Source organism: Mycena indigotica, assembly GCF_014461135.1.
Source record: "Mycena indigotica strain 171206Taipei chromosome Unknown Mind.scaff0008, whole genome shotgun sequence".
NCBI lineage: Eukaryota > Fungi > Basidiomycota > Agaricomycetes > Agaricales > Mycenaceae > Mycena > Mycena indigotica.
The window spans coordinates 1,164,373-1,306,723 of NW_023503007.1; the positions used below are offsets into that span (position 1 = coordinate 1,164,373).

The following is a 142,351-nucleotide window of genomic DNA, read 5'->3' on the forward strand; positions in this document are numbered from 1 at the left end:
ACATATCAGGGTCCCACACCCAGCCGTCAACACGCTCCTTTGGCTTCTTGGACTTCGTTGTTGCACTAGTCTTCTGCTGCTTGACAGGTGAGCCTCGAGGTGTTGCTGCAGAACCATCAGTTCTCAATATCTCACAAGAATCAAGGAAAATATTAACCCATGGCTCGTCGCTTACGTGTAGCGGTCCCTGTTACTGCTGGCTCTTCACTTTCAGTCTCGTCCCCCTCAACATCGGACACCAATTCAGGAGCCAGATGGCCGGAAATGTCCTCCATGAGTTCCTGTGCCTCTGTGTTCTCCGAACCCGGCCAAGAGACGCCAGAAATCACCCTCGACAGGACGGGAATCACCCCGTAAGCGGAACAAATTCGTGTCTTTTCGTGATGTGTCAGATCGGCACATGGGCGGAAATGGCTTCTTAGAATCTGCTCCAAGGAATCCAAGAGAAATCAAGGCGCTACGAGTGTGATTATAGAGATGGATACTCAAATCAAAGAGCATCTCTCCCTTTTCCTTCGTCCTCGTTGCCCGAGTAATCCCTGCTTGGCCACGGTAATCATAGCTTCGGGAGCTGCGTATGATCGACATGGTGATTGTCTTTTCTTGGACATCAAGGATTCGGGCATTTGCCTCCGCACAGCGAAGCTTGATTTCGTTCTCGATAAGACGAGGGTCGAGTGCAAAGCGTTTCTCCGTCACACAGACATGGGATGGAAGTTGAATCACAGTGTTTTCCGGGGAGTTCAAGTCAAGTATGGAGAGTGGAAGGGTGGGGAAGATCGTAAGCTGTTGACATCGAAAATCATCAAGGCCTTCCGCCAGTCTCTCGCGCAAGGTTGCAATCAGCTTGGCTGTCTCCTGTAGAGGATGTGCTTGGTGCGATTTCACATGTGCCTTGAGGGTTTCCCTTCACAACAGCTTTAACGTAGAAAGTCACAGAAGAGCCATGGGACTTACGAAGAGCATTCTAAGGACATGCCCCACCGGATCCAAGCCGCCGCTGCTGATGTCTGATCATTGGCCTCGGCGCTGGCTTCACTCAACCTGGCCTCCTGAGACATCGCCTCTAAGACGTCATCGATCGATGCCACTGAGAAATTATTGAGTTTATATATGGTGAGTCGAGGAAGGCTAACCGGTCTTGCTATTGTGTTGATAGACACTCTGAAGGACTCCGTTCGTCTCCCCGCACAGCCGCGACAGGCGCGACCATTCGGCAACATCATCAATGTTCTTCTCACAAACTCGTTTGAAGATGGCGAGATTGTTGCCAGCCACAACAAGGGCCTCGCGGCGTTCATTCCCGAGCTGAGTCGCTGAATTCGAAATCAATCACAGGTTTGGTTCTTTCGCAAAGAATATAATCATACCAAGCTTCAACATCTTGTTGCGATTCCAGAAATCTATCGCAAAGTTGATGTTATCGTGCCGCGCACCAGCAGTCATTTGCCGTAGTGATGGCCCGAATTCATTGAGATATGGCCAGATGGTCTCTATCGTCTCCGCAAAGAAATGGGTGCGGCACGGAAAATATGCCGGCTGATATTTTGTCTTACAGGAGTCACCATGTCCGTCAATGTGCTTGGCAGGGATTTGCCCTTCCATTGCACTGACGATTTCATGGAGCCATTCGTCATCTGGAAACATCTCGATGACGCGGTTTAGCTGGTTAATCACCCAGGAACAGTAGCTATCATAAGATTGCACATGGGGCCACCGCAGCGATGCCGGGTAGGGTGGCGAGTTCTTTTGCTGCAGATGCCTCATCTGGGCATACTGAACAATTGCGAATCTAATAGTAACAGAGTGAGAAATAGAACAGAGCTTATCCAGTGTTATAGACACGTACGCCTCTGAGACCAGCATGTCAGCAAGTCCGGCAGGGAAGCCATGCGTGCAGGCCGAAGCTACCACACCGCTGACCTGGGTGTTCTTGTATTTATACTTTCCCTGATTGCGAATCGAGCCGATATGCGCTTTACATGGGACCTCCTGAAGATTCACGGTTAGAACCGGAGAGGAGAAAGTGGAAATGTCAAACCTTGTCGGCTGGGTTCACAACGTATGTCTCAGCAAATTTGGAGAATTCTTCTTGTGCCGCGAAATACATGACTCCATCGGTCAGCGCGTGATCTGTGCCGTTGTCCCGTTTCTTGAAAAGATTGGCCTTGAAATTGCCGTCGAGCATTTGATGCTCAGCAATGAGATGTCTAGTTGTGTGTGGGACAAGAGCACAGAGCGACTGAAGAATATGTACCTGAAGCTTCTCGGCACTGAGATGACACCATCAACAGGCATGTTGATTCCTGGCTCGGGACATGCAGCACAAACGGTGCCGAGATAGCCCAAAGGACGGTGTGGGTATGTTCGCTGTAGTTGACTTCCGATCGCGGTGTCGACACCATGCGCTGTACCGCGCTGGAGCTGTGTATCAAGGTAGTGGTAGATTCGGCTGATATTATCGAAGTATTTCGAAAAATCCTATTGTCACTATAAGTGATGTTGCGTTGAGAGAAAAATAACGCACAGGTACACTGTCAGGAACCCATGGATCCGCAAGACGTTGCATAATGCGCACAAAGTCCCAGCCCGAAAGTTTGCCTTGGTGCCGGTACTCACGCCATTGCTCCATCACACGCATGGTGAAGCCCGTCTGTGGAGCGTCGATAGTCGCAGGTATTATCCCAGCACGGAGGAGTTGCTTCCAGGCTGGTATTGAGTCACAGCCGCAGAGAGTGATGGCTGTCGTGTGTGTTCCGTTAATATCGACAAGAATGAAGTCTTGGCGCATTGGAGCGCGAGGACAGTACTCTCCGCTATGGCCGATGTGGATTGAGGAGTTGTCACGAACAGAGCTGATGTCTGTCTTTCGAAAGAAGTGCGCGTCGTTGTCCCAAACACCAGCCCAATGAGTCGGATTACAGCGATGTTTTCGGAGGAAACATTGGCGGCAAACGATTGGTGCTTGAATGCAGTCCATACAGCGAACGACACAGACTTCGCCGCTATTGCAGGAGCATAACTGGAGTAAATTGTCGTCATGATACAAAGCAAGAAAAGCCTCGAGCAGCTCAGCTTCCTTGTCCATGTATTTATCCATATGCGCCACTCGCTAACATGAATTGAGCAACATGGGGGCACAAATGGGCATAAACACACCTCACGCTTCACATGCGCCTCTTCTGGCGGGTCAAGCGGCAGATCGGAGGCATTGTCCAGTGGGTCGTCATCTAAGCTCGGTGGCATGAAGCTGGTTGGGATGCTAGACACTGCTGGTTTCTTTTTTGGAGATGGCGGCGCATAATGAACGCGACTTGTCCTCGTGCCGTTTGAGTGCTGCGAGTTCACAAGAAAAGTGCCATCTGCACTTGCGAGAATGGGACGAGCAGTAGAACTTGAGGGTACAGGAGCCCCCCCACGGCCACGTCCACGTACATGTTTTGAAGCACGAGAGACGAACATGAAGATTGCTGGAAAGTTGCGACAAACGACAGTGCGGTCAGGTGATCATGGATGCGAAATTTTACCTGGAATTGACTGAGCTTACTAGTACATAAATTGAAGGTCTTCAAAATGAACCGCGTTGGAAGTATCGAATACAACAATCTACAAAGCCACAGCATCCACTAAGACAAAATTTACACAATGGGAACATACCTGACGGCGTTGCAAGACAATTGCTGCAAATGAATGTGAGTCAGTAGTGAAAGAAATGGGAAGACAAACTCGCCTCTTCTGCAATTATGAATATGACTGGTCCACGCTCATCAACCGTCGTCCCGTTGGCGCACTCGACCCCGTCAACGAATGCGTTGTAGAATGTGTGCTGATTGTGCTGGCAAGTACGCATTTTCGGAGAAACACCGAAGCTGTGTGGGTAAACGGGTTAGTCGCTGTTTCTGAGAGGTGCAGGAACACACCTCGAACGCATGCAATGCGCGGTGTCCACCGAGGTAGATCCCGTCGCAAAGGGAACGGAGCTGCCGTCAGACAAGGTCTGGCTGGCGAGGAAAGTGAGAATGTGTGTTTAAAAGGCAGGCGTATGCGTCCACGCACCTGCCGGTCTATCCAGCCCAGCTGAGGTCAACCCCATAGCCGCGCCGTTCTTCTGTCTCCCTTGTCGCTCTCCCTTCCAGCGAGTCATGCCATAAGTCCCCACCTACACCCGAGAACCGCCACATCCTGGCCTTCCAGCTCAGACCTCGTTTCCGCGCCGTCGCTGACAGTTGACCAAAGACACTGAGGCAAAACGTAGAGTCGGTAAGGTAGCCGGCAAAGCTTTCTGAAGGGGTTTTAGGAGCAGCGACGAGGGCGAGCAGCACCTGCCGCGGGAAGCAAGGGGGAAGAAGGGGCCCGTGTCGGTGTCGTCGTCGTGGGAGAGAGGAAGGAAGATCGGGCCGAGCATGTGATCTCGATCTTCTTTCCGCTCCAACACCACCACAATGACGCGCCAGTGTTGGCGCTCGAACACAGGCCCCCGCCGACAATATCTGCTTGCCTCAGATGAGGAGTATGTGCTGCTGCGCCTTCCCCCGTCCAACAGCTCAAGTTTGGCAGGCCAATGCAAGCCGCGCGCGCCCAAATTAATGCAGCCGTCACGCACTATGGAAGCATCTCATAATTCAAATTGACGGCCAACTTTCAAAACTACTTGTACAAAATCTAGTCAATCTCGATAACACTGTGAACTCGTTGCAATTTCGACTTTTTCCTCGGCTTCTCGTCATCACCCGTCAAGTCAATGACCACTGTTTTTTTCGGGCGAATAGGCGAGGTCGGTGGTGTGGGAGGGAGGGATGAGGGCCGTTTACGCTTGCGCACAGAGGCTTCGGGGGTGCCCGTGAGGTCGATTACCTCGATGGCAACTTCATGGGCCGGAGAGTGTGCGTGGGCGGGACGTCGACCACGCAGGCGAGCAGGCACCCGAACGAGGGCTGGCGGGGACACACTGTGAGCAATGCGGTCGAGAGTTGGTAATGCCTCCCGTGCCCAATCCGGTCGACCGCCGGAGTCGGGACGGTAGCGGAGCATGTACTTGTTCCACCGCAATTCCGCCGCTTGGAGCAGCTGCCGTGCGACAGGATTGCGGACCACGAACTGGTCTCCCGTCTTTCGAAAGTATAACTTGAGGCTGTTGTGATAAAAACGGAGCTCTCGTTGCACTTCGCCTGGTGGAATTTCGGTATGTACATTTTTAACTCCCTGCATTTCGTTCAAAGTTGAGCATGGTGGACAGAAACGAAGTTGAGACGCACATAAGATGCAATAATTCGACCATATTGCTCGCTTGTCTGACGAGTTCCCATGGCCATGCTGAGACCGTCGAGACGTTGGAGGTCAACCAGGAGGGCGTCAACAGTGAAGGCTTCGATGGCCTTGCGAAGAATAGCAAATCCGAGAGCATTAACTTTATGGTTAATGGTGCAGCCCACGGGAAGCAGCCGTTCGAGCAGATCGGGGTCTATGTTGTTCTGGCGGGGCATGTGTCTGTGTGTGTGTAGGTTGTTTCTTTTCTCTTCAAGTCGCCGTATTTATTCATATCTTCAGTGCTTTGTCCTTGTGGCATTGCATTGTTCGCTCTCGACCGTGGTCAAAGTTTCGACCCGTTAGCTGCCCGTGACCGAACAACGACCCACATCTCTTCGACTACCACTATTATCCATTCCTACGACCCACAATGCTCGGCGGACACGTCCCTTACAACGCGGACAAGGTTCCGACAGCCATGCCCATGCCCAAACTGGCGCGGGTCATTTTGACAAAAAACGATGCCTACGGTGTTCCTCAGCTCAGCCGACCACCAGCGCGGCTACCTGCTGGATGTGGCTTTCGAGGGCTACGACATCACCACACGCCTCAAGGAGACCGAACGGCGCAGTATCGTGAAAGCTGCGCTGGCGGCCAAACCATTCCTGCATGTATCGGAAGACGCGCAACGCGATACCGAAGAGGAGGCGGACATGTCTCTGCAGATCGAGGCAGGTATCCGTGCTGCCCGCGCGGAGGGAGGCTGCAAAGAGGGCCATCAAGGTCAAGCCCGCAACGAAGCCCGGCCCGTCAGCAACGGCAACTTCAACCTCCGCTAACAACTCCAAGGGAAACGATATCGACGCTCAGCGCACGACACTACGAGGTTTTCCTTTACAAGGATGGGAAACGGTGCGTGCTTAACGATATGGATGCCACATTACTTAAACACAAATATCCTTCGAAATAGGCTATCAAGAAAGTCCTTTCAAATGCAGCAACGTACGCCAAACGCGGGAAGAACGATCACGAGGCCACCTCAGCGCCTTCAAATCTGCCGCTTGCTGACGCAATGAGGCTCTTAAATCTCCTCGAGCTGACTCCTCGCATGAAATTCGTGACCGAGAAGCACGATGACATTCTCGCTCTTTTCCCGCACATACACTGGCGGCAACCCCGGGGCGAATTTTAATCGTGCCACCAAAGAAATGTGGGCTGTTGCAGATCAAAATCACTGGGCTGTTGAGACGCAGAGAGATTTGGAAGCGGTGCCCATCTCAGAGTATGTGTTACCGATATCTGGGGTAAAACACTGACCACTGCATAGACTTATTGCGATGTTCAAGAATGGTTTGTGCAGCGCACTGAGTACGATTCTCGGGACTGGTCGTCTCGGCAACTTTGTGGCAACTTTGCAGCTCGGCTACCACGATGTCACCAGAGACCAGATGGTTTTTGAAGTGTGCGTCCTCTCCATTTTTTCAAGATACTCGGTTCACCGGTGACCAGTGGCGAGGTTCTTCCACCCGACTCAGGGATCAAGGAGCAATTTCACGAGACATTCTCAACTGAATCGCGTGCACAACTCCGCGCCATGCACCAGTGGGCTGCGGACACACTCAAAGGTCAGCTACATAGGTATAGACATGTAAGAAAACTAATTCTCTAGTAGATCTGTCAGAGCGGAAAAATCCCGGTGGAAAAGACCAGGCAGCCCAGCCTCCGGTTTTTGCCCTCTCCGAGGCTGAACTCGAGTCTCTGTCGGTCGCTGATCTTACGACTAAGATAACTACCTTCCTTGAGGCGTCATTTGGTTTGTCATCTCTCTCTCTCTTCCAATAGTATTTTGACTCTTTTTTAGCCTTTACATACAAAATTTCCGCAATCCAGTGGGACAACATCCGCGCCCATCCCGCTCAGTATTATGACGCCGACCGTTTAGGTCTCCCTTTCCTACTCGATGAGCCATCAAAGCTCAAGCCGAGCCAGCGCTTCGATCTCGCTACAGCTCTCCGAGAGCTCATTGGGCCGTTGTTCCACAATCTTGGAGCTGTTGATGACGAAGCCACTGAACAACGTGGACGCGACTGAAGCGGCAGAGATTGCGCGTGTCCAGGCCGAAATCACTGCTGCCGAAACAGCTCGACTCGCTGCTGAGGAGGCTGATCGCGAGGCAGCAGAGCGTGAGTTGGCTGCAGCAGCCAAGAAGGCGGAGGAAGAAAAGTTAGAAGCTGCTCGACTGAAGGCGGAGGCAGAGGCAGAGGCAGCCCGGATTGCGGCTGAGACGGCGGAGCGCGAGGCCACCATTGCTGCTGAGAAAGCGGAAACAGAGAAAGCCGAAGAAGCTCGACTCGCAGCTGAAAATCATCAACGCAGAAAGACAAGACAGAAAGTTTCAGCCCGGACCACACCGGCATCATCTGCTCCGGTTGCCAAGCCACGAGCAGGTCGGAAACGCACTCATGAGGAGCTTGAAGCCGAGGAAACCGCACCTCCGGGCCGCATTCTGCGCTCACACCAGGCAGCTTTGGCCGTGGATGACCGCCCTAAGAAGCGCCGGCGGTAATGTTTGTAGTTGTGATCTTCAGTTTGGTGACATTTCCTGATCTTAAGATTCCTGACTGAAGTTTTGCTTCTTAAGATAGTGTATTTTGTGTTTTATTCCTTTTGAATGCTCAAGTTGGCTTTCTTCAGTTTGTTTATCTTAAGTTTTCTAAGATTCACTGGTGTACTATTATAGCAAACTGAAGCTAAATTTTGGGGTTTATCTTAAGTTTGTCAATCTGTGCTAGTATACTGTACATCTCTCTACTACAGTGTCTAAGTAGCAAACTTAAGATAAATGTTGACTAGGTCAATGATATCTTAAGTGAAGCTAAGCTAATATTTGCAGAAACGTATACCGGCACCTGAGTTCAAAGTTGGAGATAAGGTGAATGTTGATGAGCCTTGCTTGTCATGTCTGTCATGTGACCGCTGCGCTTAGTCAGCTCAGCAGCCATATCCGGTAGCCGTCTTAGTTTCTCTTAGTTTTTTCATTTTCCTTGTCTGTTCCTGCTCCTTTCTGTTTCTCCCTTAACTTGTTCCTTAATATGAGCTCCTAGCTCCTAGTTCTTTAGTTTATATAAGCCTCTGTTTTTAGTAGTTTTAAATCATCATCCTGTTGATCTCTCTCTGCTGCCTGCCTCTCTGTTTCCTCTCTGTTCTCCCCCTCAGTTCTCTTTACTTAAGTCCCTTAAGTGTTGAGAGTTTAGCTGATAAGTGCATAAGTCTTGTTAGAGCTTTTTGATAGCACTTGCCATTTTAGTTATTGCTCATTCCGTAAGCAAGCACGTCAACGTTGGAGGGTCAAAAGTGCAACAGAATTAACCATCCGAGAAGCTCAATGATTGACGTGTGGGACTATTCAAAGTGGAGGCAAAGGTTGGACCTTCGGCATATGAACTGAAGATACCAGGTTCTAGTCAGGCCCATCTAGTCTACAATAAGACAGAGCTGACACCCTATGATGAGCTACCACCCCACCAACAAGAAGAAAGGCCACCACCAGACATTATGGATGATTACGAGGAGTGGGAGATTAAGTAGATTATAAAGAAGCAGAAGCATGGTCGTGGTTGGTAGTATCTGGTGAAGTAGAAGGGATATCCCTATAGCGAGGATACATAGAAGACAGCATAAATGCTTAAGAACTCTTAAGAATTGTTAGACAAGTTTAACTAGAAGAACCTAGTGGTTAAGACTTGTAGTGTGCCTGTCCTTGCCTAGGGTTATTAGAATTACCTGGTCAAATGTTATAAGCCAACATAAGAAAAGCTCCCATACCCATCCCGGAAACTGTTTAATTATCAGACTGGCGATTTCGTGGAGGCTGAAGGGGGGGGTGGATGATAAACACGCTTTAATGCCCTCTGTTGACGAGGATGTCGACCTTAAAGGGGAGGTCTTGCCTTCACTGGCCAACTGGCATCCTTTAAATTAGTGTTATTTGTAACATAATGTTACACTATCCTTAACCTCTCCAGCTCCTCCTTGTCCCTGTTCCTAGTTGCAGAGGGAACAATCATATATCCCTTGCAGGCCAGGCGATACTCCTAGCCTTCTAGCACTCCTCCCCATATTGTGAGTTAAGCTTGGTAATAGCTCAACACATTGTTCTCAGTCATGTGCTTCCCATATATGTGCCCCTCCTACTAGAACACCTGTTCTCTGTCATCACATACTGCATATTGCAGGCCCTCAGTAGCTCGATACTGTGTATTATGGGCCTGCGATGGCCGGACACCAGCGCCCGGAGCAGACAGGCCGGGTCTTATCCGTAATATCATTAAAGTACTATTAGAAAGGTTCTCTAGAGTACCATTAATTAACTATAGTGTTTGCTCACCATTATATAATATGATTCTTGTATTTGTTATTCAGTTATATAAAAGAGAATATCTAGTGTTAAAGAGATATGAGGTAGGTGACTTCTACATTTAAATGCTTTAAACTAAGGCTTTAGTATGCCTAAGCTGTTTCTGTTCTCCCAGGTGTAATATCGCTATACTAGTCCCTACAATCTCTTTAACGATTAGAAGAAGATGGTCTGCTGCCTGGCTATAGTAAAGTTGTCGCAGGACAAGTAACGTAAGCTTGCGCACTGGCTAGAAGTAAGAAAACTTCTTGCCAGCAATTTCCTTAGCTAGATGCTAGGGTCTAGCTGATCTGGCGTGGAAGGCGGAATAGCTTCTGGATTTGTAGCCAGGCATTCCTGATATAAAAGGCATAGGGGGATCCATATAGGAGTAAAGCAACAATTTATAGCTTCCCCTGTCTTATTGTGGTCAGCTCAAGTGTCCAACTTAGGCAACTTCCCACCATAAGAAAGTTTTAAACAGACGGAACATATAGCATTTTAAAGTGCTGGCAGTAAGGAGAGAGAACAGAAGCTATAAACTTAAAACCAAAAAACCAACCTAACAGATACTAGCACCAACAAGCACCCTAAACTCATAAGACACTAACCAAGCACCCTCTGCCATAAATATAACTTATCCCGAGTCTCTTGACTATGCTTTCCTCCTTACTATCTCCTTAGATGTTATTGTCTTACATTTATCTTCAAACCTCTAGTCATAATAGCACTGAGAATGCAATATATTTACTTATCAGTAGTGGTTAATCTGCATCAGCCCTAAAGGATAAGCATAGATCCCTTGATAGATAAAACTAAAAGAGAGCTTATCTGAAAGGTATATCATTTGACCAACATCTCATCTACTTACCCATCTCATCTGTTACCATCTCATTAATCTGTTAACTGCCAAGCATGCTTAAGTACTAAGTTGTAGAGTATTTGGCTGATATTTTAGGACCCTATAGATATCTTGGGACCAAGTTGATATAATTCGACAAGATACCCTTCTATAATCCTACTAATTAGTGAGTTTGCAGCAGGTGCTAGGGTCAGTCAATTCTTGGAGAGCTTAAGTGCTATATAGCCCAGGATGAAGATATGCTACAGGGCCAGGGGCACCACTTTCTAAGAGGCAGATTATGCCCCTACTAGACCATATACTCAGACTCCTCAGATTCATAAAGGCCATACCATGGTCAACTCATCACTTTTAAAGTAGATAACACTGATAATAGTACTGTAAAAAATTTAAAATAGCTATGAGGTTGATTTAAGTGCTGGACAGGTTTACTTAAAGGTCTATACCATCCTACATTTAAGTGCTGGATCATACTTAAAATTAATTTCTGACCAGTTGTAATTTGCTCTATGGATACCTACCCTCTCTTCCACTACCTCTGGTGACACATACCAGAACCACAACTCATTACAGTAAAGGGTCTTAGTACATATCAAAATACCCCATATATGCATCTTAATGTTTAGTAGTCAGTTTATAGACCCTGCTATTTATATAAACCAGTTCTGCACTCAACCTGTCTTAAACCTCAATTCATCCTTTAAGAATATATAGACACAAATCTGAGTATGTGGGTATTATATACCTTATTGACTAAAATTAACATATTTTGATCCATAATCAACTAGCAGATTATGTATTGTTAATATCTTATGTATTGTCAATATCTTATGTAATAGGAGGAATCTGTATAATAGTAAATAACAAGGGATTCCATGGATAAAACATTATGAGAGACATGACATCTTATCAGTATACCCCTCTATATGCTTCCTACCTTCATCCTATTAGGGATCCCTTCCCCCTAAGCAGGTTATTAGGAGATTAGAATAACAGGATATATATTATATATGCAGGCATGTAGGGTATCTAAAAATATGTGTGTCTCACAGGGCTATAATGGACATACATCTCCTTAAAGCACAACTTAGATCATAATGATCCATGCATTCCTTACACCGCCGGAATTTTATTGCCTGCTAGAATTCCGAGAGGCTATGGGCACCATGCAGCAGCCTGTAGGATAGTTACAGTGTGCAGTGCTTTTATAAATAAAAAGACACAAAGAAATTCTTGGCAGTGGCATGTTAATTAGACCCGGATCTCCGATTTGTCCATATATATCCTCCAAGGCTTTGGAGCCTCTACAGCTTTCCTCTGCCCACCATAAGCACCCTAGCCTTGCCTCTGTAATAGCCGCCAGCTTAATGGGCAACTCCTGACCAGGTAAACCTATGCAAAGCATGCCAAAGCTCAGCAATTGAAAGATTCTCCAAATGAGGCCCAATCAAGGTCCAGAAAGCAAAGCAGGCATGGCAGGGCTAAAACAGGCAATATGGAGTATCCATCAAGTCTTAAGCCAGCTGTGCCCCCTTTGGCTCAGGTGCTTGAAACAGTGGAAATCCCATCTGAGCTTTTTGAGAATAGTAAGTAAACAATAAACCAAGTTTTATAGTAAATATTCTGATCAAATGATACTAGCACTCCAACCTATAGGCCAATTATGTATTCTACTAGTTTTTTAGCTTAATCTATCAATGGGATTTAGCTGTGATATAGCAAACAAAGTTTGTTGAGATAAGGCACGGCTGGCCATATAGCCGGCGCGCCCGTCTGGGCGCGTATCGACACCGTTAATCCCCCTCTCTCTCCTTCTCTACCATATCATTTCTCCGATCGAGTACTTATACCTGACTACAGTAGGGGTATACCTCAGTCGTTCTCTCTTCGTGCCCGACTGAGGTATGCCCCGCAGTACTTTACTCTACTTCTCATTCTTACATACTATTTTAGTACATCTGTCTACAGGTACACTATAAATCAGTCGTTCTCTCTTCGTGCCCGACTGAGTACATCTGTCTACAGGTTATGGGCCCCGCGCATAACTAATAGAACAACGAAGTACTCCAAGCACACTATATCCCACTCCTACGACTCAAAGACTAACCGCTAACCGCGAAGACGCATACCGAATCGCTCGACTTACTGGCGACCCCTGACGCTCAGAATGAGCACCAATTCGAACCCCTTGACCATTCTCCCAGACGGGAGAAGTTCGACGGCACTGGCTTCATTGGATTTGAAACCAAGTTTATTGCCGTCGCTGATGCGCGCGGACTGCGCGGGTACATACTAGGCAGCATTGCCCGACCAACACCAGCCCCTATCTTGCCTGCAACGACAGCGACCACGACGAGTCCAGCAAGCGTCCCTCTTCCCCCCGATCCCACTAACATATACTCGACCAACCCCAGCTTAGATGAATGGGTTCACCGAGATGCGATGGCGAAGGCACTTCTTATTTTGAACGTTAAAGACCCCATTGGCCTTGGCATGAAGACAGACGGCACGGCTGCCGAGGCGTGGAAGTCGTTGACCGACAACCATAAGCGCATCAACTCGATGGCATTGATTCAGGCGAACCGCGAACTCGTATCGCACTTCCTCCAACCTGGTACGCCTATCCAAGAGCATATCTCCAGAATGCGTGTCCTCTGGCGCAACGCAAACGACCAGGGAGCCAATGTCACCGACGAAGCGTTCCGCATCATCTTCATCGGGTCCTTGGGTGAAGAATGGGATAGCGTCGTTCCCCAGTTATATCCCCTTCAAACATCTGCAGAAGTCATCAGCCTGATCATCATGCATTCGGAACGCATAAACAACCGTGTTCTTGCAAACACACAGTCCTCCGCACAAGTTTTGGCAACTAACACGTCATCCCCGGCGGCGGCACGTCGAGCTGCTCGGAAGAACTTAATCTGTGTCAATCCCCGATGTGTGGCGAGGGAAAGCGAGGACACCTGATTGGGGACTGTTTTTGGCCGGGCGGAGGCAAGGAGGGCCAGTGGCCAACATGGTGGAAGGGGAAGAAGCCCGGAAACACGACTCCATCTGCTAACGCAGTCGACACCTATGCCTTCATGGTCGACACGTTAGGTTGTGAAAGCAATATCGCCGACTGGACAGTACCTGCAGCCACCGTGAGTGTCTACGACTCAGATGGGACTCAAGCGGTCGACTTTGACGGGGAAAGAGTGCTCGCATCCCCAGAATCCTTGATGAATTGGCATGAAGCGGTGGACGCGACAGTGCACGTGACCGTTCCTCGAAACTCAGCCACAGGAACGTCGGCCCAATACCCCGTCTCCGACGCGTCGTACTCGATAATCGACACTGATATCGAATCCACCTATCCCTCCGAGTTCGAGTCTGATGAGGAAGAGTCAATATTCGACCCAATCGACGAGCTGGGGACATACCAGGCACATACCGAGCTAGAACATGCAGCAGCATCAATCCTCCAGGCCCACCAACCTTATCCTGGTGACGAGACCATCCAAACCGAGCCACGGTTCATAATCTATCGAGTCTCAGATAATGAGCATGTCGTTATGGATAATCTCCTCGACAAGGACACGACCTTCCCCTCCGAGTGGATTGTCTCGCCAAGATCGGACTTCAATATCGCTTCGTGGTACGCGCAACACCGAGCTGCTGAACTGGCAAGCCCAGGCGTCAGCGTGCTGGCTGTGGAGACACACAAGCCGTATGTCGTGGTCGCGGACTCCGCTGCGACAGATCACTGCTTCTGGCGCAGGGCAGATTTCGTCGATTATCAAGCCATTGAAAGCGAGGGGAATGCTGCTGAAGGGTCGAAGTTCAAAATCCTTGGGAGCGGTACTGTTCGGAAGACTTACCAGTTTAATGGGCGCCAGAAAGAGATATTGCTCCACGCTCTTCACACCCCAGACATCATATACAACCTCATATCCATATCACGTCTCGACGAAAAGGACTTCGGGGTCGAGTTCCGTAAAGGGACGCGCTGTCTTCAAGACTCCAGGGGGGGAGCCGTTCATGGAAGGGAGGTTGGTCGGGGGCATGTACCGGCTGGATTTTGACGATGCCGGTGTGACTGCAGCGGTGGCGAGCTCAAGGGCCTCACCAGCGAGCAGAGAGACGTGGCACCGACGTCTTGCTCACATCGGCGAAACCGGGATGAACACGCTGCTGTCAAACGGACATGTCAACGGCCTGAGCGTTCTTGGAGGAGAAACTCACGGCTTATGTGAAGACTGTCTGGCTGGGAAGCAGACGCGGAGGCCTTTTGACGGTGTCCACGAGCCGGAAAAGGAGATTGGTGAACGGGTGTATATCGACCTCTGGGGTCCAGCACAACTCGTGGGATTAGGCGGCTTTCGATGGGTGTTCCATGCCGTCGACGGCTTCTGCGGCGGGCCATGGGCTTTCTTCTTGAAAGACAAGACTGCACCGTCCTCGCTTGAAGCCTTCAAGCGCGTGAAAGCCGAAATCGAGACACAGACTGGGAAGAAAGTCAAGAAAGTGCGAGTTGATGGAGGACGCGAATGGATTAACGAGTTGTGGGACTCGTACCTTGCGTCTGAAGGGATAATACTGGAGGTGACTACACCGCATTCATCAGCTCAGAACGGGGTCGCTGAGCGCGGAATACGCACCTCCATATCTCTCGCTCGTTCTCTCCTGGCGGACTCAGGGCTCCCCAAGTCCCTTTGGCCCAAGGCGGTAGAGACCGCGGCGTATGTGCAGTGGTTCCATCCGAAGCGACGTGCTGGGGGAAAGACACCATGGGAAGTCTACCACGGTGTTAAGCCGGACATCGCCCACCTGCGAGTCTTTGGATCAGTCGCCTATGCGAAGATTGTGCCTATCTCCGAGGCCGGCGGGAAGTTGAATGCCCGATCTGTCAAGACAGTGATGGTCGGGCTGGCTACCAGATGTGGGATGCCTCGAGGCGTCGCCTCTTCTCTGCCCGCGATGTGGTTTTCGACGAAGGTGCTGGGCACTGGTCCCGTGCTCCAGCAGGGGGAGGTGTGGAGGTAGACGCTGGAGACACAGGAGATGATGGGGGCAATGATGAATCGCATGTTCTTCTTGGCTCTGATTTGGACATCGCTAACCAGTCTGGTGCCGCGGGTGTAGATCTCGATAAACCCAAGACGTCTGGTGACGATCCCGACTCGTCTCTCGCTTCTGCTGCTCCAGTGACACGCCTGCGCAAGCCAACTCAGAAGATGTCTGACTGCTCGAGTACCAATCCAATGAAGCTGCAGCGCGAGCAGCAGGTGAGGATTGGACGAACGCACGCAGACGACCAAGACGGACGCGGGCCGCGGCGGTCTTTAATATTTCAACTCTGGCGGTACCTACAAATTACCGGGAAGCTATGTTGCATCCCGAGGTTTGGATGGCGCCAATGGAGAAGGAGTACGCGTCTTTAATTGGTCGGGAAGTGTGGGTTCTCGTGGACCTACCCGCTGGTGCGAATGTGATCGACAGCAAGTGGGTCTACGCCGTCAAATACGACGCCGATGGTGCTATAATCAAATGGAAAGCCCGCCTGGTCGCGAAGGGTTTTCAACAGATTGCTGGGGTGGATTTCTTTGAAACGTATGCTGGCGTTGTCCGATACGAGTCTCTGAGAATCCTCTGGGCAATCTGCGTGAATGAACCTGACTGGGTGATGTGGGCGATGGATGTTGTCAGCGCATATCTTAATGCGGAGATGACTGAAATCGTCTACATGCGCCAACCCGAGGGATTCGTCGTCCCGGGGCAGGAGAGCAAAGTGTGCTTGATGTTACGCTCGCTGTATGGCATGATGCAGTCGGGACGTAACTGGGCACACGAGCTTAATAGCACTCTCAGCGCTCTTCAATGGGTTCGGTCGCGCGCAGACCCTGCGGTTCGCATCCGTCAAACTGAGAAGGGCACTTCGATTATGGGTGTCTACACAGACGACATGGACGGCATCTCATCGTCGAGCGCAGCTGCGGAGGAGGCTATGGAGGGAATCAAATCAGCGTACGAAGTTACCGAGGTCCCCCGAACGACATCTTCGCTTGGAATGAGCGTGTCTTATGACGAGTCCAAGGGGATCATCACGGTTTCTTCACGTCCCTATCTTGAACGTGTACTGACGCGCTATGGCATGCTAGATTGCAATCCCAAAGCGACTCCCCTACCCCTTGGCCTGATCCTGAGCAAGTCTCAAGCCGCGACTACCGATGCCGAAACCAAGTTTATGGAAGACAAACCATATCGCGAAGCTGTCGGCTCCATACTCCATGCTGCGAACACAACACGACCCGACATTGCCTTTGCTGTCAACAGACTAGCCGCCTTCGTTCAGAAACCAGGCCCCGCGCACTGGAAGGCGGTTCAGCACTTGTTGGCATACCTCAAGGGCACGCTCGACTACCGTCTCGTATATCGCCGGGGACGGAGATGGGGATCCGACCTACTGGATGGGTTGGCGCCCGATTACGCGTCTGACACAGACACTAGACGCTCGGACGTCGGGCGAAATATTCATGATGTCGGGAGGGCCGGTTTCGTGGTCATCGAAAAAGCAAGCCACAGTAGCGACTTCGACGACGGAGGCAGAGTACGTAGCGCTGTCGCGTGGAGCGAAACAGGCTATGTGGCTCTACAGCTTCTTAGACGAACTCAAGATGCCACAAGACCGACCAGCTCTAATTCGAACCGACAACATGGGGGCTGCGGCACTCGCACGAGACACCAAAGGCCATGCACGCGTAAAACACATTGACGTGCGCGAGCATTATATTCGGGAGCGCGTCGAGTCCGGGGACATTGACATCGAACATGTCTCTTCCGGGGACAACATCGCCGACATATTCACGAAGATACTCCCGCGGGATCTGCATCGCGAGCATGTGCGGGCTATGGGGCTGATGGATTAGCTGGAGAAGGGGGAGGTGGTTGGGAGCGGGGCGGAGATGCCCGTACGTATACGCAAGGGGGAGTTTCCTTTCCTCCTTGCTCTCTTTTTCATATCTTTCTTATTCTTTGCTTACTCTACATGGACCGTCCGCGCCAGGGGGAGTGTTGAGATAAGGCACGGCTGGCCATATAGCCGGCGCGCCCGTCTGGGCGCGTATCGACACCGTTAATCCCCCTCTCTCTCCTTCTCTACCATATCATTTCTCCGATCGAGTACTTATACCTGACTACAGTAGGGGTATACCTCAGTCGTTCTCTCTTCGTGCCCGACTGAGGTATGCCCCGGCAGTACTTTACTCTACTTCTCATTCTTACATACTATTTTAGTACATCTGTCTACAGGTACACTATAAATCAGTCGTTCTCTCTTCGTGCCCGACTGAGTACATCTGTCTACAAAGTTCTAAACAGCTTAGGACTTATTTTACTGTCAACTCTAGAGATAATATAGTGTTCTTAAGGCCTCTGGAATAAATTTACAGATTCCTCAGATTCATATTCCCAGGGATATACGAACAGCATACAAATTATCTTCAGAACCTGAAATTGAAGGAACAATCTGTTGTCTTAAATGTTTTTCTATGTATCCACAGGGCAAGAGACAAATACCTAGGAAATACTCATATAGACAATCATCTTAATCAGCCACCTGTGGAACCCCTTTATTCAAGTCTATCAAGACTCTCTCTAGTACCAGAGATATTCCTGCTAGGCAATTTACCTCTCATGTGGGCAATTGCCCACATCTTTTACATTAGACTGGTGGGCAGTGGCCCACATCTTTTGCAAAAGACTAGGTATACATGGTGCTAAATGGCACTTCCACAGAGGGGGGATACTTTTGATGACGCCCCCATTATGCAAAAATATGTGAGACGTGCCCATGTACGCGCTCTTTAAGGCCCATTGGCAGCTAGGAATGCACCCGCTCGTTGTTTACCATTGAGGTACCAGGTTTGATGAAGTGCGGAGTTGATGTGCGCGAGTTTGGAAGGTGAGACATGGCCAATAATTGTTGACATTGCTGCCGGATTGTCTCGAACAGAATGGTGTATGTCACGCTCTCACTCATCATGCTTGTACTAAACAAGATAGCCCGAGCCTCCTTTGCAGAGAGGCGGCTTGAAGTCAGGCCATTGGGGCTCATATTGGAAGTGCTGCATTTGTTGAGTGAATATCTTGGCATTCATTGGCTTGTTGATAATGCCATCTTCTTTGCGAGGAGAGTAGTGGTTAGGTACATAGCCTTCCTGGAAATATTGAACAATCTCAAACCACAAGAGAAGGAAATCCCGGCGGAAAACGTAAACACAAATTGGACTCACCACCCAGCATGTACACCCGCTCCTCCTCATAACAGTACCAGAGCGTCAAGTCACCACGCTTGTATGACGTGAACTGGCGGTTGTCGATTTGGTACCTGTCAATTTCGCTGTCGAATCGGTTGGTTCGTGGTATATTGTCGTAAGGCCTTGGGAATTGGGGAGCGCCAAGTCAGCAGTCTTCATAAAGGTGAAAACCTCGATAAGTGCGGTTACACGGCGCGCACTCGTAGTGACTTGAGGCAGGGAACTCGGGCATGCGGCGGACAGAGGAGAGAGAGAAGGAACTGTAGAAAGAGTGAGATGGGTATAAGTGTGGATAGACTAATCTGCTATTCAAAGGCTGTGAGTGATCGATGATCGAAACGGAAACTCAGCTTTAATTTCCGCAATCCGCGACATACCCATTTTCGGCTTGGTGGATCGGCGTTACTAGCTTTGTCTTGAGCATCTAGTTGTTGGGCCGGAGGCAGATATGGAAGTAGCAGCCTGTCTGTCTTTCATGATAGCTTCCAGTCGGCCCCGCCAGCATAACTATTGTAAAATTGTCAACTCCATTTTTGCTAAAATTCTTGGTCAGATTTATATAACTATTCTAAGTGGAAAACATTTACAGCTTTGTTTGTTTGTCTTGATTTGACCCATGATCCCATTAAAATGTTCCCCTGCAAATTCACTAAGACTAGAGACGGTCCCATAAATTTGAGCTGTTCAATATTGTACATAGCAAGATGTTTATTAGGAGGAATAGTTGCATCTGTGAATAAGGCTGCTTTGGTTTTCTGTACTCTATAATATGAAATTTATATCTTCCTGCATCTGTATCTGAGGTGCTAAAAGATGCAATAATATTCATAGCAGCCACTAGATGATAGAACTTCTGTAGGAGCTGGCTCTGAGTATCTGTACCTGCATACCAAAGCTCAGGCATTATAACAGAAAATATTGCTGTAAAAAGACCCAAGATTTCCTGTGCTTTTAAAGTACCATGGCTAGCCTCTCCAAGACTTACAGGAGGACGCAGAAGGATGTCCTGCATGAGAAGGGAGCTCTATATCCTGGATACATTTTCTGACAAATACTAAATCTTCCTTAGAGAATTCATATGAACCCTCAAACTCTGCATCCTCCAAATCTTCATCTGGAAATTCAGCTGTCATAAAAGTTGCAATCACTGGGTTGGCTGGTGTGGGAGTTGGAGATCTGTCTGAGCTAGATTGTCCAGCCTTGTTTTTCCCCTTTTGAGATGACCTTCAGCACCATGTATACCTAGTCTTTTGCAAAAGATGTGGGCCACTGCCCACCAGTCTAATGTAAAAGATGTGGGCAATTGCCCACAAGTCACAAGCCTGTAATGAAAATACTAGATTAAAGAGCCAAATTGATAGCTATGACTAAGCTAATGCCATATATGGTAATAGAAGTCACTATTTCTTCAGGCCGATGATTCGGTGTATGATTTGGAACAGTTTATAATACAGGTTGATGTAATCACATGTCACATTGATGGAACAGAGCCTAATAATCAAATCAATTGATCTTCATCAAAAATGGTTCCACATTAACAACATTATATATGAGGCATTGATCCCATCACCTAGAAGGTGCTAGAAAGCCCTAAAATAATTAATTATTATTGCAATACTAGTAACATTTATAACTTTAGGGCTGTTGCCCACATCTTTTGCATTACACCCATAGGCAGTAGCCCACATCTTTTGCATAGAAGTAGCTATATCAGCTGCATTTAGCCTTCATATCGACTCCACAGTCACGCATCTTCCACATGTCAAGCATCTTCAGGCGTTAACAGCCACTCACTCCTTACCCAACTCCCATCCATCATTTTTACCCCTTATTTTTCTACATCTCTCACACACTATATTATCATATCCAACGTGATGGCAGTACCAACCCAGGCAATCCAGATGGACTGGGGTGTGCACAACGCGGGATTGGTCCCCCTATCCCAGTTGTCAGGATTGGTGCTGTTCTTGTCAAAAATTACTTATCACAATGGACTTTGTACATAAATTTCCCTACTCATTTCACCCCTTCTGATCGCTTAGTTACTGTCTTGTCGGATAGGAGAATGGTATCCTCTCTTACTTTTCCCCACGATCTACAAGCTAAAGTTGGCGTGAGTGAAAGCACATTATCGAGCCCGAGTCTACACTCCATCCCAGAGTTAAGTTATCATATCTAATCTCCCCGCCATCTCTACTCCTCCCGCAGCGCCGGCCTTGGTACGACCTAGGCACTTGATAGTCCTCACTTAGACTATATCGCCCTTCTTCAACTGTAGGTTACTTAATGAAAGTGGTTCATATAGACAAAATATACAACTTTGGTTTGGTGACCATCTGTGACATAGTCTGATGATTGTACTGTTCAATGGTGAAAAGATTTCTTTGTTGGAAACTTGTCATATGTATCACTCTATGTTAATACTATAACATAGAGTGACTATGAAGGACTTGGTCTGGGTGGCCTGTGTTTTCTTTTATTCTTGTCTTGTCTCTTGCCCCCAAATACCACATATTTGCCTAGTCCTGGCTAAATACAAAATCAGCAGCTTCAACTATGTATCATATCTGTATCACTGATATTAAACTACATTATGAGAGGTCCCACTCACCTTCAAAGTGTAAGGGCAACCCCGGAGGCCCGAGATCAGGGTTTGGCAGGGGAGGATCCAAAGAGAAGAAACTCTGAGGGTCCACCTGCCAGGTAGCCAACTATATACCGCGCTCTTGATGTGCCAAGAATGATCGTTGCTCCATGCAATATGCCCCGCGCCATGTTGCATGCCAGATCCCAGGAGGATCTTCTTGCAGATCCTGATGCATTACCTACGTTGATTCCTATCGGTGGACAAAATGACAGTTGCTTGGGCATCACGTAGGTAATTGATGGACAGGTGTCTGATGCCGAGATGTGATGGACAGATGCCAAGGTGGGGGTTCCCCTGACACAAAGTACACTTTAATATGCAGAAGTGCTCCTAGAAGCTAGCAGAAACTGGTGAGACTCAATATGGACGAATGATTTCCTATCAAACTGATATGATATGATACGTGCCCTGAACTCGCGTATTGTATCTGTATTTTGACCAATATATTCAAAATATATCAGTTGTATCATATCCTTGGACAGCACTATTGCCTCTGTTTCAATACAAGTTGAGCACAGAACAACCAAGAGATACAGGCCAGGCAAATACTCTACAAAGAAGTCATTTTGCTGAAGTCACAATGAGTAAATTTATGAACCTAAAACATCATCGTTGAATTCCCATGCTCCTAGTGGGATTCGAACTCGCGTTGGGCGTTTAAAAGTTAGTAAGTCGTTGGCTTGCGCTCGGTTGCCCTCACGACGAGAACAAAAAGCGGCGTCAACAAAGAAATCGTTGTTCTTGTTGTTCCCGTCGGTCTGTGGGTGCGCGTCAGGTCGTGAAGCACGCTCCTATATAAGGATTAATGTATGTTCACGACCTCACAACAACGCACAACCACATCGATGCATCCCGCGCCAACCGGCCCTCCTGAAGTACAGCCCGCACCGACAACACCCGGCCCGGGCCCCGCGGCGTCCGGTTCCCGGCCACGTGCATTACTGCAGGACGGAACACTGACGGGCCCAAGCACGGCGCCCCGGCGGTGGCGGGACAAAGGGATTCCTCAGGTAACGCATGACTTGTGAGTGCTAGTTGTAAACGTGTCACGGTGTTGAAGGTGATCCGGGCACAGCCCGCCGACCAACCGCGCCCAGCTCGTTCAGCGGCCGGTGTCGCCGGCCCCGACGGAGATTGTTGAAGAAGAAGAACCTCAGGCTGCGGTAGACCCATTTAACCCAATGTTTGAAGGCATGGAAGTGCCGGAAGCCCGTCACTCACACTGCGACGACTACAGACAATGGGGGGCGAACGTGGGCGCCGTGTTGGCCACGGTGGTGACCGAGCTCAGGGGTGTGCAAGCAGAGGGACAGGCGATGTGTGCCGAGATGCAGGAGCTGGTGGCCGAGCTACGCAGGACGCTGGCGGAAAATGCCGAGGCCAGCGGGAATGGCAGGAAACGAAGAGCCTCCGAGATCGAAGAGCCAGAGACTGGCCCAGTGCAGAGGCGCACATCGAAGCAGGTAAAGAGGCCGAGGGTGGCAGCGGAAGTTGAAGCCGCAGGGAAGAAAGTAAGCAAGGCTGCTGCTGCCCCACGACGAAAGAGCGTGCCCAAGGGAAGGGACCGGCCGGAAGGGACGAGGCGATCTCAGAGGAAACATGTAGTCAACTCGACAACAAACAGATAGAGCCTATGGAACCGAGTGAATAAGGAAGAGTTGCCACGTCACACTTGGTTAAGTTGCCGACGGCACGCCGCTTATGTGACAGCTCTGACAAATGGCACGGCGGTTCCGTTTCCCACGGCCACGCCACTCCCGTCCTGCCTTCATCCTTGGGTCGGGCTGGCTTCGGCCTGCCCCTGCACCCTGCACCCGGCCTTCGGCCTGGAGCTCGGCCTGACAGAGAGCTCCCCCGGCCACGGAAACAAAACTCTATCAAGAGCGGGAGACGCGAAGCACCATAAAACAGTCTAAACGCCGCTTCGCTGGCAACGCCCTTCTTTCTTTCTTCTCCCACCTTCATCTCTTGCCAATGGCGCACGACCCCCCGCCCGGTCTTTCGCCCGCACTTGAACTCAGCGACCCAATAGCGGTAGAAGAGGTGGATGACGTGGCGCTCGAGCATGAAAGCTCCAGCCAAAACTTGAAGGCCGCGGCTGCTGCTGAGGGGCCTGCAACCAAACATGACTGGAAGTTCTGGGCGATTATCAGCTCGTTGTCGATCAGCCAGATGCTCACCGCCATCGAATTCGTGCGTTGTTTCTTTTTTTCTCTCGGGGATTAACGTGCAAGTCTAGACGGCCGTAGCGACAGCGCTGCCCGTCATCTCGGAGGAGCTGCACGGGAACAACTACATCTGGTACGTTGTCGTTGTTCTCTTCTCGGAGTCTTAAGACCGTCTAGGATTGGATCTGCATACACCCTCGCGTCAACGGCGCTGTTGCCATTCTGTGCGGGCCTGGCCCAGATCTTCGGACGGCGCTTTGTCATGCTGCTCTCCATCGCCATCTTCATGGTCGGCAGCGCGCTGTGCGGGGCCGCAACCAGCATGAACTTCCTTATCGCGGGACGAAGTGCGTCTCCCTGCCTTGCTCCATATGACTCATTCATCTGTGGATTACAGCCGTACAAGGCCTCGGCGCGGGCGGAATTATCTCGCTCATTCAAATCATCATATCCGACCTCGTCGGGCTCAAGGAACGCGGGATTTTCAATGGTATTATTGCGATGGCGTATGGCGTCGGTGCGGGTGCCGGTCCGGTGATTGGCGGAGCGTTGGCGCAGGAGGGACACTGGCGCTGGTTGTTCTACATGAATCTGCCCATCGGCGGGTTCTGTGGCGCGCTTATTTTGCTTTTCGTCAATTTGAAGGTCCCTCAGACGCCTCTGAAGGAGAAGCTGCAGAAACTGGATTTCATGTGAGTCTATAGCACGATGATGAGTTTCGACTGACTGGCCACAGTGGAAATGCACTCATCGTCGCATCAACAACGTCTATGGTGCTGGCGCTTACCTGGGGCGGCACAGTCTTCGCATGGGCCTCCTCGAAAGTATTGCTGCCCCTTATCATTGGCTGCGTTGGTCTGGTGGCTTTCGTTGTCTATGAAGCCTTCATCCCAAAGTATCCAATCATCCCGCTCTCGCTCATGGCTACGCGCACCGCCTTTGCTGGGTACATCCAGAACTTTCTGTCTGCGCTTGTTCTCTCCGCAATCGGATGTTCGTATTGCGTCATTTCAATTCGCTTACTAACTCATGTGTTAGACTGGCTCCCGGTGTACTTCCAGGCGTGTAAGGGTGCCGGGCCGATCGCCTCCGGGGTGGACGTGTTCGGGATCACCTTTACGGTTGCGCCAGTGTCAGCGGTCACGGGAATTTTGGTGAACCGCACGGGCCGCTACCGCCCGCAAATGTGGCTCGGCTGGGCGCTGATGATTCTGGGCACGGCGCTGCTCGGTACCCTCGACGAGCACAGCTCGCGCGGGAAAGCGATCGGCTACCAGATTCTGATCGGCGCGGGGATCGGGTTTGCGTATGTCGCGGCGTACTTCCCGGTGCTCGCCCCGATCGAGGTCAAGTACAACGCACAGGCGCTCGCGTGGTTCTTCTTCTTGCGCCAGTTCGCGCTCATCTGGGGCGTCACGATCGGCGGCACCATCCTGCAGAACAAGCTCACCGATGCGCTGCCAGCCGAATTCCTCGCGCAGTTCCCGGGCGGCACACAGATCGCGTTCACCATCATTCCGAGCATATCGTCGCTGTCGCCGGAGCTCGGCGGGCAGGTGAAGCACGCGTTTGCGGAGGCGTTCAAGCTGCTGTGGGACGTGCTTGCGGGGCTCGCGGGTGCGGGAATGCTGGTTAGCTGGCTGATGAAGGGCCTGCCGCTGCATGCGAAGGTGGACGAGCAGTGGGGCAGGCAGGATCTGGAGAAGAGCGAGGCGCAGGGTGAAGAGGTTGAAATGGGCGGTGTGTAGAGCCCTACAGTTTTGTTAAAAGTTCTTTAGACCGCGAGTATACCGTGTATATGTATGTGTATGTATGAACCAATTGCCAGCTATATGGCAATTTTTTTAATGTTTTTGATGGCTATTTGATGCTTCTAGACTGAAGTGCATTCACTGAAGTGGCACCCTGGGGTTTCAGCCAAAAAATGGTCTTCTAAGCAGAATTTATATATAAGAAATATTAATGGTCCAACTAACAATGGCCTTTTTCACTGCTTCAAGTTTGATGGATATGCAATAAAAGTTGCAAAGATTGTATCTGATTCACAAGAAATCAAGTTCTGTACAGGGGGATCAAATATTGCATACATTGTGACTACCCCTTTCTAACCATGTTATGTAGACAATAAGATTCAAGCCCAAATATTTGTCAAGCAAAATGTTACATTATTTATTACTGCAATTTTATATATATAATGGCAATTGGTCACTTATTTCTGATATATATTAGGTACACTGTGGTGCTGACCCTGATTTTTGATATATTATATCATATATATGGTATTATATCCTGTGGCATAGGTATTTGGTGAATTTGTTTGCTACAAATCCTAGCCACAAAATTGTCAGCTGATATTAGCTTTAAGTCAAGTTGAATCTGATGACTTAAATATACCTCAATTTCTTACTAGTCAAGTCTACTTTCCTGGAGGCTTAGCCCTTTGGACCGCTTTGGTGCATAAATGGATTATTTGAATTTATTTCAAACACATCAATCGGGCTAGTATTTTCAAATGAACGTACATAGTAGGAAAGGTCATAGTTGTAGAACACGTCATCGTCACATCAGATCATCGTCACATCGTCACATCATCGCAAGTTGACGGCGATCGACACCCGGATGTGACGTGACACTACTTTTGCTTCTAACCCTCACCTACCCGGCACATGACAGTAGCCCCGCCCTTGCCCGTAGAACTAGTGGCGGCCATTGCAGAATGCGCTCCGCCGTCGTCTCTCGCGACTCTCGCCGCTGCATGTCGCCTCTTCCGCGTAATTGCAGAGGACTACTTGTACCCGCGTGTCGTTCTCGACCAACGGAACGCTGAGCAGGGATTCTTCTGGTGTAGGACGGTCATCGAAAACCACCGCCTTGCGCGGAAGGTATCTTCGCTTGTCTTCAACCTGCTTATCATAGTGGAGGACGACCCGGACGAGATGAAAAAGCGGCTAGTGGAGGAAATGATCCAGGCGCTGCGGGTCTGCACAAAGCTTACGCGGCTGAATGTTGGGCTCGACTTCTGCGGTGTGCTATTTGTGGTGCAATTTCGTGTGATGATTGCTGAAGACGAGCTCTAGTAGGTATACCTTCAACACTGGGCGAGTTTCTTGGGCCTGGATGCCCGCTCCGCCTTACCCACTTGCATCTTGGCGACTGGAAACACATAACAGACCTTGATGCGGTATGGATGCAGCAGGTAGCCATAACCTCGCTGGTCATCCCGGGCCCATTGTTGAGCGACGAGTGGAATGCCGACTCCGCAGTCGTGAATCTTCCACTCAAAAACATCTACGCCCCGCTGAGTGCGGTTATACCGGCAGAAGTAGCCGCCTGGAAACTTGAACATGCCCTGCTATCGATCACGGACGAAGACGAGGAGCTCCCGAGCTTCCTCGGCCTCGGAAGCTATGCAAGCACGTTGACGATCCTGGCTATGGAGTCCCACAGCGTGTCGGAGCCCACTATTCATCAGTTACTCTCCCTCATGGCGGACAGCCTCCCCAATCTCACCACCCTCTCCTACGACGAGACAGTGAGCCTCGGGAACGGTGCACGCAAGGAAGGCGCCATTCAGCGGCCCCTCGCGCGTTTCGCGCGCCTCGCATCCTTCTTCTTGCGCATCCATGTGGGCTTGGGTTCACTTGTTTTTTTTTGGGCGGGAGGGCCGACGGGCAAGATGTCCAGTTTCCACGCGGCATCGCGCCTGGGATCCCCCTGCAGCAACTGGCAATGTCAATCATGAACAATAACGACTCGCTGCGTCGCGTGGAGGTGGCCGGCAAGGTTATCGCGTCCGGCAGCGGTCCCCCAGCCGCCGTATCACTGCCGCACAGCGCTCGGAAACATGGAAGGGAAACACATGGGCATATAGCACCTTGTTCCCGTGTCCAGCCCCATCACGCCTCAGCGCTCCACAGTAGAAGATGTGGAGGTGTGTGCGGCCCGCGGAGCGTTGCGCGGGCCGGATGTATGCCGGCGCGATGGGGAAGCCGAGTGCGTCGGCGGAGCCGGTAGACCAGTTTGTCCCGAGAACACAGTGGCCGCCTGTGAAGCTGTAGATCACGCAGAGCGCGCTGGCCGCCGGCTGCCGGTTTTGCAGAACAAACTCTGCGAGCATCTGGGCAATTTGGGCCCGGTGCCGCTTGCACTCGCCCGCGACCAGGTAATGATGAAACGAGAGGTTCCGTTTCCCGATGCGGGAGACAGTGTCTGTTTATAGTTAGGAGGGATCGATGCAAATAGAGTGCGTACCTCTCCGGATTTGGGACAAGCTGGAACAGTATTGTTTGTGAACAGGTCTCCAATCAGCTTTCTGACACGCGGAGGAGCAGTACAGGGCTGCTTTACACCCACTACACTGCTTGAGCTCCGCCCGCGTAAGCTGCCGTTGACACTGCGCAGATAATTAGACAGCGAGCAAGTGTTGCAACGTGGTGCATACCGTCACATGGGCACAAGCCCGAAGCTGCTGGACCCAATCATCCGTATAACGGTCATATAATGTGTCTCGTTGCCGCAGCAAGTCGTCGAAAGACTGCCAGGCTGACGATAAGTTCCCTCCCATGTTGATTTTTAGTTGCCCTATGTTTCCGGCCACCACCCTGAGATGGGGAAGCACCGAATGAAACACAGTGCTCCGTCCGAGAATCATGTCAGCTCTGAATAACTGCTCGATAATATGATTGCGAAGCTCTCGGGGTGCAGCCACATTGTTGGAGCTTGTAAAAGATGCGACAGCTGCAACAAGACCGGCTTTTAGCGCGTGTTTGAGGTGTTTGTGTGCCAGACTGTGAGGCAGGTCGTCCGGATAATCGCACAGCGTGGCGAGCAGCAGGGAGAATAGATCAAACCAATCGTCAGGTTTGACAGAAGGCATCCGAGTCGTTGCTGATATAAGAAGCATGTGGGTAATGGCAGGGACGAAGCGGGGTCTGGATTCTAAGACCGCAAATAGCAAATGCGTGTTTGTTTGTAAGTGGTGGCTGAAGATGCGGATGATGGAAAAGCCCTCCTTGATACGCTGGGCATCAGGATAGGGGAAATCTGCGGAAAATGTGAGGCTGAGGTGCTTTGCAAGCGTGTTGCCGAGGATGGAGTATTGCCCGCCGACACTGTCGAGGAGTTGGCGAAAACGGTCTTTCGAAACAAAGATTCCCAGCTGGACGGTAAGAGTTGCCAGGATTGGACCGTCGCGGGCGATCACAATTTCCTGCCACCAACGTCCAAGAAGGTACACCAGTCTTGGACTAGCATTCATTGCGGCGATTGCAACGTTTCCACCGGCCTTGATTAGCCCTTCAACGAAAAGGACCTGCTGGGCGGGGACCATACGCGTCCGTAGTTCGGTGGGGAGATGATCCTGAAGACCGTCAATAATTAGTAGCCATGCGTATGCACGCTGCCAGAGCTCCGCGATCGCTCCCCGCTCGACCATCCTGCTCTCCCCACTTGTGGCCACAAACAGGCCCTCTAGCGCAGTGATCGCGCACTCCAACGTGTTCCGCGAGGAGTCGGATTCGATATCGTAGGACGTCGACGGGATTTCCGGAGGGGCATTCAGACATTCGTACCACAGCGCAACCAGCTGTCGTTGTTGACGATCCGTCAGCTGGCCGTTTGCGCTCTGGCCAACAAGGAACTCCACATCCGGCAGCGAACGATGGGCAGCTGCCTCAACCCGACCCTAGTCCATGGCGTGATAAGTACAACCACGGTCAATACGCACGGAGCCGTACCCGCAGGGGAGCAGGAAAACGCTCTGGTGACAGTCGGAGAGAAGGATGCATGATGTGGCAGTGATATTACCTCACATGCGCACGTGGCGGACTCTTGGCACCGTGTTCGGCCCGACCGTGAACGTACGCCGGGATCGGCGATCTGGCGACGGCGAGTGTCTATCCCGGACCGTACCATACAAGGTACCATACTGCTAGTGCGGAGCCTATGCTAAGTACAAAAAGATCTTGAGGCCCGTGAGTGCGGCGCTGTGGGTGGCATTTGCCATTATTACTATCAAGATCGTACGAGCAACACATATAAGTACTGTAAGTGGAGTCAAGCCTTGTAAAAAGCTTTTCTGTAACTAAATTGCTTCCGTGCAAAAGCTTGGACCTCGACCTCGGCGCCAGGCGTCCGGCGCGAGACAACGCAAGTTTTCGAAATCATAGTCCGCGGAGATTGGGGCGGGTAACAGGGCCCGCGGGTTGTGGTTGGAGAGTCTGAATGACGACCCTGTCGTAAAACGGTTGGCGGATGAGCTAGAAGGGGAGATCGGAATTGGATATTACTGATTGGAAGCTCGGATGATTGTCTATGAGAGCCATCAAGCAATCTGCCACTGTATACTTATCTCTGTAAAATTGGTTGCACAGACATGGGCATCATCAGCCGATGAGTTATACCATCATTCGAGTTGTTTGTCCCTGGGAATGTGCCTATGATGCGACTCTCACATTCTGCAATGTGGGCCCAACATGTGGTCATTACTCAGCAAGCACATCCTGTCCGCCACCCTCATGGCAACTTCTTCTGCTTTCACCTCTCCAGTGCTAAAGCCCCTCTCATTGCTTGCGGTACATGTAGGAGATGATTCTCCTCTTAGTGGCACAAATGGTGTGCAGGTCAATGCAGCTGTTCAAGAGGGGGTCATCTGGGCTGTTGTGATTGATGTGGGCACACCGTGTGTCTTCCATGATCACTGCCTTCCCATGTTACTTATATTGCTTGCATTTCCAGACCCAAAGCAGTCACACTCCTTGTTGATACAACCACTTCTGACATCTTTGTTGCCGGAAACACCTGCATCTCGGCAGGATGTCCTGCACAGGATACCCTATTTGACCCTGATCTGTCATCCTCTGCTCAAGCAGTTGGGACAGCTTTCAGACTGGACTATACCTTTGGTTCTGCAGCTTAGTGCTGGCCAGAATTATATTATGCTTGATTAAATATTGAATATATTCAGAATATTATGAATATATTATGCACTTTGTGGATCACTTGAATATGATTATGTTTGAATATATTATATTATATTATGACTATACTATATTATAGTTGCAGAATATTCAACTATAGTAAGGTAGATGATTACAGCTATTTTCTCAGTCTATGTACTCAGTCATAGTACTAATCTTAGTCTGAGTAAGCCCTACTTCTGATAAATGTCACATATTATCTATTATATATGGTGATTCATACATTACCCTTAGTAGGAACAAATGTCAGGAGTGATCACTTTGGGTTGACCTATTAAACATAGTGTAGGACCTCTGATCAAGTATCTACTGGCTAACCTAAGACTAGTGACAATGCCCCTGATTGTATTTTGAGAGTCCTATGTAACCCAGGGAGGCCCAAAAGGAAGTTGCACTGACAATCCAGCATGTATTTTATGTTTTTGATTCCTTTTTCTAACAGCAAATATGTCAAACATATCAAGAGATATGCATACTAGATTATAGTTGAATATATTCATAACATATTCATATTTCACAGCTGAATATGATTATATTATACTACAAATATATTATTGGGTTGGAGCTCTGAATATGATATGATTATAATATATTATGCCCATAAAATAATATAATTATATTTGGCCAGCACTACTGCAGCTGGAGCAGTTTTCAATGACCAAATGAATCTTCAAGGATATGCTGCCACAACTTCACTGAGTAAGTGTCTTCACTAAATTTTCAATGGTATATTGCTGAAATCAATGCACTGAAAACAGTTGTCGCAAGCTTTATATCTACTTCTTTTTCAATGCCTAGCCATAATCCACTCTCAGGCATTCTAGGACTTTCATTTCAAGGAATTTCAGGACTGGACCCTCAGCCTGTGCCCTTCTGGAAGCAGGCACTAAGTGCTGCTGGGCTTCCAAACGGACCAAACCTCTTTGCCATTTCTCTGCACAAGTATTCCAACACCACTGGACCAAGCTTGACCCTGGGACAAATTGATGCACAATTCTACTCTGGAAACATTGAGTATCAAACATTGACAGGGAAGCCAAATGCATATTGGTCATTAGATGTCTCAGGTCTATTTTGATTTCTCCTTCTTTGAGGCATTTATTTACAGATATCTAGCATTCTCAATCAATAGTACAACTATTACAGCAAACTTAACTACAAGAATTGCCATTTTCAGTACAAGTGCTGGCTTCATTGGTGGCCCACCTGCAGATGTTGCAAGATTCTGGGCAGCAGTTCCTGGCTCTAGTCCTATCAGCGATCAACAGGGCTTTTATTCATACTGTATGTCAGATTATTTTATTTTATAACCTGGGAATAATTGTCTTTGATAGCTTGCCTATCACCACCAAATGTCTCCTTCTCATTTGGTGGGAGCTTTTGGTCTCTCAACACCTCAGATATCAATGTCCGACCTGTTGCTAATACTGACCCATTTCCTTCAATTAGGCCGGTCACGGTCACATGGGATTTTTTGGCCGAAATATTTCGGCGGGTCACGGGTCACAGCCAGATCTTTTGGTCCCAAAGTGTCCCAATTAGGATGATTTCCAAATTTTCCGCGCCTGCGGCCCGCCAAATGTCCTAATCAGGCAATAGGTCACGTGAAATTCGGCCTGCGGCTGAATTGAACATTTCGGCCAAACGGTCACGGGTCACAGGCCCGCTGAATTGATCGAAATAGGTCAGTAGTAGCCCACCTCGTTGTGTAGGTGCTATCTATGCCCTGTCTACTTCCCCAGGGGACAGTGTATTTTCCAATTCAACAGTAGGTCCAGATGAGAGACCCAGTTGGATATTTGGGCAGACATTTCTAGTATGGCTTATTCTTGATGTAGTACACTACTAAGCACTTGTTTACAGCAAAATGTCTACATGGTATTTGATGGTGGTTCACCACCACAACTAGGCTTTGCCAAAATTGCAATAGTACCAGGGGGCAAGTGACTCTGTTCTCTCAATCCTTATCATATATTTAATTGATCCATACAGCTTCAACTATACCAACCTCATCATCTTTCACAAGCATACCATCTCTCCTTCCTACACATGGTCATAGTGAAGCAAAAATTAGTGTTGCTGAAATTGCAGCTGCAATTACTGGGGGAGTTGTGCTCCTTGGTCTATCATGTGCAGCACTGGCTTATTGATGGAAAAGACATGCTCAGAGAATTCCTAGTCAAAGGATTGAGATTGATCCCTCAGGGGAGAACTCAGCCCTATCACCATTACAATATGAGGAGCCTGAGATCAATACAAGGCAATCAATGGCAGTAATCAGGCCAGACTCCAAGAATATCTTCCAAGGAATAACTACAAGAGAATCTGTTCCATCAGGAGGTGCTCCATCTGTTGCCAACTCAGATGTACTATATGAGCTTCAAATGTTGCAAGAGGAGGTCAGAAGCTTGAGGACTGCATCACACACAGAGTTGCCTCCAGAGTATTCCTGATCTAATAATGTATTGTTTACTCTATATTATTTATTTCTGTTTATGAAGGGCACACTGTAGTATTTTTCTCAGTTCACATGCCATGTTTCACACCACTAATATTATTATAAATTGTTTGACATATTATACAGATTTAGACAAAATCTATATCTCAGAATGGTAATTTCTGATGTTTCTGGGCATCTAACATCAATAATATAGAAAGATAGAAACTAAGTCCTGAGTTCTGAACCTATTGTTTGTGGTAAGCCAAGAATATAAATGCTTGTTAGGATTTTTGTAGGTATAAATAGAGTGAAAAGATATTGAAGTGCATCATGGAAAATGATTAGTTGTCAACATTTAGACTTTCCATAGTGGCATTTCCAATACAATACTTGGAGTGTGGTACATATGACATAAATATAAAAGATCAAATTTCTGTAGTTCAATAACCAGAAGATGACTAAATTTGACAGATGGTGTCAGAAAATCAAAGGTATATTTGTGTCAGGCTTTGGGTTAGAACTTGGGCCATGCAAGACTCCCTGGTAGACACCTGCCCAGAATAGAGCAGAAACTATGTCAGGCCCATGTATAGACAGACGATGGTCAAGTCAAGCCATAAGGTCTAGTAAAAATGGTCTCTTACAACTAAGTTGGAGTCAAATCATTGAGTCGTTAATGCCTTCTTGCACAGAGAGAAGTGATTACTGTTAATGAGCTAAGCAATAGGGTACATGGTGCACTATTGCACTTTGTATGAATTTGCAGGTTTCCTATAGAAATGAACAATCCATAGGTAAAAAGATGACTAATTGCAAGTTTTCAGGCTCTCAGGGTCATTTTTGGCCAGGTCAGATATTCTACTCTTTCAATTGTCTATGTTATAAATTACATTGATTTGAAAACTTTTTGTTAAAATCTCCTTAATAGTCACAGAATATTCCAATATAGTGCTAAGTGGATGGTCAAATCTATATTGCCAGGCTATGTGCTCACTAATAGTTCTAATTTTCATCTGATTTGGACATACTTCTGAAAAATAGCATATACTACTGACCCATTTCCTTCAATTAGGCCGGTCACGGTCACATCGGATTTTTTGGCCGAAATATTTCGGCCGGTCACGGGTCACAGCCCATTCTTTTGGTCCCAAAGCGTCCCGATTTGGAAGGATTTCAAAAATTTCACGCCTTTGGCGCGCTGAATTTCCTATTTAGGTAAGAGGTCACACAAAGTTCGGCCTCCGGCCGAATTGGACATTTCGGCCAAACGGTCACAGGTCACAAGCCCGCTGAATTGAACGAAATGGGTCAGTATGTGTTATAAAATATTTTGGTGTGTCACAGGCTAGTGGTCAAGTGCTGAATGTCAAATAGCTATGATGGCATGAAAATTTCCACAGCCCTCTGGCCAGAGGCTGAAAGGGAGGTTCCCCTGACATTTACCTTTACTTATTATCTAGCTTTTAAGGGGAAAGAGAAAAAAATTATAGCAACATACTTATATACTAAGAAAAGTTAAGCCATGCTAGAAGGACTAGGGTAACGTTAAAAAGTACTTGGTTAAAAAATGTTTTGTTATTAACATGTTACTTACAAGTTAATAACAATATTAAGAATGAACCCTTCCAGGAGCCATGTTAAAAATTGTTAGAAAGTAGCAGGATGTATTAAATTAAAAGTCTGCCATTAGCCAATTTACTTAGGTTTGTTGCTGATCAAGGCATGAACTGGGCCTCTTGTGGTTTATACAATATGTGGGCTCCAGAACAACTTGCACCTGAGTTAGTATCAGGTTCCAGGGATGGTCTGCAAGCACTAAGGTTCTAGCTATCAACTGCGCTGTCATCCAACAAACAACATTATAATACTTTTTAACTTTAATATATTTATTATCTAATGATCAGCTCTTTTAATACATATATGGTAAGTGATCACGTGATTGTTATTAACATGACTGTTAAAAATTGTTAATAACATCACTTGTAACTTACAATATTAATAATTCAGCTGGACTTTTTAACGTTACCCTAAGAAGGACTGACCAACTGTGACATGTGTGACGGTTGGCAGATGGTCCCATGGTCACATGATTGAAGGTAAGCCGACAAGCGGTGTAGCATAAACTGATTGTAGACCTGAGGTCAGTCTGGCAGTCTGGGAGGCTTTGGAGAGTAAACTCAAGGCTGCAAGCCCACTTGCTTACATACTGATTTTCCAACAAAAGATTGACAATTTTCTTATCATAATGCTTGGACTGCCTAAAGATGTAGACATTACTGTAGTATTTTAATCAATTCAGCGCCCAAAAAGTGTGTGACATCGGCGCCGAATTGAAATTTTCGGCGTCCGAGGCCTCCGAGTGTGACCGCCGAAAATTTTCGGCACATTACGGCGCGGCCCGCAGGGCCGCGCCAGCCAAAAATGGTCAATTTTCCAGGTGAATTCGGCGTTTGTTGCTGTTGCATGTGACTGCCGAAAAAATTTCGGCGTTTTAATGGCGGTGTGACGCGTGACCGGCCGAATTGATTAAAATGCTACAGTACAGGGTTTAACCCTGATATTTTATCTACATAGCATACAGCTATATCTGACAAATTATTATGGAGGTTGACAAGATGCAGCCGTTCCTGCCATTCTGACATGAGAAAATGTGACATTTGATGGATGAGCAATATGAGGTTGTGACAACCAGTGCCACTTTTGACGGTATATTAGCACAAACCTAGATCAGTTTGTGAATGAGCAGATCATTATCAGAGTATGATTGATGAGGTAACACAAGTAAGTATGAAACCAAGTTTAAGTATAGCCAGAAGTGGCTTGTTGCAGCTTGCTTCTATATATGATGTGATGGATAGACTTATAATGAAACCTCGTTTTTAACTTTCAAGGGCTCAATGTTTGAGATATTAAGGGTCACAAATCAATGACTAGAGTGGCCAGATATGGTAATTTACTGATAGGAAGGCTGAGACCAGAGTAAAACTTCATATAACATTTGAAATATAGAGACTCATCCATATACACCTATCTATGGCTGGCTAAGATATGAATAAATAATTATTGAAAAAAAATTAGTGTCATGCATATGTGCACTGATGCCATCATGCTTCCCCCTTGCTAGCTATTCTTATTTTACAATAATGTGTATAACAAGTTTTCCTTTTTGAATGTGTGTTTGTATTTTGGCATCTATGAATTTAAAGTGTAGCTCATTGTTAATTAAGTTATTTTCAACCTGATGAAATGACAGAGGCTGCTATGCGCGACTAATATTGACATACAAAGGAGAGCGAGAAAGAGAGTGAGAAATGAAAAATGACAAGTCACGACAGGTGTTATGACAAGCCTGAGTTTTAAAAATTAGGTAAAAATACTGTCCTTGTCCATACAATTCTATCACGACAAGTTGTGCAGCATAGTAACCTGGACCACTCATGTTACTCCTTAATCGGCACTACACAACATACAAAGTGATCCATAGAACAGTAGGAAGATTTCAAGTTGGCCCATATGTACTTAAATGTTCACCTTTTTTTCTTGACTCCCACCAGGATCAAGAATCTATCAAACAAAACACCAAAAAATCGTAATGATCGTGAGCAACACAGATATCTATATACCATCAACTGCAAAACCAAAACCATAAACAAAACGAGTGTCCGTTCTCTCTGCCTACACAAACTCCGCGTGCTTCAGGTGCTCGCGGATGATCCCGTCTCTGACAATGTTGAGCGTCGCGGCGGTCGCCTTTGTATCCGTCACGCTTGTCGCGTACAAATACGTCGTGCGTGCGGCAGCGCTAATGCCGCCAAGGGCGGGGGAGGCAGCGTCGGCACGCAGAATGTCTTTGAACTTGTCTTTTAGGTCTGCGAGGGGAGTGGGTAAGTCGAGGGAAGCAGAAGAAAGGTACGCACACTTGACAACGACGCCTACCTCGTTCGGCCGGTTGCCAAAGCTGAGCATGTGGCGGTTGACCATGATCCCGCTCTGCAGCTTGCTGTGCATCCATCAGCCTCTCCGCCTTTCATGTCCACTGGCACCGCCACGCACCGTTTGAGCAGGTCACATTTGTTCAAGAAGACTACGAGGGTGCACCCTCTCAAGAGCGGGCTCTTGACCACCGCCTTCCAGAGGAGCAGCGTGTCCTCGAGGCGGTTTACGCGCGGGTCTTCCGCGAGGCGCTCGTCGAAGCATGATATAGGCGCCACTACGACTATCAACCAGGGTAGGAACAATCGGAGGGGGGAGGACGCACAGAAGATGATCGCGTTAACTGCGTCGAAGTACGGCAGCCACGCGTGTCGCATTGAGCGCGAGCCGCCGACATCGTATATAACCCATTCCGCGCCGAACGAATCGCCTGCGGTGGATCAGGATTGAACAAGGGAGAACAAACGTCAACAAGAGGCAGAGGGAAACCAAATCACACGCGAGTGCCCCGTAATCATCGAAAACGGCGATTTGGTCCCGCGGCAGCGGAGGCGCTCGGCAAACAGCTTCCCGGCGGGTCATAAGCGAAAGAAGGTCGCAACCGCCGGGAGAGCACATGCCCGTGAGATTCACGGGGCCAACGCCAACAAAAAGCGGACTAAATCAATGGGCGAGCACTCACTAGCCAGCCCCGAGCCCCCAAGCCCACCGGCCCCCTGCTCAAGTACAACACGCCACTCCTGGACGCCCATCGTCCGCAGTCTTGCGCGCACGACATCGTTGTCCGATGGTACATACCCCGGGGCGGTAATCCGGGCCGTATCCGGGAGGAAACTGTTAGCTCGTTAGGTGAAATAATATGTAGTTTGGAGGGGAAAGGAAACGCACAAACCCGCCCGGTCTTCGATCCGCACATCTGCAGCGCGTAACAGCGCCCTCACATCGGTGTCCTCCCAGAGCGCAAGGATGTCGTCTCGCAGCGAAGAGAGGACTTCGCTGGTTGAGTCGGTTGGCGAGTCAGGGACAGGTCTAGCAGTATTGTCATGGCAGATTGAGACAAAACACTAACACGCACCTGTTTTCGTCTTCGCCCTTCAGCCCCAACGCGCTAATCCACCCCCTCACCGCAAACTCCTTCCTCTTTGGTTGCGCCGGGCCCGTATCGTCAAGCACACCATACCCATGTGCCGCATCGTCCGCATTCGAAAAGTCCGCGCCGGCGCCAAGTACCCTCCTCAGATCTTCCGCGACCTTTCGTAGCGGAGACAACCGCAAAAGAAGTATGCGGTGCTTCTGTGACAGTTGCACTTTTGCAGCTGCGGGAGACAGCGCTGGCGGGGCGGTGGTGATGTCGCTGATCGTCGAGTCGAACGATGTGCGCGAGCCGGTGGGGAACGAGGACGGTGGTGATGAGCCGGTGGGGACTTCGGTGGCCTCAGGGAGGGAAAGCCGTTCTTGGAGAACATCAAGTATTGTTAAGACATTCTGAACGAGGTTCAGCTGCACCACTGCGCGCCAAGACTGCAGTTCAGCTTTCCACTGCGCGGGTGCGTATTTCAGTCTGAAGTCTGCGATGTGATGGTCAGAAGCTTAAGACAGAGCAAGATAGATGCGCACTTTTGAGCACGGTGCTTTTCCCGCTCTCGCTCTGGCCGAGCAGCAACACCTTGACCTCCCTTTTCCCCCTCTTCTTTCTATCTTGTCTCTCCCTCCTAAGCTCGTCGTCAATGGCGTCGCTTACGCGCTGCTCCTCTGCCTCTCTGGCCACACGCGCCTGTTTCGCTGCCGCAGACTCCCCGACAGGCGGGGCAATTACCGCAGAGAGCGGATCGGACAGTTGGGAGCGGTGGGAGATGCGTGCGGGCATCGCGGTGGTTTTGTGGGTAGGTGGGAAGGGAGCGTGTCTAGAGAAGATTGTGTTGTTGACGGAAGCTGGAAGGAAAGGAGAAGAGACGCACGCTAGCCGTCTACTCTATCTCTGACTCCTATCCAGCGCTGACCCGAACAGCACCCGGGTCTTCTAGTCTTCGTCGCTGGCGGCCGACAGTGGCGCCGCGTCTATGCTGTCCGTCGATGGGACAGAGGAGGGCGGGGAAAGGAGGGGCGCTCTATATACAGGGGACGCGCTGTGGGGTAGGGGCCAATGGAAAACGGAGATGGTGGACGCGGAAGCAAAGAAGCGTTTCCCTGTGACCACGGAAGGTGGACTCACCCCAGCTGTCGCGACGTACGACACCGCAACGTAATTGCGAAGTCTGCGGCAATGCAAACGAGCCAAAAAAAAGGCTGACATCGCATCACATGCACGTCACGTCACGCTTTCTCCCGCTACATCTAACTCATCGCTCAAATGTCCACCGACCGATGTGCTCCGTCGACACTGCACACCCATGTGCGCGGACGAAGCAACGCCCGCGCGACTCACCATCCCCACGCGCACCGCACTGCATCGCAGTCATCATCACACCACCAACCACAGGCCGCGGAGTTATCGCACAGGTACCCGACAGACGTCTGACGTCGGCGTCGGCGGAGCTATCACCATCATCTGCCACGGTAGCCGACCGCAATCACTAACTTATCTAAGCCTTGTGGAAGCCAAAAATTGATTTCATTGCCAGGCTCCTTAAACCAGCCCTCGTTGCAGAGCTAGTCAGGCCAATTTTCAGAGAGTGATTATAAGCTATATATGTATCAAATTCCCTCAAAATCAAAAGATGTGACATGATGTGACAAAAAGAGTTGGGGGTTGCGCTCTGCAAGGATTTTACAGCGATTTACAACATTGCCTTGTTGATTGTGTATTTCAGCAATGAAGATGTTGATATTTGGAAATTCGTTATATGCATTACTCAGTTTACTCTATATATACCAAGGACAAGCCTACAATATACTGGCACAGCAGGGTTTCTGCCAAAAAACAGGGCCCAAAGTAGGATTTATTTATGGCAAGGGCCTCCGGCACAGTGTGCCACATGTGGAGACCTTGCTTTAGCTCCCAGTGCTATAACCAAATGGATCAACTATGAGAACAAGAGTCTATACAAGACGCATACCTAATCAAGAAATCCTGCACATGTGGTCAAAATACTTTCAGCAAAAATGGGCATTTTTGAAAAGGAAAATGGGCACTTTTGAAACAAAATCCGGCTAGATACTCGTGTTGCTGATAAATACTGCAGATAGTGAAAATTAGTCATAGTATTACCTATTTGGGCCATCCATATGATATACAAACGAGAACCAGGGCCGGTGAATGCTCACACCTAGAGAGAAAATACTAAGAAGGAAATTTAGCCAACAGTATCTTGAATGGCGGTTCAAGCGCCATAGGTGCCGAAAAAAATTATAGTCATTTGGAAGACCAATTTTTCAATATTGTATGCCAGATCTGAGATGTATGTGACACATTGCCATTATATATGACAAATTAGGGTAATAATAATATGACACTATTTTTTTTGACAAATATTTGGGTTTGAATTCGGTGCACTTATTGTTTACAAAACATGGTCAGGAAGAGGGTATTCATAATATATGCTATATTTGATACCCCAATACGGAACTTGATTTCTTGTAAATTAGATACAATTTTTGCAACTTTTATTATATATCCATCAAAGCAGCAAAAAAGGCTATTGTTTTGGACCACTATTTCTAATATATAAATTCTGCTTATGGGACCATTTTAAATGAAATCCCAGTGTGTGTGTTATTCAATCAAGGGTCTACACCTTTTTTCAAAATCTTAGACCTGATGCTTAAGTTTTTTTTAGTGAATTGTTATAACATAATATAATATATTCAAACATAATCATATTCAAGTAATTGATAGTCTTGTGGCTATTGCAAGGGGGTGTCAAGATGCTTATTATGGACTAGACAGGGCTGGGGCTACTGTAAGGGCAACCCCGGAGGCCTGAGATCAAGGTCCTAGCAGGGGAGGATCCAAAGCGTGAACATTGGTAAGCGAATACAAATGAAGCTGACCTAGCAGGGGAGGATCCAAAGAGAAGAAACTCTAAGGGTCCGCCTGCTAGGTAGCTGACTATATACTGCTTGTCCGTAGCTGCCGCTGTCGGGCACAGAAGGCTTGGGCGGCGTCGCAGGCGAGGTCCCAGGGCGACCGTCGGGAGGGCGTTGACGGATCGGTGATTGTGCGGGCGAGATGGAGGGCCGGACCGGAGTCGGAACCGGAGTCGGACCGGAATCGGAGGCGTCTCCGAGGGGCCGAAAGGGGAGGTTCCCCTGACATCACCCCCCTTTGAATGCGGCGTCCCGACGCATAGACCGGAACGGAATCGAGTCGAAGGTCGCGGAGGCGATGTGTCGTGGCTTGCCAGGGTACTTACGATAGAACTCCGCAATTTTCTCCGGGGCAAAGACGCGGTCGAAGCGGACCCATTGGTCGTGCGATGCGTCGTAGCCTTTCCATCTGACGAAGTAGTTCAGCCGCTTATACCTCACCCTTGCGTCCAGGATTTCCTCTACTTCCCACTCCGGGACTCCGTCCTCGAGGTCCGGAGGGGGCTGGTCGTAACCCGGGCGTCCGTCGAAGGGGTCGTCCTGAGCGAGCTCGAGCTTGACGACGGGGAAGACCGGGTGGAGCTTCGAGTAGCGCGGAGGGAGGTCGAGCTTGTAGGCACCTTTGCTGATCTCCGCGACTATCTTGAACGGTCCGAGGCGGCGGTGGGAGAACTTCTCCGAGGGGCGAGTCGTCCTGATGTCAGAGGCATCCAGCCAAACACGGTCGCCAACCTTAAACTCCGGAGACGGAGTGCGTCTCCGGTCGTAGTAGCGCTTGTACTCCTCTTTGGCCTTAGTGAGCGGCCTTGGCTCCGGCAACACCAGTGGCAATCCGGTCGCGGAACTCGTTCACGGACTCCATAGCGGAACGGACTCCGGGTTCGAAGCCCATGCGCGGGAGTCGTCCCGTGTCCGTCATGAAGGGGACCTGCTGCGTGGAGGAGTGAACGTGGTTGTTGTAGGCGAACTCCGCGGCCGGAATCAGCTCATCCCAGTCGTCCTGCTGGTAGTTGGTGAAGATCCGCAAGTACTGCTCCAGCTCCTGGTTGACGCGCTCTGTCTGACCGTCTGTCTGCGGGTGGTACGCGGTGGACGTGGCGGGCTTGATGCCGATTAGACGCCAAAGTTCTCGGGTGAAGTCCGCGATGAACTGCGAGCCGCGGTCGGAGACGTACTTCTCCGGAGTCCCATGGTGCCGCCAGACATTCCGGTAGTAGAGGCGGGCTGCCCCTACTGCATCGACCGTCGTATGACACTCTGAGAAGTGGGCGCGCTTTCCGAGGGTGTCAACGACGACCATGATCGCGTCGTACCCATGGGCTTCGGGAAGCTCTACGATGAAGTCGACGGAGACGGTATGCCAGCGTCCGGAGGCGTTTCCGTGGGGTGCAGTTCTCCGTGGGGCAGTCTCCGGAGTGCCTTGGTGCGACAGCACAAGTCACAGGTCGCAACATACCGGCCGATATGGCGAGACATCTGAGGCCACCAGTAGTTCCGGGAGACCAACTCCAGGGTCTTGAAACGACCTGCGTGTCCGGCGACTCGGGTGTCATGGCAGAGCTCGATGATGCGTCTCCGGAGGTCCTTGTCTTTTGGTACGACGATCTTTCCTCGGAAATGGAGAAGACCGCCGGAGACGGCCCACTCGTCAGAACGTGAGGAGCGGGGGCCTCGAGCTTGACCTTGAACCTTAAGAAGTTGCCGGGCCGCTAGTGCGACGGGCTCCTCCAGGTCAGGCTCACCGGAGAGGGCATCACGGATGTCACGGAGGAGTTCAGAGCCGGGACCGGAAACGGAAACGCCCTCGAGTGCGCGGACGTGGAAGAGTTCAGGCCGCAGAAGGACGACATCGGAGTTGTCGGAATCGACTCCGTGGTCGGGTCTCCGGGAGAGAGCGTCAGGCCGACCCATATCGCGGCCAGGCTTGTGGTGCAGCGTGAAGTCGAACCGGGAGAGGTACAGAGACCACCGGGCCTGTCTCCGGTTGAGGTGCTGCGTCTTCCTGAAGTACTCCAAATTCTTATGGTCAGTCCAAATCTCGACAGGGTGCGCGGCGCCCTCGAGGAAGTGTCTATACTCCTCGAGTGCGCGGATGATCGCGAGCATCTCCTTGTCGTGGATTTCGTAGTTGCGCTGGACATCATTTAAGCTTTTGGAATAGAATGCTACAGGGTGCCACTTCCCGTCCGGGGCGGATTGTGAAAGAACCGCCCCGTCGCATAATCAGAGCTGTCCGCCTCGAGTCGGAAAGGCCGTGTGTCGTCCGGAATCGCCAGGACCGGTTCCGAGGTGACCGCGTCCTTGATCGCTTGGAACGCGGAGGCCTCCGCGTCGCCCCAAGTCCATTGCTGGTCCTTCTTGGTGAGCACGAAAAGAGGGCGCGCAAGGGTCGAGAAGTCCCGAATGAACCTGCGGTAGAAGTTAGCGAACCCGAGGAACTGCTGAATGTCCTTCTTGTTTTCCGGAGTCGGCCAAGCGGAGACGCCTGCGACCTTGACGGGGTCCATTTCGACGTGGTTGTGGGAGATGATGACTCCGAGGTACTCGATTGACGATTTTTCAAAGTCGCACTTCTCCGCTCGGAGGTACAACTTGTGCTCTCGGAGTCGCCGCAAGACCTCCTGAACGATCTGCCGGTGTTTCCGGAGGTCGGAATGGGCGATCAGGATGTCGTCAAGGTAGATCATGACGTCTCCGGAGAGGATGAGGTCCTGGAAAATGTCATTCATCATCGTTTGGAACGTCAGGGAGAGTTTGTCAGGCCGAAATACATCACCAAGGGCTCGAACAGGCCTCGGTTAGTCCGGAAAGCTGCTTTCCACTCGTCACCTTCCTTGATCCGGACGTTGTTGAAGCCCCAACGGACGCCGAGTTTGGTGAAGTAACGAGCGCCTTTGAGCCGGTTGATGAGGTCGTTGATCAGCGGAAGGGGGTACCGGTTTTTGACAGTCATCGCATTGAGAGCACGGTAGTCCTGGACGAAGCGGAGTCCGCCGTCCTTCTTCTTGACGAAGAAGACCGGAGACGCCATCGGAGACTTGGAGGGGCGAATCCGGCCCGTCGAAAGCCCTTCCTCGATAAACGCGTCGAGCTCGCGTTGCTCAAGGGGCGAGATGGGGTACACCTTGCAGTTGGTGGGCTTAGCGTCGGGGACGAGTTCAATGGCGTGGTCCCAGGCTCTCCGCTCCGGTAGCGTGTCGAAGGACTCCTTGTTGAAGACGTCCTGGAACTCCTTAGCCCAGTCCGGGATCTCGGAGGGCGGAGGGGCGGAGTTCCTGGCGAAGGCTTCGGCCAGGCGTTGCGAGACAGTACTGCCAGCCGCGTATCTCCTCCGAGGGGCGGAACGAGGTGTAGAAGATGCGGTCACCATCTTCAAGCTGACCATCGTCATCGTCGTCGTCGGAGTCCGGCGTCAGATCAGGCAGGCCGGAGTCGTCAGCGGAGACGGAATCGTCTCCGTCATCAGACCCAGAAAGGTCCATGGCGCAGACCGAGGGGAACGGGCCGGAGCGGAGACGCTTCTGAAGCGACCGGAGTCGCCGCAACTCGGTCCGTTCGACCCGCTCTTCCTCACGGCAGGTCGAGCAATTGGGGGGCACCGTGTCATCTTGACCTCCTTGGTTTCCCAATTGATCTCTGGGTTATGTTTCCGCAACCAGGAATACCCCAGGATGAGGTCTTGCTTGCCAAGATGGGTGACGGCCAGCTGAACTCGTTCGGCATGGCCCTTGTAGCGCAGGACCAAGTCCGCGATCTGTTTGATGGAGCCAGCGTCATTGGGGGTGCCATCGACATTGAAAACCGGAATCGGCTGATCGAGGGTGCGGACCGGAATGCCATTCCGAGCAACATAGTTCGTGTCAATGAAGTCGGAGGTGGCACCACAGTCGACAAGCCCAGAGAGTGAGAGCTTCAGCGCGCTGGTGGTGGACTCGAGCTCTAACGGGAGGTGGAGGGAGTTCGCCCCAGGGGCAGCGGCAACGGTGTACTGCTTGGGCAGTTTCTTTTCCCAGGCAGTGAGGCGGCGGAGGACGATGACCGGAGTCGCGGGCGGAGTCGGAGACGGAGTCGAGGCGGGGGGCAGGAGAGGGTGTGTCTTTCGTTTCGGGCTCATTGTAGGGCAAGGAACTGCATTCATCATACAAAGAGGCAAAACGATTTATAGACGCGAACGAGGGCACACCAGTCACTCGTCGCGGGGACAAAATCCTCTCCGGCCATCGACTCCGCTGCCGTCTCCGGCAGGGCAGCTGTGTCCGTGTAGCGGGCGATCAACTCCGCTAACATCTCATCACCGAGTTGTTGGATCACCTCGCCGAGGATGTCCATTGAGCGGACATCGGGGGGGAGGGGCAATCCCGGGCGAGATGGTTTGGGTCGCCGCACCTGAAGCAGGCGCGACGAGGGGCACCCCGAGCCCTGGTGCGATCCAACTCCATAGGGACGGGAGCTGGAGGCGCCGGAGCGGGGGGCGGGCCGCGGTGGCACGACCGGAGCCACCGGGCGGAAAGGGGCCGGAGCCGGGATGCGGTTGACCGGAAACGGAGTCCGAATCAAACCGCCAGGCGTCTTGGGGGCGGCTGACTTGATCAGCTTGGCCCGGACCAGGGCCTCGTATTGACGGAAGGCCCGGGTGCGCCAGCTAAGGTAGTCCCGGAGGTCCGGGGGTCGTTCGAGGACGTGATTCCGTTATTGATCAGGGGGTCAAGTCCGTGGCGGAACTTGGTCACCTTGACCAGCGCGTCTTGAATCCGGCGAGGTCCATCAGGTCCTCGAAGTCGTCGGTGTACTGGTAGACATCCTTTGTACCCATGTGATAGGCGGAAGTCTCCAGCTTGGAGAGAGCGTGATCTTGCTCATTCTCCTCGACGAACCGGAGTCGAAACTCGGAAACGAACGAGCCCCAGGACGGAAACGGAAACGGGGCTTTGCTTCCGTGGCGCTCCGCCCATTGCTGAGCGGGTCCTTCTGCCATAAACGACATGGCATAGCGGACAGCCTTTTCCTCGCTCGCCTCTCCGTTGACCACGAAGGCCTCAGGGGCAAGGCGGGCGTAGGTGCGGACCCGTAGAGAGGAACGCGCGGCCGCGTTTCCGGTCGCCGTTGAAGGTGAACGGGGGGTTTGGTCGCAAGACCAATTTTGAGGCGAGGTTGATGTCGCCAAAAAGGGCTTCGGAGTCGCCCTGGACCGGAGTCGGAGTCGGAATCGACGTCTCCGGCGATGGTGTTTGGGGTCCGCCAGCATTATTAGCGGCGGCAGCGGCAGCGGAAGCCTGGTTGGTGAGTAAAGCAAGGGCCTCAGTTAGGCTATCGATTTTCGCCTCGAGTGAGTCCAGCCGGGCGTCTGCGGTAGGAGTGACTCCGGACGGCATGACGGGTGCGGGGACCACAGGAGTAGAGGAGGAGGGGACAAGTGGCAGGGGCGGTGACGAGGGCGGAACGGACTCGTACTCCGAGCCTGAGTCAGCGCCGAACCTGGCAATCTTGTCCGGTTGATCCCGTAGAGAGTTTCTTCTGCTGTAAGGGCAACCCCGGAGGCCTGAGATCAAGGTCCTAGCAGGGGAGGATCCAAAGAGAAGAAACTCTAAGGGTCCGCCTGCTAGGTAGCTGACTATATACTGCTTGTCCGTAGCTGCCGCTGTCGGGCACAGAAGGCTTGGGCGGCGTCGCAGGCGAGGTCCCAGGGCGACCGTCGGGAGGGCGTTGACGGATCGGTGATTGTGCGGGCGAGATGGAGGGCCGGACCGGAGTCGGAACCGGAGTCGGACCGGAATCGGAGGCGTCTCCGAGGGGCCGAAAGGGAGGTTCCCCTGACAGCTACGCCCTAGCTTTGAACTTGAATATTGCTTAAATAATAAATTTCTATATTAAGAACATTGCTACTAACCACAGAATCGCACACAGATGCCCCATGGCTTTGTTAAATATCTGTTGCAAGTATATGTTGAGCGCAACCTATGTCACTAAACTTTTTGTACTTATTTCTCAATTTGTGGGCAATTTGAGAATATTTACCTGTAAATAGCCTTATATACCACTTGTTCACAGTACTGGGTGCAAGACATCACTCACAGCTTTGCATCCCAATGAGGATTAGTTGAATTTTTACAGCTTTTTTTTACCAATTTAGGACTTTAACAGCAGTGACCCAAAAATGGAAGTGTGGAGCAAATCAATTGTTAAAGCACATGCCAAACATGTGTATACATTCACACAACATCTGCTTAATATAAGAGTAACATGGGGTAGGGAGGTCCCAGAATGTCCTTAAAAGACCTTTGCTATATAAAAGTTTAGGGGGGTTCTAAGAATCTCAAAATATTTGTGCCTTCGCTGCACTGAATTTCCTATTTAGGTAAGAGGTCACACAAAATTCGGCCAAACAGTCACGAGTCACAGGCCTGCTGAATTGAATGACATGGGTCAGTATCTAATATCACAACCCGATGTCAAATCAGCGTGGTTAGCAACAGACCCTTCTTGGCGGAGTAATGCGACGCCGGGTCTGTCTAGAGAGACAAAGTGATCAACAAAGAGCATAATATATTTCTAAATATTTTCAATGTTTATTTGACTATAGTCTAAATATTCTTGCTAGTGAATCTATTTAATATTACGTGGATGATGTTTGCCTCACCCCTTGAGCCAATCATCTGGGTGCAGTGATTTTCCGTTTCTTGAACACATGTATAATGCACCAAGACATTGTGCCAGTGCGGCAATACTTATTCAGATGACCGGGCAAAGCGGCCATCAGGTAGGGCCTTCTCGGTGTTCCGAGCGAAATTCAAATGATCTACATTGATTAGTACTTAACGAACGAGGTTGGATCTCTGAGGACAAGAAGAACTTGAAGTCGCCGCGTGGCATGCGAGGCCGATACTCAAACGAGGATTCACCGGACCCCGATCTTAAAAGGCTGGCTCGCGAGCCTATGCATCCAGGTAAACATGCGCTTCCAATCGATTCTCTCCCCGTTCCTTATTTTCGTGTCCTCCGTCGCGGCATACCAGGAATTCTACGGCCAGTGCGGCGGACTTCTTTACACAGGCGACACAGGTGTGTTGTCAGAGAACTATGCTCATAGTCACGGCTCACGATGGACTGCAGTTTGCAAACCTGGATCAGTTTGCTTTGTCCAGAATATCTACTACTCCCAGTGCATTCCCCAGCAGTGGCTCTCGTCCACCACTACAGCCAGCACTACGACCAGTGCAAAGTGACGACTCGGATGTGATTGTAAGGGGAGTATGTGATGTGACAGCTGTGACTGATCACGTGACTGGTCCGTGCGCAGATAGCCCTGTACTTAAGTAGTTGGCCGTGGGGCTGTTCCCCCGGCTTTGGTATCAACTAGGCACCTGGACCCTCATCCCCTGACAGCATACCAAAGCCTCTATATCGACTCTGGCACTCTTCTAGCCCCAGTTGATCCTTTCTATCTCCTATATTCGTCCTCACCCTACTGTGCTTGCCTTCTCTCCTCCAATGACGACTCCCGGCGTCTCTGTTGACCTGTATTCGTACTGCCTGCTTCTGCAGAGCGAAATTACTCGCCTCACCGACCGTCTTGACCGTCTTGAGTATGGTACGCCTGCTCCACCCCCTGCTCCCCCTTCCCCTGGTCCTACATTCCATGGTGTCTGGGACGGCAGTCGCTGGGTTCTTCCAACGATCCCGGCCCCTACCCCTGCCGTCATTGCTGCAGCCCACACTTCCATACCACTCGCCGAAACCTTCCCCCCCTACTGCGCCCGACACTGTCACGCGCTTCTCTTGTACGCTTGTGGTGCCTGACTCGGCTGTCGGGCATATCGTGGGTCGCGGCGGCAAGGGTCTCCACCAAGCTCACGACACTTCCGGTGCTCAGTTCGCGCGTACTCTGATGATCGCTGCGCCTGGCGAGCGCCGGGTCTCTATCCGGGGAACCGACCAGCAAATCGGTGAAGCGCTTATCGCGCTTGGGAAACGGTTCATGCGCAAGCGTGTCCGTGCGAAGAAGCAACGTCAGCCACCGTCTGCTGAGGGACCTGCCCCCCTCCTCCTGCCGCGCCTGTGCCTGTACCACGTGCCACGAAGATGGATGTCGACCGTGCCCCTCTGCACCGCTCGTCCACCGTGATCCACGCCCAGTCTCAGGTGCCCCCGCCACCACTGCGGTTCGACCTGCCACTCATCCGAGGGCCTCGGCCGCTGGTGGGCCAGCTGGGCATTCGCGACTGTCTTCCCCCCTCTTCCCGTCTTCTCTACCCCGCCAACCTGCCGCCGCCACTACCCCACCTATGCAGGCCGCGGCACCATCTCTTCCTACCCCCCAGCCTTACCCTACTCCCTTCGCACCCTCGGTGGTTATGGCCACTCCGTCGGCGCTGACCAGCGCGTCACCTACCCCGATCGGCTCTCCTATGCAGATCGACGTAGCTCACGCCCGGCCGCGTAACCGGCAGACTGCCCGACGAGGGGGCGTACCTGCGCAGTCATCGCGTCATAGGCGACAACCTCTATTTCCCTGGCGATCCCGAATATGAGTTCGCAGAACCCTACACTCCGCCTATCCGTCGAGGCGACGGATCTTGAGGAGGGGTTGGTGTAAGGGGAGCATGTGATGTGACAGCTGTGACTGATCACGTGACTGGTCCGTGCGCAGATAGCCCTGTACTTAAGTAGTTGGCCGTGGGGCTGTTCCCCCGGCTTTGGTATCAACTAGGCACCTGGACCCTCATCCCCTGACAGTGATGCCCACCCCACGGCCCGGGTCTCAGAATGAATCGAGTACTTTGCTGGTCTTGCATGATGATTATATTTCGCACATATTGTAAACATGATTCAGATAAGCAATTATAGCTTCGCCAACAGCTGTTGCCTGCACGAGAGCCAGTCAGCATCGCCAAACAACGTTGCAAACGGACAAGGGAGCACTCACGGGATGTAAAACAGGCGCACTTTCACGGGGCCGATCGACTGGCCGAACATACCGGCGGTGAGCGCAACAAACAGCCAGTCGTCGTGGATCGTGCACTCGACGGTGCCGGACCACAGGCCGACGTTGAACGAGTTGTGTGTCGCGAGGCCGTCCCGGACGTCGCCGCGGATGTGCGTGAGGGTGACCTTGCCAAGGAGGGGCAGGTCGGCGAGGAGCTCGGCGTCGAGCTCGGTCTCGGAAATACTGCCTTTGAGCTGGGGGCGGCATTAGACGTCATCTTGCGGTGAGGTAGAACGCACGAGAAAAGAGCTGTTGGAGCCGCCGATCGGGATGGGCGTTTCGAAATCGCGACGGGGCATGATGGGTTAGGTAGAGAGCTGTTCACAAGTGAGTTGGTGCAGCTATGTACGGAAGAGGACGAACTGTGGTTGTGGAAGTGCCGAGGGTAGGTGCTATGGATTGAGACCCTGTAGCGCTCGCTTTTAAGCCTCTCCCTCTCGCTTCGGCGCCGTAAATAGCAATATACGATGAGGGGCGTCGATGCCAGCCGTCTGTCGCATTCCAGGTCCCCGCCTCCAAGGTATCGAGCGCGCTGTCACCGCCGCCGCCACTAGTAGTACTGGTTTCATTAGTTACAGACGTTTGCAAAATTGATTGCAGTCGTGAATTTTGATTGAGGATGACATCCCGGCCGGAGACCCGGAGTCTACCCAATTTGGGCCATGTGTGACGCACGTTACTCCACACTCCACCCCAAACCGCTCAGGCGCACGACGACCGCCGGCCCCTGGGGACAAATGGGTTGGTTGGTTGTCCAAAGTCGCGGTCAAGTCGTAGGATGTTGTATACGGTTCGCTCGCAGCAGCCTGCGAGTGCTGCAATCTCTGGGGCAGAGAGATTGTGCTGGTGCCTCCAGGCCACGATACGATGGCGGAGTTGCTCGTCGACAACTTGGCCGGGCATGGGCGGAAGGAAGAGACCGTGAAGGGAAGATCGGCCGGGCATTCTGTCACCGGACCCTTCCAAATTAGGCTAGATTGGGTCTATCTAAACAAGTACAAACACCGAAATCAAAATTCACGACTGCAATCAATTTTGCAAACGTCTGTAATACTTGTTGGCTGATTACACCGGTATAAGCCCAGACCGTTCCAGCAGCCAAGGTTAGGCGAAAATGTTTGTTTGACGTTGCTTCAATGTCTGGAATAAGTCGCAAGTCTTGATGGATGTGGATGTGGAGGTTACAGCAGCGCGTTGATGTTCGGGATGGTGGTAGTGTAGTCCGAGTTAGCGCCTAGTCACACGACGCTCGTCGCTCGAGTGCGCGATTCAAGATGAGGGGAAGAAGGAAGAAGACTTACGTGGCGGTGTCGTGATGACGTGGGTGCGTCTGAGTCATCTGTGATTGAGACTGAGAAACACTGATTTGACCTGCTCCTCTGGCGCTTTGCAGTCTGTGGATATTGCGCAATACGCGGCGTCATTACCTCGTCACTCGCCCCAGCCTCTTCCGGCACTAGCCACTCCGGACGGCAATTACACAATGCCATCACACCATCACTTCTTTTTCTTCGTCGTGACGGGGTGTCACAGCCCCAGGACCCACTTTTCTCCTGACCCCCACTAGGCAACAAGGCTGCGACGCTCGCCCCGCACAGAACGGCCTTGCCGCTCTCCTTCGCGAGCCTCTCTCCGTCTCGTTCTCCTGGCGAGCATCTCGCAGTCCTTCGTCACCTCCGTTCCTCTTCCACCCGCGCCATCGGTGCCCAGACGCCGGGCGTGTCCTGCGTTCCGGTTGTCTTCGACGGCCAGGTGATGCTGAGTCACGGTCGCCACCCCTCCCGCGCGACATCGCCCGCGAACTCGTCGAATTCCTCGAATTTACCGTGAACACTGAAGAGTCAAGACTCGTGCCGTGCCTCGTGCCGCTTACCCTCGTACCTTACCGTGATCTCTTGCGCCTGGACCCACTCTACGTAGTTCGTGGTCCAGTGCTGCTCCGTACCGTGCCAGGCGTGTGTGGCCCGTTCAGCCCCTGCCTTGGTTGTTGGGCGCCTCGCAGGAGACTGGCATGTCTTTCCCAGCGGGGCGTCCCGACGCTTACTTTTGCTTGTACGCTGTTTTCATCGTCTCTCGAGCCGTTGTCAGCACCATACGCTATGCAAACTTTACGCCTTGTCACGCGGGTAGCTCCAGTGTGGCGGCCAGGCACGACGAGGCGCTGGTGGGACTCGTGGTGGAAGGCGACGTCGGACCGCATGGGTGTGGTGGTGCGCACACTGCACCTATATCTCCTAGTCGCAGCGCACGGACGTGGTGGTGGCACTCTACGCCCGTGTACCATCCTCTGTTGCCAGTGGAAATTTTTGGGCTTTCTTGCGTCGCTTCGGCCGCGCTTTGTTACTTTTGCTCGCTGCAGGACTTCCTTGGTGTGTTTTCCATCGATTGATTACGTTCTTTTGGCTGACTTTCTCATCTGCGCCAGGCTCGGCAGTATGACGACGCGCGACGCATCCCATGGATTGGGCGAGCCCTCGATGTGAAGCGAGCGAATTTGGGTGGATGCTTATAGATAGTGCATTATTTATGGTGGAATAAGTATGTTTGCTTGGAGACACGGCCTGAAAATTTCCCATGGCATCTTCCATCATGGCTCCCTTGATTCTGTCTCGATGCACCTTAAAGTCCGAGCGCAGCTAGCAACCTGTCAAAATCCGGTGATCCAAGGCCCTGTTGCTCATCAATGCATCTATGTCCGAATATATAGCTGAGACACGCACCGTGACTGGATCCCATCCCTCCTTCGCGGCGAACCCGTCCGTATCGCAGCCCAGGTTGTGGCCTGCCTCAACTTAGCATTTTCATAAAGCACCAATGATCCCTCACCAATTGTGATGTCCGTGAGCCCCGCTTGACCAGCAGCGCTATAAAGGAACGGGTTGAGGAAGCCGAGGACGGGCTTGCCTGCCGCGATCAGGCGGTCGTTGACGAGGGCGAAGATCGACGCAGCAACGGGTGAGGCCGCAGACGTGCCATAGGCAAGCTCAAACTCGCCCTCTAGTATGGATTCCAATGAGCGAGTACCCCAAGTAAACAGAATGACCCACGATATGCCATTTCCAGGCGTTGCGCCTCGATGGCGATGTCTGGGTATCCGCGGCCCGAGGTATTGTAAAGCCCCGCATACTGGCCAGCGAGACCTGCCTTGTATGACTCGACGTCTGCCCGTTGGTAGTCGGGAACCCTGGCGCAAGGTAGATTAGCGGGTGCAGAAGAAAGAGTAGATTACACGCACGCAAAGTGGTTGGAGAACCCGCCACTGGAAAATAAACTAGCCCTCTGCGGCGGAAGGCCGGTGATGCCGCCGACGGAGGTGATGAAGGGACAGCCAACTGGGGCGGTCGGTACAAACTCGGTGCATTCCGCCAAATAGGCACCGGCAACTCCGCCTACCTGACAATCAACAGCTGAAAGAAGAGATGAAGAAGCTACTCACCATCGCCGGAGGAGAATAGAACCGAGACGCCGGCAGCGCCGAGCTGCATGTAAGCATTGCACATTGCCCTAAGTTCGATTGAGTCAAGCGGCAAACTTTCGAGGGGATGCGTAAACTTGCGTGTTAAGCTCAATGGGCAACTCTGGCTCGTTAAAGCCGTAGCTAGTTGTCAGCACAGTGGGTCGTGTCTCCACAGGTAGAGACAAGATGTGGTTGGTAATGTCCTGGTATCCACAGATGAGATGTTGCTTCTCTAAGTGAAGCACACGTACCACAAAGCCTTGAATTCCATCGGCATTATCTGGGCCGACAGAGATGAACTAAGCAATGTTAAGACGTAGGCCAGGTCAGAGTGATGCACGCACGGTGACGGGAACACCGCCAGCAACGCCGACGGTATATTGTATATCTAGGCCAGCCTCCACACCCGCTTCACTGAGGACTCATTCGTGAGTTACCGCCGAAATATCAGGCGGTACAGCAACGCACCCCTGTGTTTGTTCGTTCCGTCCGCCGTCGATGAGGCTGGTGGTAAATGTGGTGCCAACTAAGGCAGGGTTGTCCTTCTCGAGGAAGAGAGTAAGGTCGGCCTCATTAGCGAATTCCTATAGTAATGACAGGTTTGTTTCAGCAGAAGTCCGAGTGGAGACGCACATCGATGTAGCCGGCGACAGCGAGGACGTTGCCTGTACTGCTGTTGTTCGCCTTGGCCGCTGGTACACCATAGAAAGCTTGAAGACAAACCTATCGATCGTAATGAGGCGAGAACGAACGTCGATTAACAACTCACCGGGGTAATCGCTGTCGAACAACTTTCCGGTATTGGACGACCCTGCCGCGGGACGATCTCTGCACGCCTACTGTCTGGGACGTGATTGATGGCCGCAACGCCTGGCATGCGTTTCAGCGGGGACACGAAGGCGACGGTTGGGTGAATGAATTTGATGCGACTCTGGAGGTCAACGGGCACTGAGTACTTCAGCGTGCGAACGCTCTTCTTGCCGCTGGCAATGTGTGTGAACTGCATGAAGTCTGCTGCAAGGAGCGTGTTGGCAGTCTTGACGGGGGTTGTGAATTCGAGGACGTCTCCTGCGAAGGAAATGGATTTGGCGGCGATACCGTGCGAGTCGAGCCAGCCCTTGACGGCAGACAGGGTCTCCGCTGTAGGCTTTACATACTCTGCAATCTACAAAGGCGTTAGAGGGACAACACGTGGCCAGCCGATCGAGCACGCACCTTTTCGGGACTGAGATGCTTCCCGTAGTTAGTGCTGGACGGGGTGGAGACATCATATGTGGCCCTCTCCAGTCCGCCAATGTCGGTGTGGGCGAGAGCGATGCGCAAGGTGACCGTTTCCGACGATGCCACGGCTCCGGCGCGCGCAAAGCCGTTCGGGACGGCCTTCACAGACTCGTGCACTGCCATCGCACGGCCAGCCAATGGACTCCCGCCAGAGACGACGGCCATGTAGGCGGCGAGCGTAACGAAAGGGAGGAGTCGCATGGTGGGAGTACGATGGAGGAAAGGGATTTGTTGTTTTTTGTGAGCGCGAGTGCTGCGCGACGGCCTTTGCAGCCCGCACCCCGATGAGCCCGTCGATGGCAACAAGGTGGTGGATTCGCGTTCACCGTTGAGTGGTGGGCAATCAGTCATGTTGCTTCCGTTCATCCAAACAACACGACTTTTTCACTGAAGCTTTTGGTTCTACGCCTGAAAAGCGTCAGGCGGGATTTGTGGCATGAGAACTTTACCCCCCCCCTCTCCATTGCTATCAGTCTGCACGGAGCACTTGACTGAGGTTGGGTCACTGTGAGTGGAAGGCCTTGACAGACGTGTCACCGTGACGTCTCGTGTCACGCCTCTTGATCAACGCACTGCCACAGCATTTCCTGTGACCTCATCGCCATAAGTATGGGTTGGGCGATACTTAGTTAACTGCTGAAGTAAAAGTGCCCATCCTCAAGGCCTCATCATCATGCAATTCAGTAACCAAAAATATGAGTTATGCTAATGTGAGACGCATCTCTGGGCACAGTACATGGGAGTGTCACCCATGACGATAAGCCCGGTCTTCTTACCGCCTGGCGCGGCTTCTCGCACATGGAGCTATTTGCGGTCCTACGCCTGCAGTAGCGCGGTCCGGACTCCGTGGTGGGTGTGTATTTTTGCTTCTGGGAGCAAGGATGTAACGGGAAAATCGAATCGCGTGATCGTGTTGACTGATTGATCGCGGCACAGCCATCTGCGGCACGTGTGCATTCCTTGCTGCCAACGATCATCTCAGTCGTGCGTGCTCAAGCGCGCTGCTGCTCGTCCTCGACACATGCTGCATGCTGGGTGTTGCCGAGCCTCCGTTCCAATCGCCATTCTTGGCAGCGGCGCTGCAGAGTGCATTTAGGAGGAGGCGCTATTCATAGTGCGCCAAGCGAAGGCTGTGAACTTGAAGGAGTTTGTGATTTGGAGGGGAGTGACTCAGAGTGAGAGGAAGAGGACAGTATTCGTACGTGGCTTGGCGGCTCTTTCTTCAACTACGGGCGCTCATTGGCTTTCGGATACGAAGCCCAGTGTGCAGCCTGAGGAGGCTTTCCATTGCGATTATGCAGGAGTCTCACCCTCTCTCCTGCCAGTACGCGGCTTCATTCCACTCGACCCTGACACAATCCAACGACAACGAGGCCCGTCTTGTTGCACCGCCAGTTGACGTGCTCCTGCCTGTCGACTATCTGCCCTCGATCGGCATACATTCCGCGGGTATTTAACCATGGAAATCACATCTTCTGCACTAAGCATCGTCTTCTCTCTCTCCATGTTCTCTGTCCGCCACCTTGGTCTCGTCGCTGCGCTCTTCACGCTCTCTGCGCAAGCGCTGCAAAGCCCAACCAGGCGGTACGCCATTGGCCCGTTCGCTGCACGTGCGCCACTCGCCGGTTCGCTCATCGGCGGCCTCCTCGCAGCCCGCCAGGAATGTGGCGAGTTCTGCGGGGCAGGCGACTGCTGTCCCCCCGGGTGAGTCATCCTTTTTGTTGTGCCCCAACCGTCTCAATTCTCCGCCAGTTCCACCTGTGACCCCGCGGGTGGCTGCTGCCCGACTACCGCCGCAGGAGGTTGCGCCGGCCCGCCCATCGCCTGCCCCGCCGACGGAAGCGTCGTTTGCGGGGCTAACTGCTGCCCCGTTGGCCAAGCCTGCTGTGTGTCCTTCCCTCTTTCTTTGCGTGACAGTTGTTAACTGTTTGTCCAGCGGAAGACAACGTCTGCGGCCCGGCGGGGGGCAGCGTCAGTGTTGGCCCGAGCGTGAGCAGCGCCGGCCCAAGCAGCAGCGTGCGCCCGAGCTCTGCTGCACCGAGCGCCTCCAGCATCACGCGCCCGGCCTCTAACGCCGCCCCGGCGACCGCAACGGCCACGGTGACGCAAACGCGCCCCGGCGCGGGAAACTCTGCTCGTGGGGTGCACGTAGGTGCAGTGGGATGGATGTGTGTCGCTGCAGCGGGCGTGTTTGCTGCAAATGTGTTGTAACGGGCCACGGCATTTCATGTCTTAGGTTATTTATTGAGTTGGGCAGCGGACTTTTGACGCGATGTAAAATTGCCCTGTTGTTGTTGTCATCCTGGCAGGTTTTTGTCTCCGACACAACCCTTACTGAATCTCTGTCGAGTCCTTGAAGATATAAAAGAAGACCCTGCACAAACGCCGTGTCAGTATCTGGGAGGCCAGCTAGCCCAATGTAGTAACCCTTACATTGTGCCAGCTAGCCCCCAAGGTGGCTACATGCCAGTGTGCAAGGCAAGCCAGCTATGCAGATGTACTCTTATGTGAGCAGTCTTGTGTAGTGTGCTGAGAGCAGCTGGTATTTATCCCCACAGATGCCAGTGTCACTGCATCCCAGATTAGAATTGGTGCTACTAAGTACCTATATATGATACTGCGGACTTCAAGGGTTTGCAATTGGTGTGCAAAAATCCTCGTCTCCACTACTGCTGCTTCTTCGATGGTCTCTGGTTGGTCTCAGGCTGTGGCGTCTTGGTGGCGTCACTGGCGTGTTGCCAGCCTGACTCGATCACTGGCATGGGAACAGAAGCTGCAGAATGATCGGCCGTCGGGCAATGTCCGCCGCTTCAGGTTAATTGCCTGTCAGATGACTCTCTCTTCCTCTGTTTCTCCCACTATGTGCACCCCCCTCTGGACCCACTGCCAATACCAGTACCTCCGATGCTACAGTGCTTGCATTGGAGGCGGGGGCAGGACTGGAATCTGCTTTTGCAAAAGCTACTCTCAATGACAAGGGTGATGATAATGCAGTCCAATGTGAGTGGCCATATGCTGCTATGAGATATGCTTATAGGATCAACCCTACCAGACAACCCTCCAGAAGGAGGAGCAGTGTACAGATACCAGTCACCTGGTCATGCCTTGACAGAGACTTCAAGATGGTCTGTGCTTTAGTTTGTGGACTATGTGTATTGCTCACTACTGCTGCTTGTAAGGTCAGAGGCTCTTCATCATACACAAGGCATTTCAGGTGCCCATGTAGTCAAGGTCCAATCACCCAAGTCCAAGAAGAAGAAGATTGCTGCTTGGGGTGATCTTTTTTGGATATAAAACTGGGGTGATTGTCAAGAACACAAGGGAAGACTGGTGAGTTTAGTTTTTCTGAAGTATGCTCCAATCTCAAAGGATCATAGGGCTTGTGTTCTTGCCTCCACAACTGGGTTTTCTGGTGCCATACAACAAGGATACACCTCTGTTGATGCTGCAAATAATGCATGGAAGTATTACAGTGCATCAGGGCTCACCTCCTCTATCCCTTCATCTAGCTTCACACTCCCACTTGACAAGATGCCCAAGCCACTTCCACTGAATTGGGAGCTTATCCCCCCAGAAAGACTGCAGGGCCGTGCAGCAGATGAAGGGTGGTTTGTGGTGGTTCATGGAGTTGAACCAGGTGTCTATGCAGCATTGTATGTCCTTCCAGTACTCAGAAATACTCAATGCTGACAAGGGTAGCTCTGAAGCCTGGCTTCACACTAATGGTATCAGTGTCAATGGCTACCACAAGGCAGATAGCTTTCATGATGCTGTGGCTTACTTCAACGTGGCAGTACTTAATGGTGAGACTGAAGTGAGGAACACACCACCAACTATAGGGTGAGGTACTTGAGGGTTGCAATGGAAATCTGAAGGTCAGTTTGAGATTATATTGAACTATGACTGAAAGATTGATTATCTCACCTAGTTTGGACTTACACTGGATGTTAATGCTCTTGGGTCATAGGCTTATATTAAGCAAAATCATAAATCATGGATATCAAGTCCTGAATATCTAAATAAAGAACATGTTTCATTTATGTTCTGGCTGTTATGCTAGTGTCATTATAAGTAGAGCTTCAATAGGCTGAGATCAGATGCATATCATGTGCTTGTATATTGAAGAGCCTATTTTCAACAACATTGTACAGATCTGAGAGTCTCCAGTCAGAGGACACTGCAATATCAGAGTTTATATGCAATATCCAACATTATAGTATTAGCACTCTATCAAATACATGTATAAGTTATGCTTCAACCATTCACTCCAGAGTTTACCTTAAATTTGGCTCCTGAAAGTTGGTTCAAAAAGTACAAGTTTTTGTATAAATTCTGAAAACAAATGGTTTCTGCAAAGGGAAAATTAATGGTAAACTCGTTTCCTTTTGTGGAAACCATCAGTTTTCAGTAAAAAGAAAATTTGTAGAAAAACTTGTACTTTTTAGATCAACTCATGGGAACCAAATTCACAGTAAATTCCAGAGTCACTGGCCAACTGGCATCCTCTGATTTGGTTTTGTTTCTCACATAGCTTTTACTTTGGTAGGGAAACAAGATAACTCTATAAGATCATCTTAATGCCCTACAAAATTTATCATCCACTCTCCCCTCACAATGCTTTTGGCCAAAAAGCTCATTTGAAAAATTCAAAGATTATAGCCTGAACTAAGCTGGGCATGCCCCTGAAGATGATATGATTGGCAGTATTGTGGCCAATCATATAAGCATTTTGTCACAATATCATCTAGGGTAACCATAGCTAAGCTGCAAGATATACCTTGAGGTATATCTTGGATGAACCCTAGGATTATGAGGAGTACAGAAATATGATATTTCTTTATGCCTGTTAGTCCCGCCAGAAAGCTAGTCTTTTAGTGGAACTGAAAGGTATACAGGAAGATACCCTCTCCTTTCCCCTTTTAGGCAAGCACAAATAATATCTTTGTGATAGTCTAAAAGAGGCATAGAAAGACACTCTTTCTGAATATATTTGTGTATGTCAGGCGCAGACCCCCCCTTTTTTTTTCTGTGGTACGTCGGGGGCGCCGCACTCTTGAAGGGGCGATGGAGGAGGTATAGGAGGGGACTCGTAGAGGACCCTCCTGGAGCAACATGCGACCAGAGTGCAAGCGGGCGCACACCGAAGCTACGCAAAGGTGTAGTTGCACCATCTCTCAGAGAGGCACTGGAACCGCAGGTCTCCGGGGCATCTCCGAATATGGGAGCTCAACCACTGGAGAACGCAAGTACTCCGCAGGTTGACCTTGGCAGCAGCAATCACTGGAGCAACGCCAAGGTAATGTCACACTGGCTCTTGGAGACGGACAGTCTCTGGACGTCGCCAGAGACAGGAGCTTGACCACTGGAGGACAAGGGACTCCGGAGGCCGAGCTCAGTGACCCCTGATTTTTTTTTTTCCTGCATCGGGGTGACGGCAGCTTGAAGGGGGGATGATGTCAGGGGAAACCCTGATGCCGTCACTTGATCCCATCAAGCGCCGCGTCTCCGCTCACGTCTCCGCGTCTCCACTCACGTCTCCGTGTCTCCACCCGAGTCTCTGTATTCCTGCACCCTGACGCTCCTCCTCCACTTCTCCTACCACATCCTGCATCCAGTGGTCCCCAACCTCCGACTCCCATGGCCACCCCTTTCTGGGAGTCTCTCCGGAGTCACCATCAGGGATCACTAATGCCATCGGAGACCTCTCCAGATGTGGACGCACCACTTTCCTCTGAGACCTCGAGCCTATGGCCTTATAGCCTCTCTGGGCTATCGCTCATCGAGGTCTCCCTGCAACCTCTACCCGTTGGACCTCTTGGGTGTCCCCAATCTATGTCAGCGTTCGGGCTTACGTTCGAATGGCTGAGCCCCGCCATGGCTCCGCCCCCCACTCCGCCACCACGGCCCCCGTCATCGGGTCTTCCTTTGGGTGAGGCCTACTGCCGTTAAGGCTCGTGCCTACTGCAGCGCCCCAGGCTGCACGCCCTCACACCTCCACCTCTCTGGAGACGTCCGGGGACGTCTCCGAGTGACCCCCCTGTCGCTACCCTCCAGTGGTCATGGCTGGCTGCCATTCCCATTGGTCCTTTCCGACACTCCCCGGCCCTTGGGCTAGACCAACTCCTTCCCTCTCCGCTCCATGCCCCCCCTCTCCGTTTCCGGCCGTCACGTCACGGTCACACACCCGGAATCGATTCCGATTCCGATTCCGGTTGTCACGGTCACGGTCACAAGCGGAGACGCCCAGAGGCAGTCTGGACCCCCCGAAGCCCTTCCTGGGCCTTCTAAGGATGCCTGGGCTCTTCCCTTGGCATCATGGTCCCAAACCTGCCTCTCCGGAGCTTCGAGGGCTACTCGACACTCACCTAGGGTCTATTAGCGACACCTGACTTCTCCCATGCGTCGTTCGTCGCTATGCAGTCACTCTATCATTACTCCGGTCACTAGTATATAGTAGTGCACCTGAGCAGAGGGCTCCTTAGCTTGTTCTCTAAGGATTCCCCCTCTGCTCAGGTGAGTCTGTAGCGTCCCTTCCTGTTGTAGTAGTTTCACTAAGGATTCCCCCTCTGCTCAGGACTCTGATTTCGAGCCTCGCGAGGTTGCCCTTACAGTGTATCACTGAAATTTGTTCCTTGTACTATATAAAAAGGAACATCTGAAACCCTAATTCCATTTGATTTTTTTCTTTCTTTCTTTTTCAAAAAAATACAAATAACACAATTTGTTAAGGACAGAATAGCAGTCTTTTAATTGCTCTTTTATAATGAGAAACTAGCACTCAAAGATGGATAAAAAGAAATCATTTTGGTATCTATTTTTGCTTCCAGAAGGAAATATATATATTAAAACATGTAATTTGTGTTTATTTCTATAAGAAATAAAGTTTTGAATTTACCATATGTATAGCATACTGGAACCATGTGCATATTATACTATTGATATCAATTTGTAACAAATTTTATGTTTTGTCAGTTGTGCAGTAGCAGCTGTATGACTGATGAGTGTGTGACTAGCAAGATAATTTCATCAGTTTCAATAAGGATGATATGTGACTAGTGATTGTCACAGGTTGTGTGACACATGGTGGGCTGTGAGGACAGGCCTCTGTAGGTATAAGTGCAGGGAACCTGCTGGCCCATAGGTGGCCTGCTGGGCCTGGCACACTAGTGCCCAGTAGCCAAAACTAGAGTCCCAATAATGCAGAGGCGCCAACTCCAAGAAGCCCGGGTATTGTTGTTGTTGGGCAATAACTATTAATAAGGTATCCATCAGTCAAAACACGGAAAACCCTTCCGAATTAGGAAACATCTCATCTATTGTCCTCTTTTTGCCTGTTCTCTAGCTAACAGTGTACTTGAAGGAAATCTGGCCTCAAAGAACTGTACACCGCCGGCATTCCATGGCCTCCCGGAATTCCGGGAGGCTACGGGCACCATGCGGCGGCCTGTAGGGTAGTTACATACGGTGTGATTTGAATAATAAGACACAAAGAAATTCTTGGCAGTGGTTAATTAAACCCCGGATCTCCGATGACATGGGATTCATCTTTGATAGAAGATTAGATTTGTCCATATATATCCTCCAAGGCTTGGAGCCTCTACAGCTTTCCTCTGCCCACCATGAGCACCCAGCTTTGCCTCTGTGATAGCTGCCAGCCTGATGGGCAACTCTTGACCAGGCAAACCTATGCAAAACATGCCAAAGCTCAGCAATTGAAAGATTCTCTAGGTGAGGCCCAACTAAGGTCCAGAAAGCAGAGCAGGCATGGCAGGGCTAAGACAGGCAACATGGAGTCTCCATCAAGTCTCAAGCCAGCTGTGCCCCCTTTGGCTCAAGTGCTTGAGACAGTGGAAATCCCACCTGAGGTTTTTGAGAATGGTAAGCAAATAATGAACTAAGTTTTATAGTAAATATTCTGATCAAATGATACTAGCACTCCAACCTATAGGCCAATTATCTATTCTACTAGTTTTATGGCTCAATCTATCAATGGGACTTAGCCGTGATGCAGCAAACAAAGTTCTGAACAGCTTAGGACTTATTTTACTGTCAACTCTAGAGATAATATGGAATGTTCTCAAGGCCTCTGGGATAAATTTACAGATTCCTCATATTCATATTCCCAGGGATATACGAACGGCATACAAATTATCTTCAGAACCTGAAATTGAAAGAACAATCTGTTGTCCTGAATGTTTTTCCATGTATCCACAGGGAAAGGGACAAATACCTAGGAAATGCTCATATAGGCCATCATCTCAATCAGCCACCTGTGGAACTCCTTTATTCAAGTCTATCAAGACTCTTTCTGGTGCCAGAGATATTCCTGCTAGGCAATTTACCTCTCAGTCATTTGATTCCTTTCTTTCCTTCTTTTTATCTCGCCCTATTATAGTTGCAGCATTAGAGAAATCTGCAGCAGACAGTACTCATAGGGTGCTAAATGGATATCCTGCTATAATGAAGGATGTCAAAGATAGTCCACTTTGGAAAAGCCTAGGAAATTATGTTCTTGGACCATATAATCTTGTATGGTCAATGTATATTGATTGGTTCAATCCTTATACTAATAAGATATCAGGTAAGAGTCATAGATGATAACCTTAGAATTTTATACTTATAGTGAATCAGGCAAAGTTAACTCAGTTGGTGCAGTTGTATTGTTCTGCCTTAATCTACCAGCACATCTGCGGTTTGAAACTGAGAATTGCTTTTTTTGGAGCTTGATTCCAGGAAAAAAAGCACCTGATGTCCATCAAATCTGGCATGTTATTCAAGCACTGGTTAATATCATGAAGGAGTTTTGGAATCCTGGCAAAAAAATCAAAACTACCTTGAATGCTGCAGGAGTCTTAGTTCAGTCCTTAATTATCCCTCTTCTTGCAGATCTTGGTGCAATTCGCAAAGTTGCAGGCTATCTTGGGCACAGTGCTGATATGTTCTGTACATATTGCATGATCACTCTGAAAGAAATTGCCCGTCTGGATTATGACAACTGGGAATTCCGCAGTAATGAGACTGTTCGAGCAGCAGCAGCAGCTTTCCTAGCAATTAATGCTTTTACTGCCAGAGAAGCTCAAGCCTCAGAGACTGGTGTCAGATGGTCACCCATGTTTGATCTTGCACTTTGGGATCCTGTAAAACATCTTATTCTTGGGTTTATGCATAATTTTCTAGAGGGAGTTGGTGGAACTCATATTCGCTCACTTTGGGGGATAGGCCGCCAAGCAGCTAAAGTAACAGAAGTTTCTGAAACCAAGAAAGCTGAGAAGGTTATGGACTCAGATATTGCTGAAGCTTCTGATGAGCTGATGTCACTACATGAGGAAAGCTCTGAGCATGAATCTCAAAATGAACTCAGTCAATCACAAGTTGTCATATCAAGTCTATCACAAATCCCAGGAGCCTGGACCTCTATGGATAGTTCTGCTTCAGAAGATGAATCTCTACAAGCAACTCCTAAGCTCCGAAGGTCATCTCGAAAGGGCAAAAACAAGGCTGAACAATCTAGCTCAGACAGATCTGTAACTCCCACACCAGCCAACCTAGTGTTTGCAACTTTTATGGCAGCTGAATTCCCAGATGAAGATTTAGAGGATGCAGACTATCAGGCTGTAGATTTTGAGGGTTCATATGAATTCTCTAAGGAAGATTTAGCATTTGTCAGAAAATGTATCCAGGATATAGAGCTCCCTTCTCATGTAGGACGTCCTCCTATAAACTTTCTTGGAGAGGCTAGCCATGGTACTTTGAAGGCACAGGAAATCTTGATCCTTTTCACAGCAATATTTCCTGTGATAATGCCTGAGCTTTGGTATGCAGGTACAGATACTCAGAGCCAGCTCCTGAAGAATTTTTATCATCTAGTGGCTGCTATGAATATTGTTGCATCTTTTAGCACCTCAGATACAGAAGCAGAAAGATATAAATTTCATATTCTAGAGTACAGAAAAACCAAAGCAGCCTTATTCACAGATGCAACTATTCCTCCCAATGAACATCTTGCTATGCATAATATTGAACAGCTTAAATTTGTGGGACCATCTCCTGGTCTTAGTGAATTTGCAGGAGAACGTTTTAATGGAATCATGGGTCAAATCAAGACAAACAAACAAAGCTGTAAATTATTTTCACTTAGAGTATTTCTATAAATCTGATTAAGAATTTTAGCAAAAATGGAGTTGACAATTTTACGACAATTATGCCGGCGTGGCCGACTAGAAGCTATTATGAAAGACACACAGGCTGCTACTTCTACATCTGCTACTGCAAAGTTAGCAAAGATATTACAGCCCACTCAGGACATAAATGAACTACCTAATCCTGCCACCCATCTTTCAGGATGGGAAGAAGCACAAATTCTAGCAAAGGGAGAGGAAATTGATCACAGGGGCTATAATCTGATTCTGGACTATCTTCACTCTATAGGACAGACACGTTGGCTCACAACTATTGAACCCATTGGATCTCCAAATCAGCCAGGAGATTTATTTTTACCCCCAGCAGCTCTACACCCTTTAAGATTTAAGATGCACAATTATGTGTTCAGTTGCAGACATTCTCATGAAGGCAACAGCAATATCCAGTTCAAAAGCCCAATCAGACCTGGTGAGAAACTCACAGGCTACATTCAGCATATCTGGCAAATGCCTTTGCAGGGCTATATGCAAACTTTCATTCTTGTGCATAAGCATAAACAGATCCCATCTTGGCTTACTGCAAATACAGCATTTACCAGCTGCCCTGAGCTTCTGGCAAAGATTGTAGATGCCTCTCCTTCTGAGGAATACTGTATTATTGAGCCACAACATATTTTGACTTATCTTACAGTATTGAAACGGCCTAAAGGGACTTATGGTATTGAACACAGAGATTTATTGGTTCTATGCTGGGGACTCAACAGAGGAAGATGGGACTAGTCTTATAGGCCATCTCTATCATTTTATTATATGTTCTATATGAACTAAACATTTCCTTTACCAAAAGTTTTTTTTTTCTAAAATTTCCTTTTTGGGAAGTGGAAGTCATATGTCTTACATTATAATGGTAGGTGGTGGATCCAGTTTTGACATCATTGTAGCTTATAGAAGTTATGATTTAATTATATGAATATCTTTCCATCTTATTGAAAATTTCCTTTTTTGGAAGCTGGCGTTATATGCAATATATCAATAACAATAGGTGGTAGATCCAGTTTCAACAGCATTTTACCTTCTAATACTTATAATCTAACTATGTAATATCATTTGGGCCCTTAAGTATATGTCCACAGGTATTAATTTGATCTTGCTATCATGACATTTTAGGATTTGAAGTTATATGCAATGCATTGTAATAATACATGGTAGATCCAGTTTGACAGGCAATTTAGCTCCTACTAGTCATAATCTAACTATGTGATATCATTTGAGCCCTTAACTATATGTCCATATATGCAAATTTATTGTTCAGAAAAGAATATCTCAGTTGGCATGAACTTCTAAGCTTAACCATATACCAACAACACATATCCATATCAACCTTGAATCTCTAGTATATGAAAATTATACCCCCAATGTCCCACCAGGTTTCAGGCTCTGTCTGATTTAAATTTCCTTTTTTGGATTCCGAATAAGACAATGATTCCTTGTTCTGCATGGCAATCTAAGGTTAGTCAACTGTTCAAAATAACTTTATATAATCATCTCATCATATATACCATGTTTGCTGCTTACTTAAGTACTACCTTTATGGCTCTAAACACAAGATTATAATTTGTCATATACGAAAAGTCATCTATCATCAATACCAAGAATTACAGAAGTATATAGTAATGAACAGAAAAAAAAACATTGCATATTCTATCAGACTTTACCAGATCTAGTCATCTTCCTCACCATCTTCCTCACTGTCACTATCCCCCTCCTCCTTGGCGTTGAACTGTGGATCATCAAAAAGATCGTCCAAGTTCATCCGATTCATCTCCAAATTGGTTGGCACATTATAGTCCCCCAGAACCTCATCCTCAAACTCCTCCCACTCCTCATCGTCTAATTCCTTGAATGATGCTGGGACACGACCATTGGTCCAATGGCGGCGATGAGGAAGAGCGACACCATTCTGGTAGTAGTTGGGGTCAGCCATTTCCGGAAGCTTTCGGGTACGGAGGCTATAGCCGTTGTTGGTTGCCGACATAAGCTTCATATGGTCCTGGTCGTGGTAGCGGAAAAAGTCGGTAGCGTTGTCACTCCGTTCTTCGCGTGGATTTATAATGTATTCGCCATCGATAAGCTCGTCGTCGCTATGCGCACAGGGCTCAAGGGCCATATTGGCTACTGTCTCGCCCCACCCATCATCAAGTATTGCTTGGGTGCGGCGTTGCGCATTCTGAGAAGCAAGAATGAGAAAGGCCAACTAAGGGAAATGAATGTGCTCACATCTTTACGCCGATTCTTTGCATTCCGGATATCTCGATCTCGTTCTAGCCCTCCCTTCTCCTTGGCCCCAGCGTTGCGCTTGATCACATGCCAGAAGTAGTGGCGATAGAGGCGCCCAAGGAACTCAGAATCCGACAAGGAAGTGAGGTCAATACTGCCTCGCCAAAATGCGGCGCGAACAGCAACGCGTTGGAAGATCTCGATGGCAAGGTCTTGGTGGAAGGTGTTGTATATACTGTTGGAGTCGTCGTCGTAGTCAGGGGCAAAGCGCTTGAGACCCGAGTTATAATACATGCCCAGGATCACTTGTAGTTGGGCACGAGGGACCTTGACGATAGCCTAACTGATTCCCATCTTGCGATTTTCCCCAGTTCGGCATGCTTTGAGAAGCTCGCGTGAGTCGTCATCAGCGCGCTCGTTCGTCCCACTAATTGTCTTCAACTGATCCTCCCAGTCCTCGGGAGAACTGAAGCGGCGTCGGAAGTCGGCACGCTCAGCAGAGGATGGACCGTCAGGCACGTCCATCGCGGATTTCATGCCGAGGAGGATATGTAGAAGGGTATTCAGTCCACGCTATTGGCAATTAAGCATAGGAAAACAGACATATATTGGGGACGCACTTGGATTGACCGCTGCGACGGGTTCAAGTCTTCATCTGCAATACGCTCAGGATGCGAACGTTTCTTTCGCCGTTTCCGGGCTGCCTCTTTCTCCTGCTCCTCAATCTCCTCAGCCGTCTTTTGCCGCTTGCGCCGTCGCGCTTGTGGCGTCGGCGACCCTTCCCCTTCCCGCCCCTCGGCCCACCCTCCGGCTCCATGTCATCGCGTGTGCGTTTGCGGCTCGAAGGTGCCGAGGAGCCTGAACTTGGCCCTGGCCCTGGGACTGGGTCTTGCTCCATCGCTGTGCTGGTTGAGGTTTGACCAGCATCTTTGTGTGCAGATGACCCAGAAGACCCAGCTTGAGAACGCGAAGACTCTGTGTGTCGATGAGAGTGTGGCGCCCTGCTAGCCTTAGACGAAGCTGTCTTCTTCCCAGAACTCTTCGCAGCTGAGCGGGCCATGAAAGTTGAGTGTAAGACAAAGAAAGGGCTGAAAGAGACAATCTGAATGATATCAGATTGTCTCTTTCAGCCCTTTCGTCTTTGTGGTTGAACAAAGAATGAGCAAACCACAAGCCGACACGTGTGGTCAGCACGGTAACTTGCGGCTGTCACACGGTAACTTAACTCTCAAAGAGTTGTTCCGAGGTGCGCAAGGCTGCCAGCCTCTGCCCCATTCCACTCGTGGTGCCCGTAGCCTCCCGGAATTCCGGGAGGCTATGAAATGCCGGCGGTGTGAGATATTATATATGGCTTATCACTACTGAGAGATCTAAGCAATTAAAGCACAATTCCTCAAGTTATGAAAAGCTTGATCTCAGGTATATATCATGGGAATTTTTTATACTATTGCCTTAAAGCTCAAAATCGCTTGAAATGGTGTTAAGAACCAGTAGACTACTTTTACACACTAGTCCCAGGTACTATGAATGACTACTACACTATAGCAATATGAAACCAAACTACTTATTAGAGCACTCAAGGTAAGTTCTGGCCTGAAATTTTCACCCTGGTGGTCATTTCAAGATGCACTCTATGATTTCTAGGAAGCAAATTTACCAAATATGCAATACAGAATATTAAAATGATTTTTTGGATATATACTTCCTAATTTGAAAGGGTTGTCCGTGTTTGACTAAAAGATACCTTAGTCTCATCAGAGGTCATGCAGGTGGTGGGCCTTGAGAAAGCAGGCCACCTGCGGCCCATTAGTAAAAGCATGAGTACCCACACCTGTAATCGCCCCAGCTATCAGCGAGTACAGGTGTAGGCCACCCTGGATTTACCCGTGGATGGCCTGTAACAAACACTACATGTGACTGACAAATTGATTAAAATGGTACAGTATGTAATTGTAATATTAATAGATAAGTAGGTGCCTAATGCTGATATGTGATAGGCAGCAGTAATAAACACCTGTTTGTCCCAAAAATGACTGTCAATTCACAATGTTGACCTGGCGTGGTAGCACTATATAGCAACAGAAATTTGTAAGGTTCTCATAGAAATAAATAATTTAGGGATAAAGGAATGAATAATTGTTCTTAAGGTGATTTTTGACTAAGTCCACTACATTGTAGGCTTGTCATTTGCCTATAAGGTATGAATAATTTGAATAATACTCTTGAAGTCTATATACTAATAGGATAGTTGATGGAGAATGAGAGATAATAAATAATTAAAGACCTGAGACACTTGGTATTGTCCAGTGATCGCCCTAGGGCCCCTATTTTGGGGTCCCCGAAATATTAGGGCCTCATAGGGCCTAAGGCCTTAACTCATAGGGCCCCTACATAGGGTCATTACCAAAAAAGGAAATTATTTAATATTCAAATTATGCAATATAATCACCATCATCGCTATCATAAATGGCTCCATCATCAAGTCGTGCATCTTCTGTGGCATCTGCAAGATCATTTAGATACTCAGCCTCTGCTTCCATGTCCAGCTCGGCTTGGGTTGGTCGTGCAGGCGGAGTAGCACCTTTGAAAAGTTTTGCTAGTGTGATCTTCTGCCACTTGGCGGCGGCAGCCAGCCCGCGCGTCGGCAGTCGATGTCTCGGGTGTTGGCAGTAACTCCTCCCTCTCAACTGCACGGGCCATCCCAATCCATCGTGCCATCTCAACTCGCCACCCATCTGCACCACGGACTAATTCTCGTCCCCGATTTGCCTCGTCTTCATCATCCTGATCTCCAAGCAGATCTGAGTATTGTGGAACCGTCAGAAGCCTTGTCTCGCCCGAATGGTTGTGGCGTTTCCGTGAATTGCGGATAGTTATTAAGCCCTTGTTGATGTGTTCTCGCCGAATTTGTTCACCGACCTGGGAACCAATTAGCAGCGATACCTGGAAATTGGAGATTATCCCCACCCGAGCCTTTTTCTCAAGCTTGTCAAGTTTTGTCCGAGCGCGACGGTCATCGAGTCGGATTTTGAGGTTCGAAAACAAGCGTTCGGCACCGGCCGTGTTCATTACTACACCACTGACCAGAGTTGCGAATGTACAAAGCTCAGTCATACCCAAGCTGCTCCCCGACAAGAGATCATACACCTTGAACGGTGATTTTCCCTATGAAAAAATCAGGGAATTATAGTAAGTAATAGATATCATTCTTACATATTGTGCGGACCACTGGTCGATATCTTCTCGGAACTCAGCCCAGTCGCCAGTTGATGCGAGGAACGCCATGAAGGCTTCGGTTGCAGCGTCTAACTTTGCTCCTTTGACTTCTGTACTGTCCGGATTGTGAGGTGAGCTTTGGACACGGGAAAAGACCTTCTCTGCAGTTAATATACTGTCTCGGGTACCAGTCCATGGCACTCACCTCAATGAAGAGTTTCCGAAGCTTGAGACGGCTGACTCGTCCACCGATAACCTTTGCCGATGGTAGAACATCGATCGCCCGGGGCACGAAACAGCGTAAAGAGCTGAATCATTTCCGGTTTGCGAAAGATGTCTTCTGGAAGATTGCAGGACACAACCACGCGCTCGGCCTGCGTCTCGATTAGCTCCTTGTCGGACTCGCTGAAGGGAATATCTATCCCCTTGAACACGAATGTGTCCATTGGGCCAATCTGACCACCGGCGGCGGCTGTCGATTTCTTGGGCTGTGGCTGACCATCCGGAGATGTTCCACGCTTCCGTTTCGCAGCTGGTTTGGAACGCGCGGAGCCAGTTTTGACACGGTCATCAACAAGTCATGCGTCATGTCGTGCCGCTGGTGGGCACTTCCCACATGGTTCGATGCCCTGGCCACCAAGGATATGGGCGAGCCGTGCAGGCTTATAGCCCAGAATACCATCTCCCAGTGTTGCCAGAGCTGACGATCTATGTCAGAGAGTGACGACAGACAGAATATGTCAACGCACCTTCGGTTCGCAGCGCCTCCGTTGCCCTGTTTGCTGCCAACAAGTCCATACCCTCGGTGTCGACCGCATGCTCCCGCTCATAGTCATCCACGGTTGCTTTGCAGTAGTTGCGGTAGTGTGACGTGTTTGCCTTGGCCCCGACATAGAAGTATTTCACCAATCCTGCCATCTCGAAGATTGGCCGTGTGGGCAGTGTGAAGAAGAAGACCGATAAAAATTTCATTGACAGATGATCATGACAAATTGATTATGACACATATGATCCGATCAATAGGGCCTATTAAGGCCCTCTAACTCGTTTCCGTTGACCTGAGGGCCTCTGGATAGGGCCCTGAGGGCCTATTTTCCATAGGACCCTCAGGCCCTCGGGCAATCACTGGTATTGTCCCAGTTGAATTGTTATGCCTGCACTAGCTAATCACTAGCTGATCTACAACTGATAAAATGATATCTAAAAAACTAGATAGGTTACACAGCTGTATGAAGTACTACTGAGCATACCTGAATGGTGAGATCAATATTCTTGACAATGAAATACCATCAGTAGATAGATACCAACTAATAATTGTGCATCAGACCTATTGATTTAGCAATATCTCTCCCAATTCTTTTTAGATTCAGATGATTGTTTTACTAGTAGGTAGGTGATTATATTGTCTTGATATGATCTGATATGAATATAGTGCTATATCTTTTCTTATATCATCTTTCCATAGTTTTTCCGCTTCAACTTTGATTAAGCATAATGATGACTTAATATCTGGGTGAGAAAGGCATGGATAAACATGATCTAAGGTGTGTTGTCTGCGAGTTAAGTACATAAGTCAACTATTATAAAAAATGTTGCACTTATGTATATAGCAATGTCTGTAAAATGATAAATCCTTATGGTATTTAGAGCTGCCCATACACTTGAAATTTTACATAATAGCAGAAGCCTAGTGTATTTGTTGTAAATATAGGCTTGTTCAATAATTAATTTATTGTTAACAAATAGGGTTAGGCAATGACACAGGTCAGCCATATGTTACGGATAAGACTGTGCTAGTGCCAGGTCACCAGGGGCCTGCAATATGCAGCACGTGATAACAGGGAACAGACACCCTAGTAGAGAGAAACACACCCCTCAGTGGGACCCCATATATTATATAAGGTGTGATAGTGTACACTATACTCTATCGCTGAGATTTGTACCACTTCTCTCTGTGCAAGAAGGCATTGCTGACTCATCAGGCCATTATGACCCGATCAACCCCAACACTGACATCACCAAGAGACCGCTTTAATAGGCCCTTTTAGTTACTCGACCCTTGCCGTACTTATGGGCCTGACAATTTGTCTGTTCTGTTCCATGCATATATTTCTGCAGAGGAGCCTTGTATGGCCCAACCCAAAGTCTGACACCATACTAGTACCTGCATGCATACATAGGCTTTACCCAAGCAGGTATGGGTATGGGTAGCAATCTGGCTCATAGGTAAGTGTCACATGCCAGAATTCTTCAATATCACAGTCATACAAGTGTCTTCTGAGCATTGTATGTAATGTTAAGTGTAGTAGATCAACATGCTGTTCTATATATAATAAAAATCTATCAAACTTTTAAATTTTTATCCTGTGTAAGACTAGCTACCCATAGGTAAATGCTCCTAAGGGTATATGTAGGGTGGCTGTGCAGATATAGGTGTAGGTAAGCACCCATGGGTTGACCTATGCCATTCCCTAAATAGGGTATAGCACTGGTCACGCTAATTTCTGAACGCAGCCAAATGTGGACCTGAAGGCCCACAGGGTTCAGTACTGTAGTATTTTGATTAAGTATCTACTTATGTGATACATTACAAGGCCAAAATAAAAACCTTTTGGAAAAGAAAGTACAAAAATCAGATTACTATAGTATTTTACTCATTTCGAATGTCACACTGCTGCTATTATACGAATTTTTTTTTGTATGTCACACGAATTTGAGCAAAATCACCTCCTAAAATGGTAATCCTTGACATTTCCAGGCGCCTCCGGCACCAAGAGTTGCCTAATTAGGCAATTATATCAATTCAAATTTTCGCATGTGATGTCACACGTAAAAATGCCATTCAAATCAAGTAAAATACTACAGTATAGTTTCCAGCCTTTTCAGGAACAGAAAACCAACATCACCAGATACTTGATTGAAATTACTACAGTAGGAAGAGTCTAGGCCACAGTATCAGTGGTTGAGCTCGGTACTAGTACTGCAGCACATAATTACCAATGTTGTCCACTAAGCCCAAGATGTATAGTAAGAACAAAGTCATTGCTGGAACATATTCAATTTGGTGGTTACATGTCATACTGGCATCCCATGTCACAGACCAGTGGTCAAGGTGCTAAATGTCAAATGGCATGAGAGTATAAATATTTCCCTGCACCAAAATTTTCTGGCAGTCATGCTGCTGACCTGGGGCACTGAACAATTTAATGTTGGCACTTTGTATGGGTACCAAATTAAAGAAAATATAGTAATTTACTGCCAAAATGGGACAAATGAATTGTATACTGTTGGAACAGGCAAATGGGAGGAAGAAAAAAAGCACTGAATTGACTAATTAGGAGACATACTACTTATATATGGAATGAAAGATAAAATTGGGAACTTGAAAGGGATGGCACGGGATAAGGGTATGGGTCTACTTTCAGTACACTGACAATACTTAACTTCATCTGCAGATCTGCACAGATCACAACTCATTATTTTGTTGAGCAAAAGACAAGAAAAGCAGGCATATTTTATATTTCCTCACTTTTCATTCAGATTTGGTGTCCCGTGTTCAAGTTGCTCAAATACAATTAAAAAAAAGCTTGCACATGGGCCGCGCCAGACTTCCGGAGAAAGCTAGCCAGCCTAACCCTTACATGGTGCTGGCTAGCCCCTCCAGACGCCTAAGCTCTACATGTCAGTGTGCAGGGCGAACAAGCTTCGCAGACGCAGTAGCGGGTGGGCAGTCTTGTGTAGTGTGCTGGGAGCGGCTGGAATCCGAACGGCGGATATCACAGTCTCACATATCCCGGCCACTGGCATCATGATCACGATGACTCGCTCCACTTCCCGGGGTTCAACCACCCGGGACCAGCCGAGTGTCTAGATCTAAGGTAGCCGTACCTGTCCGAGTTGACATACGCTCGGCCCACATAAGTAGGGTGCTGTGAGTAATGCAAAATGCATTACTCACACCGGTTTCGAAACCGGTTTCGAAACACCCCCCGTTTCGAAACAGTTTCGAAACCGGCCGGCCCGGGGGGTCCGCTGACAGTTGGCAGCCGGGGACAGGCCCGGGTATCATAACCCCGAGAAGCGTACCATGAGCCAAGGCCAGCTGGTGGCAGAGATGGCTCCACTGCTGGGGAAACTCACCTGCTTGGCCTTCGGCAGGTGAGTGCAGGTGATATTCTTGGGGCATCAAGCAGGCCCGGGCTTGCCGGAGGATCACGTGTCAGTTTCGAAACCGGGTCGGCCGGCCACGGCATTCAAAACTAACATGTGTTTCGAAACCGGTTTCAAAACCGTTTCGAAACCACAGTTACTCACAGCACCCTACACATAAGTATTGAACGCTCCGGCTGCTGGCTTAAATGCATCTGTTATTATCCAAATCTTATCTGAGATCATATAGACAAAGTCGGAGTACGCATTGAATGTCGAAGTCGAAAGCCAGGAGCAAGTAAACATACTGTAGTATTAATCTACGATCAAACGCCCAAACACCCATCGTTGAATGCAGCGAGTCCCTTCAACCTGAACAGCATGGTCGAGCCTGAGAGTTTTCAGAACCGAAGGGACAGACGAAGAAGAAACGCACCAATTCATTAGTCCACGCCTGCGCAAAAGCATGCCGAAGCGATGCAAAGGAGCCCAAAAATTTCCACCGCAGACTCGTCGCGAGGAGGGTGGGACTCGAACGTACAGTGCCACCGGCACGTCGAGTCCTGAACCCATGCGACGCCGCGACAGCGCGTATATCCAACAGCCGCCTCCGCATCCCCCAGCGCCCAGATGAGCACCACCCCACCGAGACGCCGCGAGAGCAGAAGAGGACACCAGATACACGCGTCCACCGACTGCCTTGCATTCCCACAAGCAGCCGCCACCGCCCCTCGCCGCGCGAAAAGATGGCGTTGCATGACGCATGGGCCAGCCGCGACACGTCAGCCAACGACGACACCATGCGCCACAGTACGCGTCGGGGCCCCGCCACGACACGTCAGGCAGCAGCAGGGTCCGACACCCACCCCGATATGTGGCCGACCCACACAGCGGGGCGGGCGAGGTCGCGCGGGAAGGGCAGCGGCGCCGCGACACAGTGGGAGAAGGACAGTACGATGGACGGTAGGCTCGCCGAGAAGAACGAGACGGGGAGACTCGCGAGGAAGGGCAGCGACGCCGTTCTGTATGGGGCGAGCGTCGCGGGCTGGTGGTGGTACGAAGGAAAGAATCCTTTGGATGTGACACCCCGTCACGGCGAAGAAAAAGAAGTGATCGCGTTGAGTAATATCCGCTCGGAGTGCTTGCAGCCGGGCGTGATTCTTTATGACGAAGCATATTGCGTAGCGGCGACGAGGTGAAAAAGGCCAGACTGGGTGACGACCAAGTCACAACACCATCCAACTTGAATGTACTTAAGTACTCTGTGCGCTACATAACCATCAGCACAATAAGTACTACCTGTGACATTTTAACTCGCCTTCTAACCTACATTAACAGCAGAGATTAAAGCCACTTAGCCACAAAACTCCGGGGATCGGCATACGCAGCGGATCCATTACTTGATCGCGCAGCTCGCAGGCACCTCCCCGGCCGTCCCTACAGTTCCACCCATTCCTCGCGCCTGTTCTTCTCCACATTTGTCGGCGGTGACGCTCGGCCTGCGCTTCAACGGGGGCACGAACTTGAATGCAACCGTGGGGCGTAAACTGCACAAAGTCGGCTGCGAGGAGCATGTTGGCGGTCTTGCCAAGTTGGCGGGGACCGTGAATTCAAGGATGTCGCCAGCGCGGGACATGGCCCTTTGGGCGGCAACGCCATGCGAGTCAAGCCAGTTGCGGACGGTGGTCAGTTTTTGAGTCGCAGTGTGGACTCTGTGGAGTAGTATGCCGGCACCACGAGTGAAAGAAGGCCGAGCGTTCTTTCTAGTATGCATTTGCAAACTTCTACATAGACACAATTTCAATACATTGCACAACAAAAAAAAACAAAATGGCTAGCTTTTTGGGGGTCCCTTTCCAGGACTCTGACTAGTGTACGTCCCAAAGAAAAACAAGGAAAACAAAAAACTCTAGATATGCGTAAACAATTATTTTGGGATGTATGTCGACGACGGCCGCTGCCCGCCGCGCCCGACCAGTGTTATTGTGTTTCGACGCCAGTATGCACATGTCCATCCGCCGGGAGGGCACCGTCCTGAGAGGCATGGTCGACGACCTCGGATGTCGTGACGACAATTGCCGCATTCTCGGGAAGGGCCGCAGCTTTGGAGGAGGAGCTGCTGTCGCCGCGTTCATTCGGAGGACGCTACGAAAGCCAGGTCAGAGCTGAACGGACATGAGGGTCAAGGCAAGTTTTACCTTGGCATCGTGCTCGATCTCCTCCGCGTTCGGCGTCATGAACGCCACAACGGGCTGTTTCTCGGGCATGGAGCCGCTTGCCCCGCCTTCTTCTGCGGGGTGCAAGGCAGCGCGCTAGTTATCAAGTGAGAAAACCAAAGGACATGCTCTGGCAGAAGGCCCACCTCTTTCTCGATAACGTTAACCTCCTCCAAAATTCCACCTCCGACAATGGTCGCCGACGCCGACTGCACCTCGCGCGCAATGCCCGCTTCGAGATCGCTGTCAGCGGTTGTTGTTGGAGCAACTGGCACGACCGGCGGGCCGCGGCGCAACGACAGGAGCCAATCGGTGGGATCGCCGCGCGTGGAGGTCAAGGTCGCAAGCAGCGATCGCGTGCGCATGTGCATGTTGCCCCCCAGGGTAAAGAAGGGAATCGACAGGCCATCTATTCCTTACGATGAGAAAAACGAACCCAATTAATGACGAAGAAGGCTACATACGAACGATGATTGAACCCAGAACGACAAAGGAGACGATGGGCTGGAGGGTCGCAGCGAGGAGCTCTTGTTGGTTGGCGGGCGGGTCGTGGGGATGCGGGAGGCGCTTAACAGCCAAGCTCGACACAAATATCGCGCCAACGCCCATCTTTCACAGTAAGCAGAATATCGCCAGCATAAGCATACATGCTCACCGGCCCGAAGTGACCGGTAAATAAGGCCTCCTTCCAGTTCTCGATTTCCGGGACCCAGCGGTAGAGCAACAGGACACTCGGAATCCGCCGTAGCGCAAGAATACAAAGAAACAGCCCAGCGAGGCGGGCGGGTGTGATGCCCAGGTCCGGAGAGTCGAAACTCGAGAAAGGCAGCCAGGCCCCGATGTACACGAAGCATCCGCAGTTGAGCACCAGATCGATGACGGAGGAGAATGACTCGTTCTCAATGATTTCGTTGAAGTGCTGGTCCCAGGAGATGGCGTTACCTATAGTAACAAGTGAGCGGGGGTATATAGGGCTGAAAGTAGAGAATGTACCGCAAGCAAAGGCTGCAAGCAAGTCGTCGGTGCCCAAAGTGCTAGCAATACCTAATAATATACATTAGATTCATGTTTGTGAAGAGAGAGGTGGACGGACCAGTTGTGAATATAGCCAGCGCAAGGTACTGTGCAACGTATGATTCCCTGTCTAGGAACCCTTTCCGGTGCGAAAGCTTGATCAGGTACGAGAATGCGATTCCTAGTAGCAGGATTAGGAGAACGAAGAAAGAGGATGTGGGAGCGGACCCAGTAGAGCTCCGAGAAGGATGCCGAAGATGACTTGGTCTGAAGACAGATGAAGCCGTGACTAGACGGTGAAGAACGACATACACAGCCAGCCGACGAGGAACCATTCGCCTACTGCCACGCGTCTTGACTGCTCAATGGTGAGATAGATGGAGATGCTGAGGAACGGGTAAGCGAGGCCGTCATTGGCGGCAGATTCAGCGGCAATAATTTGGCGGATATTGCGAGGAACGTGTTTGATAGCATATCGTCCACCTGTCCACCAACGTAAGTCGGGCATGGGTATGAAGCCCACAACGCACCAACGATGGTAGCGGAGATAATTGGGTCCGTCGGAGTGAGGCAGGCGGCGATAGCCAGACAGGAAATGAACGAAAGTGGGGGGAATAAGCCGTACATGATCCCTGCAGAGAGTTTGGTGACCTTACTAGGGAATAGAATGACCAGGAGACGCACCAGCCACAACGACCCATCCAAATGCCATCGTCGGCACCACCAAAACGAGCAACCCCCGCGCATGCTTGGCCATGTACGACCCCGGCAGCTCTACACCAATCGCAAACAAGCCCGTCGCGAGGATGATGCGCATGACCTCCAGTGTGATCTCGTTCACCTCGTCGCCCCATGCCCGGGGGTTGAATATGTTGGCACCATACGGGCCGACGATGATGCCAAATATGGTGCCCAGAAGCACCTCGTTTATGTACAGCTGGAAGACCGTCAAAATGGGCAAAGAGGGTAAAGGAAGCTCATTTGCCTTCTCCTTAACCAAAAGGGACACCACCGAGAACTACAACAGATCAGCAAGCAGACACCATCGAGTTATATCGGGCTGACCAAAACAGCAAAGCCGCCGAGGCATATGTAGGCGATGCCCGGAGCGGTAACCTGGGGAGGGTATGAGAAGAGGTGCAGCACGGCTTCGTGGAGATCTTAACTTCTAGGAGATGCGGATGGAGGGGCATAGTAGTAGAGTAGAGGCAGAAGTGGGGTGGTGGAGCAGAAAAAACCCGGTTGATAAGCAATGTGACTCACCAGTCACAATTCGCCTTGGCGTTCACATGTCCGGGTAAACTGAGATCCTTGCAGTGCAACGTGCAAGCACCCAACTTGAACACACGTCAAGTACTCATCAAGTATATAGGCTTGGTGGCTAACTAATGTGTCCAATGTGTCCAGGATTGCTACTTATATATGGTCAACAGTAAGTATACAACTTTCATCTGATTCAAGTTCTTCGGATTCATTGCCAGCACTACTAGTACCAGTTTTCGCAAAATCCTATCGCCAGGCATCTACATTCTGGACCAGCGCCCACACGAACTCGATCGCGCTGATATGCGCGTCAGCGTGAATCCTCTCATCGATAGTGTGCGTGTTCGCGCGCTGGTCCTCGCGCACCGCCTGGAAGCGATAAATGGCCCGCGTCAGACTCGAATTCAGCGTCGGCGGGAGGTACGCCCGCGTGTCCGTGCCGCCCGTCGAAAGGAACGGCGACACAATCGCGGTGGGGTAGAGCGATCTGAACGTGTATGAACACATGAGAAAAATGGATTTGGAGCGATATACTTAGCCGTGGCAGCGAAAACACTAAAACAATTAGTCCGGCCAAGAGGAAGACCACAAAGAATCAACGCACTTCCAGGCATCACCCTCATCTGGGGTGACTGGGGATGCCTCTGCACCAAATCCAGGGTGCGAGAGCTGCAGATACCGGGGTGTGTCCGACGGAATCTTCTCCCCAAAACCTGAAATGAGTCTTATAACCGTATCTAGAAAACAGAGTAAAGACGAACCGACGACCGTCAGCCCGAACTTGGCCGCGACGGGTGTCAGCAGGGTCAGGTATCGAGCCTCAAGACTGACAAATAATCGGTGAACACATTCAAGGCCAGGCGCCAGCAATGACATACCCAGTGATTGAGTCTTCGACGGAAACACGATGATTCACAACGACATGCGCTTCTTCGGGTAAGGCATTGACTTTGATGCCGCCTGCAACGATGTCAACTGCTTGTGTAGTGGATAGGCGACTGAAAACAGTGAGAAGAATTTGAAAACAAAAAGGAAGCCAACACCTACGCTGCATCCGCGAGATCGTGGGTAGAAAGCCATCGTGCTGCCGCGGGCCATGTGCGTTCGTGCGAAAGCAGCCTTAACAGCGTCGGGTGGAGGCTGGTGGGGTCTAATCCCGTTTAGTTAGGAAGTACTAAACTTGAAGCGTGAATAAAACACACCATGCTCCGCCCGACACATTAAGTACGCTGCGAACGGATTTGCTTTACTCAGCACTACGTCTGGCGGGCTCGCCTCCAGGCTCGTGACCAGGGCAGAAAGGATTCCAATTGCCGTGTGGGCGGGCGGGATGGATGAGTGCCCTCCGGGAACGCCGACGGAGAGCTGCACATTGACAGAGCCCTTTTCAGCGAGGGAAGGTGTTACAAATAGCGGGCTCGAACTCGATGAAGGCGGTTGAATGAGGCCTCCTTCGTCCACGACCATGAACAGCCCATCAGGGCCATAGAGCGATAAGAAGCGCTGTGAAATGTACGCAGCGCTCCGCTAAATCGGCATTAGGTCAGAAGCAGTCACAGTGAGCTGGAACAGAGACACACAACCCCGCCGCCCTCTTCGTCGAACCCAAAAGCGATATGAACGCTGCGCGTTGGCTCGAATCCAGCCTTTAGCAGCTCCGAGATTGCAGAGAGCTCCGCGATTCTGGCTCGTTTGTCAATCGGGACGTGGTGGATTTCTCGACAAAGATAGGACAAACAGAAGATTTTTGCAGTCGCCAACGCCCCGCCCCCATATCCAACCGTCATCATCGATATGCGCGTCGAATGGTGGGTGGGTCCAGCGCGAAGTTGTGTCAAGAGGGACAGGAACGGTGTCTTGGTGCGCCATAAGCACTGCACGAGTGTCCAATTTAGTAGTGCTGTAAAACTGATAGGCACTCTACGCACCAAGCGGCTTGAGCGCCGGATCGCTCCCCTGCCATGTGAACAGCAACGCATGCGTGGCGAAGTTCTCCACCTTCAGAGCCGAGAATCTATCAATGCAACTTCAATCTAAAAGCATGCGCGGCAAGCTCAAAGAATAAATGCACGCACACGTCCGGGTAAGTTGCCCTCAGGTAGTCCTCGAATGAATAGAACTTGTCGTACCACACATCCCCGCCGTCAGTTGGTGCACCGTCAAACGTCTCGGTGGGGATGCGGACCGCCCCCGCGCAGCCGCTCGATAAAATCCGTTTTCGTCGTCATGCGGCTCGAGCTCGAAGTGGGGTCCGTGAGCGGAAACGCTATAGGCGGCTGGAGCGCAGCGGGCTGTATGGGACAGTGTATAGGGAGCTGAAAGTCCCGTTGACCAGCGGCATTGAAGTAACTTGAAACGGTGGTCTGAATCCCGCCGTTGAAGAAATAGACTGCGCAGAAGCTTAGAAGTAGCACGGGCACAAGCGGACGAGATAATGGGGAGGAGCGCATACGCCCGGGGACGTGGTTGTCCAGCGGTAGCCCGCGCATCATGGGCTGGGAGGAAGAGGAAAGGAAGAACAGCTGAGATGGCGTGAGATTTGATCACATGCTCAAGAAGCATCATCGCCGCGGCGAATGAGCTTTTTTTCGATGAACCGCCTACTGTGAAGTAGAGGGAGCACTGGGAACTGAACTTCCTGAAGTAGACAACTTTCTGCAAGGAATTCTCTGACCATATGCCGCCGGCCCGTAACGACCGAAATTCCAAAGAAAGAAAAAACGTCACAGCAGATCATTTCGGGTCACACCCGACTGACTTTCTGCTCTTCATGTCTAGTGCTGTCCAAATACAGACACAATACACATTTTGGCATATCATATTTTATCTGTATCATATCCACAGGCATTTTGGCATATCATGAATCAGAATCATGTCCATCATCGATCTTCTACCATCCACAACTATGTCAGCCACAGCACACATACTGCTGCCTGAGCTCTGGCTAGAAAGCTTTTCTCACCTGCCCACCGAATCATTCCTCCCCCTTGCATTGGCCAACTGGAACTTTGCTGCTTTGTCTTGTGTGCTGCGGTTCGCAGACACCATCAGAGTATGTGGGTATATATTTCATTGACTGAACTTAACATATTTTGATCTATAATAGATCAAATATACAACTTTGGTTTTGTGACAATCTGTGACATTCTCTGATGATTGTACTGTCAAATGGTGAAATTTCCTTTTTTGGAAATTTGTCATGCTTATGACTCCTGTGACATAGTGTAACAGTGCTAAATGCGGGCCTTCAATTATTTATAATTATTCACAGCATTTAAGTTACAATTGAGCACAGAAGAAGGGAAACCTTGTATAATATCACTTAGGGCCTTGAAAATATCACTGTGAATTATCGGCTCCAACCCACCACAGTGGACCCAACAATTCATAGTGTATACTGGACTATACAGGTGTATACTTCTATAATCATGACAATAATCCTAAACCTGAGGAACTGGATTTATATATTTAAGCCTAGATATAATGAGAGGGTTCTGGTGTGTCACAGATAAGACCTGGCCCGTCTGCTCTGGCCATGGTGTTGGGCCATCACGGGCCCATAACACGCAGCATGTGATGATGGAGAACAGGCGCCCCAGTAGGAGGAACGCATACGTGGGAAGCACATGTGGGAAGCACGTGACCGAGAACGATGTGTCAAGCCCTTGCTAAGCCCAACTCGATACCAGGGGATTGGGGAGGAGTGCTAGGAGGTTAGGTGTAGCACTTGGCCTACAAGGGATATATGATCGTCCCCTCTGCAGCCAGGAACGGGGCGAGGAGGAGCAGGAGAGGCTAGGGTGTCTGATCACCCCTTTGCGGGCCTGCATATATAAAGTGTGATAGTGTACCCTGTACTCTATCACTTAGATCATCTATAGTACCGCTTCTCTCGGTGCAAGGAGGTACCACCAACTCATTGGGCCCAAAACGACCCGATTTGACCCAATTCAAACCTTTGACAACCGACAACGACAAGGGACCGCGTTAACAGGCCCTTTTGGTTCAGCTCTACCCCGCTTGCTCCACTTGCGTGCCCGACAATCCATCTGTTCTGTTCCAGGCATGTGTTCTTAAGAAAAGCCTTGCACAGCCCAACCTGAAGCCTGACATAGTGGGACTAAATTATAAGAACAGCAACAATATTTTTATACCCAACTAGTGGCTTATATGAGATTTCATCTCAAATCTAACAAATTTGAGTATACTGTTTTACTAGTATTTGTGTGCTATTTTTGTATAACAATAGCTTCTGCCTATATACTCATGCCCAATATGAGTGCCCATACTTACTGTCACATCTTGAATCTAACTAACTCTCTTGATATTATTAAGCCTGAATGCAATGAGAGGGCATTACTGGAATTCACTGCTAGTAAGAGCAACAATGATCTTAGTTCCAACTAGCTAGATTCATATAATTAAGTCTAGATATAATAACAGAGAAGGTAACTAGATGCTAATAAGAGTAGTAACAATACTCCAGAACTGAGCTCATTAGCCCTATATAAGTAAGCCAAGACTTCTCACTAATAAACTCCTCATAATAGCTGCAATCATTTGACATTTCACTAAGTCAAACTTCTAACTACAAGATTAGTTATAATGAAACAGTTGTGTTACAGTAACCAAATTAATTGACTAGATTATAATCATAGCAAGAATAATTTTGAAGCTAACTACCTAAACTTGTATGATTGAATATTTACCAAAGTGATATTAAATAAAGTCTGGTTTGAAAGCAAATACATAGATTATCAATTGCTCCAGACTTAAAAAGTTTCAAGCAATGAGCTTTGACTTGAACAGTCATAGGATCACATGAAAACTCCTGCTAGCAAATTATGGAGACTTTTGATCTTTCACATATTCAGTTTGTACTATACTATAGTATTTTACTTAGTTTGAATTGCATGTGCTGCATATTATGTGAATTTTTCTCCATATGTCATACTTGTTTTGCAAATTTGGTATCCTAAAAGGGTAATTTTGCGATTTTTTTCAGTGTCTCTAGTGCTAAGAATTTGCAAATCATACAAATTAAGTATATATACAAGGGGTCTCGCGTGATGCGCGAGACATGGACCTTGCTTCAGGGAATCAGCTAGTTACCGTATCCTCAGAATAGTATGGTCATTTTGTTCGCCTTACACAAGCAATGTATTAATTACAACAGAAATCTAATGAATAGGGCTCGGCGCCGTCCCGTATACGGCTACGGCCATACTTTTACGGCGCAATACGGCGCCTCCCGGACCGTCGCCGTACCGTACTGCCACTTGGCGACCCTCACTTGCTCGCCAAGTCGCGCGAGCGAGAGCACCCTCTAATATACTGTTTTTTTCAGCGCACGGACCCATAAACAAGGTCACGAGCATCGCGTAGCACGAAAATTTTTTGGTGTTTGGGCATGGCTTGGGAGCAATTTTCATGGGGCAAAGTCAAGCAGAAGAGGTGGGCACAAAGTCATATATTAGCCATTTCTATCAAGTACATCCGGGCACGCTAATTGACAACGCGTTGCGTCGCGTCAAACTCCATTTTCTCTCGAAGTCCACCCCCTCATACACCGGCAGAACACCCGAGCAAGCGACAAAGCGTGTCCTCCCCAAAACAAAATTCCCTCAACTCTCCCTCCCAGTGGCAGAGCGCTATCACCGTTCCGTTGTGCTAGACCTGCACGTTGGCCTCCGGCGGTTGAAACCTATAAAAATTTGAGCCTTGTAACTCGAAATTTGGCACCAAAATGACTCACCAACGTGGCAGGCTGGAGCCAAAGATTCCCGCCTTTGACGCCCTCCGACTGCAAGCCAGAGTATTCGAAGACGCGGGCAACACGCTCAAGATGCCAAGTTGACATAGTATCCCCAGCGTTGGCCTCCGGCGGTGCAGACCTTGCAAAAAATGAGTCTTGAAATGCGAAATCTGGCTGCAAAATGAACTTAACGTTCAGCAGAGAGCTTGCATGATGGCAGAGGTTGAAAGGAAAGGCTGGCGGCGCCGAACACAATCAAGCCACCATCCCTCTCGACCTCTCCGCGGCCAAAGCGGCGTGATTGCCTCTGGCGGCAAGACCTCACAAAAGTAAGCCTTGTATTCGGGAAAAGTAAGCCAGAAACATACCGCATGATGTCCGAAACTCGCCACACCGCAAGCGAGAAAACGAGCCGGTGCCGGATCAGGCTCCGGGCCCCCAAACTACATCGCGCCTGCTGCCTCAAGGTGATGCCCAAGTTCCCGAATTCAACGCGCGGGCCGACATGCAGGGCTGCTTGAAGCAATACGTTCCCGCGCCAGGAGATGGAAGTCGGGTTCAAGATTTGAGGCGTGACAAGGTGCTGTTTTTCAACCGACCTGCATGTGAGCCGTTGGCGGCGTGGTCATTACGGTGCCCATCGTTTGCGCCTCCATGGTGCCGCTTGTTGCTGCGAGTATTGCCTAGCCGCTCCGGCGAAAGACCAGTCAGGGGTTCTACCGTTCTAGGAACAGAGTCAGTTGATCAAGCACGAAAGCAAGAGCCAAATGACTCACGAGGGTTGCGCGCAAGTCGAGAGAAATGGCAGGAGATTGCATGCATGTAGTCCCAGGATATCAGCAAAACACTGCTTTACTGAGTATTTAGGCATTCTTGGCAGTGAATAAATGAAGGTAATAATAACAACAAAATGGCTGATAGGGCTCAAGGATAGTAGGATGATATACCTCTCAAATGAACCCTCTCCCAGCTTTATCCACTAAGGCTAGCTGGAGATATGGGCTTATCTTTCAGAGGTGATGGAGATCAAAGGCCACTGATGAGTGAATGCATTGCATTCTTGGTGCCACATTCAGTGGTACTTAGGAGGATACATTCCAGAGCCTTATGTTGGAGTAGCCAAACTCACAAATTGGCCACCTTACATTTTTAAAGTACCAAACATGCTCTTTTCAATAACTGAATAGTCAATATGGGAATTCTATTATATGATAGTAATCAAAATACCTGATCAATCGATGGTCCTTTTGAGACCCTTCCTGCTAGTTCTCAATTTATGCCTTTAGCTTAAGCAGCTATGAAGATAGAGGTCCATCAGTTATATATGAATTAGTGATGGGTCAGTGCTACCACATTTATTGAGCTGCCACTATATGTTACTTAATGAAAGTTGTTTATATAGTCAAAATACACAACTTTGATTTTGTGACAATGTGTGACATTCTCCGATGATTCCACTGTTGAACTGCAAAAAATTCCTTTTTAGGAGACATGTCACGTCTGTGACCTCATATGATACAGCAGAAGTATACGGAGTTGAAACCAGCTATTGATCATATACGGAGTTGAAACCAGCTATTAATCATCAATATGTATAGTATAATATAGACATTGTCAGGAACAGGGCCGGCCCGGGCTCACGTGACGGTCTCCTGCCAGCCTGACAAGTGTGGGAAAGATGGTTCAACCCCCATAGCTGGGTGGTTGGCAACCAGGCAGCGTAGATGGTGCCACTGCTGCAATAGAGAGCAGGGTAGGGACAGCTCGGGGCGACTGAGACGCCCCGCTGCCACGTTGTGTGACAGCGGTGTCACAGGATACGAGTAGTCGTCTAGAGTTTCCTATCCCTGCTGAAGGGAACGAGTCCATAGCCAAAGATCGCTGCCTAGTAGAGTTGGTGCCCAAGACATAGGGCAAGGCATAGGCTGGGCCAGTTGAACAAGCCGTTCGGGGGGGGCGTGACGTAACGCGGTCACGCCCGACGGTTCGGGGGTCAAGGGGAGTCGCCCCGCAACAGGGGCTGCGGGCCCGAGACCCCTGGAGCGCTTGAGAAGGGTTGCCAGTCCAAGGGGCGACATATCTCCTTTCCTGGAGTAACGAGTCGCTGTGGCTCCTAGACACCGCGTGACGGCGCGGTGTGACGCGTGACATGCGGGCCCGATCGGGCCCGCACCCTCCCATCGCCCCGTACCAGGGGAACCCAGAGCTTGAGGCCAGAGAGCAGGAAGAAGTGGCTAGGACAAGGGTGAACATAAGAGACAAGAGCCTGAGCTGTCCAGCCCAACCAAGGGCTCAGGTCAATGAGGCAAGCTAGCCTGGGTGTTGGAAGTCGTCTAGACGCCCCTTTCCCGGGTATGGTTGCAGCAACCCCGCTCTAGGGGACCAGGCCGGAGTAGGGTTCAAAGGAAGAGACTTCAATGCTAAACCTAAGGTACAGGAGTAATACTCTGGTCTTTATATACTGTGGGCGCTAGGGGCAGAATGGAGCAGGGGATGTCTCTGGTCGTCCCTGGTCGCTCCGCTAGGAGCCCAGGGACCATTCCTCTGGAAAGGAGCCATGCCAATGTCGACACTAAGGAGTGTTTGACAATGCAACAGTAAGGAGCTCCCTCCTGGACCCTGTGGTTGTCTAGGGCCGATTGGGCCCGCTGTCAAGGGCGTCCGGCGGCGCATCATGATCCCTGATGGCGGGTCATGATGGCTTGATGGCTGACTAAAGCGCGATCCGTGATTATGTCCCTTCTCTGGGATATTAGTGTTGTTGCTCATTGCTTTGAGCTTGTGAATTATGAGGGCTTGTCAAGCCCTAGGGCTCTAAGGGTGGTCAGGGCCCGATGGGCCGTATAGGGCCCGTTGGCCCGACCCGAACCCTGACAGACATATATAAGAAACCTTGGATGTCACGTCATATACCACTGTCACATACCAGTATCACATCTTATTGTTAGGGTAAACCTGTATAACAGGCAGGACAGGGGTTATAGTGCTCAATATAAGATTATTGTTAAGTTACCATACCTTAGTATCTACCAGTCACAAAATGTCACACTGACCTTGTGCGATAACACACAAAATGACTTAGAGCCTGGGGTCCCAGAGATATTGCAGTTTTATAGCCCCCTTTATTGCAGCATAGGGCTTTTTTATATCATCTCTTCTAATTAGAATGGTCACCCGCATGGGTGGTCCATTCTAATTAGAAAAGATAATTGGGATTAACAGGTGATCTTGAGGCAGGATGAGGTGACAAGGTAAGGGTCAAGCGGACCTTGAATCGATTCGCGGCGCCTGACGGCGCATCTCCATCACAATGGGCACCAGAGTCCTAACAGAATTGATCAGCGTAAATTTGGCATGGAGGGTAAGACTCACTCGATGCGCCTGACGGCACATCTCGGTCGCGATCGCCCAGGCAAAAGCAGTTCCGCGACAGAGCGCAGACCTTGCAGCTTTGAAAGCCCAACCTGTATGTTTGCGTCCGGCGGCAAAATCCTAGAAAAAATCAAGTCAATTGAGCGAAAAAATAGCGACAGAATGACATACCAAAATCATTGGGATTGATCGGATTATGGCGGCATTGATGCGCAATCAGCGCCCAAAGGCGCTGGCGAAGGTGTATTTAGGCAAGCGTTGGGCTGACCAGGAGGCAGCCACGGGGGATGCAAAGCCACGGAGCGGGAGTGAAGAAGGCGGCCTCGGTGGGCGGAGGTGTATTTGGGCAAGCATTGCGCTTGCCACACCGAGAAGTCTGAGGGAGGATGACCGCCACGGGGTCAAGCCATGCCGTGACATCTTTGAGGCAAGTGGTGCAAGGGCAAAAGCCCCAGCAACTGAGGCGGCTGTCGGAGAGGGCGTATGTGCCTCTGGCAGGTCAAAATCCTGTGAAAAAAAGTCGATTATTTGCCATACCCAGAACAGGTCTGAAGCTGCTTACGCAATTTCCCAGCGATCCCCAGTTTTCCAGTTTTGCGTGGTGGAACTAAGGATTGCGGCCAGCCGCCGCAGTAACGTGGACACAGCGAAAGGTTCGTGCGACGTCGTCGACTGCAAGAACAGGTTAGATGAGCAGGAAAGTAAGATGGCAACAACACACCAGCCGAACAACACCATCAAATGTCGCAGACGCGTACGTTAGGTGGCGGTGCTGCGGTTTTGCGGGTTGTCGTTGACGGGAATGGCAACACAGCGTCGGTTGCGGGACTGAGCCGAAAGTCGAGTGGGATTCTCAAGTTGAAGTTGTCCGTTGGCCACTCGCGGAAGAGTCTGAGCAGTAGAAAGGTTTGCAGGTTGTCGTTGACGGGAATGGCAACACAGCGTCGGTTGCGGGACTGAGCCGAAAGTCGAGTGGGATTCTCAAGTTGAAGTTGTCCGTTGGCCACTCGCGGAAGAGTCTGAGCGGTAGAAAATAAGCCTCATTCCGCGTACTAGTACTGACGTTGTATTAACTATATGGCCAATGTGAATATGTTATACCTAGGCAGCAAGCAAAGCAAAGAGCAAGGCAACTCAGAAACAGCCAATTTGTTGCAAAATTTAACCAACAAACGGCACCTACCGTACAACAAAGAGAAGCTCGATTGAGTCGTCGAAGAGGCAGTCACACTGACAGGAGGGATCATTTCAGCGTCATATGTTTGTACATGTTTGTTTTTGTCAGATTACGTTACAATAACCAGTCTCCAGGACCTAGCTAAAGCAAGGTGATATATATATATAGCATATTTGCCATTTGAATTGAGTGAAATAATACCATATAGTGCTAGACCATGATCAGACCATAGTCAAATGGTGATATGACCATGGTCAGAATTTGACACTTTGGGATAAAATTTTGGAGTTAGAATTCGATCGTGGAGTAATATCACAAAGCCAACCACAGACCTCAGAGCTGGCAGCTCAAACCTCAAACCTCACCAATCTTGCACTGCAACCTCAAATACAACCATCACAAACCACAAAATCTTGTGAATGTACCTCACTCCTTATCTCAATAAGCACTGAATACAAGCTCATATTTTCCAATGAAAAAGAAGGTCATATGTCTCCATGTCGTGCTCTGCACTCGCTGCCCCCCGGCTGACGGATCTCCTCCTCGATGGCGACTTGTTCATTTATTGGTGGTACCAGGCCCAGTGGAGCAAGAAGTATACCTTGATAATTGTAAGTGATTCATTCACTCATACTGCAGACAGTATGCTGATGAGACATCTACCAGGGAAGGATACACCTTATCGCAGGGTGGAAGGCACAGGGAAAATTCAAAACTTTCTTTTCCCATTAAAAGAAGAATTAAAATGATGTAAACATTTTAATTCTTCTTTCTATAGGGAAGAAAGATCATATATCTGAATTAGCATAAATAGTTGCTTTTCAAAGATATTTCCCTTGTATGGAAAGGACCTGTTTCAGGAAAAACTGAAATGTCAATTGAAAGTTCATCTTTTCAATACAGATTTGTATACCTATTTCTTTGTCGTAGAAAGGAAATGTTTTTATTTTTTTCACAAAGAAGCTATTTATATTCATGTTTTCATGTCAATGAAAATAACATCTTTATATCTTTGGCAGAAAGGACATCATTTGTTTCCCCTTTCATACAAGAACAAAGAGCATCTTTCTGAAAAAGTCAGAAAGATGATGTTTCCTTACCCCTTTCATGCGATCAAAAAGCACACCTTTCTCTTTGTCTTGAAAGATGTTCTTTCTATCTGCTAACAAAGGTGCATATAAAGAAGACCTTTCTAAAAATGGCAGAAATATCATCTTTTATACCACAAATAAAGAGGAATATAAACCACATATTTTTGAAATGAGTGAAAATATATTCTTTATAGTACACAGAAAGGGGTATTCAAAGCCATATGGAAAGGTTAGCTTTTCAATAACTTTTCCATCCCTGTGAAAGACATTCTTTTTGTTCTTACAGAAAGCTTGATAAAGAAGAGTCATTTATGAAATAATTAATATATCATATTTCTTGGTTGAGGAAACATGTATCTAAATATGTACATTCAATACATGTTTAAAAGGGAAAAGAAATTTTTGAATTTCCCGTGTGAGGGTTAACAGAACGCTGGAGCGTTGCTGAATTCAAGGATCAATATCGTAGAAGGAGGTCTCCCCCGCTAAAAATATAACATGCTATCATACTGGCAGATGAAATCTACTCTTGATACTAGTCACTCATTATTGATAAATCAAGTTGCTATACGGGCTTGATATGGGCCCTGCTTTTCTATTACTATTTCTCACAAAACAAATAAATCCTACTTTAGAAACAATTTTGGTAGAACCCTAGTGTGAGTTGGTGTTTGCCCAAGTTCACAAATAAAATGGTCATTCCAATGTTTGTTTGATACCACTTGGAAACATTTAGAAGTGCAGTATATAATGCTAGCCATTCTGTTCATGTTCAGATGATCCCAGCAACTATATAGCTAGACAGTTTCATTGTGTCTCTACTACTGACTGACTTGTGTTTGTATTAAAACCTAGGTCGTATCCAGTTAACCCCAAGCTAACGACAAAGAAAGAAAAACAAAGGAGAGAAGAGAAGAGCAATATGCAAGTACAATTCCAAAAACAAGCAAAAAGGGACGTGGAGCAAACGGGAAAGCAGGGGGGGAATGGTGCGTGATTACAACAGGATCCATGTATGAGGTGTATAACTTTCGTAGGTATAGATGCCGCATGGAGAAGAGATATGAAGAGAGCGAAAGGGACTACTAGTTTTCAGGGTCGCAGGCCACGTTAATGCAGGTTCCACGCCTTCTTGACGATGTCGGCGGCGCGCTCCGCGAGAATATAGACTTCGCCTTGGGGGAAGCTCGCGGGGGCAAGTGGCTAGTATCAAGTGGTTAGCGACACCAAAGAAGAAGAGACCAATATACGCACCAATACACTAGCGTCCACAACCCGGACGCCAGTCAATCCCTTAACCAACAGCGACCCGTCAACGACGCCCGTCCTGTCTGACCCTTTCGAAATGCGCGCCGTCCCTACGGGATGCTTAATCGAATCAGCATATTTGCGGATATATGCGGTCAGCGCGGCGTCGCTCGCCAAGGCTGCTGCGGTTTCGGGTGCCGGGCTGACAAAGTACCCAGCAAAGGCCGGGGTCGAGAAGAATGCCTGGGCCGTGCGGGCGGCAGCGACCATGGTGCCGATGTCAAAGGAGGTACCGAGGAGGGCGTTGTCGATTGCTGGTTTCGCAAACGCGGAAGAGGAGGTGATATTAACGGAGCCAACTGTTGTGGGGGACTGCAGCACGAGCGCGACAGTATTGAAGCTCCCGCTGGCGGGCGCGGCCTGTCCGGGGTTGCCCAGGAAGAGGTTCAGGAAGGCCATCTGAAAGTGCGGCGAGCCGGGCCCAGCTGCGGGGTCCGGCCGGTTGGCGAGGAGCGGGGAGTTGTTTGGCAAACGCAGGAAGGCGATGGTGTTGACAACGGTGTTGCCCGCAGCAAAGCCAGTATGTGTTGCCTGCCATTCAGCGAGGGCGCCCCCGAAGGCGGTCGCATTGGCGAAGAAGGCGCTGAGGGTGGAGAAGGCCGGGTTTACCTCCCACTGGAGGTTGAGGATCGTCTGGTCTTGCAGATTACGGCCCACATCGGGATTGTCAAGGACAGTCGGAATGCCTAATGGCCGGAGCTGCGCTGATGGACCAATACCAGAAAGGAGAAGGAGTTGGGGCGTGCCAATACTGCCTGCAGAAAGAATGACCTCTTTGGAAGCGGTGAATGAGAAGCTTGCAGCTTGGAGCAAAGTAAGTTTGGGGATTAGTTATGAAGAACTCCACACACCCTGGGCACCCTGAGCGACCTGGACTCCTCGGAAAGTCTTTGACGCTGTCTGAACGAGCTTAGTGACTTGCGTATTGATTAGAACGTCGAGGTTGCTTCGTGTATTGACCGCTGGGTGAAGGTATTTCGATGCAGACGTGCTGCGCATGCCATTGCCAACAGTGGTCTCAAGCCATGCTATAGGAACGTCAATTCAGTGTGGCGCCAAGTAAATCATACGCACAAACACCATTGAGCACGCCCGAGTTAGGGTCCAGGTTGAAAGGGAAGGCGTTCGGGACAGTCCTCGTGTTGGCCATGACGCGATTATCGAGCTCAAAAACTTGTGGAGTAAGGCCTGTTAGCAAAGGCCCGTTTCCATGCCAGGCAGGGTCGTACTGGCCCACGTTGGAGCGGCCGTTCCACGGAGGACTGTGTTGCTCGTTCTGCCCAAGTATTACTCAAATGTAGCAACAAGAACTATAAATGCGCACCTTGAGCATGTAGGACTTGAGATTCTTCCATGACCACCCTGCATCTCCGGAGACGGTAGCGAGACGGTTATACTCGTCGGCAGAGCCACGCGCATATATCATGCCGTCTAGATGGCTTTCAGTGAAAGGGGGAGGAATTCAAGGGACATAACACACTGATGGCGCTGCAACCACCCAGCACCTTCCCTCGCGGGACATTGACCGTCCGTCCGTTGAGCCCGGGTTGCGGAACGGAGGTGTACTCTGCGCGCAAAGAGTGAGTTTGATGGAAGGACTGTTCAAGACACATACGCCAGTCGATATCCGTTCCAAGTGCCGAACCCGCCAATAGTGGGGTGTAGATGGCGTCAAAAAAGGTGGTGTTGTCGAGCCCGCCGGCCTCGATGACCAGCACGTTCACAGAAGCGACTTCTGAGAGACGGGCTGCTATAACGCTGCCAGCCGTGCCACCTAACGCACTGGTTAGTATAAGAAGGGGAAGCCAACACCAAAACCCACCGCCAACGACGATGAAGTCATACTTCTTCGTAACCTGGCTGGGCGACGTGAAGATTTTGCCAGCGCTGACGCTGACGAGCGCGGTCGCGAGGAGGACGAGGGACCGGATGGAAATGGGCGCCATTGGACACACAAGTCGGGCGCAGAGAACGAAGAGGGGGGGGATGGGAAGGGAAGGGAAGGGAAGGAAGGGACGGTAAGGGAGTGGACCGAGTGGGGGTGGCTATTTACAGGCCTTGTCGGTTGTGGCTGGCTGCTCGCGTGCCTGCGACTAGCGCGTAATTGCAATAAACCAGTTATGCGCAGGGGTCGATAGCGCAGGAGACAAGCGCGTAATGTGTGGGCGCTAGCGACATTTTGACTTTTGAAAAAAAAAGTCGCTGGTCGCGATGGCGGTTTCTGGAAGAAGGGCAAGGGGCCATCAGAAGCCCATCAAAGCATTACGAACGGCTTGCGTTGATACCCGGTGTCAGCCGACCCGCCCACACGGCGGTTGATCGGTCCTAATGACCGATGCCGACCGCGCATTGCCAGATTTGGCCTGATTATGCGCACCGCCGGCCCAGGGCGATTCCATTTCGCGTGGTGCTCCCGCGGAGGCAAATAACCGTCGGTTTACGCGGCGGAGGGGTCTGGAGAGCTCCGCTGGGAGAGTGACCGTCCGAATTGCTCAGCGACTGCCACGGCGAGGGTAATTTGAGCGTGATCTGCCTGCGCCCTAGGCCCACAACTAAATTCAGGGCCTTAGCCTCTTAGGCTTTCCTTACCATCACGGAGAAGAGAAGCATTTAGCTACGTATATACGTGTGAGCGGAAGAGTGCAGAAAGCGTCAATCCTCTCGACAATCTGCATCTAGCGGCTGCAATCACAATTTGCGAGGGAATTTTCTATCTGCGTGTGCGCCGTTACGGCTTCAATATTGAACAGGGAAACCGTAAAGCAGTTGAGAAGCCGAATCGTTCTCGTCGGGCGCGGCGGACTACTTACCAAGGCCCAGAAGAAATTCGATGCAGGCTTCCGTGGAACGAAACCGATTCAATCCATGTCAAATATGGCAACTCCGTCCCAGCGACTTGACCCATGGTCTATGGTCTTGATGGGATCAGGGACCTGAATTTCCGGCCGTCGCCGATATCCGAGTCCGCTTTCAAGATGTAGCATCTGAGTCGTACAGTATTACATACGCGTCCCTGACTCTGCGCATGAGTGCATTGGCAAACTATGCTCAGGGGCGTATTTGAGAAGCCGCTCGAGTCAAAGGCGTTATTAGATGCGGCCAAGGTAACCCTAGCTTCGTTGATTTACCGGTGTTACTTTCCGATCTAATCTTATCTAACGAGGCATTGCTGAATCTCTTCCGCATTTCTTTGCAATGATCAAAAAGCACTTGCTAACACCACACACCTTGAGTGAAGCCTCTGAGTTCCGCAGTACAGTTATGTAACAGGTATTTACCTCTGGTAAGATCCTTCCAAGGTCTATAAACGAATGTATGTACTAGAATAGAAGATGTATATAATGCAAAACCAATAATCTCACCGACCAAATGCGAGCCCAAGGATATGTATGGTAGTACACGCGGAGGAAAAACGAAAGAATGAGCGACGAAGCAAAGCAAAAAGGGAAGAAATGGTTGGCGATTTTTTTTGGCGGCCGAGCGTTGCGTGTGCTCAGAACGCAGCCGGGAGCTTTGCGTCCGCGTGGCCGTAGCGGTCTTTCTGGTCGCTCTGCGGGTGCGGTTAGTCGCCAGCGCAAAAAAACAAGCAAGCGAACTGACATCGGTAGTCACCCTCGTTACTGTCGAGATCTGGACCTTCCTTTGCACGCCGCTGCTTTCAAGGTCGCGCTCGTTGCTCCTTTGCCCACGCCAGTTCATCTCGTGTGTACCGTGTGTACCTTCACGGTCACCCGAGGCAGCGTTGAGGCCTGATGGCGTGCCCATAACCGCCCGAGCATTGAGCGTCGCCAGGAGCACATTGGTGTACAGCTTGCCGAGCATGAAAGCGCTGCGAGACATATGAGTACTCTCCTGCAAGACAGAAAGAAAGAACACGAACGGCGTCTGGTGTAAATTGGTCTGCGAAGACACGATGAAGAGCGTAACATCCGCAACGGCGACGATCGTGGTAATCGCGCCAGTTTCGATAACATTGTAGATGAGCTTGGTGATGATGGAGTCGGTACGCTTCCACGGAGTCTTCATGCGGTATTGCGTGAGCTGTAGAAGAAGTCAGTTCTATCCCTCGACAACAAGAAAGTGCACCGACGATGATGAGCATGGATATTGTGATAAGTACATCGCAGACGGCGGAGCCGATGAGCCACACTTTGACACCCGTCATGAGAGGGGGCAGTTTGGAGAGTTCGGTGGTGACCGCAAACAGCCCATCCGTGACGAATGCCGCGAGGCTAGACATAAGTCCGAGCTAGGAGATCGTTAGTGGGCGTGCAGCAGAATTGAAAGAACAAAACTGGCCATGACAATGAGAACGCACACCAGCTTCGCCAGAAGGTGTTCTCCTTTCAGCGTATATATCCGCCTGGCAGATAGTTAGAATGGAGGCAACAGCGACATAATTATAGCGGCTCACCAAGCGAAGAATATCTGCACCGTTGCGCTGGTAATTCCTGTGAATATCGGTGTCGCGAGACTCGACCATGGCAGTTTTGCAAAGACGGCGGGATTGCCCCAGCCCAGAACGAGTAACGAGTACGCAAAATGCGACGTGACGCCCGTCTGGGTACATTCGAGGATGAAGAGTGTGTAGACTAATCGGGCAGAGTCAGCCTGAGGATCAGTCGCTGTAAGTCTCGGCACGCACCCATCGCCTTGATCCATGCGCGCTCTTTCGGGAAGCAAACAAAAAACTTGTAAACTTGGAGAGTAAGCGTGCCGAGGAGGAGCCAGTTGGCCTGAGTTCCAGCGAGCTACAAAACCCGGTTAAAGCATGGACGTGTGTCTGAATGCGAGGGGCCCTACCATCGGACCGGTCAATAACTCCAGGTCTGCCATGGCGACTACGTGCAAAAGAGGATCAGAGAGTGGTTGGTGGTGGGAGTGGGATGGGGAGGTGGGGAAGGGTTGCAGCCAAATCCACAGTCTGTGACGGACCGCTCTGTAGATATAGGCCCAAAAGAGGCGTCGGCTATCGCTTATTCTTGGTGGACCGTGGGGCGAATTCGAAAAAAAGTGCGCGAAGACCGAGAACCCGCCAAAGCCGATTGAATGCGCCCTTGGTCAGTTGCTGAGTTGAGTATCGATCTTGTACAGATCCTGTCGCTGTCGAGATGAAAATTTTTCGAAAGCGCATCCACGCGCCCATGCTTCTTCCTGGCCTGGTCTAGGAAGGTTACATAACTGCTAGAAAGGGGGCAATTTTAGCTGGGAAGCTATGATTGTAATGTTGATATTACCGGGGTCCGGCACAGGCTTCAGTGAGTCGCTCTACCTCAGGCTTGTTCACGGCCGCATACGAGAGGTGGCATAGGGATACCGTGGAGCAAGTTAGCGGGGATGTTTCTTTCTTTTCGTTCGCCGGGCAAACTTGAAGGAAAGGAAGAGGGCGATGCATAAGTACTAGTCACGGTATGGGCCTGGTTACCACTTCGCCGCGGCTACTATATCCCTTCTAAGAACCGACATTGTATCTCGCGACAGCCGACCAGGAACGGACATCCGAACAATTCTCAGTTCAGACGGTGCGGACTTGGTGTTGACAGTTGACCGCGGCCAAGTGGGGGGGAAAACTGGAACGAGGGCTTCAAGTTGTTGAGGGTCCTCTAGGGGCGTGGGTTGGCATTGAGCCAAGACCAGTCCGTTTCAGATGGCTTGACCTGACAAAAGTGTTCCGAAAGGGCACCAGCAGGAAGGTGACGTGTAGTGACGTGATGTGACGTGGCGTGATCTGTCATACTTTTAATCAACCCAATTTCCGAAACAATTTTGAATTGAAGTTAGAATCATAACCCACCTTCAATCATGTGCGACTCAGACATATTATTATGTATGTTCATTGAGCTTGCCATATATTCTCTACTGTACTACTTAGTATCACATCTTCATTGAAGTTAGACTTAGTTAGTTATGGTGTGTGGTCAGTACCTATCCTGTGAATGTCGTTTTATGCTTCAAGCTGAGGTATCCACGAACTTCACATACTGTGCACACCATTTATCCGCACTTTGACGGCCATCTTGGGTTGTGATGTGAACGGCTCTGCATCCAGGTTTTCTAACACGAGCTCTTCAACTCCCGCAGCAAACGCCGAAATGACGCGGTCCTCTATTTCAGCGGTGTCGATTTCTCTGAACGAGAGATACTGGAGCGGCGGGAAGCTGACGTTGCGAATGACGGTTAAAAGCATGGCGAGTGCGTGACCATGGATGTTTGCAATCGTGATGCTTTTCAAGGCGGATGAACTGAGCACGGTTCCGTAGAATCGAGAGAGTGCTTGGACGATGTCGAATGACGGGGCCACCAGCCGCGAGAGAAAGACAGTCGTAATGTGAGCGGGACTGAAGGAGGAGGAATAGGGTAGCCCGTCTGGCGTTGGACTGCTGGCGTCGAGGTGAATGCTCTGCAGAGAAGTCATGCTAGGTAAGCGAGGCTCGGTCGTGGCTGCCGGGTGTTGGAACGAAAGCAGTTTGTTTTCGTCCAGGATCGCCATTGACGATTCAACGAGTCTGATGTGCTGAAGCCCTCCTAGCATGCGCGAGTCTTCGACGTAGATCATCACTCGCTCGAGCTGTAGACAGCGAAACACCGCAGGTTCGAGGACGAATGGACCTAAGTGGTGGAGCTGGCCATCTCCGGTCTGGACAAGATGGAGGCGCTGGAGAAGCGGCATGGACAGGCCCTGTATGTGTTTCCGGATAAGGTGAAGCACTGGGTTGGTTGCGAAGACGGTAAAAGACCGCCACCGATGAATCTCGTGGACCAGGATCTCCAGGTGCTGCGTATATGTGGTATCAAAACGGTAGCGGAATGCCGGGAGGCGAAATTCGACATCGAGAGCCAACGACTGCGAGTGGTTGATGATATCCTGAAGAATAGACGGGTCTTTGTCATGACAAACGAGAATGCGCGTCCATAGAGCGGGGGTATTGTGCGCTATGTGCCGCCATCGAGGGCTTACGGCGGTAAAGCGGAGGCCCGGGAAAGGCGAGTCATCGCCGGAGAGCATGCATGCCATTATTTCGCCGATCAACTCGTCAGGTAGAGAGTCGAGCATGCGAGTGCGATCCAGCATGGTTGTCGAAGACAAGTTATTGCCACGTGTGTCGGGATTTGGAATTTAAAATCAGCGCATCATAATCTCGCACTGCCCCACACGTCATCGCCTACAGCTCTCTAACTCTTACCACCATGTCCCGCATCTTCAAACGAGCTATGAGTTCTAAGGGCGGCCACATGTCGCTCTCAAAGCTTCCGTCGCTGCCCACAGAACTGTTGCTGGAAATCCTAGCTGCCGCAGATGACGAAACCCTGCACGCGTTAGCCGAGGTGTCCAAGAAGTTTCACTGGCTGGCGAAGGAGTCCTTGCTACTGCGCCACAAGCTCGAGTTATTTACGAAGAACGTCCTCATATCATCCTCCGACGCTTTGCGCGCTCTTCGTTTGGCCCTCGCTCTCCGCGATCCAGATCCGAGTTCGCCTATAGCTAACCGTCGACCGCTCCACAAATTTGAATATGTCCCTCGGGACGGTCTGACAAATGGCGGAGTGGAAAACCTACGACGCTTGCAGGCGCTATTCAACCATCTCAGCCCCTCCGTCTACAGAATCTCCCACATCCTCCTCACCTTCGACCGAAATCTCATCAAACGACCTGTGACTTGGAATATGGGCGTGAACGTCCCCAGACTTCTCCAAGCGCTATGCGGACAGTCCCCTGTGGCGGTTATTGTTTCCAATACGGCCATATTCACCCACAAGGTCCGCGCCTTGCGGACGTGGAATCCGTACACTCGGGAGCCGTACTGCAAACTGGAGCTGCACGATGGCTCCAAGCAGTGGGTTGCCACAACTAATGCACTCTCTTCCATCGAGGCCGTATATCCGTTCGGTCCCGGCGATCCGGCAACCGCTGCAAAGAATACGAAAATTGCAGCATCGCATGCGCGGCGTGACCCACTATTACCGTGGACTTTACTCATCATCGACAAGACGAAAATCACGACCCTCTTGCTCTCCGTAGAGCTCACTTTCTCGGCCTGGACGGCAATACTGTCGGACCCCGGCTTAATACTCCCCGCATTACACACCGTCGCAATATGGTCGACCAAGATCACTCCGAGAGCTTCTGTCGAGTTCTTGAATCGACATAGCGCAACGCTGACGACACTCACCTACATGTCACCCGTCTTCCTTGCCAAGTACGACTACACAACCGCGCCTATTTCTTGGAAGAAGCTTCAGCGGCTGACGGCAGTCGCCCACTACATGAATGTCCTCAACACAAACTACAATTTGCCTTCCTTGACAATGGTCGAAATTTGGCCCAGCGACGTCGACACAGTGCGGAGCTCATTGGCGCCCGCTTTGCAGGCCGTTTCTCGTCTGCCGGAGCTCGACACGCTCGCCCTTTGGTCGCTCACAGAGCCGGATGTATCATTCTCGTGGCCCGTCTTGCCCAACGTCCGCACGCTCATACTTCAGAATGTCACCACACCGTTGGATACCACGCGCCTGATTGCGCTGTTGGCCAGCGCGCTCCCTGCGCTGCGCAGTTTCCAGGTCACCGGCGGCCCGCATACCCGGACGACGCCGGCACGGGAGCTTTCAGAGGAGATGAAGCGGTGGAAGGAGGACTTGCTGACCAAGATGGAAGACGCGCGCAATGAGATGGGCGATGTCCGCTGGAGCTTTGATTGAATAAACAACCAATTGAGTATTTGCTTCCAACTATCCGCTTGCGTCCAAAGGAAAGCATGCGCTTTACCGGTACCCGGGAAGGACCTTCAATCTCGTGTCGCATGACCAGCCCAATTCCTCGCCGACCGACCGAGAGTACTGCGAGAAACATCCGCCTCGGCTTCACTCGGCCTTGGACCATATAAAACACATTCAATGGCTAGAAAACAAGAGACATAATCGCATATCGCCGACAACCGCGACTGCTCTGCATGCATTTTCGGATCCTTCTACCCTCCCTCTTTCTCCCTCTGGCCGCAGCCACCATTTCGCTCTATGGCCAATGTGGCGGCGACGGTATCGTGTGGACGGACAGTAGGTCTTCTCATGACCGTTTGACCCTCCTTCTGACATTCGTATAGCCTGCGCGGACGGTCTTGAGTGCAAATACCTCAATTATTGGTTTTCGCAGTGCTTGCTACCCGGGCAGCTCGGGGAGTGATTGGAGAGGGGCTTGGATATGGGAAACGCGACTATCGGGGTATATATAGGGGTCTCCTAGGTCTTTCGCCGGACACTCGAAGTTCGAACCTGCGAAGTTGGTCGAAAAATGAGAAAAAATTGAGAACTCCGGAGTCCCGGGCCGCAGTGATCAGGGAAATGACTTGCTGATACATTCGGAGTATCTTCTCTCTCTCATGATCTGGCGTCCGTTTTTCTCTCAGGCTGCTGTGTTTTTTCTGACCGGAAAGGTGCTTAGTGCGGGACGCCGTGTGGCTGGGCGGCCTTGTCTCAATCTCTCGGAAGCAGAAACTTGAAGTAATTCACGATTCACGATTCCACAATTTGCAGTTGCGGGATACAGTAAGCACACTGGGGCTGCCAACTGAAAGCCTGTGAGGTGCGGAAGGTACTGCCATATTTGCGCCTGTCACCGACTCGGAGAATTGACGCTCAACAGTAAGTTGCCTGCCTTGGTCGCTCAGGCTCTCTCAGCCGGATGCCGCACTATCCCAAGTTTTATGGCAGTGCGCAGCTGTGTGGTCACCCTTCAGGTTCCTGTTTCTCGAGATGTTATCTCTCATTCAACTTGTCCAACAACACTGCCCCCAGGAGCATCGCGATACTTACTACTAGTAGGATCAGTGGATCACCAAGTTGAACAGCATCTCCCTGGAAATCAACGGGCTCCCAACAGCTACTCGTACTACCTCCTATAGGTAGTGTGAACCGCCTTGTCGTTCATTCTAGCTGTCGACATCCACTCAGTGGGGGTGCCAGTGATTGCGCCGAATACTGACTCGGACATGGCCCCGGCCCATATGGCGCCGCACTGGCAGTGGAAATTCTTGAGCCAAATTATTGTCCTACTCCACGAGCACCGTTACTGGCAACTTTGAGCTACATATGAAGCTATACCTGAACTTTTTAAATATACTTGCTATTTTTGACGATGCAAACAGTCTGATGCCAAGTCCTCGGATCTACAATAGTGCTGTGTACCAATGGGATCTCATCATGATCATGATATTGGCCCGTTCCCTCACGTTTACTCTACATATAAGATTGATACTAGTAGATTCTTCGAAAATCCCCCAGACTGGTCTCTCGTGTTTCTTGCTTTCTCCTTCCACATGTTTCAGTCCCAGCAGACCCAAAACAATTCTTTTTCTTCAGAATCCCTGGCAAAACCAGATCATCCAGTATTGCCTCAACTCAGGACCAGGTTTGTTTATCATTACTGATATCATTTTCTCTTATGCCCTTCTTTAGGCGGATTCTATGGCCATTATTTATTGTTATTGGTCAACTCTCCCTCATGATCTTTGCTCTTGGACTTCTTCTGATTGTCCGTGCTCATGTCCAAATTCCTATGGGTGCCCTCGCTGTAGAGTTCTTTGAGATCAATCCTCAACTGCAAACATATATCTTCACAACATTGGCCACTGCTCTGTCATTATTTTCTTCCTTGTAAGTCAACTTGAACTTTATCTTATGGTCAATACTTAGAGCATTATCAGTCTTTTTACACAAGCAGTGACACATGGGCTTATTGTGGCCTTGACACATCCACTCCGTATCTCAACTCTAGGATTTGGGGTCAGGCTGTCAAAGAAGTCGCTGATCCTTGATATGAAATACAAATATTGGGCGTTGGCAAGTGCTGCTATCTTTCTGTTAGGGTTGGGTCAAACTCCTGGGTGACTAATTATCTCTTACAACTCTTTTGAACTACCACAGCTCATGAAATGATAGATGGTCTTCACTCCTCACCCCTGGTCACATTACAGTCTATGTCAATTTGACTGGAATTGAGCTGGATTTAAATCAGACCTCTGTGCAACTAGATATCAGCAAAAGCTGGGACAATCAGCTGTTTCCCATTAGTAAGTTAAATGGCAAGCCTAATGACAGTGCTGTTTCTTATTAATATCTAGTCAATGATATCAATGTTCTTCCCAGCTTACTTGAAGCTGGCTCTGTCTCAGTAACGGCCTCTGCTGGACATGCAGCCATTATTGAGTTTGGGGGATTTACATACTCTGGATCTACCAGTGTGTTATTGCCCTCAAAGCAGACAATGAATTAGTCACTAACATAAGCTATAGATGGGGTAACTGGGATCAATCTCAGGAGGAACAATACAAATAGCTTGAAGGCAACATTACCCAGCATCTTTGATGTTATGAACACTTCACCCTTTCCACCCTCAACTGACCTATCAAATGCCAAGTTTGTTATGCAGCAGCAAGGGGTTTTTGTGAATGTCTCCTGTCAATATTATGCATTCGAAGCTCTTGCTAGCAGGCAGCAAATTTCCCGCACTGGGACAGTTTTCCCAGTCCCAACCCTCAATGCAGACAATGTAGTTTGGAGAATTCAAAATGAATGTGGTAATGAACAGGGTAAAGCCATCTGTATGAAACCTTTTATTGATAACTCAAGTATTATTTGACAGTCTCAGTTACAGACTTTTACAATAACACTTGGTCACTAGTTGCTTGTGAAAGTGGCAACACTTTTGACCAACCTGTGTTTAGTATATCATTTTATCTATTTTATTTCATTTTTCACCTAGCCCCCCTCTTCAGATATGATTATTGATGGCCAGGGTAGATACCCAGGGGACTTTGCCTGTTCAATGACTACAGTGATTGGCGACACAATAGCAAATTATACAGCTATCACAGATGGTTATACCATAATCGCAGACTATGCTGGCTCATCCCTCACCAATATTGGTCCAATGGGTTATGCTGCGTTCAACTCAACAAAAAATGCATTTGGCTATGCACAGTCAGCAGATGGGAATATTATCGGTGACACACTACGAGCCCTTCTCTCACATCAAGGGACAACAAGTGAAGAATTAAACTTGAATGAGGATCAATTAAACCAATTTGCTCGTGCCTTGGTAGGATTTTAATAGGTGGAGACAAACAAAATACTTATATCCCATAGGAGGCATATCTTAGTGGAGTCACTGAGTTGACTGCTACTGTAAGTTGTAACCTTAACTTCACTTACTCACCCTAACTATTATAGATTGTCAAAGCAAATCTTGCTTATAACCTGGAGTCACAAGGCCTTCTCACACCTGATAAAATACGCAACATTACAGGTTATGCAATGGTAGACACAATTGGTTGGCAGTACAAGGCTGTCAGCAGCAATATTGTCATCATCCCAATCTTCATCTTTGGATTTCTTACAATTGGGATTGCAGTTGTGGCACAGTACTACAACAATGGAGTACTGCTAAGCCACTCTCACTTTGACCCCAATGATCCTTGGTCAATCATGGCAGCAGCAGCAGCAGGAGGAATGGAACATATCTTTCCTGGTGTACAACATAGAGATATAGAGCAAGGACTAGAGCTGAAGATTCAGTTAGGCCAGGTGGAAGGAAGGGATGGGTTTGTTGAAGGAAATCAGTAGAACAAATGTTCATCAATGTACTGTACAAGGAGCAGATTTCCTAACATATCACATTCAATTATACAGCAGTGATCTCATATATATCAAGTCTGATATCACTGTGTTTCTTTGTCATTTTTCCAGGTAAGGTAATATTTAGGGAATGAAGTTTCAAGATTAGTACACAGTCACCTTTATATCACCAGAGGTAGGGCTGGATACTGTAGTTGGTGCTGAGAATTGTTTGCAGACAGAATCATGGCTGTCATGCTCCAATTTTATTAGTTAATATATTTTGAAGTCAGAAATAAGTAGACTAAGCATTATTTTTGCTAATGAGGTGTTGTATATACTGCAAGTCAGCTTAAAAATAGACACTACTCAGGGTTGCTAGGCAGAACCCTGTAAACGTTGCAGGCATCCCTGCCTCCAGACAATTGGATTTCCACAGACATGACCCAGAAATTACCTTATTTGTCACAAACAACACCAATTCGAAGGTGGCCCAGTTAGCCAGTAAAGGCAAGCAAGAAGCACCATGTCAGGCTTCAGGTCGGGCCATGCAAGGCTTCTCCTAAGAATGCGCACCCAGAACAGAACAGATGAATCGTCGGGCCTGCAAGCGGAGCGAGCAGGGTAGATTTGAAGGTTCAAATCGAGTCATTTCAGGCCTGATAGGTCAGCAATACCTCCTTGCATGGAGAGAAGCGGTACTTTAGACGATCTCAGCGATAGAGTACATAGTACACTATTGCGCTCTATATATGTGGGCCCGCAAAGGGGTGATCAGACACCCTGTCTTCTCCTGCTCCTCCTTGCTCCCATTCCTGGCCGCAGAGGTGACGATCATATATTCCTTGTGGGCCAGGCACTACTCCGAACCTCCTAGCACTCCTTCTCAATCCCCTGGTGTCGAGTTGGGCTTTGCAATGGCTCTGTCAGACTGTGGGTCGGGCCGTGCAAGGTCTTCTCCTGAGAACGTGCACCCGGAACAGAACAGACAGATCGTCGGGCCCGCAAGTACGGCAAGCGGGGTAGATTGAAACCGAAAGAGCCTGTCAACTCGGTCCCTTGTCGCTGTCGGTGGTCGAAGGTAAAAAGAGTCTAGCTCTGGGCTGCTTTTTTCATGGAAACCCTAATGTGACTCCTTTTTTAATGCACCTGTTTAGCCCACAAAGCACTGTACATTCAGTGGTATGTGGCAGGGTGGCACTGATAAGGCTCAGTTTTTAGTACCCATAAGAACTGTCGAGTTGAATTATCTACTTGAGTATAACAGTGTGCTTCAATAGTGCTCAATGCTTATTAAATGAACATTTATTAATAATATTAATATATATCTCATCACACGACCGTGGCACATCCGCTATTCCCAGCACACGACAGCAGTCAGGCCATGTTGCTGCTTTCCCACTAGCATGCTAGATGGGTCTGTATAGCTGGATCTCCGAGTGGTGGGAGGATTCCCTGTGCCCCCCTATTTATTGAAACGGTTGATCAAACATCGTGGTTGGGCGGTCCTGACTATTGGTGGTGATCAATGGTTGCTGGCTGCTTGGGGTACTAGTACTGTATCCACAGTGTGTGGTATCTCAAGCCTGCTGGCGCACTAGGTGGGTCCTGTCTCCTCGGAAGATCTAGTGCGGCCCTTTGTTTTAGTTTTGAATACAGGCCTCAGGCTACCCCCACTTCTTTTGTTGCTACTACTTATCATGTTGTTCAAGTGAAATCACTGGCCTCCGATCAGGCTCAGAATCTCCTTCCCTATATCTTGCCAAGTGCGTCATCGCCCAAGCAAACCCAATCCACATCAGCAGTCGATTGTGTACTAAACTTAGTAAACTAGAACAGTAAGTCCTAAGTACATGATCGATGAACAGATACAATACTAGACTAGTCCATTTAGTCTAGTAAACGATCGATGAACCTACTGCCTGGGAGCGACAGCATGATTGTCTGTAGATAGTCCGAGCCTTTGGCTACCACTATGCCCAACTTTGCATGGCAGTGCGCAAACACTCGGCGTTCGGCGCGGGCTCAGACATGATTCAATAAGCATAGGTAGTTTTTATTCCTTACTTGTGATACGGATGTAAGTATTGCACTTATGCAGTAACGTGTCGTGCATGGGCGCCAGCATAGCTGCAACGGTCAGTAGGATGTAGAATATGACAATAGGACAGACTCACCACTGCTCACTCAGAACATGCATGTCCACGTAGCCGCCGAAGCGACTTGAAAGAGCCCAAAAATTTGGTATACCACACAGCCGTGTAACCGCACGGACAGTACGTCCATACGCCACGAGAGATCCAAAAGGAACGTATAACTGCGGAATCTTGACGACGTCCACCACACCTCCGCATCCCGCATCCCACGGCCCAACATGCGCCTCATAACGCCCGCCAGGGACCTCTGACACCGTGAACAAGACCGCCGCGCCACGACTGCGCCACCGGTAGGGTGTACACCACCCAATAAGATGGGCCGGCGCCTAGCACGGCAGACGCAGCGCCAAGCCGACCGAGAAGACGGCGGTTGGTGAGGAGCACGGGGCATGGGCGGACGAGGCGTGGCCTCATCAGCAGCGACGGCTGGCAGGGCAGGGTCGCGCTGGCGGCTGGCTGCCCATGTCCAGTTTCCAGCCAGCAGGACTAGCACCGGGGCTACGGTGTAGCGGATATCCAGCAGCGCCGGCGCCAGCCGGTCCGGTCCGGGCCTCGATAACGCGGTGGGCGTTGGGCGCGAGAGGGAGGTGGGGAGTTCTCGCGAGTGAGGACAAGGGTGTCCTGTGCGGAGCGAGTTTCGTGACGTGGCTGTTGTGGTCAAGAGACGAAAAAATCACGCATCACGCCGTGATGCGTGACACCTGCTTTTGGCCCAAACCATCACGATGAGCTACGCGCGCCGCGGCAGACGCAAGCACACCGAGCCGCGCACCCTATCGAGTAACCTTGAGGGCCTAACACGCGTCGATGGGTCTGCCCGCTTCGCTTTTGGTCCGTCCTCCACCGGTATTGCCATTTTCAAGTTTCCTCACATTTTTTCTTCTCTAGGCGAAAGCAGCACGCTTGCTTCCATCTCTGGCCCCATCGAAGTGCGCATCGCCGCCGAGCAGCCCTCTACCGCAACATTCGAAGTCTCTCACCGCCCGCTGTCGGGAATCCCGGGCACCCAAAGCAAGGCGCTGTCAGCGAATGTCCGCGCAGCGCTCCTGCCTGCACTTATTCTCACCCAAAACCCGCGCACGCTTATCCAACTGGTCATCCAGTCACTCACTCCCACTAAATCGCGCCTCTCGGACACGCTCGTGGCCGCCTCAGTCAATGCCAGCACCCTCGCGCTGCTCGACGCGGGGTCTGTGCCCATGCGCGCCATCGTCTGTGCTGTCGCAATCGGACGGCTGACCAACGATAAGACGCTGCTTGTAGACCCGGACTCCGAGGAGGAGCCTCACCTGGACGCCAGTGGGTGCTTTGCGTTTGCATTTGGCCGCGGACCAGACGACGCACGGTGTGTGTGGGCCAATTGGCGGTCAATGTCCGGTGGTGCGGGGTATGACGAGGAGGAAGTAGCTGAGGCGAAGGAGATGGCGCGGGTGGCAGCAAAGAAGGTGTGGCGGCATGTAAAAGAGGTGTTTGGCGAGGGAGATGACGACGGGTCGGACGGGATGGAGATTTGAGGGCCGAGCAATAGGACGAATTCGAACGACGTAGACCTTTAATGAAACGCCGTCTTTAATCGAACCTTTTCCGATTGCGCACCCTCAAAATACTCAAGGATGCTAAAAACCAAGCAGAAAATACTTACCGCCCAAAGGCCGTGATCGCTTGCTTCCTGTTGGCTTCCGTTCCTGACAAGCGATTGAGTCGGATTGACGATACTAGTGCCTGCTCGGCAAACTTGAAGTTCCTCCCGATAGTATTATTAGACACAGGAATCCACAGCACAGTACATGGTAAATATATCTCTAGTCTCACGTGGCAGATCCAGGTATTCCTTGTAGCATGTACAGCCTCAACCTAGCTGGTGTTCTGGTTCCTCTGCAGTGTACCTTGTTATCCACAGTCTTTTCACTCTCCTCAATTTGGGAGGATGGTGAGAGGTGATTTGATCTTTGGGTCACTGCGGGAGGGCCTAGCACAACTCAAGGCGTATTAGGGTTTCTGGCGCGGCTCAAGGTAGGGTTTTTGTTCACTGGCAGGTTTTCTCATTGACTCAGTAACTGGACAGTCTGGAACTAAGTACTAGTATAGGCCAGAAATTTGAATCATAAATGAGTATCAAGGTCGCTGGCGGTCACCAGGCGGTGACTATACTAGTACTGTAGTATTTTATTCAATTCGGCACCCAAATTGGGTGTGACATCGGCGCCGAAATGAAATTTTCGGCGTCCGGCGGCTCCGAGTGTGACCGCTGAAAAATTTCGGCATATTATGGCGCGGCCCGCAGGGCCGCGGCACCCAAAAATGGTACATCAGCCAAGGGAATTCGGCATCTGGGCTGTGGGGTGTGACCGCCGAAAAAATTTCGGCATTTTGAGGCCGGTGTGACGCGTGACCGCCGAACTGAATAAAATGCTACAGTAGTTGGTCCCGGGCCCTGTAGGGGGCTTTTAGCAACTACAACCGGGCACAAATACTAGTAGGATTAGATCAGCTCCTGATTGTTGGTTTTGAAAGAAAGAAAACCCTTTCTAAGAGATCACTGCCACCGACAATGCTCATTTAAAGTTCATTCTGCCAGTGTACTAGTAGGCCCACCACAAACAAGTGAAACGAGTGAATCATGAGAAACTTGAACACGCAGAAGTAATATACTAGGATTATATTATTGGTTAGAAGTTTCCGCAATGCAACTAAACTTGTGAGGAAATCATGACCACGATGAAAAAATAAGTATGCTGGTATTGTTGCAGACGTGCGCAGGTAAAATTAAATGTAGCGTGGTTGGCAGAAAGAGGAGGAATATTATGGTGTGGTTCAAGCTTTAGGCAGGTTCCACGCGCTCTTCACGAGGTCCGCGGCGCGCTCCGCGAGGATGTAGACTTCGCCTTGGGGGTAACTGGCCGGCGCGAAGGGCTTGCGTAGAATTCAATTACTAATCATCATCAGCACGAAAGACGGGTACGCACCAGCACACTTGCATCCACGATCCGGAGACCGGAAAGTCCTTTGACCAACAGCGAGCCGTCGACAACACCCGTCTTGTCAGACCCCTTTGACATACGTGCGGTTCCCACAGGATGCTTGATCGAGTCGGCATACTTGCGAATATACGCGGTCAGTGCCTCGTCGCTTGCCAGGGCCGCAGCTGTCTCTGGCGCTGGGCCAACAAAGTACCCAGCAAAGGCAGGGGTCGAGAAAAATGCCTCAGCCGTGCGCGCGGCGGCGACCATCACCCCGATGTCGAACTCTGTCGCGAGAATAGCGCTGTCAATCGCCGGCGCTGCGAACGGCGATGACGAGGTGATGTTGACGGAGCCGACAGAGGTGGGCGATTGCAGCACGAGCGCGACGGAGTTGAAGCGCCCGCTGGTCGGGGGGGTCTGGCCGGGGTTGCCGACGAATACGTTCAGGAAGGCGATATGAAAGTGCGGCGAGCCCGGCCCTGCGGCAGGGTCGGGCCGGTTGGCGAGGAGGGAAGAGTCCTTGGGGAGGCGCAGAAAGGCGATGGTGTTGACGAGAGAGCTGCCCGCGGCGAAGCCGGAATGTGTGACCTGCCATTCTGCGAGGGCGGCCGCAAAGGCTGTGGCGTTGGCAAAGAAGCAGTCCAGGGTGGTGACAGCGGGATTGACCTCCCATTGTAAGCTAACAACTGCGTGGTCTTGCAGATTACGGCCCACGTCGGGATTGTCAAGCACGGGAGAAATGCCTAATTGCTGAAGTTGCGACGAGGGGCCGATACCAGACAGTAGAAGGATTTCTGGTGTGCCAATACTACCCGCAGAGAGGATGATCTCTTTGGTAGCAGTCAACGTAAAGCCTGCGGCTTGAAGCAGAATGAGCTCTATGAGTACCTACAAACAATTTCACACACATTGGGGACCTTGAGCAACCTGAACCGCACGAAAAGTTTTCGGCGCCGTCTGAATGAGTTTGGTAACTTGCGCGTGGATGAGAACGTCGAGGTTGCTTCGTGTATTCAGTGCAGGATGAAGATATGCCGATGCAGATGTGCTGCGCATGCCGTTGCCGACGGTTGTCTCAAGCCAAGCTACGTTGACTTGTGTCAAGGGCGATGTGGCTGTAGATATAATGCACGCACAAATGCCATTGAGCACGCCCGAGTTGGGGTCCAGGTTGAACATGGATTTTTTGGGCGGGTCCATAGTGTTGGCCATGACGCGGTTGTCAAGCTCGAACACCTTTGGTGACAAACCCGTTAATAAGGGTCCATTTCCATGCCATGCAGGGTCGTATTGGCCCACGGTGGGACGGCCATTCCAGGGAGGACTGTGCTTGTCGTTCTAGCACACGTCAGTGGGAAGCTCTGTGAAATTCCGGTCACGCACCTTGAGTATGTAGGACTTCAGATTCTTCCATGACCAGCCAGCATCGCCCGAGACGGTAGAAAGACGATTGTACTCATCGGCAGAGCCACGGGCGTATATCATGGCGTCTAGACAACCTCCAGCAAAAACTTGACAACACAGAAGAACATAACGCACTTATGGCGCTGCTGCCGCCCAACACCTTCCCGCGTGGAACAGTTAGCGAACGCCCATTCAGCCCGGGCTGGGGAACGGATTTGAACTCTGCCGAAATGGTGTCAGCGGGGTGAATTGAGCTTGGGGGGAGAAGATATACGCCAGTCGATGTCCGTCCCGACCGCGGACCCAGCAAGAAGCGGAGTATAGATGGTGTTAAAGAACGTGGTGTTGTCGAGCCCGCCAGCCTCGATAACGAGGACGCTAACGGAGGCGACCTCTGAGAGGCGTGCTGCGATGACGCAGCCCGCCGTTCCACCTGGTAAATCGTGAGGATCGGGCAGGAACAAAAGAGGACGGAGCAACGCACCGCCAACGACGATGAAGTCGTACTCCTTTGTTACCTCGCTCGGCGAAGTGAAGATTCTCCCAGCGCTCACGCAGGCAAGCGCAGTCGATAAGAGGACGAGGGACCGGAGAGATATGAGGGCCATCGCGCCCTAGTATGGGGCGGAGAGTAGCAAAGAAAGACAGGGAGGCAAAAGGTTGTCATATACATTGCTGCGCTAGCTTGCGACAGGCAACGGGGTGTACAAGCCAAGGGTCGACACTGGTGTCGATTTTCAAAATGTTGTGGTGGCGCGCGTGGGGCTGTGCCATGTGACAGAATGATCGGGCCCAGGCCATTCAGTGGGTTGTGCATTCCTCCGCGGATGCAAGTCTTGAAAAGAATGTAAGCGGCGGCGGGTGAAAGGATGAGAAAGGCACATACCCAACACGAAGCGGGAGGGTAAGGAGAGTCGAGCGATGAGTGGCATGCCCAGTTTGAGAGCTCCTTAAGCCGAATTCAGGGTCTTGACCTTTCAAGCATTTGTTTGAATCCTGAGTGACCCATCGCCATTGACAAATCCACCCTTCCCCCCCTATTTACCCAGGTAAACTTCCTGTCTTATCTTATCTACATGTATTCAAGGGGAGGCAAAATTTAGGGAGAAGCCCATGTAGGCTATATACATTGTACTGACTTGTTTTCTGGCTCCTCCCTCATATGAGGATGATCTCCATAATAACAGGACTGATCTGACTGAATGTGCAATATATCATAGAGACTTTACAAATTGGAAAATTAGATAGTATCAGTATCTGAAAAGAAAACTCACCTTCAGAAAATTTAAACTAGCCTTCAAATTTCAGGATCAAACTTTGAAAATTCTAAGGCTTTTGTTAGAAAAAATTGGTGAGTTCTCTTGTTGTACCATAGTAAGTAGCTGGCAAAATCTATTAATTAATACTATAGAATATTTAAACCTGGGGAATATATTTTCATTTCCTATTCTTAAATTCTGCTCTCTAATAGATGAACATTTGTCAAATATTCCACAAAGCTGAGTCTTAGTTTAATTACCATTTAGACCAGGGTTCTGGACAGGAGAAATAATCCCCAAAGGAGGATTTATTCTCAAATATACTGTGTTACTGGGTTTACATGATTGATATTGGAAGAATTTCTTTTGCATATCATACATATTTACATGAAAGCATGTCCCACAATGGTGATTTTATGTTGCTAGACACCTCTGGCACTGAGAGTGTGGAAGAAATGAGAGTGAGAGGAAAGAGAATCCCATGTGTATTCAGAGAGAATACATGCTATTTATACTACTACTAAAGTATCTGGTAAGTTCTACCAGATTCTACAACATTCTGACTTGACTAAGTCAGCGCCGGGCTGAATGATCCGCCCGGAGTTCGCTATGGTAAGCGGAATTACAACACTCCCCCTCGAACGAAGCGGCGGAGAATGCCTGGGGAGGTATTGGGGCAAGAGATGCCGCAGATGGGAACTGTGCCGGGTTAGCGGCTGGTGACGCAGATGTGGCCGTAAGCGCGATGTCAAGGAAAGATTCTTCCTGCGCGTGGCCGGCGAAGGTGCCGGGCTTGGCATACTTGCTGGTGCGAGGGCCGAGCACGATGTTGCGCTCTGAGATGTCGCCAATGATCTCCTTGCGCGGAGCAGGTGGGTGCGGAGTGGATTCCCGTGATGGGATTGGCGTGAGAGTGGAGGGTGCCGTGGAGACCGGGGTGTGGGGATTTAGACCCGAGTTCGACGTTGGCGGGGTCGCCGGTCGCTGAGCCGGTGGTGTGGCGGGTGCAGGATTGGACTCCCCCTGGTCCTGGGGTGTGTCCGGAGGTGTCGACGGCCGGTTGTAGTAATCAACCTCGTTGTCGTTGTTATCTGATGCTGCCCAGATTGGCGAAACATTGCCAAGGGCGTAGACATCGTCGATGTTGCGGCAGTGCGCGAATCGTTGACCATTGCGCCTGATGAGTACATCATCCGATCCGATTGGAAAGTCGAGCGTGAAGCCGGCGCGATGGAGTTTGCCGAGTGAAATGATGTTGTGTGGGGAGGAAGGAAGGTACAGGACTCGGAGCAGAGTCACTGTATTGACTATCCCGTCGATGCCGAATGCGAGTCGGACGGTGCCTTCTCCCGCTGCTGACAGTTGGCCGATTCCGTTAACGCGGTGCCGGTACAGTGGCGTGTAAGTGTGGAATAGCGCTTTGTCGTTGGTGATATGTACATTGGATCCGCTGTCCAGGACCCAGGATGTTTGGCTCAGCGTGGGCCGCTGCCCGGAAGCCAAAAGTGTCGTGTCCGGTGTGCTTGTGGAAGCGAGGACGGAAGGTGCTTGAGTAAGCCGGGGGTGTGGCCGCGAGTGGGCCGGCGTTCGCGTCCGGTTGCCTGTGTCAGCGTGGACGGAAGGTGGCAGGATTGTTGCCGAGAAGAGGTGGGGCGATGTCCGCACGGTTGTCGCGTCCCGAAATGCCTGCGCGGCACCGGAGCTTGTCGAAGCGGGGTGGCTGGATGCCCGTGTGGGTGTCCGATGTTGCCGAGAGGTTGCCCGAGAGTCAGGGCGAGAGATGGAGCCAGCGCGGCTCGGCGTTGACGGTGTTCGCATGAGCGTGTCAGTAAACATGTGGACGTGGGAGTCCGGGGGGCTGTGTCCGGACCGATGGCCGTGCCGTGATGTGGCGGTGGAGTCGGTGCGCGAGCGGCGCTCGGACGAGGGTGCAGCCTGCCGATCCGTTACCTGCCCAAGTCGCGGCTTGGGTAGTGTCTCCGGGCTGGTAGAAGAACGCGAGTCGATGGACGCGAGTGCGTCGGGCTGGGGAATGACAGGTGGTGTCGTCATGGTGCGTGATAAGCGGCGGAGTGGATGGTGGTGCGTCATTCAGTTCAGGTTACCGGGGCCCATAACCTGTGGAAGAAATGAGAGTGAGAGGAAAGAGAATCCCATGTGTATTCAGAGAGAATACATGCTATTTATACTACTACTAAAGTATCTGGTAAGTTCTACCAGATTCTACAACATTCTGACTTGACTAAGTCAGCGCCGGGCTGAATGATCCGCCCGGAGTTCGCTATGGTAAGCGGAATTACAACAGAGAGTTACCTGATCAGAAACTATTCAGATTGCAATTTAGTTATTGAAATCAATAAAACACTATTTACCATGTTTTATGGTCTGCTGAATGGAACAAGATATAACAGATATAATATTGAGTGTTTGCCATTCCTGTCCTTGCTCTATCATGCTTTGGTTCTCAATACTTTCGACTAAAACAAATCAAAGACCCCTGAACATCATTCAGAGCCCCATTACCATATACAGCTTATAATCTCCTCATACTCTAAAGACATGGAGAAAGATATTGCTATAATCTGTGCTATTCTAACATACTTGTGTCCTGATTGATGTCCAGTTCCAAGGCATGGTGTCACGTCCTAGCCTTCTACTGTTGATAATTATACTAACTCTATGTATGCCTAGCATTAGTAGTATCTAATTCTGTCAGTGTCGGGCTCGGGCCGTCTCAAATTATCGGGGCATCTGACGGCAGGGGGTCTGAGGAGCACAAAGGGTCCGGATGAGTGTTCAGCTGGGAGAATAGATGATATTAGCATAGACCATATTAGAGAGTTTGTGAGATGCCACCGGAAGCCACCTGGTGGCTGAAATGCATTACAATCACCGCTGGTTCCGGTGGCTCCACAATGATATTATGCTGCTAGAATTGGGTGAATTTAGGTTAAATTAATGTGATCTGGCTACAATATCATACTACTCTACTTTAGCCACTGGAGTCATACCATAATTAGATGAAAATATTTGAAACTTAAAACTTTCCACAAATTTCACTCAGAATTTGCATGAATTCACAGACTGACAGCCACCAGAGCCACTGGTGATCACAATGCATTTCAGCCACTGGATGGCTCCTGGTGGCATCTCGCAAACTCTCTATTAGCCTAACAACTACATTCTGTAGGTATGCTGCTTTTATATAGAAGAACATTAGGGATAGGATTGGATGGGCGCTAGGCCCCAGGGTGGATCTAGGCAACTACACGGATAAACCTATGGGTACCCGTTACTCATACCCATACCCGCAGGTACAGGTATGGGTTTACCTATAGGTCACAGGTCACAGAAAGATGTCACGTCAAAGGTATAAGGGGATTCATGGCTGTAATATGTGATAAAAAAAGCAGAATTATAGCCAGAGACAAACTGAGGACCTTAGCAACAACCTCTAACAGTAAAGCCAGCTAAGTCATTAAGCCATGGGTATGCCATACCCATGCAGTTGCCCAGGCAGATTGAATGGGTGCTGTGTAGGGCTCCTGTAGGAGTGAAGGGGAAGGGGTTGAAGGAATAGGTAGTTGAGCAGAGTGGTGCATTGACCCAAATCATGACAAAATTCTAACCTGATTTGCAGCATATACAACAATGCCTCATTGGCAAAACTAATACTCAGTATACTTGCATATATATAACTTTAAAATGTTCTTTGTATTATTTACCAATAAAAATTGATATCAGCTATGATTCTGTCTGTGAACAATTCTTGGCACTAAATGTAGTATCCAGCCCTACCTCAGTTGATACAAAGGTCAGTGTGTACTTCTACCAACCTTAAAACTTCATTCCCTAAATATTACCAAGAAACTATCAGACAAAAAACAACTTACTCCTACTTAATATCTACTTATACTTATTCAGGCTAATATCTAGTGTCTTTCTGTTCTCACTACTTTACTTGTTATTTATTTATTTATTAGGCTGTTCTCAAAGACATATTAGCAGACACATAAGACATAATGTCCCTGTATAAGATTGTACATGGCTTCAAACTATATAAGGGTGATAACTTACATGAGCAGCATACACCATTGTTGTATAACTGAGTTGCTAATGTGTATGCTAGAACCCAAAATATTAAGTTCTGAGCTTTGATATTGCTGCCTCCAGAATGGTAAGAGAGAGCTTGTGAGGGCAACCCTAGACACTCTAATGAGAGTCCTAGCAGGGGAGGATCCAAAGAGAAGAAACTCTAAGGGTCTGCCTGCTAGGGCGCCAACTATATACTGGTCATCCGTAACTGCTGACGTAGAACGTAGAAGGCCTAAGCAGTGTTGCAGGCCTTGTCTTAAGATGATTGTTAGGAGGGTCTTGACGGATGGGCAAAGGAGGCTGTGGATGAATGGTGGTTGGGTGAGTTTGAGTGTCCTAGGAGGCACTTGTCAGATGCTCCTCAGATGTGCTAGGCTAAAGTGGGGGACAAGGTTAGTGTTTTTACTGATTTTAATATAAGCATTTATCTCATATCAACCCTTTCGTATAGTGACAAGAAATATGTTAAATTGAGTAAAAGGAATATGGGTTGTTTTGTCACTTGTGGACTTTACTAACAACTTTTATAAAGAGGAGTGTGAGTATAGGTAGACATTATTAGCCATGAATGTCAACTGTAAGGCAGCTGAATATCTGACAAAATCTGAGATAATTAAGGTTGTCTGTTTTCTTATTTAACACTATTAATTGCACTTATTTCCCTTAAATGGGTTGTAGCCCATGGCCCCATAGGGAAAAGTTGAAGCTAGTAGTTTGCTAAGGCCATAGTTTTGAGAATATAGACTACATTTAAGGCAAAATCCTCTTGCGTAACAACTATGGTTCTGTCATTGAGGCTGCAAAAGTGTGTATTTAAGCGACACTACTGACCATTTCATTCAAATAGGCCGGTTACAGTCACATTGGATTTTTTGGCCGAAATATTTCAGCGGGTCACAGGTCACAGCCAAATTTTTGGTCCCAAAGTGTCCCAATCAGGAAGATTTTTCAAGATTTCCGCACCTGCAGCATGCAAAATTTCCTAATTGGGTAATAGGTCATGCGAAATTCAGCTTGCGGCAGAATTGAACATTTCAGCCAAATGGTTATGGGTCACAGGCCCACTGAATTGATTGAAATGGGTCGGTATTATTAGTCTTGACTCTTGTCAGGGGAACCCCCCTTTTGGCCCCTCGGAGACGAGTCTGATTCTGGTCCGATTCTGATGGCGTCTGCGGTCCGGCCCTCCATCTTGCCCGCACAATCACCGATCTGTCAACGCCCTCCCAATGGTTGCCCTGGGACCTCGTCTGCGACGCTGCCCAAGCCTTCTGTGCCCGACAGCGGCAGCTATGGACAAGCAGTATATAGTCAGCTATCTAGCAGGCGGACCCTCAGAGTTTCTTCTTTTTAGATCCCCCCCTGCTAGCTCAGCTTCATTTGTATTTGCTTACCAATGTTCACGCTTTGGATCCTCCCCTGCTAGGACCTTGATCTCAGGCCTCTGGGGTTGCCCTTACACGACCAAGGGACCGAGTTAATGGGCCCTTTCGGTTTCGATCTACCCCACTTGCCCTACTTGCATGCCCGACAATTTGTCTATTCTGTTCTGGGCGCATGTTCTTAGGAGAAGACCTTGCATGGCCCGACCCGCAGTCTGACAGTTCATAACCCCTATACTTATACAGGCCCATGCTCAGGTAATTCATGGGAGGTGAATATATTAAAGAGTTGATATGGCCTGCCATGTGTGTTTGAAGGTTCCAGGTATATATATATATATACATACAGATATACACATACTGTCAGGGGAACCTCCCTTTCGGCCCCTCGGAGACGATCCCGATTCCGGTCCGACTCCGGTTCCGACTCCGGTGATCGCATCACCGCCTCCGTCAGGCGCATCGCCGCCCCCGCCTGGCGATCCCCCTGGGACCTGGCCTGCGACATGGCGCAGGCATACTGCACGGAGCAACGATCAACCTTGGCGCGTCAAGAGCGCAGTATATAGTTCCGCTACCTAGCAGGCGGACCCTTAGAGTTTCTTCTCTTTGGATCCTCCCCTGCTAGGTCAGCCTCACTTGTATTTGCTTGCTTCTATTCACTCTTTGGATCCTCCCCTGCTAGGACCTTGATCTCAGGCCTCCGGGGTTGCCCTTACAGCAGAAGAAACTCTCTACGGGATCAACCGGACAAGATTGCTAGGTTCGGGCGCTGACTCAGGCTCGGAATACGAGTCCGTTCCGCCCTCGTCACCGCCCCTACCACTTGTCCCCTCCTCCTCTGTCACTCCTGTCGTCCCCGCACCTGTCATGCCTTCCGGAGCTACTCCTGACGCTGACACTCGGCTGGATGCACTCGAGGCGAAAATCGACCGCCTAACTGAGGCCCTTACTCTTCTCACCACCCAGGCTTCCGCTGCCGCTGCCGCCGCTAATACTGCTGGCGGACCCCAAACAACACCACCCCCGGAGACGTCGATTCCGACTCCGACTCCGGTTCAGGGCGATTCGAAGCCCTCTTTGGCGACATCAACCTCGCCTCAAAATTGGTCTTGCGACCAAACCCTCCGTTCACCTTCAACGGCGATCGGAAACGGCCGCGCGTTCCTTTACGCGGTCCGCACCTACGCCCGCCTTGCCCCTGAGGCCTTTGTGGTCAACGGAGAGGCGAGTGAGGAAAAGGCCGTCCGCTATGCCATGTCGTTTATGGCAGAAGGACCCGCTCAGCAATGGGCGGAGCGCCACGGAAGCAAAGCCCCGTTTCCGTTTCCGTCCTGGGGCTCGTTCGTTTCCGAGTTTCGACTCCGGTTCGTCGAGGAGAACGAGCAAGATCATGCTCTCTCCAAACTGGAGACTTCCGCCTATCACATGGGCACAAAGGATGTCTACCAGTACACCGACGACTTCGAGGACCTGATGGACCTCGCCGGATTGAAGACGCGTTGGTCAAGGTGACCAAGTTCCGCCACGGACTTGACCCCTTGATCAACAACGGAATCACGTCCTCGAACGACCCCCCGGACCTCCGGGACTACCTTAGCTGGCGCACCCGGGCCTTCCGTCAATACGAGGCCCTGGTCCGGGCCAAGCTGATCAAGTCAGCCGCCCCCAAGACGCCTGGCGGTTTGATTCGGACTCCGTTTCCGGTCAACCGCATCCCGGCTCCGGCCCTTTTCCGCCCGGTGGCTCGGGTCGTGCCACCCGCGGCCCCGCCCCCGCTCCGGCGCCTCCAGCTCCCGTCCCCATGGAGTTGGATCGCACTAGGGCTCGGGGTGCCCCTCGTCGCGCCTGCTTCAGGTGCGGCGACCCAAACCATCTCGCCCGGGATTGCCCCCTCCCCGCGGACGTCCGCTCAATGGACATCCTCGACGAGGTGATCCAACAACTCGGTGACGAGATGTTAGCGGAGTTGATCGCCCGCTACTCGGACACAGCTGCGCTGCCGGAGACAGCTGCGGAGTCGATGGCCGGAGAGGATTTTGTCCCCGCGACGAGTGACTGGTGTGCCCTCGTTCGCGTCCATAAATCGTTTTCGCTTGTTTGTATGACGAATCAATTCCTTTGCCCTACAACGAGCCTGAAACGAAAGACATACCCTCCCCTGCCCCCATTTCGACTCCGTCTCCGACTCCGCCCGCGACTCCGGTTGTCGTCCTTCGCCGCCTCACTGCCTGGGAAAAGAAATTGCCCAAGCAGTACACTGTCGCTGCCTCCCCCGGAGTAAACTCCCTCCACCTCCCGTTGGAGCTAGAGTCCACCACCAGTGCGTTGAAGCTCTCCCTTTCTGGGCTTGTTGACTGTGGTGCCACCTCCGACTTCATCGACACGAACTACGTCGCTCGGAATGGCATTCCGGTCCGCACCCTGGCGCAGCCGATCCCGGTCTTCAACGTCGATGGCACTCCGAATGATGCTGGCTCCATCAACCAGATCGCGGACTTGGTCCTACGCTACAAAGGCCATTCCGAGCGCGTTCAACTCGCCGTCACCCATCTCGGTAAACAAGACCTCATCCTGGGGTACTCTTGGCTGCGGAAGCATAACCCAGAGATCGATTGGGAAACCAAGGAGGTCAAGATGACGCGGTGCCCCCCGCGGCTGCTCCACTTGCCGCGAGGAAGAACGCGTTGAACGGACTGAGCTACGGCGACTCCGGCTGCTCCAGAAGCGACTCCGCTCCGGCCCGTTCCCCTCGGTCTGCGCCGTGGACCTTTCTGGGTCTGATGACGGAGACGATTCCGTCTCCGGCGACGACTCCGGCCTGCCTGATCTGACGCCGGACTCTGACGACGACGACGATGACGATGGTCAGCTTGAAGATGGTGACCGCATCTTCTACACCTCGTTCCGTCCCTCGGAGGAGATACGCGCTGGCAGTACTGTCTCGCAGCGCCTGGCTGAAGCCTTCGCCAGGAACTCCGCTCCCCCCGCCCTCCGAGATCCCGGACTGGGCTAAAGAGTTCCAGGACGTCTTCAACAAGGAGTCTTTCGACACGCTCCCGGAACGGAGAACCTGGGACCACGCCATCGAACTCGTCCCCGACGCTAAGCCGGCCAACTGCAAGGTGTACCCCATCTCGCCCCTTGAGCAACGCGAGCTCGACGCGTTCATCGAGGAAGGGCTGTCGACGGGCCGGATTCGCCCCTCCAAGTCTCCGATGGCGTCTCCGGTCTTCTTCGTCAAGAAGAAGGACGGCGGACTCCGCTTTGTCCAGGACTATCGGGCCCTCAACGCGATGACCGTCAAAAACCGGTACCCCCTTCCGCTGATCAACGACCTCATCAACCGGCTCAAAGGCGCTCGTTACTTCACCAAACTCGACGTTCGTTGGGGCTTCAACAACGTCCGGATCAAAGAAGGTGATGAGTGGAAGGCAGCTTTCCGGACTAACCGAGGCCTGTTCGAGCCCTTGGTGATGTACTTCGGCCTGACAAACTCTCCCGCGACGTTCCAAACGATGATGAATGACATTTTCCAGGACCTCATCCTTTCCGGAGACGTCATGATCTACCTGGACGACATCCTGATCGCCCATTCCGACCTCCGGAAACACCGACAGATCGTCCAGGAGGTCTTGCGCCGACTCCGGAGCATAAGTTGTACCTCCGAGCGGAGAAGTGCGACTTCGAAAAATCGTCAATCGAATACCTCGGAGTCATCATCTCCCACAACCACGTCGAAATGGACCCCGTCAAGGTCGCAGGCGTCTCCGCCTGGCCGACTCTGGAAAACAAGAAGGATGTTCAGCAGTTCCTTGGGTTCGCTAATTTCTACCGCAGGTTCATTCGCGACTTCTCGGCCCTCGCGCGTCCTCTCTTTGCGCTCACCAAGAAGGACCAGCAATGGACTTGGGGCGACGCGGAGGCCTCCACGTTCCAAGCGATCAAGGACGCGGTCACCTCGGAACCGGTCCTGGCGATTCCGGACGACGCACGGCCTTTCCGACTCGAGGCGGACAGCTCTGATTATGCGACGGGGCGGTTCTTTCACAATCCGCCCCGGACGGGAAGTGGCACCCTGTAGCATTCTATTCCAAAAGCTTAAATGATGTCCAGCGCAACTACGAAATCCACGACAAGGAGATGCTCGCGATCATCCGCCACTCGAGGAGTATAGACACTTCCTCGAGGGTGCCGCGCATCCCGTCGAGATTTGGACTGACCATAAGAATTTGGAGTACTTCAGGAAGACGCAGCACCTCAACCGGAGACAGGCCCGCTGGTCCCTCTACCTCTCCCGGTTCGACTTCACGCTGCACCACAAGCCCGGTCGCGACATGGGCCGACCTGACGCCCTCTCTCGGAGACCCGACCACGGAATCGATTCCGACAACTCCGACGTCGTCCTTCTGCGGCCCGAACTCTTCCACGTCCGCGCACTCGAGGGTGTTTCCGTTTCCGGTCCCGGTTCCGAACTTCTTCGCGACATTCGCGATGCCCTCTCCGGTGAGCCTGACCTGGAGGAGCCCGTCGCACTAGCGGCCCGGCAACTCCTAAAGGTCCAAGGTCAAGCTCGAGGCCCCCGCTCCTCACGCTCCGACGAGTGGGCCGTCTCCGGTGGTCTTCTCCACTTCCGTGGGAAGATTGTCGTGCCCAAGGACAAGGACCTCCGGAGGCGCATCATCGAGCTCTGCCATGACACTCGAGTCGCCGGACATGCCGGTCGCTTCAAGACCTTGGAGTTGGTCTCCCGGAACTACTGGTGGCCTCAGATGTCTCGCCATATCGGCCGGTACGTCGCGACCTGCGACTTGTGCTGTCGCACCAAGGCGCTCCGGAGACTGCCCCACGGAGAGCTACACCCGACGGAAACACCCCCGGAGCGCTGGCATACCGTCTCCGTCGACTTCATTGTCGAGCTCCCGAGGCCCATGGGTACGACGCGATCATGGTCGTCGTGGACACCCTTGGGAAGCGAGCCCACTTCTCCGAGTGCCATACCACGGTCGACGCAGTAGGAGCAGCCCGCCTCTACTACCGGAATGTCTGGTGCCATCACGGGACTCCGGAGAAGTACGTCTCCGACCGTGGCTCACAGTTCATCGCGGACTTCACCCGAGAACTCTGGCGTCTAATCGGCATCAAGCCAGCCACGTCCACCGCGTATCATCCGCAAACGGACGGTCAGACAGAGCGCGTCAACCAGGAGTTGGAGCAGTACCTGCGGATCTTCACCAACTATCAGCAGGACGACTGGGATGAGCTGATTCCGGCCGCGGAGTTCGCTTACAACAACCACGTCCACTCATCCACGCAGCAAGTCCCCTTCATGACGGACACGGGACGGCTTCCGCGCATGGGCTTTGAACCCGGAGCCCGTTCCGCTATGGAGTCTGTGGAACGAGTTCCGCGACCGAATTGCCACTGGGGTTGCCGAAGCCAAGGCCGCGCTCACTAAGGCCAAGGAAGAGTATAAGCGCTACTACGACCGGAGACGCACTCCGTCTCCGGAGTTCAAGGTTGGCGACCGTGTTTGGCTGGATGCCTCTGACATCAGGACGACTCGCCCCTCGGAGAAGTTCTCCCACCGCCGCCTCGGTCCGTTCAAGATAGTCAAGGAGATCAGCAAAGGTGCCTACAAGCTCGACCTCCCTCCGCGCTACTCGAAGCTCCACCCGGTCTTCCCCGTCGTCAAGCTTGAGCTCGCCCAAGACGACCCCTTGACGGACGCCCCGGCTACGACCAGCCCCCTCCGGACCTCGAGGACGGAGTCCCGGAGTGGGAAGTAGAGGAGATCTTGGACGCAAGGGTGAGGTATAAACGGCTGAATTACTTGCCGTCAGATGGAAAGGCTACCGACGCGTCGCACGACCAGTGGGTCCGCTTCGACTGCGTCTTCGCCCCGGACAAAATCGCGGAGTTCTACCGTAAGTACCCTGGCAAACCACGGCACATCGCCTCCGCAACCTTCGACTCGATTCCGTTCCGGTCTATGCGTCGGGACGCCGCATTCAAAGGGGGGGTGATGTCAGGGGAACCTCCCTTTCGGCCCCTCGGAGACGATCCCGATTCCGGTCCGACTCGGTTCCGACTCCGGTGATCGCATCACCGCCTCCGTCAGGCGCATCGCCGCCCCCGCCTGGCGATCCCCCTGGGACCTGGCCTGCGACATGGCGCAGGCATACTGCACGGAGCAACGATCAACCTTGGCGCGTCAAGAGCGCAGTATATAGTTCCGCTACCTAGCAGGCGGACCCTTAGAGTTTCTTCTCTTTGGATCCTCCCCTGCTAGGTCAGCCTCACTTGTATTTGCTTGCTTCTATTCACTCTTTGGATCCTCCCCTGCTAGGACCTTGATCTCAGGCCTCCGGGGTTGCCCTTACACATACACATACATAATTTATTTTTATTTATTTTTATTTTTATTTGCAAAGATTAAGTTTTTATGCCAATTCTTTTGATCACATCAGTGGTTACATGATGCTAATTGTGGGAACATATTACCCTATATCGCAGGAGGAGGGAGGGAGTCCCCAGAGGGTTGGAAAAAAAACTTTCCGACCCTATATCTGCAATTCGGATGTTGAACCCCCCCTTGGTGGACAGTTGACAAACATTTGATTGAAATACTATAGTATTATTGTTATTATCATTATTTTGAAAAAAAGAAATGCAACCAAGAGACATACACCAGGCCTGTGTTGAACAGGCTGTGGTAGGAAGTTACTTGCCGCAATGTTCAATATGTGATCATTAAGATGGTCATGGATGCCAGTGCGCGGCGCGGCTTGCCGGTATCGTGCATGTGGCCGCCAGAAGTCGTGATCGCGGTGGCGCTTCGTGCCGGTGCCCTTGATGCGCCGCAGGACTTGACTCGTGGCGGTCTCTATCAGCGGCGTGCGTGCGAGCGGATCTGCGCCACCATTCGTCGTGTCGAGACAACGGACGTGTATTAAAGGGCCGGACGCCCGCGAGATAGCGCTTGGTCTCCTTCTCTTCTCGTCCTCGCCATGGACCTGAACCCGGGGAGCGCACGTGCACGCGCAGCGGATGCGGCCACGGTGGACGTCGTGCTCACCAGCCTCGGCGACTACGGGTGGTACACCGCGCTGTCCGTCGGCACCCCGTGCGTGTCCCCTCCCTTTCCCCTTCTCGGGCTGACGGCAGCGGCCCCAGCCCGCAAACCCTGCCCGTGCTCCTCTCCACCGCCGCCTCCGCCGTCCTCCTTGCCGGCCCGGGCACGCCCGCGTCGTCCCGGTTCGACCCGCGCCTGTCCGCGACCGCACACAACCGCTCCGCGCGCGCCGCGCTCGCGTTCGGCGCGACGCTCGCGCAGGCGACGCCGCCGCAGTCCGCCGCGGGCGCGCTCTTCGGCGACACGCTGGCGCTCGGCGGCGCAGGGGTGCCGAACACGACGCTGCTCGTCGCGGACACGCTGGCCGGCGCGCTGCTCCCGCCGCCGCTCGCCGGGCTGCTCGGGCTCGCGTTCGCCGGCGCGTCCGGGGCCGGGCCGCCGGCGTGGGCGGCGCTGCTGGACGCGGCGGGGATGGCGCGCGCGTTCGGGATGTACCTGCACCGCGGGAGGACGGGCGGCGATGCGTACACGCCGGGCGGGGTGCTGACGCTCGGCGGCGCGAACCCCGCGCTGCACAGCGGCGCCGTCGAGTTCCGCGCGGTCACGGGGCCAAGGGACGTGTACTGGTCGCTCGACGTCCAATGTGTGTCTCTTCTCCCTTATTTCATCGGGGCTGAATGCCCGCAGCCTTTACTGTCAACGGCAGGCAGATCGCCGCGAACGCGTCGACGCGGCTCGCGGTGTTCGACACCGCGGCGCCGCTGATCGCGGGCCCGCCGGACGACGTCGACGCGCTGTACGCCGCGGTGCCCGGCGTGCGGACCGCGATCCGCAACTTCGACGGGCGGCACGACGACGGCGTGTTCTATCCGTTCCGTGCGTCCCTATGTCTACCGCTATTGCCAGTGCTTGGTAATCCTACCACTATTTCACAGCCTGTGCATCGCCGCCGAACATCTCGTTCTCCTTCGGCGGGCGCGCGTGGGCGCTCGATGCCGCGGCGCTCAGCATCGGGTCGCCCGCGGACGACGCGGCGCTGTGCGTCGGCGCGGTGTACGCGCTGTACACGTGTCCGTGCGACGGCACGTTCGCGAACGGCACTAACCCGGGGTGGATCTTCGGGCAAGCTTTCTTCGTGAGTCATTTTTGTGAAAGCCACAATGGGACCAACTTTAGACAGCAAAACGTGTACGCCGTGTTCCAAGCGGCCGCGGGTACGGACCCGCCGATGCTCGGGCTCGCGGACCTGGCACGGGGGGCAGTGCTGCCAAGCGGACTTACACCAGCCGCGACCCCGTCCCCGTCTCCCGGGGCCGGCCCGATACCGCCTCCGCCCCCGGGCACCACCAGCACACGGCGCACACTCGCCGCGGGGCCCGTAGCCGGCATCGGCCTGGCCGGCGTCCTTCTGTTGCTCCTCCTCCTCGCGCTCGCGCTCCTGTGCCTGCGCCGCCGCCGTCGCCAGCGCGCGCTCCACGCCGGCGTCGTCGCGGCCTATCTGCACGAGCGCCGGCCCCGGCCCGCGCCGTACCGCGCCTCCGGGCTGAGCGCACGTGCGCTGCTCGCGCCGCTGCGACGGCAGGCGACGGGCCGTGGCCCGGCCCCCGCGCCAGCGCCAGTGCGGGCTGAAGTTGCGCCAGCCGCGGACCATGTCGCGCCCGCGGACCCAGGGCCAGACCCCGAGCCAGCCCCGGCGCCCGCCGTCCTGCGCGAGCTGCACATGCTCCGCGCGGAGGTCGGCCGGCTTGTGCACGAGCGGGAATATGATGCCGGTCTTGGCATCGGTCTTGGCAATGGAGAGCATGTGGATGCAGGGCCGCCGCCGGAGTACCCGGGCACCGCGTAGTTGTGCTTACACCATGCATGCATGTATTCAATACTGTTACCATTTACTGCTAGTTGTCATCGCCACTGGTAGGTCCGGGACCCCTTCCCACCCGATGTGTCAAACACAGTACATGCCTTGGCTCACCTCTGTTCACTGCCAAACACTGTGGTTGCCTCTTTGCCACTGATGGTGCCTGTACAGTCTGGAACCATATAATAATATTATGTGGCCCTTAGTAGAAGATTGCCCTTTGGCAGGACACTAGCGCGGCCCATTGATGTCTAAGAGGTCTCCCTTTTTTGATGTGCTATACTTGTCGGTATAACCACAACATTATGTTGTTATCTGAGCATGATATTGAGCATGACAACAGCTTGGTTGTTAAAGTCTAAATGCTTGACACTAGGGAAAATGTGTCAGGGGAACCCCCGCTTCGGCCTCCTTCGGACCCTCCGAACGCATCCGAGGCGCATCCGACCGGCGCCCCCTCGGACGCTCCGACCCACCCCGACCATCGTCCCACGGCCTCCTTCGCCCGCACAATCACCGATCCGTCAAGACCCTCCCAACGATCACCTTGGGACAGAGCCTGCGACGCCGCTCAGGCCTTCTGCGCTCTACGTCGGCAGTTACGGACGACCAGTATATAGTTGGCGCCCTAGCAGGCGGACCCTTAGAGTTTCTTCTCTTTGGATCCTCCCCTGCTAGGTCGGTCCCTCCGTGTATTTCCTGTAGCTCTTATTCACGCTTTGGATCCTCCCCTGCTAGGACCTTGATCTCAGGCCTCCGGGGTTGCCCTTACAGCAGAAGAAACTCTCTACGGGATTAACCGGTCAAGATTGCCAGGTTTGGCGCTGATTCAGGCTCGGAGTACGAGTCCGTACCCCCCTCGTCACCGCCCCTGCCACTTGACCCCTCCTCCTCTGCTCTTGTCGTCTTTACGCCCGCTATGTCCACCGGAGCTGCTCCGGACGCTGACGCGCGCATGGACGCACTTGAGGCGAAACTAGACAACCTCACCAATATCCTCACCCACCTTGCTTCCCAGGCTTCCGCTGCCGCACCACCTTCGGCAGCTCCCGAACCACCTTCGGCATCTCCGAATGCCCCCGACGCGGATGCGTTATTTGGTGACATTACTGTCGCTTCAAAACTGGTCTTACGACCAAACCCCCCGTTTGCGTTTAACGGAGATCGCAAACGTGGCCATGCCTTCCTATACGCGGTCAAGACTTACGCTCGGCTTGCCCCGGAGGCCTTCGTGGTCAACGGAGAGCCGAGCGAAGAAAAGGCCGTCCGCTACGCCATGTCCTATATGGCGGAGGGACCTGCTCAGCAATGGGCAGAGCGTCATGGGAGCAAAAACCCCTTCCCCTTCCCTCGGTGGAGCCAGTTCCTCTCCGAGTTTCGCCTTCGGTTCGTTGAGGAGAACGAACAGGACCTCGCGCTCGCTAAGTTGGAAAGCGCGGGTTATCACATGGGAACGCGGGATGTCTACGGATACACCGACAACTTCGAGGACTTGATGGACCTCGCTGGCTTCGAAGACGCGTTGGTTAAGGTAACCAAGTACCGCCACGGACTTGACCCCCTGATCAACAACGGCATCACGTCTTCGAACGACCCCCCAGACCTCCGTGACTATCTGGGCTGGCGCACTCGGGCTTTCCGACAATATGAAGCCCTGGTGCGAGCGAAGCTCATTAAGGGAACGGCTACCCCGCGGACCGCTTCGGGAGCTCCGCGCGGCGCCTTCCCCATCACTCGTTCGGCAACTCCGTTCCCCATCCGCCCGGTGGCCGCACCTGCGCCACCCGCGGCCCGCGCCCCCGTCCCGGTACCCCCGGCTCCCGTCCCTATGGAGTTGGATCGCACTAGGGCTCGGGGCGTGGCTCGGGACTGTCCGCTCCCCGCCGATGTTCGCCATATGGACATCCTCGACGAGGTGATCCAGCAACTTGGCGATGAGATGCTGGGAGAGCTACTTGCGCGGTTGTCCGACACCGCGGCCTTAGCAGAGGCGCATTCGGAGGCTCCGGCAGAGGATTTTGTCCCCCGCGACGAGTGACTGGTGTGCCCTCGTTCGCGTCCATAAATCGTTTCACTTGTTTGTATGATGAATCAACTCCCTTGCCTTACAACGAGCCTGAAACGAAAGACGCACCCCCTGCCCCCTCCGAAGCCCCCGTTCGGATTCGCCGACTTGCCTGGGAGAAAAAGCTACCTGGCAGCTATACCATCTCTGCCGCCCCTGGGGTTAACTCGCTCCACCTTCCTCTTGAGCTTGAGTCCACTGCGAACGCGCTCAAGCTCTCCCTCTCAGGTCTGGTCGACCTGGAGCCACGCCGGACTTTATCGACACAGAATACGTCAACCGAAACAACGTGCCAGTCCGAAATCTCTCAGTACCCATACCGGTCTACAATGTCGACGGCACCCCCAATGATGCTGGGTCTATTCGCCAAATCGCGGACCTGGTCCTACGATACAACGGACACTCCGAACGCGTTCAGCTGGCTGTAACCCACCTCGGGAAACAGGACTTGATACTCGGGTACTCCTGGCTCAAAAGCATAACCCCGAGATCAACTGGGAAACAAAGGAGGTGAAAATGAGCCGCTGCCCCCGAAGCTGCTCCACCTGCCGCGACGAGGAACGGACCGAGCGCGCTGAGGTTTGCCGCCTCCGACTCCTTAAATCGCGCTTGCTTGCGGGCGCCTTCCCCACCGTTTGCGCTATCGATATCGCTGGCCCAGACGATGCCGACGACGAACTCGGAGCTCCTTCGGACCCTCCGGAGCGCTCACCAGACCTTGACGACGACGAGCATCTTGAAGACGGCGACCGCATCTTCTACACCTCCTTTCGCCCAATCGAGGAGATTCGCGCTGGGAGCACCGTGTCCCAACGCCTTGCAGAGGCCTTCGCCCGTAACTTCGGCCCCCCCGCCTTCGGAGTTTCCGGACTGGGCCAAGGAGTTCCAAGACGTCTTTGACAAGGAGTCCTTCGACACGTTACCAGAGCGGAGGGCTTGGGACCACGCTATCGAACTCGTTCCCGACGCGAAGCCCGCTAATTGCAAGGTGTATCCGATCTCCCCCCTTGAACAGCGCGAACTTGACGAGTTCATCGAGGAGAGGACTTGCCACAGGCCGTATCCGCCCTTCGAAATCTCCGATGGCTTCCCCCGTCTTCTTCGTTAAGAAAAAGGACGGAGGACTTCGGTTTGTCCAGGACTACCGCGCCCTCAACGCAATGACGATTAAGAACCGGTACCCCCTCCCGTTGATTAATGACCTTATCAACAGGCTTAAGGGCGCCCGTTACTTCACCAAACTCGACGTTCGCTGGGGCTTTAATAACGTCCGGATTAAAGAAGGAGACGAGTGGAAGGCGGCCTTTCGGACCAACCGAGGGTTGTTCGAACCTTTGGTGATGTATTTTGGCCTGACGAACTCCCCGCGACTTTCCAAACGATGATGAATGACATTTTCCAGGATCTCATTCTCTCAGGAGACGTCATGATCTACCTCGACGATATCCTTATCGCGCATTCGGACCTCCGTAAGCACCGCGAGATCGTCCGCGAAGTCCTTCGGCGACTCCGAATGCACAAGCTGTACCTTCGCAAGGAGAAGTGCGACTTGAGAAATCGTCAATCGAGTACCTGGGGGTTATCATCTCTCACAACCACGTCGAAATGGATCCCGTTAAGGTTGCCGGAGTCTCCGCATGGCCTCCGCCCGAGAACAAGAAGGACGTCCAGCAGTTCCTGGGGTTTGCTAATTTCTACCGCAGGTTCATTCGGGATTTCTCGGCCCTAGCGCAACCCCTCTTCGCGCTCACCAAGAAAGACCAGAAATGGGCCTGGGGAGACGCCGAAGCCGCCGCCTTTCAAGCTATCAAAGACGCGGTCGTCTCAGAGCCCGTCTTAGCGATCCCGGACGACTCCCGGCCTTTCCGACTTGAAGCAGACAGCTCAGATTATGCGACGGAGGCGGTTCTTTCACAACAATCCGCCCCGGACGGGAAGTGGCACCCTGTAGCGTTCTATTCCAAAAGCTTAAATGATGTCCAGCGCAACTACGAGATTCACGACAAGGAGATGCTCGCGATCATCCCGCGCACTCGAGGAGTATCGGCATTTCCTCGAGGGCGCCGCGTATCCGGTCGAGATCTGGACTGACCATAAGAATTTGGAGTATTTCCGAAAGGCACAGCACCTTAACCGTCGGCAAGCCCGATGGTCGTTGTACCTTTCCAGGTTTGACTTTACGCTGCACCACGTCCCAGGTCGCCAAATGGGCCGTCCCGATGCTCTCTCTCGCCCGGCCCGACCACGGTATCTCCGACGACAACTCGGATGTCACCCTCTTACGCCCCGAACTGTTCCACGTTCGCGCTTGAGGCCGTCACCGTCTCTGGGCCTGGGTCCGAACTTGTCCGCGACATTAAGGAAGCGCTATCCGGTGAGCCTGACCTAGAGGAGCCCGTCGCGCTTGCGGCCCGGCAACTCTTGAAGGTCCGAGGTCAAGTTCGGGGCCCCCGCTCATCACGTTCGGACGAGTGGGCCGTCTCCGGCGACCTCCTGTACTTCCGCGGCAAGGTTGTAGTCCCTAAAGACAAGGACCTAAGGAGGCGCATCATCGAGCTCTGCCACGATACGCGAGTCGCCGGACACGCCGGGCGGTTCAAGACCTTAGAGTTGGTTTCGCGCAACTACTGGTGGCCGCAGATGTCTCGCCATATCGGACGCTACGTCGCGACCTGCGACTTATGCTGCCGCACGAAGGGCCCCTCCCAAGGCTTCCGCATGGAGAGCTCCATCCGACCGAAGTCCCGCCCCGGCGTTGGCACACTGTCACTGTAGACTTCATTGTCGAGCTGCCCGAGGCCCATGGGTATGACGCGGTTATGGTAGTGGTCGACGCCCTCGGAAAGCGCGCCCACTTCACTGAGTGCCATACGACAATAGACGCGGTCGGAGCTGCCCGCTTGTACTATCGGAATGTCTGGAGGCACCACGGAACCCCCGAGAAGTACATTTCGGACCGTGGCTCGCAGTTCATCGCTGACTTCACGCGCGAACTCTGGCGCTTAATTGGCGTCAAACCGGCTACCTCCACGGCTTACCACCCGCAAACCCGACGGACAAACCGAGCGCGTTAACCAAGAGCTCGAGCAGTACATCCGGATCTTCACCAACTACCAACAAGACGACTGGGACGAGCTTATCCCTGCCGCTGAGTTCGCCTATAACAACCACGTTCACTCCTCCACTCAACAGGTACCCTTTATGACTGACACTGGTCGGCTCCCCCGAACGGGTTTCGAGCCAGGCGCCCGCTCAGAGTTGGAGTCGGTGAACGAGTTTCGCGATCGGATAGCAAACGGCGTCTCCGAGGCAAAGGCCGCGCTCGTTAAAGCCAAAGACGAGTATAAACGGTACTACGATCGGAAACGTTCGGACGCTCCGAATATTCAAGTTGGTGATAAGGTTTGGTTGGACGCCTCTGACATTAGAACGACTCGGCCCTCCGAGAAGTTCTCCCACAAGCGCCTTGGACCGTTCAAGGTGCTCGCAGAGGTTAGCAAAGGTGCCTACAAGCTAGACCTCCCCGCGTTACTCCAAGGTCCACCCCGTCTTCCCCGTTGTTAAGCTCGAGCCCGCTCAGGACGACCCCCTTCGATGGACGACCCGGCTACGACGAACCGCCCCCGAACTAGAGGACGGAGTTCCCGAATGGGAAGTCGAGGAAATCTTGGATGCCAGGATAAGGTATAAGCGTCTTAACTATTTCGTCAGGTGGAAAGGCTACGATGCTTCACACGACTCGTGGGTTCGGTTCGACCGTGTCTTTGCGCCAGACAAGATTGCAGACTTCTATCGGAGATACCGGGTAAACCACGGCACATCGCCTCAGCAACTTTCGACTCGCTGCCCTTCCAGATTATGCGTCGGGACGCCGCATTCAAAGGGGGGTGATGTCAGGGGAACCCCCGCTTCGGCCTCCTTCGGACCCTCCGAACGCATCCGAGGCGCATCCGACCGGCGCCCCCTCGGACGCTCCGACCCACCCCGACCATCGTCCACGGCCTCCTTCGCCCGCACAATCACCGATCCGTCAAGACCCTCCCAACGATCACCTTGGGACAGAGCCTGCGACGCCGCTCAGGCCTTCTGCGCTCTACGTCGGCAGTTACGGACGACCAGTATATAGTTGGCGCCCTAGCAGGCGGACCCTTAGAGTTTCTTCTCTTTGGATCCTCCCCTGCTAGGTCGGTCCCTCCGTGTATTTCCTGTAGCTCTTATTCACGCTTTGGATCCTCCCCTGCTAGGACCTTGATCTCAGGCCTCCGGGGTTGCCCTTACAAAATGCCCAAAACTGACAAAAGAAAAATCAAGCAAAAACATGACCCCATTGTAATTCTTTCCTGTCATCACAGATCACAGGCATAAGAGCACATTGTCAAGTGGGAAAAAGAAAAGTTTAGGGTAGAGCACGGGTCAGGGTCAGGGTACACTAATTTCTGAACCCAGCCAAAGCCGGACCCTTTCAGGGTCAACCTGGAGGGTCCAATAAGCTGTTGTGATTTAACGATTTCTGTCAGGGAAACCCCTGATTCGGCCTCCTTCGGGCCGTCCAAGCACATCCAAGGTGCATCTGACTGGTGCCCCCTCAGACACTCTGTCATGGATAAGACCCGGCCCGTCCGCTCCGGCACTGGTGTCGGGCCACTGCGGGCCCGTAACATGCAGCACGTGACAACAGGGAACATGCACCCCAGTAGAAGGAACGCACACATGGGAAGCACGTGACCAAGAACGACGCGTCAAGCCGTTGCCAAGCCCAACTCGACACCAGGGGACTGGGGAGGAGTGCTAGGAGGTTAGGAGTAGCGCCTGGCCCGCAAGGGATGTACGATCGTCCCTTCTGCGGCCAGGAACAGGGGCGAGGAGGAGGAGGAGGAGAGGCCAGGGTGTCTGATCACCCCTTTGCGGGCCTGCATATATAATGCGCAATAGCGTACTATGTACTCTATTCGAACCTTTGACCACCAACAGCGACAAGGGACCAAGTTAACGGGCTCTTTCGGTTTCGATCTACCCCGCTCGCTGTACTCGTGGGCCTGACGATTCGTCTGTTCTGTTCCAGGCACGTTCTTAAGAGAAGTCCTTGCACAGCCCGACCCGCAGTCTGACACACTCCGACCCATCCCGACTATCGTCCACAGCCTCCTTTGCCCACACAATCACTGATCTGTCAAGACCCTCTCAACGATCACCTTGGGACAGAGCCTGTAACACCGCTCAGGCCTTCTGTGCTCTACATCAGCAGTTACGGACGACCAGTATACAGTTGGTGCCCTAGCAGGTGGACCCTTAGAGTTTCATCTCTTTAGATCCTCCCCTGCTAGGTTAGTCCCTCCATGTATTCCCGTAGCTTTTATTCATGCTTTGGATAATGTGCATGGCAGAACGATTCTGAGAAATATTCTGCCAGGCAGAATGGCAGTACGCATAATGCCAGAATAGTGCCAAGTGGCAGAATGCACGTGATTATCAATCATGTGATGTAAATTACCCATTCAAAAACTACAAAAATTCGTCTATATCCCAGTCAGAATCTGCTCCAACACGTACGACATTGACCTTGTGAGCCTCCTCCCGAGGAATCACCCTCGTCAGAGCCTAGCAGGAGGCGTTTCTTGCCAGACATGGCCACAAATGCGTCTGTGTTGGTATTCGGAGGTGGGTTGCCACTGCATGCCTTCTCGGTGAAGTGCTTGAAAACCCGGTTTTCACGATGCTCCACTTCCTTATTGCAGTAGCGGCATGTGTAGAAATTTCGTCCCGATTTGTTGGCGACCCCACCAAAAATGGTATAGTGCTGGTCAACAAAGGCATGAACTTTTCATGGCATTTTCAGACTCAAACATTGTAGGAGTACATATTATATAGACCGAGTGGGGGGGGGTGCTTTGAAACAATGCTAAAATTGACAAAGCTATTGATCAACCAGTGACTCGGCCTGAGTCAGCCACCATTTCTGACCAACGGCACTACCCATTCTGCCACCCTCGAAATTTCGAGTTCCTGATACTGCCATGTAGTGCCACCTGGCAGATGGCAGACTGGCAGAATGTGCTTGTAAAGCCAGCAACTTTAGCTTTGGATCCTCCCCTGCTAGGCTTTTGTCAGAGCCTCTGGTTTGCCCTCACAATAGCGCCCATCTGATCTCCTCTGGGGCCTAGCGCCTGTCTAATATTATCCCTAATACTCATCTGTATAAAAGCTGTACCTACAGGTTGTATTTGTTAGGCTAATATCATCTATTCTCCAGGCTAACCACCCATTTCTTTGTGCTCCTCAGACCATCCTCAGTCGGACGCCCTGATGGTTCAAGACAACCTAAGCCTGATACTGACACAAAAGGGGGTTTCCCCAGCTCATTCACTCAGGAATACTAATAAAAACATGGCTACTGGTGAAGGGCTGTACCACCTGTTTGTCCCAACAATCACTGTCAATTGACAGTGTTGACCCGGCGGGGTAACAGTGTGTAGCCACACTGATTTGCATGGTTCCTATAGAAATGAATAATTTGTGGTTAAAGGTATGAATAAAGTTGACTATTTTAACACTTTTTCACAGTTTTCAAGTACAAGTCAGATACATTGTAGCTTATCACTGAAGGTATAGGAATGAATTATTATGAGTAAATAAAATTTCTATATAATGCAAATACAAGCCTGATTTGTTATAGTCTGTGAAATCAAAGCCATAAAAATAGATGTGTATTACTTGGTACTTTGTATATATAGCCATATGAAGAGGAATATGTAGGTAAGTATTGATTAAAGAACAAAGAGAAATATACAAATGATGATCAATATAAGAGGGCAGTAAGATATTGTAGTAGTTGATAAGCAGGGTGAGACCGAGGGCAAAAGAGGATAGAGTAGAAGGTATGACTTGAAAGGAAAAAAAACTTACTACTGTCCCTTTACACCTAGTGGTCCGCCCTTCCTCCCCTTCACTACGTTCTTCTTTGACGCACCAGTGCTGACTAGGGTTGCCGGGGTCTTTGTAGATTTTCGCCTCTGAGCGAGGAGCCTCTTGTAACCGGAGTTGGATAGTTTCCTTTTTTTCCGCCCCAAATCATCATCTTCCCCATCATCGCTAGCCAGCTTAATATTACGAATATTCGGCCCAAAGAAAAGGTGATTTATCTTCCTATATGCATTTTTATATTAGTCATATCTCTTGATTCCAGTGAGAAATTCATGAAATACATCTGTCACAACATCTTTTGCATTACCCCCTTGGGATGGTACCCACATCTTTTGCATAGATGCAGCTATATGTACTGAACTAGTTCCAGTCAGGCTCAAGCTGGGGTCGGGTGGATGAGCAACAACTCACGCATGCAAGTCTTGTGCAATGTCATGTTGAATAATTGTCATCAGTTATCCCCCAGCGTTGCTAATGTCAAGTTGTTCTGTCCCGTCTAAAACATCGTTTGTGTCGGCCCAGCTGGATTCCGCCCCTTCCTCCAAGTCTGAGCCCTCTAACTCGCCGTTATTCTCCTCAGCAGCTGCAGAAGAAGCCCTCCTGATCTGGCGGCGTTCCTGCCGGGTCATCTCTGTCAAGCATAAGAAAGTATATTGGCGGCGGCTTGTCTTCATACCAAGCAGCCGTTTCCGATGCTCTGCTCTCTTTCGAAGAGAGTGCTCCATCTGACCCAGAGGACCTAGGTGTCAACGTCGGGCTCGGGCCGTATCGGGGCGTCGGGGGGTCCGACTTCGAGAGGGTCTGAGGAGCACGAAAGATGGGTGTTCGCCCGGAGAATAGACGATATTAGCCTAGCGACTACATCTTGTAAGTACGGTTTTTATACACCATGGTATTAGGGCACCCTATATAGCCCATTCTTTGCAAAAGATGTGGGCTGAGCTGCAAGGCTCTAATGCAAAAGATGTGAAACAGGGTTTAATTATTGAATTTCTCAATGGAATTGGAAGATATGACTAAGCTAAAAATTGATGTAGTCATATAAATCACCTTTTCTTCAGGCTGAATACTCGTAGGGTAATAGTTTGGACTTATGTGGCAGAAATAAGGAAATAATTCAGAGATTAAGTAAGACTGATGTGGCATCACCTGGTCATTAGATCTAGTGATGGCAATCAAAAATCGTTCCACATTAGGTAATATAATCTAAATGCACTGATCCCATCTATCAAAACCTGCCAGAGGGCTTATAAGCAATTATTTTATTATTTATAATTTTTTTTTGGGCACTTGCCCTCATCTTTTGCATTACAGCCTTGCAGTTCAGCCCTCATCTTTTGCAAAGATACAGCTATATGAGCTGATTAGGGATGGATCGGATGGGCGCCAGGTCCCAGGGCGGATCGGATGGGCGCTGGTCGAGGAGTATGGCGGTATGCGGGCCCGTGCGGGGCCCGTGCGGCCTTGTGGCCCGGCGGCCCGACCCGAACCGTGACACTAGGGTCTTGGACTTGACATTGGTGATGCCAGGTAAGTCCGAATCTTGGAGAAGTCGCACTTGTTTGCGTTTGCGATTCATTGCTGACTTGAAGGCAGTGGAGGCAGCGGCAAAGATCACATGACCAGCGTGTGACGCGACCCTCGTTGTTTACTCACTCCCTCACCTCATCACACGGAAACGGCATTTTGCACTCGACAGGCCCAATGACGACGGAATCCAGCAGAGGTAAGTATACCCCTATAGATACCCCGCATCTCGCTTCTACGCGATGCGGAAAGCCGCACTTGGCCATCCGCGTCGCGCCTCCCCCTGCAACGAAAGCCGCACTTGGCCATCGACACATAACCCTCCCCCAACCTTCACGCGGCCCCCTTCTCTCTTCCCGCCCATGCTGACGCCACCCAAATAGCTCCGTGTATACTGCAGCGGCGGACGCGTTCCGGCACCAGCTTTTCCGAAGTCGTGCTGGACACGGTCGACATCGCAAAGCTTCTTGCTCAACACGTCTCCGAGCGGGCTTCCAAAGAGGAGGAGGTGGATCCTGAGGTCGAAGTCTTGCCAGGCGAGCGGCTGCCACCCGACAGCTCCGACGATAAGCTGGCGCTGCTCCCCAATGAGCTGGCACTGCTCCCCGCACCCGCCCAAGCAGAGAGTCCCAACCTGCCGGCTCATATCCCCCATTCGACGCAGCGCAGACACGAGAAGAAGTCGGCAAAGCGTAGGGAGAAGCGGCTGCAAAGTGCGCCTTACAGCAAGGCTGTGGCAATGTCGCGGGTTGCACAGGCCAAGCGGAGAGCTATCCATCTGGAGAGCGATATGGCCAGTCTGCCCCATACGAAGCCCGCCTGGACAGGGCATCCGCACGCGCCTGGGCCTTGCCTAGATATGGCCGACGCCCTTGACAAAGTTGATTGGGGTGGGGACTCCTTGGAGCGGGAATTGGAGAAGCTTGGTTTAAAATACATAGATTGGAGAGATGGGTGCGTGAATTTTCCCTCTTATTGCTCTAGACTAATCTAATTTAGTGACACTATTCCAATTCTTGATCGCCAGCGTCGCCTTATCGTGCTGCTGGCCGGCCGTCCTCGCGCAAAAAACTGGGACGACATTACTCGGGAAGCAAACCTCGCCGTCGAAGCTGCCTCGACGCGAATCAAGCTCAGTGACGAAAAGATGGGCCACCATCGGGCAGCGACTGAGTTTGCTGCTCTGGCAAGGGGGGTCTCGCATGGAGGCGGCCAAACGGTCCGAATGTCAGCGCTTCCACGTTCCCAACGCTCATACCGTTACAGGCTCCGGGTGAACTCCTCATTCATGGCGAAAACAAGCAGGTAACTGATGAGCTGCTTCGGAATGAGGCCTTCATTAGGATCGTTGGCTTTACTACATGTAAGTGCTTCACCTTCAGCCGCGCGCTCGAATCTCACCTAATCTAGCGGTGTTCCGCTTGTGGATGCCTGTGCTTTTTGCCGCCTACCAGGCAGCAAATGCTGCTCTGGCTGAATGGGCCCCGTTTCTCCGCTGGCCATTTGCAGGCAGCGTTTTCGCTGCCTGCACTTGGAATTTCGTCAACACAGTCTGCGCGCCACACGTCGACTTCGGCAACCTTGCGTGGGGTTGGTGCGCAATAACGGCCCTAGGTCGATTCAATCCAGACCGGGGCGGGCACCTGATATTATGGGACCTAAAGCTTGTGGTCTGTTTTCCGCCTGGATTTACCATCTTCATCCCCTCTGCTATCCTCCTGCATTCCAATACTGCAATCGGCAAGGAAGAGACTCAAAGCTCATTTGTACAATATAGTGCTGGCGGGCTTTTTTCGGTGGGTGGATCAGGGATGTCAGAAACAGAGCGAGTTTCGAGCAAGGGCCACGGGAGCGGAGCTAGCAGCAGCAGCAGAGCGGGCGACAGTGCGGTGGGAAAAGGGGCTTGGACCCTTCTCTGTGTTGTAGTATAGTTGCTTTTATTCCAAGCAAATATTGACGTTAAGGTTGCGCAAGTCCTGCTATGGCCGTCAAAACTGTGGTATGATGAATCTGGCCTGGCCTGTGACACATTGTGACATATCGTCTCGTTTCTCCAGGTGAGTGTCCTCAACTTACTGCTCTACCCTTCACTCCGACGAGTTCTGAGTTTTGCCCAAGGATTCAGTGCTGAAGTACTACAACCTGCTTCTGGACAACAGCTCCAGTCATGTCCATGGTATATACACATAAAAACCCATGCCAAGCTTCTGACACTACTTATACAGACGATGCAGTTCAGCGAGTCCTCTCCAGTGGGACCTGGGGGAGAAAACCCAAGCCCCGGCATTGCTACCGACAGCGAGCAATTATTCAGCTTTGACGAAGAGCAAGATGTAGACTACGACGACGGCGAAATACCCCACGGCCCACCCAAGCCACCTGCCGACTCACAAGACGAAGATAGTGGGGATGACTCGAGTTCTGCATATCTTGGTGCCACACGCCAAGCTCCTACTCGAAAGCGACCCATTCTTTCGGATAGCGAGGACGAGGAGGATTGGCATCTGAGGGACGAGCACTCAGCCGGTAAAGAACAAGTGGGAACTGTCATTCCATCGCGCAAGTACAGCAAGACAAAGAAGCCGGCTGGTTACCGCGCGCAACAGCGTCAGCAACAAACCCGTATGCAAGGGGTGGTCCAAGAGCTGGCGGAGTTCCATCGGAAGCAAAAGGAAAAAGAGGAACGTCTTGTCCAAAAGCTGGCAGAGAAGTACAATGTTCGCGTCGGCGCCGTGCGAAATAAGCTTCAAAGCTCGAAGCAGTGGAAATTCAAGCGGACAACATCAGAACGGAGCGCCTTAACTGGATATTACTGCCGGAAGCGTCAACAAGGGTCAGTAGCACTATCTTTGATTCAAGCTCTTCTGAAAATAACCATTATTCAGAGCGCAGAGCTGCGGGGAAACAGCCCATCAGCTATGTCACTGCCTAACGACGCGTGAAGCAAAGTCCCGAACTTATCAACTTTTCGGCTGCCAAGAAGAAGAAAATTATCGAGGAATACGCGGCCCGAGAGAAGCTCAAGTCCACTGGCACTCGCGCTTCAGCACTTAGTGAGGTGAAGGACGTGTCGTCAACGGCAGCTGGGGTGGGCAAACTTGTGAGTAGATGAACAGAATCTGAATTCAGAGTAAATATAAGCTGACACACTTGACACTAGCTCACTGACCTCCGCAAACGAACAAAGAACATTTCCGTCTGTATCATAGCCCCCACAAAAAAGGACAACACCCTCGCTCTTCCGACTGTTATCGATGCCAGCGGTGGTTGTTACCTCTATGACCGACTGGGAATGACTGAAAGCGAGCTTGCGGAGGATTATGGGATTTGGTCCAAGACGGCAGGAAATGGTAATGCCAACCACTCCCTCCACTAATGCTCGGACTCCAATCTAACCAGCCCTAGGCGTAGATCACATGTCTATTGCGGGCCTGAAGGCTTATTGTCAAGATTTTATCAAGTCTGGTCTCGGTATGCACTAAAGCTCCGCACGAGTGTCAACACCCGCGGATGTTTGCACAGGTACCTGCAGGAAAACATCCGCAGGTTTGACATCCGCGGATACAGGTATCCGTTTCCCACGGATGCCAAGAGTACAGGTATGACTCTTGAAGATCTCAATTTTCATTATCTTCCATATATTCCAGTCACTACAGTCTTCTTATGCCCTGTGGTGTCCATATCAGTATATTACTGGATACTATATCCTATATAAGCTCTTAATATTGTCAATATACCTCAGTATCCTAATATTTTATTCAAAATACCCGTGGATAACCCGTGCAGGTACCCGTATCCGTGAGTACAGGTACCCGTTTCCCACGGATGCTGCAAATGCAGGTATTGGTTTTGAAGCCTAAATTACCTGCAGGTAGAGTACAGGTATTTATCCGTGACACTCGTGAGAAGCCTTAGTATGCACCCTCCATTTCCATCATATCTACCTCTCATGCCTTCTATCAGCCCGTATCACTCAACGCACAGTACGGATGAACTACGAGAACTATCTGACCTCCATCGTCAAACTGTACGACGCACATCTAGTCGGTTGGCCTTCAAGCTGCGGGTGGATGGCGCCATCAGCAATGAAGAAGAGCTCCTCTATTCGTGCTCTTGCAAAGGCAATTGAAAACAAGGATTGCTATTGGAAGAAGATTGCGTCTGAAGAGGAGAAGGAGGAGATACTTGCCGAGTACATGCAGCTGGTCGACGCTGGCCTTCGGCCACAGCCCACGGATCGAAATCCACGATCTGACAGGGGGAAGAAGCGTGGCAAGCAGCGTCAAGCCCAAAGAAGTCCAAAGCTGCTGCTGAGTCGGACGGCAGTGGTGCGGATGACAACGACAATGATAAGAACGATACTGCCAACAGCATTGCCCAAACACGGCCTCGGCGTGCTACTGCATCTGCCGTTGTGACCAGCAACGCTAACACTGGGGCTAAGAAAACTGGAAGCGGAGGTCAGGCTGGGAAAATGACGAGCAAGAGCAAGACAGATGCTGGGCAGAAACGCAAGCGCAGTTGTCCAACAGAAGCGCAGGCGAGGAGCTAGTGGGGACAAGGCTGGGAAACGACGACAGGTTGGCTACGAAGCTAGCGCAGTACATATAGCTGCATCTATGCAAAAGATGTGGGTACCATCCCAAGGGGGTAATGCAAAAGATGTTGTGACAGATGTATTTCATGAATTTCTCACTGGAATCAAGAGATATGACTAATATAAAAATGCATATAGGAAGATAAATCACCTTTTCTTTGGGCCGAATATTCGTAATATTATATTTGGGACTTATAAGCCCAGGGACCAAAAAATTAATAATCGATTAAGTAAGGTTGATGTAGCAAGATGCAGTCATCAAAAGCTCTGATGGCAATCAAAAATCGTTCCACATTGATCAACATACCTATATGTCATTGATCCCATCACTGATACCTTGATATAGCAGCCACAAACAAGAAAACAGTGTTATTTAATTTAATTTTCAAGCAGTTGCCCTCATCTTTTGCATTACCCCCCTAGGATGCCACCCACATCTTTTGCATAGATGCAGCCATATGAGCTGACTAGTTTCAGGCGTGTGGACTATCGTACTCGGCACGACCGAACACAGCTTCTGGTGGATCAATGCGAAAGTCAAATGGAGTATATGCTGGATGGATACATGAATTGGTGTGCGGTGGATGAGGAAGGTCGAGAATCTACTCGGTGGGAGGATCCTGCGGAGGGCTTGGGCTCACCGTCTACAATCCAGGTCGTAGGCTTATTTGGTTCGTCCTTAATTCTTCCTGATATCCTCCTTGACACTTTTGTAGTGAATCAACGACGAACCCTTCTGCTCAACACCACAG

The 142,351-nt window shown here is 51.0% G+C and overlaps 14 protein-coding genes across 14 annotated transcripts; 6 read left to right on the forward strand and 8 right to left on the reverse strand.

Moving 5' to 3' along the window:
* Positions 1-23,423: 23,423 nt before the first annotated feature.
* MIND_00918100 (MFS general substrate transporter) lies at positions 23,424-25,365 on the forward strand (the record flags this gene model as incomplete). The annotated part of the gene is made up of 6 exons (XM_037365815.1): positions 23,424-23,642; positions 23,689-23,750; positions 23,795-23,964; positions 24,015-24,309; positions 24,354-24,610; positions 24,656-25,365. The coding sequence occupies 6 exons, from the start codon at positions 23,424-23,426 to the stop codon at positions 25,363-25,365; spliced, it is 1,713 nt and encodes a 570-aa protein (XP_037217227.1).
* Positions 25,366-26,268: 903 nt separating this feature from the next.
* On the forward strand, positions 26,269-27,359 carry MIND_00918200 (uncharacterized protein; the record flags this gene model as incomplete). The annotated part of the gene is made up of 2 exons (XM_037365816.1): positions 26,269-26,641; positions 26,695-27,359. The coding sequence occupies exons 1-2, from the start codon at positions 26,284-26,286 to the stop codon at positions 27,357-27,359; spliced, it is 1,023 nt and encodes a 340-aa protein (XP_037217228.1). The 5' UTR covers positions 26,269-26,283.
* Positions 27,360-27,401: 42 nt separating this feature from the next.
* On the reverse strand, positions 27,402-29,403 carry MIND_00918300 (uncharacterized protein; the record flags this gene model as incomplete). Its single annotated transcript, XM_037365817.1, has 4 exons — positions 27,402-27,826; positions 27,869-28,010; positions 28,059-29,300; positions 29,353-29,403. 4 exons carry the CDS (start codon positions 29,401-29,403, stop codon positions 27,402-27,404), a joined length of 1,860 nt encoding a protein of 619 aa, XP_037217229.1.
* A 7,306-nt stretch (positions 29,404-36,709) lies between these two features.
* On the reverse strand, positions 36,710-39,395 carry MIND_00918400 (Guanine nucleotide-binding protein alpha-4 subunit; the record flags this gene model as incomplete). The annotated part of the gene is made up of 10 exons (XM_037365818.1): positions 36,710-36,903; positions 36,952-37,034; positions 37,088-37,244; positions 37,293-37,397; positions 37,650-37,801; positions 37,856-37,996; positions 38,043-38,535; positions 38,585-38,871; positions 38,926-38,939; positions 39,393-39,395. The coding sequence occupies 10 exons, from the start codon at positions 39,393-39,395 to the stop codon at positions 36,710-36,712; spliced, it is 1,629 nt and encodes a 542-aa protein (XP_037217230.1).
* A 10,436-nt stretch (positions 39,396-49,831) lies between these two features.
* On the reverse strand, positions 49,832-50,275 carry MIND_00918500 (uncharacterized protein; the record flags this gene model as incomplete). The annotated part of the gene is made up of 3 exons (XM_037365819.1): positions 49,832-49,856; positions 49,917-50,170; positions 50,216-50,275. 3 exons carry the CDS (start codon positions 50,273-50,275, stop codon positions 49,832-49,834), a joined length of 339 nt encoding a protein of 112 aa, XP_037217231.1.
* Positions 50,276-52,595: 2,320 nt separating this feature from the next.
* MIND_00918700 (Tripeptidyl-peptidase sed3) lies at positions 52,596-55,080 on the reverse strand (the record flags this gene model as incomplete). Its single annotated transcript, XM_037365820.1, has 13 exons — positions 52,596-52,646; positions 52,697-52,758; positions 52,803-52,973; positions 53,024-53,160; positions 53,212-53,365; positions 53,413-53,480; positions 53,509-53,636; positions 53,685-53,732; positions 53,778-53,847; positions 53,902-54,017; positions 54,067-54,156; positions 54,203-54,598; positions 54,649-55,080. The coding sequence occupies 13 exons, from the start codon at positions 55,078-55,080 to the stop codon at positions 52,596-52,598; spliced, it is 1,923 nt and encodes a 640-aa protein (XP_037217232.1).
* Positions 55,081-56,218: 1,138 nt separating this feature from the next.
* On the forward strand, positions 56,219-56,925 carry MIND_00918800 (uncharacterized protein; the record flags this gene model as incomplete). The annotated part of the gene is made up of 3 exons (XM_037365821.1): positions 56,219-56,418; positions 56,467-56,600; positions 56,651-56,925. The coding sequence occupies 3 exons, from the start codon at positions 56,219-56,221 to the stop codon at positions 56,923-56,925; spliced, it is 609 nt and encodes a 202-aa protein (XP_037217233.1).
* A 19,550-nt stretch (positions 56,926-76,475) lies between these two features.
* MIND_00919000 (Na-H-Exchanger domain-containing protein) lies at positions 76,476-78,918 on the reverse strand (the record flags this gene model as incomplete). Its single annotated transcript, XM_037365822.1, has 13 exons — positions 76,476-76,640; positions 76,694-76,807; positions 76,858-77,120; positions 77,176-77,320; positions 77,367-77,653; positions 77,705-77,755; positions 77,805-77,906; positions 77,954-77,992; positions 78,038-78,208; positions 78,256-78,357; positions 78,410-78,743; positions 78,791-78,841; positions 78,892-78,918. The coding sequence occupies 13 exons, from the start codon at positions 78,916-78,918 to the stop codon at positions 76,476-76,478; spliced, it is 1,851 nt and encodes a 616-aa protein (XP_037217234.1).
* Positions 78,919-79,234: 316 nt separating this feature from the next.
* On the reverse strand, positions 79,235-81,480 carry MIND_00919100 (Gly-Xaa carboxypeptidase; the record flags this gene model as incomplete). The annotated part of the gene is made up of 12 exons (XM_037365823.1): positions 79,235-79,475; positions 79,523-79,543; positions 79,593-79,701; positions 79,750-79,814; positions 79,867-79,986; positions 80,036-80,138; positions 80,191-80,515; positions 80,569-80,671; positions 80,727-80,862; positions 80,917-81,002; positions 81,064-81,107; positions 81,154-81,480. 12 exons carry the CDS (start codon positions 81,478-81,480, stop codon positions 79,235-79,237), a joined length of 1,680 nt encoding a protein of 559 aa, XP_037217235.1.
* Positions 81,481-91,493: 10,013 nt separating this feature from the next.
* Positions 91,494-93,637, reverse strand: MIND_00919200 (Aryl-alcohol oxidase-like protein; the record flags this gene model as incomplete). The annotated part of the gene is made up of 8 exons (XM_037365824.1): positions 91,494-91,586; positions 91,638-92,494; positions 92,543-92,719; positions 92,766-92,967; positions 93,016-93,122; positions 93,172-93,258; positions 93,307-93,465; positions 93,514-93,637. 8 exons carry the CDS (start codon positions 93,635-93,637, stop codon positions 91,494-91,496), a joined length of 1,806 nt encoding a protein of 601 aa, XP_037217236.1.
* A 1,547-nt stretch (positions 93,638-95,184) lies between these two features.
* Positions 95,185-96,527, reverse strand: MIND_00919300 (uncharacterized protein; the record flags this gene model as incomplete). Its single annotated transcript, XM_037365825.1, has 8 exons — positions 95,185-95,241; positions 95,292-95,520; positions 95,572-95,732; positions 95,782-95,940; positions 95,982-96,054; positions 96,106-96,283; positions 96,337-96,442; positions 96,495-96,527. 8 exons carry the CDS (start codon positions 96,525-96,527, stop codon positions 95,185-95,187), a joined length of 996 nt encoding a protein of 331 aa, XP_037217237.1.
* A 2,337-nt stretch (positions 96,528-98,864) lies between these two features.
* MIND_00919400 (F-box domain-containing protein) lies at positions 98,865-100,388 on the forward strand (the record flags this gene model as incomplete). The annotated part of the gene is made up of 1 exon (XM_037365826.1): positions 98,865-100,388. Exon 1 carries the CDS (start codon positions 98,880-98,882, stop codon positions 100,386-100,388), a length of 1,509 nt encoding a protein of 502 aa, XP_037217238.1. The 5' UTR covers positions 98,865-98,879.
* Positions 100,389-102,001: 1,613 nt separating this feature from the next.
* MIND_00919500 (Protein arginine N-methyltransferase) lies at positions 102,002-104,306 on the forward strand (the record flags this gene model as incomplete). Its single annotated transcript, XM_037365827.1, has 10 exons — positions 102,002-102,093; positions 102,141-102,338; positions 102,389-102,568; positions 102,624-102,754; positions 102,806-102,922; positions 102,977-103,285; positions 103,333-103,407; positions 103,460-103,782; positions 103,830-103,868; positions 103,914-104,306. The coding sequence occupies 10 exons, from the start codon at positions 102,002-102,004 to the stop codon at positions 104,304-104,306; spliced, it is 1,857 nt and encodes a 618-aa protein (XP_037217239.1).
* A 2,872-nt stretch (positions 104,307-107,178) lies between these two features.
* MIND_00919600 (Exosome component Rrp46) lies at positions 107,179-107,967 on the forward strand (the record flags this gene model as incomplete). The annotated part of the gene is made up of 1 exon (XM_037365828.1): positions 107,179-107,967. The coding sequence occupies one exon, from the start codon at positions 107,179-107,181 to the stop codon at positions 107,965-107,967; it is 789 nt and encodes a 262-aa protein (XP_037217240.1).
* Between the last annotated feature and the right edge of the window lie 34,384 nt (positions 107,968-142,351).